This window comes from Choloepus didactylus, chromosome 3 (genome assembly GCF_015220235.1).
Source record: "Choloepus didactylus isolate mChoDid1 chromosome 3, mChoDid1.pri, whole genome shotgun sequence".
NCBI classification, from domain to species: domain Eukaryota; kingdom Metazoa; phylum Chordata; class Mammalia; order Pilosa; family Megalonychidae; genus Choloepus; species Choloepus didactylus.
Genome location: NC_051309.1, coordinates 94,207,429 through 94,335,595, shown reverse-complemented (window position 1 = coordinate 94,335,595; position 128,167 = coordinate 94,207,429). Strand labels below are relative to the sequence as shown.

At 38.1% G+C, this 128,167-nt stretch overlaps 1 protein-coding gene across 1 annotated transcript; it reads right to left on the bottom strand.

The window, feature by feature from the left end:
- Positions 1-10,345: 10,345 nt before the first annotated feature.
- Positions 10,346-122,444, bottom strand: NUDT9 (nudix hydrolase 9). The gene is made up of 8 exons (XM_037830224.1): positions 122,052-122,444; positions 91,299-91,538; positions 88,862-88,957; positions 81,069-81,155; positions 47,855-47,966; positions 31,653-31,799; positions 30,461-30,545; positions 10,346-11,341 (listed from the first exon to the last, which is right to left on the bottom strand). The coding sequence occupies exons 1-8, from the start codon at positions 122,156-122,158 to the stop codon at positions 11,163-11,165; spliced, it is 1,053 nt and encodes a 350-aa protein (XP_037686152.1). The 5' UTR covers positions 122,159-122,444; the 3' UTR covers positions 10,346-11,162.
- Positions 122,445-128,167: the final 5,723 nt, after the last annotated feature.

Genomic DNA, 128,167 nt, shown 5'->3' with positions numbered 1-128,167 from the left:
TCATGGATGCCATCTGCTGGTTAGTTAAAGTGTACGCCACCAAGCTGCAGTTTTGATAAATTAGGGATCAAGTAAAGCAAATGCCAAGAGGCCAAAAACAACAGAAAATCTTAAAGCATATGATAAAACCAGACAATATGGAGAACCCAAACCCAAACACCAAAATCAAAAGATCAGAAGATACACAGTATTTGGCACAATTAATCAAAGAACTACAGACAGGCAATGAGAGCATGGCACAGGATATAAAGGACACGAAGAAGAGCATGGCACAGGATATAAAGGACATAAAGAAGACCCTAGAGGAGCATAAAGAAGAAATTGCAAGAGTAAATAAAAAAATAGAAGATCTTATGGAAATAAAAGAAACTGTAGGCCAAATTGAAAAGACTCTGGATACTCATAATACAAGATTAAAGGAAGTTGAACAACAACTCAGCCTCCTCAAGGACCACAGAACAGAAAATGAAAGAACAAAAGAAAGAATGGAGGAAAAAATTGAAAAAATCAAAATGGATCTCAGGGATACGATAGATAAAATAAAATATCCAAATTTAAGACTCATTGGTGTCCCAGAAGGGGAAGAGAAGGGTAAAGGTCTAGAAAGAGTATTCAAAGAAATTGTTGGGGAAAACTTCCCAAATCTTCTACACAATATAAATACACAAAGCATAAATGACCAGCAAACTCCAAATAGAATAATTCCAAATAAACCCACTCTTAGACATATTCTGATCAAACTGTCAAATACTGAAGAAAAGGAGCAAGTTCTGAAAGCAGCAAGAGAAAAGCAATTCACCACATACAAAGGAAACAGCATAAGACTAAGTAGTGACTATTCAGTGGCCACCATGGAGATGAGAAGGCAGTGGCATGACATATTTAAAATTCTGAGAGAGAAAAATTTCCAACCAAGAATAGTTTATCCAGCAAAACTCTCCTTCAAATTTGAGGGAGAGCTTAAATTTTTTACAGACAAACAAATGCTGAGAGATTTTGCTAATAAAAGACATTCCCTACTTCAGATACTAAAGGGAGCCCTACTGATAGAGAAACAAAGAAAGGACAGAGAGATATAGAGAATTTTAACAGACATATCTAGAACATTACATCCCAGGTCACTGGGACACACATTCTTCTCTAGTAATCATGGATCTTTCTCCAGAATGGACCATATGCTGGAACATAAAAACAAGGCTCAATAAATTAAAAAAAAAAAAAAAAAAAAAAAAAAGAATTTGTTCAAAGCACATTCTCTGACCACAGTGGAATACAAATCAGAGACTTGGAGAAATCACAAACACCTGGAGGGTAAAAATGAGGGGGAGATGAAAACATTCCCAGATAATCAAAAGCTGAGGGACTTCACTACCAGTAGATCAGTCCTATAAGAAAAGCTAAAGGGAGCTGAGCAGGCTAAAAGGAAGGGACACTAAACAATTGACTGAAACTACATGAAGAAATAAAGATTATCAGTAAAGATCACATGGTAAATATAAATATCAATACTACTGTATTTTTGATTTGTAACTTCACTATTTACTTCCTACAGGATCTAAAATACATAAACTGTAATGATGGAGGGAGTGAAAGAGAGAGGGAAAGAAAGAAATGGTGGTATGACAGGATGTTAAAGGTGGTGGATTGGGGTATTAGGGGAGGGGGTCAAGATATGCTGGGGTTCTATGTATGGGGTTTGTATTGTTTTTGCAACTGTTCCTGCAAGTTTCAATTTATTTCAAAATAAAATTTCTTAAAATAAAAAAAAATGCATAGAAAAAAGGTGATATTGTTTCCTATTAGCTTGTAACCATATCCAGTAATTTCTACAAGGCAGTACCTCACAGAGAATCTTATTCCTAATCTTTAGTTTCCACTTCTAAATTTAAGATGAATGTTGTAAATTACATTAGTTTCTTATTTTTATCTTTTTAAAAAAGGTATTCATTAGGAGTTCATCTTCTAGTTCCATGACATTGGCTATTTTGGTGGGCCATGTCAAAGGAATTGGAAGTAAGACAGGTCAGGAGCCCATTTTCATAGGTGACCCAGATCATTGCAGTTGAAGATTATGTTTTATCATTGCTTCCAGAAGTTTGCAATTCTTTGCTTTTCTTTGATGTGTTATTATCTGAGTGCCATCTCCAGATAACATGGAATGAATGGGGAAGTCAGAAGAGATTCACTGCTAAGTACAGTTAGAGAAACTCCCCAGAGGTTTGTTTACTTTTTTAACTTTTCTTTTGATAAATAACTGGTCAGTAGTTCGACTGGTGGCATGGAGTCTGTGTATAAAATACATTTGCTTCCTTGACAGAATTATTATTTGACAAACTGTCAGTGTCTACTATTTGTTACCAAATCTGGGCCAAATTATCTTTCTGAAATTGCAGGGAAAAAATTGTGACTAGACAGCAGTACCTGTATAGTTCAGGGGGGGTCGGATATCTCTACGGTTCTTAGTATATAATACAGTGTAGCTGAGAAGGGGTGGTGAAATGGGAATATCACCCTAATATTCTTAATAGAATTTCTCTGGACTCAGTAAACTGAATAAATTTGTAGGAGAACAAATAAGCAAAATTTGTTTTCACTCCTGAATTTTTCTTTCAGTTCTTTTTGGTTTTAATCCTGATAATGGTTTCTATCTTGCTCTTCGTTAAATAAATTTCCGTGCATAAGATTATAAGGCATAAATATACTCATGGTTCCACAGTTTATATTAAGGATTTACTCTACTAGTACTTTACTCTTGTGAATTACAGAACCTTTCTTCCAGTATTTGTCCCATCATCTAAAAGGGCTATGTGGCACATAGAATTATACTGTGCTGAATGTGATTTAATTAGTAAAATTCTGCTGTAGAATTTTATCTTAAAAAGAAAAGGGGTTCTGTAATTGGGACTCAAAGCAATTAAATTTTTTTTCCAAACTCCTTGTAATAAAGTAGAAGCTTAAGGTGTTGGAACATTTTTACATTTCCCTATGTTTAGTTTCCTCATTTACAACTTAATAAAATTCTTGGATTAAAATTATTTTTTATAAGTCAAAAGTTACGGGTTGCTCTCTTTGGTATATTATTGCCACTTGAAAAGGATAATTTGCAAACAAGGTTTGAAGTTAACAGATATTTGGAAGTTAGATTCACACCAAAATTTTTTGTGAAAGGTCATGGTTATGTCATTAAACTTTGATTTATTAAAAAAAAAAGAAAAGAAAAGCAGGCAAAGAATGAATTCCTACGGTAAAGAAACTGGTAGATTTGCAAGAACTATCAAAATATAAACAAAACATATTCTTTGGCTTTAGGTTTGACTAAGTAAGCAAAATAATCATACCCCATGAGAGGAAGGGGAAAAAAAAGAAAGATTTAAAATCTACTAGAATCTTAAGCTCAGCCAACTAAAGGGTGTCAGAGAGCTGTGCCTTGTTCACTGCTATTCCCAACTACTAGATCAGTGCCTGGCACATAAGAATTGCTCAATAAATACTGGAGGGAGGGAAGGAGGGAGGAAGGAAGAACTAATGAATGAATGAGAAAAAACACCACAAAATGTTCACATTTTTTGTTCATGATTCACTTTTTTTTTTTTTCCTTGTAGATTCCAACCCCTCTTCCTTTTCCTTATGTTCCAGATCAGGTAATTATGCTTAAATCTTCCTTTAAGAAAGTATTTACATAAAAACAAAATAAATTCATGATGAAAATTAGTCTTTGTGTCCTAGTCATTTGAATACAAAATAAAGCACAACTGTTCAATTCAAAACCAAAAACAATCTCAATGAAGAACAGTTCTGTCAGGCCCCAGAAAAAAGAGTCTAACATATAGAAGGAATGTCTTATCCACGGGCCCTGCTGCTTATCTCATAAATACCAGGTGTGCCATAAACTAAGGGTTGAAGGCTGTTTTAGGAATCCCAGTCACAGTGGCACCTAGACTCCAGGGGGCAGAGAAGGCAAGATCAGATATGCCCATAAAGATGAATGACCACAAACAAGCCAAAAGGCCTGCTTCCTCCACATAGATAATATAGTGCACATCAAAGAAGAGTAGTGTGTTAGAACACTAGTAACCAGTCAGCAGAAACTGATAAGCACTCACCCAATCGAGGCCCAGAACACACTCAGCAGGACCCTTAACCCCCAACACCCAACGTGGGTTTTTCCTTTAAAAAATGCTGCTCTCTGAGGCTCAGCGCTCCCTTCAAATTAAGCCTTATGAATTTTTTTCTATTTAATGGGATCTTATTTTAAATTGTAACTTATTTTCATGATTCAAAAATCAGAATAATATGGAAAGGTATTTATGAGAAGCCTCAACTCTTTCTCTAGTCCCTTTCACCTTTTAGAAATAACTATTTTTATTAATTTTTTGTTTATTCTTACAGTGCTTTTTTATGCAACAAGCAAAACTGATTCTACCCTTTATACAAAAGATAGCATACTGTATAAACTGTTCAGCTCCTTGCCTTTTTCACTTTTAAGTATATATATATCCTAGACATGTACATAGATTATATATTTTTATGTATGTATTAGTACATAAATATCTTCCTCCTTCTCTTTTACAGTTGCATAAGATTCTATTTTGTAGATATTCCATTGTTTATTTAACCAGTCTCCTGTTGCTGGACACTTGCATTGTTTCTAATCCTTGGCTATTATAAACAATACCACTATGATATCCTCCCATGTGTGGATATATCTGTTAGATAGATTCCTAGAAGTGGTCAAAGGGCATGGTAGTCAGAATAATGGCCTGCAAGATATGCCCAGAAACTGAATATTTTACTTCCGTTCAAAAGGAATTTCGTGGTATAATTAAGTTAAGGATCTTGAGATGGGAAAAAAAAAAAAAAAAAAATGCTGCTCTCTGAAAGAGAGCCGGAGCCATTTTTCCTTTCTTTCTTTTCTGATGGCTCCCACCTGCTTTCTTCTGCTTTCTTCCTCTAATAAACCGTAAACTCTCTACTTAAACCATGACTCGCTGAGTTTGTCTGAATTCCTGAATGACCTAACAAGTTCTACATTATTTTATTCATCCAAACTATCAATGGACAAAACAATGTCTTCTATCCCTGATGAATGGGAAAGTAAATTCAGAAGATTTACGATTAGAGAATGAATTGCTTTAGGAGAGATAAAACATTTGATTATTTCTTCACTAATGAAGCATTAGCATAAATACAATGTATTAGAGATTATCAAATCTATTCTCAACAGATATGTTTTTTTAATGAATTACACCTAATTCAATTTTTTAATGGGACCCTTTATTGACACAAGTTATTCAGAATCTTAGTTGAAGAAAACACAGGAGAAATACTTTAACGGTGCTACAAAAGATAACAAAATATTCCATTTTCCTGTCTAAAGCACTTTTCACATTTAAATGTTTCTGAAATCAGTATACATTTCACAACAGATACATACATTTGATATTTAATGTAGGTTCTCTTTTCTTTAAAATGCTATTATTAAATAAATGGTGCATTTTACAAGTGATGGTATCTTAGAATCAGAGAAATTAAGTATTTTGTTTTTTAAAAAAAGTCAGAAATCTAGGCCATTATCATTTGTATGTCTCAGGTAAAATTTTTCAGGATTCTTCAATACAATCTGGTTAAAGTCAACCATCTTGAAGAAGGTTCAACTGTCCCAGAAAGGTTCAAGTCAAATAGGTAGTTTCTGAGCCTAATTAAGTAAAAATCTGTTTTTGAGTTCAAATAGCTAATGCTCTTTCCATCACTCACTCTGTTTAAGCAACATTAAAGTCTATTTCCAAAGGGTTATCATAAGAATTCTAATATACTTCTAACTAAAATGTTTTAGGAAACTACCGATAATGTTTAGTTATCGATGATTGCAAAATTAGCATCAGAAAGTACGGCTAAAAGAGCACTGGCCTACGGTTGATATCTTAGATTCTGAGCTCATCTTTACAATTTAATTAGCTGTGTGACCTTGGATAAAATGTTTGATTTACATCCAAGGTCCCTTTAATGAAAATATTAATTCTCAGACACATTTTACTCATACATATTAGCAGATCTGAACTCGTAATATCTACTTATACTTTATTTTCCTGTACCTTTTTTAATCGCTGTTGGCCACAATCCATTCTGGAAAGAGATCCTGACAGAATAATTTATAGAATTGCTCTATCTACATGGTGATGTGAATTTTTTTTCTCTCAGTGGTCCTAGCTAAGGCAGAGAGCAGACAAAGGCAACACTACAGGGCTCAATGCCTTGTTCTCTCTTAAGAATTGTCAAGGTCAGGATGGTGTTTAGCTTCTTTTTTCCTGAATTAGTTTATGTTCTGAGACAGACTAGCAGAACTAGCTTGAATAGCAGAGCAATTCACCTTTTAGATGGAGCTGTCAATTCTTTGAGCAAGCTGCCAGTCTTTTAAAACAGGCGGCCATGCAGAAGCTGCAAAGCAATTCTTCAAACTGTTTGCCTAAGCAAACCCTCAAAGCAAAGTATTCTTAATTATCTTAGAAAATCTTGTTCATGGAAGTATCATTCACACAAGGAACTTGCATCACTTAAGATAGCACTTGTATGAAAGTGTACACAGTGGGGATATCAACCATGCTGGTCTTAACCATTCAAATCAATTTTCTATCTGGCTTACACAGTGAATACAGTTACAAGGCAGTTATAAGAAAAAATTTAAATCTAGATATTGTGTCATTTTTTAAAACTTCTATATATACGAGATAGCTAAAGGACTAAGCAGCAAAATGAAATTTTCAGTAGAAACAATATTTTCATACACAAAATACTTCAACTTATACATACATGACATAAATTAAAAATAATCTAGTTAAGCACTGATCATTGATTTTTTATCATTGATATTTCTTTTTCCCAATTAATCACTTCTATTTTGAACCAACTGGGGGTAAAACCATATTTATTTTTATACTACTATTAAAAACTTTGTATAACTAATGGACTAATGATAATATCTTTTTTATGTTTAGGACTTCTTTGAGGTAAGATTTTATTTCAATTACTCTATTGCTAAAAGCAAGTGACATTTAATTTCTGGAAAGGTAAGAATAATTCTCCTGAAATATAAAAACACATGGCAGACTTGAACCTAACGGACCTGACCAAATTAGACCTCATGAGTTGTAAAGATCTCTAAGATCTTTAGATTAGTTGTAAAGATCTCTAAGATCTTTAGATTAGAATTTTTGCAGGTCTGAAAAGGTATTCTTTTCGTAATGCCAGTGATATTTCATTAAATTTGAGTTTACATAAATGTATGCAATATCACCTTAAGAAAATTCAAATAGCAAATTTTACCTCGGGCGTATTTTTGTCTTGTGGACAATTAATACTAAACAATGAGAAAAGCCTGTTATGAAATTACCAAACTTAGAAATGGCCTGATCTCAAGGCAAGGTAATCATTAATCATCAGCTTGCTTGAAGAAAAGGCTACAAACCTTGAGACTTCTACCTGAATCTCATCCAAGTGAGTTTTTATTTAAAATGCATACAAAAAAAATTACAGAGACCAAAAAGGTGGATATTCCTTTTGCTAAAATATCTGGGTAAAAATAGGTGAAATATCTGAGTAAATCCATCAAAATTATATGCTGTATTTCATTTGGTCTACATTAAGAGAAGCTGATGAATCAAAATATCCTCAATCCTGAATTTAAGAATGAAATTGAATTTTCACCCACCAATTTTCCTTTGACAAGTTCCTTTGCTCTTAAGTCCTTATTTAGTACCTCTTACCACTTCAAATGCTCTTATCAGGCCATCAGAGGCCAAGTGGGGGAAATTACATTCCATGTTGCAGAACAGACAGCTGAAGATTCAATTTATTAGCATTTAGGAATAATAGAACCACCTTATTTTCTAATTTTATACTTCCCAACACAAATGATTATGCCAATATTAATCAACCAACATTCAAATAACCATAAAATAAGACACACAAGTGGAGGAGAAACAGAAGTTATGGTCGAAGTACCTTCATATAATAACTATAACCTGCATTGTCTATTTCTGACAAATAATTTTCACACTACTATCTCAGAAGTATTCTTTACTAAGATTAGTAAAATCTCTGAACATCTTTCAAGTACTATCATACATTTAAAAATATTTTTATCTTGAGGTTAACAGCCTCAGATTGTGTCCACTTTGGTAAATTAATAATATGATGAAATTTGGTATAAACAAGACCAAACTAATTATAAGTGCTTTCTGCAAAGAATATATTTTTAAATCCGTTTATTAAATCTCCACAAATATTTAGAAAATGCCAACCACTAGAAGTCATGAGCATAAGAAAGCTTATATTGTAAGACAAGAGTAGCCCGTAGCCTCTAAAAGAGGTTAGAATTTTCTAGTGCTTTCTTTAGCTACTAAATATTTACTTTTAAAGTAGTTATGGTCTTGTGCAACAAGTTTAGCATATGCTTTTTCTACTTGAGTTTGAAATACTTTCAAAAGTTTGAAAATACCTGCTGGCAAGAAAAATACCACTTGTACACCACTTATCCTTAAGTTAAGATAATATTAAATAAAATGTCTTTGGACCAAAATTATGTAAACAATTTTAATTATGCCAGCCAGAGCAGGTGTGGCCCTTACCTTTCAAGTCATAAGCCACAACAGCATTACTGTGGATAACATGAGTACTGCTTATGCAACATATAATCTTTCTAATTGCATAGTTAAGTCACAAATCAAAATGATACATGATTTTAGTAGGGAATACAGCAGAGAGAATAGAATTTGGAACCAGGCAAATTCTTGGTACAAATCCCAGCTCTGTCCATTACTGAATAAACCTTAGACAACCTTATAAACATCAATTTCGTTATCTGTAAAATGCAAATATCACCTAACTTGACAGGATTGTTGTGAGGATTAGGTGATAGAAAGTAGATATTCAATATTGGTTATCTCTTGTTACTAGTCACTTTATTAAATGTTTCTAAAGAAAAAAAAAAAAAAAACTATCACTTATACCTAAAACATAAAAGCAAATATGAAGGCAATATCATCTAGTGATATAGGAGCAAATGTTCCTCCAGAAATGTCTTAACATTTTAACCTGTTTTTCTCTATCATACATGTTGCAGGATATTTACAGTTATCAGAAGATTGTCTATTCACTCTAGAGTTTACAGTTTAATCACTTTGCATACTTCGTAAATGTTCCAATGAAAACTCCAAAATACCACAAAAAAATTATCTACAGACTATGTGATTTAGTCATACTTTAAATAAAATGTTAATTTAACATAATGTTCTTATTGTCAAATTAAATGCATCAAAATTATTAAACATAAGTCAAATTCATTCTTCAGAGAACTGCCCAAACTTTCTTAAGAGCTTCTGTAAGTAGTATCAATTTTAGAGAATTCTATTCAGTGCTAGGAAGAAGCAATTTCTTCCTGCCAAATAGGAAGCTCTTTCATGCTGAGAGGAGGTTATCCAACTTCTAACCAAGGGGCTGGTCATCTTTGTCAAGTACAAGTCTGTAATCCCTTATTACATACTCTTGGGACCAGGAATTTATGGAATTTAAGAAAATTAATACAGTACATATACCTTATGGTGTAACTCTTCCAGAGAGGTTTGAGGTAACATCATGAACTCAAACAAGCTAATGTTTCTGTAGCAAAACTGCAGAGCTACTGTCTGTTCCATCCCCAGTTTTGCCACCAAAGGTGTTTTGACACCAAAGTGACCAAAGAAAAACAACAAAAAAGAAACCTTTTCATTTACCTTAGCCCTAGTTCTACCCTCTAGCTACACAGACTAAGTCCAGTATTTCTTTCAAATACCTGAAGTAAAGAAAACCACCAAGTCTCAATCCCCTAAAACAACTGTTCTCCAGATGCCCTGTCTGTAATCCAGCGGGAATGAAGATGGACATTCTTACATGCTATATAGATAACCCTTTTTAGGTTTTAATGCATTGGAATAGCTAGAAGAAATACCTGAAACTATCAAACTCCAACCCAGTAGCCTTGATTCTTGAAGACAATTGTATAACAATGTAGCTTACAATGGGTGACAGTGTGATTGTGAAAACCTTGTGGATTGCACTCCCTTTATCCAGTGTATGGATGGATGAGCAGAAAAATGGGGACAAAAACTAAATGAAAAATAGGGTGTGATGGGGGGATGATTTGGGTGTTCCTTTTTACTTTTATTTTTTATTCTTATTCTTTCCGGTGTAAGGAAAATGTTCAAAAATAGACTGGGGTGATGAATGCATAACTATATGATGGTACTATGAACAGCTGATTGTGCACCATGGATGACTGTATGGTATGTGAATACATCTCAATAAAATGGAATTAAATTAAAAAAAATTTATTTCAATTCTAAACATTCCATTCCCAAAAATACACTTAACCAACAAAGACTTCCCTCTGGCCCTGTCTGACTCAATTTCTTTCTGAACATCTATTTTTAATGACATATATAGTTACAGTACAGTGAACTAAACACATTGATTTAAATTACTAATTTCCTGGACATGTTTTTTAATTCACTGATCTTCATCTTTATTGAATAAAAAAATGACTGAAATTTCCTCATAAAACTCATGTCTCTAAAGTCAATAATACACAGAAAGTTTCCAGTTTTGAAAGTAGCTTCAACAAGATCATATAAAGCAAACTGTGAAGCAAATAATTTAAAGATAAATGACATTATACATTAAATGATACATCCAGTGGTGTTGCTCTTCCTAAAGTACTTGCTATGGCAGATTCATCCTTTAGACCTCAGAAGACCAATGAGGAAAAAAGAACTGACAAACAAGAACTACATGGAAAGCAGAAGTTATGGCTGACCAGAAATTTATCTTTATACTGATTATAATTCTTCAAAGAGCATCAGTTGTTTACATTTAAGTCATGCCTAAAAATAATACATGCAAAATATGACTATTAATACTCATCTTCTTTTGATTAGAAAGTTGAAAATTCTGTGTTCCATTTTATCGTATGTGCTAATATTATTCTGATGCAAAACTTTCAGATACAAATTGTTTCTGAAGTGAATAAAATAATTTCCAAGTTGCCTTTTCTATTGTACAAGTCCTGTGATAGTTCCTTCTTTTCAGCACACAGTCCTTTGTTGGCCTTTAGCTTACATGGAAACTTCAAGCTATAACCCATGGCAGCCAGGGTCAGAGTCTTCACTCCAGTGTGCATCTCGTTTCTCTGCCACAAGTTTGATGAATTGAGAGTGACTGGCATAAAGCTTGAGTTTATCACTGATGTCTACCCATTTCACTTTTCCAGCATCATCTCCAGCTTCTAGGGTAAGATTATCCATTATCTCACCTTGTTACCAAAGAGAAAACATCACAAGAAAAAGTAATTCATTTATTAATTTCTTTGTCAGCACAACTCTGTATCGTCTTAATAAAAACAATCTTAAATCATTATTGTATTAAGTAGTCAAGTGAATTAAAAACTAGAATATTCTCAAATGCCAAATTTTAACCAAGTTCCTAAATTTTAGGAAAAGGCACCAACAGAAAAGTTTTTTCATTAGTAAGTACGAATAGTATGTTAAAAAAAAAGAAAGAGCCCAATGGCTAAACAAAAACACCAACAACAATACCAAATGCTGGTGAGAATGTAGAGCAACAGGAACTCTCATTGTTGGTGGAATGAAAACTGGTACTGCCACTTTGGAAGACAGTTTGGTTTCTTACAGAGCTAAACATAGGCTTATATGATCTAGCAATTGTGCTTCTAGGTAGTTATCCAAAGGAAATGAAAACTTAAGTCCCTACAAAAATTTGCACATGAATGTTTACAGCCGTTTTATTCATAATTGCCAAAAATTGGAAGCAACCAAGATGCCTTTCAATAGATGAATGGATAAACAAACTCAGCTACATCCATACAATGTACCACAATGTACAATGATTCAGCAATAAAAAGAAATGAGCTGGGTGGGGCAAGATGGTGGATTGGTGAGGTGTATGTTTTAGTTACTCCTCCAGGGAAGTAGGTAGAAAGCCAGAAACTGCGTGGACTGGACACGCAGAGCAATCTGACTTTGGGCATACTTCAAACAACACTCATGAAAACGTGGAACTGCTGAGATCAGCGAAATCTGTAAGTTTTTGCAGCCAGGGGACTCGCGCCCCTCCCTGCCAGGCTCAGTCCCATGGGAGGAGGCGCTGTCAGCACTGGGAAGGAGAAGGGAGAACTGCAGTGGCAGCTCTTATCGGAAACTCATTCTACTGATCCAAACTCCAACCGTAGACAGACTGAGACCAGACACCAGAGAATCTGAGAGCAGCCAGCCCAGCAGAGAGGAGACAGGCATAGCAAAGAAACAGCAAGACAAACTCACAAATAAAAGCGGATGCTTTTTGCAGTTCTGGTGAACATAGAAAGGGGAAGGGCAGAGCTCAGGCCCAGCAGGCTCATTTGCAAAACCCAAAGAAAAACTGATCTCTCTGCCCTCTGGATCTTTCCTAATAGCCCTAATTGCTTTGTCTCTTAGCATTTCAATAATGCATTAGATCTGCTGGGAGGGCCCTTTTTTCCTTTTCTTTTTTTTTTTTTTAATCTTTTTTTCATTTTCTAAAACAATTACTCTAAGAAGCCCAATACAGAAAGCCTCAAAGACTTGCAATTTGGGCAGGTCAAGACAAGAGCAGAACTGAGGGCTCTGAGATAAAAGGCAATAATCCAGTGGCTGAGAAAATTCACTAAACACTAAAACTTCCCAAGAAAAGGGGGGCATCCTCTCACAGCCATCATCCTGGTGGACAGGAAACACTCCTGCCTGTCACCGGCCCCACAGCCCAGAGCTGCCCCAGACAACCCAGTGGGACGGAAGTGCTTCAAATAACATACACCACAAAATTGGGCGTGGACATTAGCCTTCCCTGCACCCTCAGCTGGTTGTCCCAGACTTGGGAAGGTGGAGCAGTGGGAATTAACAAGCCCCATTCAGACATCATTTCAGCAGACTGGGAGCCTTCCTACACAGACCAGCAGCCCAGAACCACCCTGGGGGGACGGCAATTACCTGTGACATAGCACAGTCATCCCTCAACAGAGGACCAGGGGGTGCAAGGCCTGGAAGAGGGACCCACTCACAAGTCTCAGGGGCCACTTGCCAATACCAAGGACTTGTGGGTCAGTGGCAGAGACAAACTGCGGCAGGACTGAACTGAACGATTAGACTACTGCAGCAGCTTTAAAACTCCAGGAACACCAAGGAGATTTGGTTGTTAGAGCCGCCCCCCTCCCTGACCGCCCAGACACACGCCCCTTATACAGGGCGAGCAACACCAACTACACACGCAACCTTGGTACACCAACTGGACCCCACAAGACTTACTCCCCCACTCACCACAGAGGCAAAGCGGGGGAGAACTGGCTTGAGGGGAACAGGTGGCTAGCGGACGCCACCTGCTGGTTAGTCACAGAAAGTGTACTCCACGAAGCTGTAGACCTGACAAATTAGAGATAAGGATTTCAATTGGTCTACAAATCCTAAAACAACCCTACCAAGTTAAGCAAATGCCAAGAGGCCAAAAACAAAAGAAAATTTTAAAGCACATGAAAAAACCAGAAGATATGGATGACCCAAGCCCAAGCACCCAAATCAAAAGATCAGAAGAAATACACTACTTAGAGCAACTAATTAAAGAACTAAAGATGAATGATGAGACTATGGCACGGGATATAAAGGACATCAAGAAGAGCATGGAACAGGATATAAAGGACATCAAGAAGACCCTAGAAGAGCATAAAGAAGACATTGCAAGACTAAATAAAAAAACAGATGATCTTATGGAAATTAAAGAAACTGTTGACCAAATTAAAGATTCTGGATACTCATAGTACAAGACTAGAGGAAGTTGAACAACGAATCAGTGACCTGGAAGATGACAGAACGGAAAATGAAAGCACAAAAGAAAGAATGGGGAAAAAAATCGAAAAAATCGACATGGACCTCAGGGATTTGATAGATAATATAAAACGTCCAAATATAAGAATCATTGGTGTTCCAGAAGGAGAAGAAAAGGGTAAAGGTCTAGGAAGAGTATTCAAAGAAATTGTTGGGGAAAACTTCCCAAATCTTCTAAAAACCATAAATACATAAAATCATAAATGCCCAGTGAACTCCAAATAGAATAATCCAAATAAACCCACTCCGAGACATATTCTGATCACACTGTCAAATACGGAAGAGAAGGAGCAAGTTCTGAAAGCAGCAAGAGAAAAGCAATTCACCACATACAAAGGAAACAGCATAAGACTAAGTAGTGACTGCTCAGCAGCCACCATGGAGGAGAGAAGGCAGTGGCACGACATATTTAAAATTCTGAATGAGAAAAATTTCCAACCAAGAATACTTTATCCAGCAAAGCTCTCCTTCAAATTTCAGGGAGAGCTTAAATTTTTCACAGACAAACAAATGCTGAGAGAATTTGCTAACAAGAGACCTGCCCTACTGGAGATACTGAAGAGGGCCCCACAGACAGAGGTACAAAGAAAGAGGAGCGAGACATGGAGAAAGGTTCAGTACTAAAGAGATTTGGTATGGGTACAATAAAGGATATTAATAGAGAGAGGGAAAAATATATACGACAAACATAAACCAAAGGATAAGATGGCTGAAATGCCTTCACGGTTATAACATTGAATGTAAATGGATTAAACTCCCCAATTAAAAGGTATAGATTTGCAGAATGGATCAAAAAAAATGAACCATCAATATGCTGCATACAAGAGACTCATCTTAGACACAGGGACACAAAGAAACTGAAAGTGAAAGGATGGGAAAAAATATTTCATGCCAGCTACAGCCAAAAGAAAGCAGGTGTAGCAATATTAATCTCAGATAAAATAGACTTCAAATGCAGGGATGTTTTGAGAGACAAAGAAGGTCACTACATACTAATAAAAGGGGCAATTCAACAAGAAGAAATAACAATCATAAATGTTTATGCACCGAATCAAGGTGCCACAAAATACATGAGAGAAACAGTGGCAAAACTAAAGGAAGCAATTGATGTTTCCACAATAATTGTGGGAGACTTCAACACATCACTCTCTCCTATAGATAGATCTACCAGACAGAAGACCAATAAAGAAATTGAAAACCTAAACAATCTGATAAATGAATTGGATTTAACAGACATATATAGAACATAACAACCCAAATCACCAGGATACACATACTTCTTTAGTGCTCACGGGACTTTCTCCAGAATAGATCACATGCTGGGACATAAAACAAGACTCAATAAATTTAAAAAGACTGAAATTATTCAAAGCACATTCTCTGGCCACAATGGAATACAAGTAGAAGTCAATAACCATCAGAGACTTAGAAAATTCACAAATACCTGGAGGTTAAACAACACATTCCTAAACAATCAGTGGGTTAAAGAAGAAATAGCAAGAGAAATTGCTAAATATATACAGATGAACGAAAATGAGAACACAACATACCAAAACCTATGGGATGCAGCAAAAGCAGTACTGAGGGGGAAATTTATAGCACTAAATGCATATATTAAAAAGGAAGAAAGAGCCAAAATCAAAGAACTAATGGATCAACTGAAAAAGCTAGAAAATGAACAGCAAACCAATCCTAAACCAACTACAAGAAAATAACAAGGATTAAAGCCGAAATAAATTACATAGGAACAAAAAAACAAGAGAGGATAAATAACACCAAAACTTGGTTCTTTGAGAAGATCAACAAGATTGACAAGCCCCTAGCTAAACTGACAAAATCAAAGAGAAGACCCATACAAACAAAATAATGAATGAGAAAGGTGACATTACTGCAGATCCCAAGAAAATTAAAAAAATTATAAGAGGGTACTATGAACAAATGTATGGCAACAAACTGGATAATGTAGAGGAAATGGACAATTTCTTGGAAACATATGAACAATCTAGACCGACCAGAGAAGAAACAGAAGATCTCAACCAACCAATCACAATCAAAGAGATCCAATCAGTCATCAAAAATCTTCCCACAAATAAATGCCCAGGGCCAGATGGATTCACAGGGGAATTCTACCAAACTTTCCAGGAAGAACTGACACCAATCTTACTTAAACTCCTTCAAAACATTGAAGAAAATGGAACAAAACCTAACTCATTTTATGAAGCTAACATCAATCTAATAACAAAACCAGGCAAAGATGCTACAAAAAAAGGAAAACTACTGGCCAATCTCCCTAATGAATATAGACGCAAAAATCCTCAACAAAATACTTGCAAATCAAATCCAAAGACACATTAAGAAAATCATACACCATGACCAAGTGGGGCTCATTCCAAGCACGCAAGGATGGTTCAACACAAGAAAATCAATCAATGTATTACAACACATTAACAAATCAAAAGGGAAAAATCAAATTATCATCTCAATAGATGCTGAAAAAGCATTCGACAAAATCCAACATCCATTTTTGATAAAAACACTTCAAAAAGTAGGAATTGAAAGAAACTTCCTCAATATGATAAAGAGCATATGTGAAAAACCCACAGCCAGCATAGTACTCAATGGTGAGAGACTGAAAGCCTTCCCCCTAAGATCAGGAACAAGACAAGGATGCCCACTATCACCACTGTAATTCAACATTGTGCTAGAACTGCTAGCCAGGGCAATTCAGCAAGACAAAGAAATAAAAGGCATCCAAATTGGAAAAGAAGAAGTAAAACTGTCATTGTTTGCAGACGATACGATCTTATATCTGGAAAACCCCGAGAAATCGACGATACAGCTACTAGAGCTAATAAACAAATTTAGCAAAGTAGCAGGATACAAGATTAATGCACACAAGTCAGTAATGTTTCTATATGCTAGAAATGAACAAACTGAAGAGACACTCAAGAAAGAGATACCATTTTCAATAGCAACTAAAAAAATCAAGTACCTAGGAATAAACTTAACCAAAGATGTAAAAGACCTATACAAAAAAAACTACATAACTCTATTAAAAGAAATAGAAGGGGACCTTAAAAGATGGAAAAATATTCCATGTTCATGGATAGGAAGGCTAAATGTCATTAAGATGTCAATTCTAACCAAACTCATCTACAGATTCAATGCAATCCCAATCAAAATTCCATCAACCTACTTTGTAGACTTGCAAAAGCTAGTTATCAAATTTATTTGGAAAGGGAAGATGCCTCGAATTGCTAAAGACACTCTAAAAAAGAAAAACGAAGTGGGAGGACTTACACTCCCTGACTTTGAAGCTTATTATAAAGCCACAGTTGCCAAAACAGCATGGTACTGGCACAAAGATAGACATATAGATGAAGGGAATCGAATTGAGAATTTGGAGATAGACCCCCAGATCTATGGCCAACTGATCTTCGATAAGGCCCCCAAAGTCACTGAACTGGGTCATAAAGGTCTTTTCAACAAATGGGGCTGGGAGAGTTGGCTATCCATATCCAAAAGAATGAAAGAGGACCCCTACCTCACACCCTACACAAAAATTAACTCAAAATGGACGAAAGATCTCAATATAAAAGAAAGCACCATAAAGCTCCCAGAAGATAATGTAGGAAAACATCTTCAAGACCTTGTATTAGGTGGCCTCTTCCTAGACTTTACACCCAAAGCACAAGCAACAAAAGAAAAAATAGATAAATGGGAACTCCTCAAGCTTAGAAGTTTCTGTACCTCAAAGGAATTTCTCAAAAAGGTAAAGAGGCAGCCAACTCAATGGGAAAAAATTTTTGGAAACCATGTATCTGACAAAAGACTGATACCTTGTATATATAAAGAAATCCTACAACTCAATGACAATAATATAGACAGCCCAATTATAAAATGGGAAAAAGATATGAAAAGACAGTTCTCTGAAGAGGAAATACAAATGGCCAAGGAACACATGAAAAAATGTTCAGCTTCACTAGCTATCAGAGAGATGCAAATTAAGACCACAATGAGATACCATCTCACACCAATTAGAATGGCTGCCATTAAACAAACAGGAAACTACAAATGCTGGAGGGGATGTGGAGAAATTGGAACTCTTATTCATTGTTGGTGGGACTGTACAATGGTTCAGCCACTCTGGAAGTCAGTCTGGCAGTTCCTTAGAAAACTAGATATAGAGCTACCATTCGATCCAGCGATTGCACTTCTCGGTATATACCCGGAAGATCGGAAAGCAGTGACACGAACAGATATCTGCACGCCAATGTTCATAGCAGCATTATTCACAATTGCCAAGAGATGGAAACAACCCAAATGTCCTTCAACAGATGAGTGGATAAATAAAATGTGGTATATACACACGATGGAATACTACGCGGCAGTAAGAAGGAACGATCTCGTGAAACATATGACAACTTGGATGAACCTTGAAGACATAATGCTGAGCGAAATAAGCCAGGCACAAAAAGAGAAATATTATATGCTACCACTAATGTGAACTTTGAAAAATGTAAAACAAATGGTTTATAATGTAGAATGTAGGGGAACTAGTGATAGAGAGCAAATAAGGAAGGGGGAACAATAATCCAAGAAGAACAGATAAGCTATCATGGGTAAATTTAATGTTCTGGGAATGCCCAGGAATGACTATGGTCTGTTAATTTCTGATGGGTATAGTAGGACCAAGTCACAGAAATGTTGCTATATTAGGTTACTTTCTTGGGGTAGAGTAAGAAAACGTTGGAAGTAAAGTAGTTATCTTAGGTTAGTTGTCTTTTTCTTACTCCCTTGTTATGGTCTCTTTGAAATGTTCTTTTATTGTATGTTTTTTTTTAATTTTTAATTTTTTTTTATTTTTCATACAGTTGATTTAGAAAAAAAAAAAAAGTTAAAAACAAAAAAACAAGGAAAAAATATGCAGAGCCCCCTTGAGGAGCTGGTGGAGAATGCAGGGGTATTGGCTTGCCCTACCTCGATGGTCGCTAACATGCCCACAGACATAGGGGATTGGTGGTTTGATGGATTGGCCCTCTACCACGGAATTTGCCCTTGGGAAGACTGTTGCTGCAAAGGAGAGGCTAGGCCTCCCTATAATTGTGCCTAAGAGCCTCCTCCCGAATGCCTCTTTGTTGCTCAGATGTGGCCCTCTCTGTCTAGCTAAGCCAAACTGAAAGGTGAAATCACTGCTCTCCCTCCTACGTGGGATCAGACACCCAGGGGAGTGAATCTCCCTGGCAACATGGAATATGACTCCCGGGGAGGAATGTAGACCCGGCATCGTGGGATGGAGAACATCTTCTTGACCAAAAGAGGGATGTGAAAGGAAATGAAATAAGCTTCAGTGGCAGAGAGATTCCAAAAGGAGCCGAGAGGTTACTCTGGTGGGCACTCTTACACACAATATAGACAACCCTTTTTAGGTTCTAATGAATTGGGGTAGGTGGTGGTGGATACCTGAAACTATCAAGATTCAGAACCCATGAATCTTGAAGACAATTGTATAAAAATGTGGCTTATGAGGGGGGACAGTGGGATTCGGGGGGTGCCATAGGGATCACACTCCCATTTGTCTAGTTTGTGGATGGATGAGTGGAAAGGTGGGGGAAGGAAACAAACAAACAAACAGACAAGGGCGCCCAGTGTTCTTATTTACTTTAGTTGCTCCTTTTCACTTTAATTATTATTCTGGTTATTTTTGTGTGTGTCATAATGAGGGTGTCGGGGATTGATTTTGGTAATGATTGTACAATTACGTAATGGTACTGTGAACAATCAAATGTATGATTTGTTTGGTATGACTGCGTGGTATGTGAACATATCTCAATAAAATGAATTAAAAAAAAAAAGAAATGGGCTATCAAGCCACAAAAATACATAAGGAAACTTCCTTCTTCTAGTTCTCTAATAAATTATATAAAACAAAATTTTAAAAAAGTTTGAAGAGAGAGAGGGAGGGTAAAGACAGTGATTTGAAGAACCCATAAACAGACAATCAGCATCTGGGGATCAGTCACTGTTTTTAACTCCAAAAACAAATAGTTAACAAATTTATCAGTGCTGTACTTGTCATAGAGACCTGCATTTTAATTTATGTTTCATCTGCATATTTCTCCCTCTGAAATATTTCCTCTAAGTTCTCAATATCAGAAGGATCAATTCTTCTAATACCTTCATTAGAATAGTGGTATAAGGTACTGGGAGTTTTCCCCAAGTTCAGCAATCAAAAGCAAAGAATGTGGAGGCAGGGCAAGATGGCAGACTGGTGAGCTGTAAGTTTTAGTTACTCCTCCAGGAAAGTAGGTAAAAAGCAAGGAACTGCGTGGACTGGACACCACAGAGCAATCTGTCTTTGGGCATACTTCATACAACACTCATGAAAATGTCGAACTGCTGAGATCAGCGAAATCTGTAAGTTTTTGTGGCCAGGGGACCCGCGCCCCTCCCTGCCAGGCTCAGTCCCATGGGAGGAGGGGCTGCCAGCTCCGGGAAGGAGAAGGGAGAACTGCAGTGGTAGCCCTTCTCGGAAACTCATTCTACTGATTCAAACTCCAGCCATAGATAGACTGAGACCAGACACCAGAGAATCTGAGAGCTACCAGCTCAGCAGAGAGGAGACAGGCATAGAAAAAAAAAAATAACACGAAAAACTCCAAAATAAAAGCGGAGGATTTTTGGAGTTCTGGTGAACACAGAAAGGGGAAGGGCGGAGCTCAGGCCTTGAGGCGCATATGCAAATCCCGAAGAAAAGCTGATCTCTCTGCCCTGTGGACCTTTCCTTAATGGCCCTGGTTGCTTTGTCTATTAGCATTTCAATAACCCATTAGATCTCTGAGGAGGGCCCTTTTTTTCTTTTTTTTTTAATTCTTTTTTCTTTTTCTAAAACAATTACTCTAAGAAGCCCAATACAGAAAGCTTCAAAGAATTGCAATTTGGGCACATCAAGTCAAGAGCAGAACTAAGAGAGCTCTGAGGCAAAAGGCAATAATCCAGTGGCTGAGAAAATTCACTAAACACCACAACTTCCTAAGAAAAGGGGGGTGTCCGCTCACAGCCACCATCCTGGTGGACAGGAAACACTCCTGCCCATCGCCAGCCCCATAGCCCAGAGCTGCCCCAGACAACCCAGTGTGACGGAAGTGCTTCAAATAACAGGCACACACCACAAAACTGGGCGTGGACATTAGCCTTCCCTGCAACCTCAGCTGAATGTCCCAGACTTGGGAAGGTGGAGCAGTGGGAATTAACAAGCCCCATTCAGACATCATTTGAGCAGACTGGGAGCCTCCCTACACAGCCCAGCAGCCCAGAACTGCCCTGGGGGGACGGCACTCACCTGTGACATAGCACAGTCATCCCTCAACAGAGGACCCGGGGTGCACGGCCTGGAAGAGGGGCCCACTTGTAAGTCTCAGGAGCCATACGCCAATACCAAAGACTTGTGGGTCAGTGGCAGAGACAAACTGTGGCAGGACTGAACTGAAGGATTAGACTATTGCAGCAGCTTTAAAACTCTAGGATCATCAGGGAGATTTGATTGTTAGGGCCACCCCCCTCCCCGACTGCCCAGAAACACGCCCCACATACAGTGCAGGCAACACCAACTACACACGCAAGCTTGGTACACCAATTGGGCCCCACAAGACTCACTCCCCCACTCACCAAAAAAAAAGGCTAAGCAGGGGAGAACTGGCTTGTGGAGAACAGGTGGCTCGAGGACGCCACCTGCTGGTTAGTTAGCGAAAGAGTACTCCACGAAGCTGTAGATCTGATAAATTAGAGATAAGGACTTCAATAGGCCTACAAACTCTAAAAGAACCCTATCAAGTTCAGCAAATGCCACGAGGCCAAAAACAACAGAAAATTATAAAGCATATGAAAAAACCAGACGATATGGATAACCCAAGCCCAAGCACCCAAATCAAAAGACCAGAAAAGACACAGCACCTAGAGCAGCTACTCAAAGAACGAAAGATGAACAATGAGACCATAGTACGGGATATGAAGGAAATCAAGAAGACTCTAGAAGAGCATAAAGAAGACATTGCAAGACTAAATAAAAAAATGGATGATCTTATGGAAATTAAAGAAACTGTTGACCAAATTAAAAAGATTCTGGACACTCATAGTACAAGACTAGAGGAAGTTGAACAACGAATCAGTGACCTGGAAGATGACAGAATGGAAAATGAAAGCATAAAAGAAAGAATGGGGAAAAAAATTGAAAAAATCGAAATGGACCTCAGGGATATGATAGATAATATGAAACATCCAAATATAAGACTCATTGGTGTCCCAGAAGGGGAAGAAAAGGGTAAAGGTCTAGGAAGAGTATTCAAAGAAATTGTTGGGGAAAACTTCCCAAATCTTGTAAACAACATAAATACACAAATCATAAATGCTCAGCGAACTCCAAATAAAATAAATCCAAATAAACCCACTCCGAGACATATACTGATCACACTGTCAAACACAGAAGAGAAGGAGCAAGTTCTGAAAGCAGCAAGAGAAAAGCAATTCACCACATACAAAGGAAACAGCATAAGACTAAGTAGTGACTACTCAGCAGCCACCATGGAGGCAAGAAGGCAGTGGCACGATATATTTAAAATTCTGAGTGAGAAAAATTTCCAGCCAAGAATACTTTATCCAGCAAAGCTCTCCTTCAAATTTGAGGGAGAGCTTAAATTTTTCACAGACAAACAAATGCTGAGAGAATTTGCTAACAAGAGACCTGCCCTACTGGAAATACTAAAGGGAGCCCTACAGACAGAGAAACAAAGACAGGACAGAGAGACTTGGAGAAAGGTTCAGTACTAAAGAGATTCGGTATGGGTACAATAAAGGATATTAATAGAGAGAGGGAAAAATATGGCAAACATAAACCAAAGGATAAGATGGCCGATTCAAGAAATGCCTTCACGGTTTTAACGTTGAATGTAAATGGATTAAACTCCCCAATTAAAAGATAAAAATTCGCAGAATGGATCAAAAAAAATGAACCATCAATATGTTGCATACAAGAGACTCATCTTAGACACAGGGACACAAAGAAACTGAAAGTGAAAGGACAGAAAAAAATATTTCATGCAAGCCACAGCCAAAAGAAAGCAGGTGTAGCAATATTAATCTCAGATAAAATAGACTTCAAATGCAGGGATGTTTTGAGAGACAAAGAAGGCCACTACATACTAATAAAAGGGGTAATTCAGCAAGAAGAAATAACAATCGTAAATGTCTATGCACCCAATGAAGGTGCCACAAAATACATGAGAGAAACACTGGAAAAACTAAAGGAAGCAATTGATGTTTCCACAATAATTGTGGGAGACTTCAACACATCACTCTCTCCTATAGATAGATCAACCAGACAGAAGACCAATAAGGAAATTGAAAACCTAAACAATCTGATAAATGAATTAGATTTAACAGACATATACAGGACATTACATCCCAAATCACCAGGATACACATACTTTTCTAGTGCTCATGGAACTTTCTCCAGAATAGATCATATGCTGGGATATAAAACAAGCCTCAATAAATTTAAAAAGATTGAAATTATTCAAAGCACATTCTCTGACCACAATGGAATACAATTAGAAGTCAATAACCATCAGAGACTTAGAAAATTCACAAATACCTGGAGGTTAAACAACACACTCCTAAACAATCACTGGGTTAAAGAAGAAATAGCAAGAGAAATTGCTAAATATATAGAGACGAATGAAAATGAGAACACAACATACCAAAACCTATGGGATGCAGCAAAAGCAGTGCTAAGGGGGAAATTTATAGCACTAAACGCATATATTAAAAAGGAAGAAAGAGCCAAAATCAAAGAACTAATGGATCAACTGAAGAAGCTAGAAAATGAACAGCAAAAAAATCCTAAACCAAGTACAAGAAAAGAAATAACAAGGATTAAAGCAGAAATAAATGACATAGAGAACAAAAAAACAATAGAGAGGATAAATATCACCAAAAGTTGGTTCTTTGAGAAGATCAACAAGATTGACAAGCCCCTAGCTAGACTGACAAAATCAAAAAGAGAGAAGACCCATATAAACAAAATAATGAATGAAAAAGGTGACATAACTGCAGATCCTGAAGAAATTAAAAAAATTATAAGAGGATATTATGAACAACTGTATGGCAACAAACTGGATAATGTAGAAGAAATGGACAATTTCCTGGAAACATATGAACAACCTAGACTGACCAGAGAAGAAATAGAAGACCTCAACCAACCCATCACAAGCAAAGAGATCCAATCAGTCATCAAAAATCTTCCCACAAATAAATGCCCAGGGCCAGATGGCTTCACAGGGGAATTCTACCAAACTTTCCAGAAAGAACTGACACCAATCTTACTCAAACTCTTTCAAAACATTGAAGAAAATGGAACACTACCTAACTCATTTTATGAAGCTAACATCAATCTAATAGCAAAACCAGGCAAAGATGCTACAAAAAAGGAAAACTACCGGCCAATCTCCCTAATGAATATAGATGCAAAAATCCTCAACAAAATACTTGCAAATCGAATCCAAAGACACATTAAAAAAATCATACACCATGACCAAGTGGGGTTCATTCCAGGCATGCAAGGATGGTTCAACATAAGAAAAACAATCAATGTATTACAACACATTAACAAGTCAAAAGGGAAAAATCAAATTATCATCTCAATAGATGCTGAAAAAGCATTTGACAAAATCCAACATCCCTTTTTGATAAAAAACACTTCAAAAGGTAGGAATTGAAGGAAACTTCCTCAACATGATAAAGAGCATATATGAAAAACCCACAGCCAGCATAGTACTCAATGGTGAGAGACTGAAAGCCTTCCCTCTAAGATCAGGAACAAGACAAGGATGCCCGCTGTCACCACTGTTATTCAACATTGTGCTGGAAGTGCTAGCCAGGGCAATCCGGCAAGACAAAGAAATAAAAGGCATCCAAATTGGAAAAGAAGAAGTAAAACTGTCATTGTTTGCAGATGATATGATCTTATATCTAGAAAACCCTGAGAAATCAACGATACACCTACTAGAGCTAATAAACAAATTTAGCAAAGTAACGGGATACAAGATTAATGCACATAAGTCAGTAATGTTTCTATATGCTAGAAATGAACAAACTGAAGAGAAACTCAAGAAAAAGATACCATTTTCAATAGCAACTAAAAAAATCAAGTACCTAGGAATAAACTTAACCAAAGATGTAAAAGACCTATACAAAGAAAACTACATAACTCTACTAAAAGAAATAGAAGGGGACCTTAAAAGATGGAAAAATATTCCATGTTCATGGATAGAAAGACTAAATGTCATTAAGATGTCAATTCTACCCAAACTCATCTACAGATTCAATGCAATCCCAATCAAAATTCCAACAACCTACTTTGCAGACTTGGAAAAGCTAGTTATCAAATTTATTTGGAAAGGGAAGATGCCTCGAATTGCTAAAGACACTCTAAAAAAGAAAAACGAAGTGGGAGGACTTACACTCCCTGACTTTGAAGCTTATTATAAAGCCACAGTTGCCAAAACAGCATGGTACTGGCACAAAGATAGACATATAGATCAATGGAATCGAATTGAAAATTCGGAGATAGACCCTCAGATCTATGGCCGACTGATCTTTGATAAGGCCCCCAAAGTCACTGAACTGAGCCATAATGGTCTTTTCAACAAATGGGGCTGGGAGAGTTGGATATCCATATCCAAAAGAATGAAAGAGGACCCCTACCTCACCCCCTACACAAAAATTAACTCAAAATTGACCAAAGATCTCAATATAAAAGAAAGTACCATAAAACTCCTAGAAGATAATGTAGGAAAACATCTTCAAGACCTTGTATTAGGCGGCCACTTCCTAGACTTTACACCCAAAGCACAAGCAACAAAAGAGAAAATAGATAAATGGGAACTCCTCAAGCTTAGAAGTTTCTGCACCTCAAAGGAATTTCTCAAAAAGGTAAAGAGGCAGCCAACTCAATGGGAAAAAATTTTTGGAAACCATGTATCTGACAAAAGACTGATATCTTGCATATACAAAGAAATCCTACAACTCAATGACAATAGTACAGACAGCCCAATTATAAAATGGGCAAAAGATATGAAAAGACAGTTCTCTGAAGAGGAAATACAAATGGCCAAGAAACACATGAAAAAATGTTCAGCATCACTAGCTATTAGAGAGATGCAAATTAAGACCACAATGAGATACCATCTAACACCGGTTAGAATGGCTGCCATTAAACAAACAGGAAACTACAAATGCTGGAGGGGATGTGGAGAAATTGGAACTCTTATTCATTGTTGGTGGGACTGTATAATGGTTCAGCCACTCTGGAAGTCAGTCTAGCAGTTCCTTAGAAAACTAGATATAGAGCTACCATTCGATCCAGCTATTGCACTTCTCGGTATATACCCGGAAGATCGGAAAGCAGTGACACGAACAGATATCTGCACGCCAATGTTCATAGCAGCATTATTCACAATTGCCAAGAGATGGAAACAACCCAAATGTCCTTCAACAGATGAGTGGATAAATAAAATGTAGTATATACACACGATGGAATACTACGCGGCAGTAAGAAGGAACGATCTCGTGAAACATATGACAACATGGATGAACCTTGAAGACATAATGCTGAGCGAAATAAGCCAGGCACAAAAAGAGAAATATTATATGCTACCACTAATGTGAACTTTGAAAAATGTAAAACAAATGGTTTATAATGTAGAATGTAGGGGAACTAGCAGTAGAGAGCAATTAAGGAAGGAGGAACAATAATCCAAGAAGAACAGATAAGCTAACGTTCTGGGGATGCCCAGAAATGACTATGGTCTGTTAATTTCTGATGGATATAGTAGGAACAAGTTCACAGGAAGGTTGCTATATTATGTAACTTTCTTGGGGTAAAGTAGGAACATGTTGGAAGTTAAGCAGTTATCTTAGGTTAGTTGTCTTTTTCTTACCCCCTTGTTATGGTCTCTTTGAAATGTTCTTTTGTGTATGTTTGTTTTCTTTTTAACTTTTTTTTTCATACAGTTGATTTAAAAAAGAAGGGAAAGTTGGAAAAAAAAAAAAAAGAAAGAAAAACAAGGAAAAAAAAAAACAAAAGATGTAGTGCCCCCTTGAGGAGCCTGTGGAGAATGCAGGGGTATTCGCCTACCCCACCTCCATGGTTGCTAACATGACCACAGACATAGGGGACTGGTGGTTTGATGGGTTGAGCCCTCTACCATAAGTTTTACCCTTGGGAAGACGGTTGCTGCAAAGGAGAGGCTAGGCCTCCCTATATTTGTGCCTAAGAGTCTCCTCCTGAATGCCTCTTTGTTGCTCAGATGTGGCCCTCTCTCTCTGGCTAAGCCAACTTGAAAGGTGAAATCACTGCCCTCCCCGCTACGTGGGATCAGACACCCAGGGGAGTGAATCTCCCTGGCAAAGTGGAATATGACTCCCGGGGAGGAATGTAGACCCGGCATCGTGGGACGGAGAACATCTTCTTGACCAAAAGGGGGATGTGAAAGGAAATGAAATAAGCTTCAGTGGCAGAGAGATTCCTAAACGAGCCGAGAGATCACTCTGGTGGGCACTCTTACGCACACTTTAGACAACCCTTTTTAGGTTCTAAAGAATTGGGGTAGCTGGTGGTGGATACCTGAAACTATCAAACTACAACCCAGAACCCATGAATCTCGAAGACAGTTGTATAAAAATGTAGCTTATGAGGGGTGACAATGGGATTGGGAAAGCCATAAGGACCAAACTCCACTTTGTCTAGTTTATGGATGGATGTGTAGAAAAGTAGGGGAAGGAAACAAACAGACAAAGGTACCCAGTGTTCTTTTTTATTTCAATTGCTCTTTTTCACTCTAATTATTATTCTTGTTATTTTTGTGTGTGTGCTAATGAAGGTGTCAGGGATTGATTTAGGTGATGAATGTACAACTATGTAATGGTACTGTAAACAATCGAAAGTACAATTTGTTTTGTATGACTGCGTTGTATGTGAATATATGTCAATAAAATGATGATTAAAAAAAAAAAAAGCAAAGAATGTAAATTATGATAGATCATCTCGCTCCAGTCCCTCATTTTATGAGTGAAAAAAACTGAGTCCAAGAGGAAAAGTGATTTGCACAAGGTTACACAGTTCAGAAGAACTGTGACTAGAACAATTAATCTGTCTGATATGCTCCCACTTCATTTTGCTACAGATGAAAATAAAATACTTAAAACATTATCCCAATTTAGCAGTAAAATACCTGTTCCAAGGGAAGCTGTTGAATGTGTTAAAAACTGTAATTAGTATTTAGGATAGCAGATTTTCCTCTCTTTCTGTAATAAGAAATCTGACACACCCCACACCCAATTTTTAAAACCATGGACCAGAAAAAGCAATTACTTAATTTTTTTTAGTATTTGAGGTTTTTTTGGTATAGCTTTGTTTTTTAATAATGCAAGTTTATTATAAAATTATTTAAAATAGCTAAGACAGATATAAATCCATTTCCCTTATCATTGCCTTATTCTCTTACAAATCCCTAGTTGACATAGTTCTTGTTTTGGTTTTGTACAAATGGAATCCTACTATACAAAGAATCTGATAACTTTATGGTGCATAATTTTAATGCACAATTCATTATTTAAAGCACCTAAATTCAACCTTAATTTCAAATCCTATCAAACAGATTAGAGAAATGAAGTCACTGATAATGCTGAGCCTTTTTTCTATGTACTCTTTTAATAACACATTTTTTGTTTCATATAAATACAAAATTCAGTTCCTTAAGAGTATCCAGGAAACATGTATACATTTTGATTGTTTAATACTGGTATAGTGTGGTGGTTTGAAGGTGTATGTACCCCAGAAAAACATGTTCTTAACCTTAATCCATTCCTGTGGGTGTGCACCCATTTTAAGTAGAGCTTTTATGATTAGGTGACTTTAGTTAAGGAGTGGCCCACCTCGATCAGAATGGGTCTTAATACTATTACTAGAGTCCTTCATAAGCAGAATGAAATTCAGACACAGGGATAAAGCCACAGAGGAAATGGCTAGAAGGTAAAATAAATAGAATCCCCAGAGAGTGGCCAGGAAAGGCCTTCATGTGCATTGCCACGTGACAGAGCAGCCAAGGGCCAAGGATTGCCAGAGGCAGCCCCAGAAGGCCAGTCTTTGGGAAGAATGTATCACCTTGATGATACCTTAATTTGGGCTTTCTGTTAGCCTCAAAATCATGAGCTAATCAATTCCCAGTGGTTAACAAAACCTATTTCATGGTAATTGCTTGAGCAGCCCAGGAAACTTAAACAGATTTAAATGGAAATGGCACCACTTACTATCACCCCCAGTGATCCACTAGAAGAATTTTTGCTTCTTGTGTCTGCAACCTTAAGCTCCGCTGGTCTATATGTCTTCGTTCCAAAAGGAAGAGTCCTTCCACCAGGAGACACAACAATGATTCCATTGAAGTGGAAGCTAAGACTGCCACCTGGCCACTTTTGAGCTCCTTGTGCCTCTGAAGAGGCAAAGAAGGGAATTATTGTACAGGCTGGGGTGATTGATCTGATTAGCAAAGGGAAACAGGACTACTACTACACAATGGAGGTAAAGAAGAGTTTGCCTGGAATACAGGAGATCCCCTAGAGTGTCTCTTAGTACTACCACGCCCTGTGATTTAAGTCAATGGAAAACTGCAACAATCCAATCCAGGCAAGACTAATAATGGCCAAGAAACTTCAGGAATGAGGTTTGAGTGAAAATTCCCAAGGATTTGCACCCTCTTCTGGGAAAAGTTAGTGCATTTCTGGTCGTGTGCAGGACGGTCAAGTATTGTTATTGCTTCTATTCAGAGATTAAATACAGTTTAAGGAGATATGTACGGGTGCCAAGTTGACAAGGGGTGGACTGTGATGGCTAAATTCATGTGTCAACTTGGCTGGGTTATGGTGTCCAGTTGTTTGGTCAAGCAAGCACTGCCCTGATTGTTACCATGAGGATATTTCGTGGATTAAATCATCAGTAAGTTGACTGCATCTATGGCTGATTATATCTACAATCAACTGAGGAAATTGCCTCCAGCAGTAAGAGAAATCTCATCTATTCAGCTGAAGGCATTAAAAGGAGAAGTGATGATTTCAGCAGTCAGAAGGGAGAATTTCCATCTCTACTTCATCCAGCAAGCTTCTCCTGGGAAATTCATCAAAAACCTTCCCCAGAGTTCCCAGCTTGTGCCTGCCCAGCAGACTTCTGACTTGCCCATCCCCACAATCATGTGAGCCAATTCCTATAAAAAAATCTCATAACACCTTATATATCTCCTGTCAGTTCTATTTCCCTAGAGAACCCTGACTAATACATACATATTCTTATAATTTATTGTTAATTGACTTATGATGTTAAAATGGTTCAGAATTAATCATGGCCCAGTAGGCTGTTTGGCTTAAATTGATCCTCTAATCCCAGTCAGTTTAATAAATATAAGTAAAATTACCTGTTTCATCATGGTAGTTCACAGCTTCTGTCTCTATCCATGCATTATCAGTGTTTCGAGGATCATCAACATATCCCTTGTATATCTATTTTCAAAAGAAGTCAGTTAAAAAGAGTCTAGAGTGAGAAAGGAATGAGAAGACCTGAAGCATGTTACCCTAACTAGATTTAGAAATGTAAATCTCATAGAACCTTTAATACCACATATGCTTGTCTTAAATTTCCTAAGGAACAATTCTCAGGAACCTTTTGAGGTAACTTTCACATTCACAAAACCACAGTATCTCAGACTCTGATTTCATAATTTGAGATAAGTGAAACTTTGAATGTACGATTTTTTTTAAAAAAAGAAAAAGGTCCATAATTTTAAGTATTTCTCTGTCTTAATAGGTTCTGTGATTATAGTTTCAGAAATGCAAAGGTAGATTCTTCTAGTTATATAAATCAAAGTTAATAAAGACTAATATTTAAGCAATTAAATGGAGAGATTTGATCTAGCCATCTGACATAAATGTGAACCACTGGGCAATGTAGATAAATAAATAATTAAGAAACGCCAATTCAGGAAAGAAAACAAAGCAATCCAAACAAAAGCCAGCAAAGGAAAGAGAAAAAAGAACAAGGGAGAGGGGAGAAGGGACAGAGGAAATTGCATCCTTTTCCTTATTATTAGTGCACTACATCTCATAAGGTTGCTCAACAAAATTGCAGAGGGTTTATACACAAAATAGACATGAGACTTAAATGGTTATCCACCAGAAAAACTTTGTGTAATATTAAATGTAAATGTTCTTTCAGAAAGAGCTGAACTTAAGCAAATTAAAAAAAAAAGTTTTCTATTGGATGAGTAACTCAGCCTGTGAAAACAGCTTCTCATTTGATACATTAGCTCACACATAGTCTAAAGAAAAATTGTTATAATAAATTATATAACTGACCTAAAATTTAGTGGACTATAAAACTTGAAATAGAAATCTATTTATAGTGAAGATCTACTATGATTTAAGTTGTTTTCTATAAATATGTATTTCAAATATTCAAGCATTCCATTTATTTAAGAATAAATTCCATTTATTCTTAAATAAAGAGTCCTCCTTTATTTAAAGAGGGATCTACCAGATTTCCAAGCAAACTTCAAGTCATTTCCATTCATCTACAGCACTAAACCCCTTGTAGGAAACACTAGTTCTTACCACCAGATGTTCCTGACTGAAGAGTTTATGCAACTGTTCTTCCATTTCTCTCTTTTCAGCACTGGATTTCTCTAAGGAGTTGAGAGCTTCCTCACCAAATTCTCTTTTCAGTGTGGCACTAATCTTCTCTCCTGGATCCACCATCCCCTAATAGGCACATTAAAAAAAGTAATAAGCTTTGATTCATTCAGAAAATATTTATTGAGTGATGCAGTGGATACTTATTATTTTATTTGCCCATAATAGTGATCCCATTCTTCTGGGACATGTGCTTGACGAAACCATTTGTTTCTAGTGGAAGCAGCCAATCACTTGCCACAGTGATTGGTCCACAATACGCCTATGGCAAGTAGAGATAATCAGGGACCTTTCCTGGTATTTTTCTTAATCAAGCTATGGAAACACAGCCCGGAGGCAAGTTTTAATACAGCAAGTTGATACTCTTCCCATTGTTCATTCCACTCCAGCCACCTTAATCTCCACTGTTCTGAGGACATTCCAGACCTCCTCCCTCCTTAGGGCTGTTGCACCTGCTACTACCTCTGACCAGGATACTTCTCCCCACATATTCATATGGCTCAAATCATTCACCTCCTTCATATCTTTACTCAAATGACACTTTCTCAAGGAAGCCTTCTCTGACCATCCCGTGCAAAACTGCAAAACTCAAACACTTCCTAGCCCCCTATCCTGCATTGGTTACCTATCACCTTCTAATACATGATCAATTTTACCTTTTTATCTTATTTATCATCGGTCTCCCACTGGAACATGATCACCTAGAGAACAAGGGTTTTTGTTTATGTTGCTCTGTTGCTTCTCAATGTCTAAAATATGAACTGGGAAAGGACAGATACTCAAAATATATTGATTAGAGGAATGACTCTCAAAATACCAGTGACAACAGTTCCCTGATTGATAATAATGTCAAACAACAATAAATAGGGTCCTATGATGAAATCATTATTGTGATAGTGCACTCAGCATGAGTGAAATTTTACTATTTGGCTCATAGCAACTAGCCTAAGCTTTTCTCAGAGTCAGCTGAAATCTTTATTTCCACTCCAGTTTTATCCTATAAAGAAAAAAGACATTCTTCCAGATAGCAATATGTGTATAAAGAAACACCCTCACATCAAATTATCTCCATTTTATAATATGGCATGAAATATAAAACCCTCTAATCTACACATACAAAAGTCACTTCCAATATACCACTGATATGAATTCAAACTACATCACACCAACACAAGTATACTCTTCTTCCCATCAGAATAAAAATTAAAAAAAAAAAACACATAGAACTGTAAAGCACAATGAGTGAACACTAAACTATGGACTACAGTTAACAGGATATAATAATAATAATGTTTCATCAAAGGTACAACACTAATGCAAAATGTTAATATTAGGGAAAACTGTGAAATATATGAGATTTTTCTGTAAACCAAGAACTGCTCTAAAAATATACATATAAAAATAAAAAATGAATACTGAAAAATGTGGAAAAGAAAACAATGGAAAAATGAAAAACTATAAATGACGGAGATTAGTTATCTACATTAGGTTGGTAATATTATGGTACAAAGAAGACGGTGTGGGAGGATTGTGGGAAGATGGTGGAATCAGTTCCTCCACCAGAACTATTAAACAGGCAGGAACTACTTTGAAATTCCAGAGTCCACAAGAACACTGTACCACATCCAAGGAAAAGTGGGAGGAAGAGGCTGGTAAATTATGGTAAATGCCAGTAAATTACTCTCTGCATAGTAGCTATTGGCACCCAGCCCCTACTCTCACAGCAGTGGGGTCCGGCCCTTGGCATAGCTTACCAGTGCCAGAAAGACAAAAATCCACTTCCCCAGGATCCAAGGTGGGAATGGGTCAATCACTGATCACTGCTTTTGACAAGCTACTTTAGACCACTAGTGGCTCAGCTCTGAGGGTGGGCATTATTCCAATCCATGCCAGACAACAATCAGCAGAGGAAACTTCAAGATGGTATGATTCTGCAGAGTTGTGGAAGACAATAGAAGGGCAGCATTGGCTGGGAAAGTCAAAAAAGTGCAGTTTTGGAGTGCTGTGGAAGAAGTTCCTGGCACTCTTCCTGGCCCTGCCCTCATCCCCTCTCCAGGGCAGTTTGAAGCTGGCCAATGCTGCCATTGTGTGTCCCTGGCCTTGTTCCAGCTAGAAAAGACTGACTTAGTAAACTCATCTCTGACTTGGCCCTGCATCCAGATTTGCCCTCCAGGTAAAAGCGGCTTGAAAAAAAAAAAAAGTGTAAGAAACAGCTGAAGCAGATGACCTAGAGGAAAGGATTAGCTGCCTTAATTCCAGAACTGGAACACTGGGAAGAAAAGAAGTTCTGCCTACTGTGTAGGAGAGGGGGCATTCAAACTCCAGTTTGTGCTATCAGGCATAAGCACAGAACTACAACAGGCCCAAAAAAGACAGCAAGGACCTGTTGCAGGATAGTCCCTTAATTGAGGAATCTGAAAATGAAGGTGGTGACTTTATATAGGGATCAGACAGCTGTGTAGCCCTGCTGATCTCATATACCACCTAATACCTTCTGTTCTGATAGGAAGAACCAGTTATTCTTTCAAATACTGAAGCTTATGTAACAGAATGCTTGCCCAAAATTACTCAAGTACAATTTTCAAATGACAGAAAGTGGAAAGACCTTACTATAATAACTGGAACAGATGATTCATATCCTTTGACTCTTATATTAGAAGACTGTACTGAAGGAGAAGCTAAACAAGCCCAAGCAAAAAAGGAGGAAGTGGGAGACATGACGTCACGACTAGACTAATTACAGAATAAAACAGAAAATCTATACTATTAAGTTAGTTATAAGTAATAGTAATTTCTCTTCTAATTTTTAGTTTTCATATAAGTAAAAGGTGTGATATATCACTTTTATATAAGTCATGGCTCAGTTAGTAGAAATATTTTCAGTAAAGTTTTGCAGACATTCAAGGTTAAGTTTGAGTCTCTGATAATGCTGTGAATACCTCCTCTTTTTTTCCTTTTTTTTATTGAGATTGTTCACAAACCATACAATTATCCAAAGATCCAAAGTGTACAATCAGTTGCCCAAGGTACCATCATACAGCTGTGCATCCATCACAATTTTTTCTCAAATTTCAGAACATTTTCATTACTCTAGAAAAGAAATAAAGACAGAAAAGGAAAACTCAAATCCTCCCATACTCTTGTCACCCCCCTACATTATTGATTCATAGTATTGGTATAGTACATTTGTTATTGTTGATGAAAGAATGTTAAAATACAACTAACTGTAGTATACAGTTAGCAATAGGTATATATATTTTTTCCTATATGCTCCCTATTACTGACTTCTGGTTATAGTGTCATACATCTGTCCTAGTTCATGAGAGAGATTTCTAATATTTATACAGTTAATCACGGACATCACACACTACAAGAGTCACTGTTTTATACATTCCCATCTTTTAATCTCCAACTTTCCTTCTGGTAACATACATGACTTTGAGCTTACCCTTTTCACCACATTCACAGACCATTCAGCACTGTTAGTCATTCTCACAATGTGCTAATGTCACCTCTGTCCACTTCCAAATGCCTAAGTTCAACCTAGTTAAACATTCTGCTCCTAATAAGCAACCGCTCCCCATTCTTTAGCCCTGTTCTATATCCTGGTAACTTATATTTCATGTCTATGAGCTTACATATTATAACTAGTTCATATCAGTGAGACCCTGCAATATTTGTACTTATCTGTTTGTCTTATTTCACTCAATACAGTGCCCTCAAGATTTCTTCATCAATCCATTTTTTTAAGACAGTTTTGTTCACACACCATACATTTCGTCCTAACTAAACAGTCGATGGTTCCCTGTATAGTCACATATTTATGTATTCACCACCATCACCACTATCTATATAAGGACCTTGCCATTTTTTCCACAAAGAAGGAAGAAGAGTCAAAGAAAGTAGAGAGACAAAAGAAAAAAAAAAGAAAGAGAAAAAAAATGACAGCTAGGAAGTGACAAAAGGGAAGACAGCATTAAACCAAAGTGGAATAAAGAGTCAGACAATATCACCAATGCCAAGAGTCCCATACCCTTCCCTATGCCTCCCCCCCATATGCATTTAGCTTTGGTATATTGCCTTTGTTACATTAAAGGAAGCATAATACAATGTTTCCATTAATTATAGTCTCTAGTTTGCATTGAACGTATTTTTCCCCCAATCTCACCCTATTTTTAACACCTTGCAATGTTGACATTCATTTATTCTCCCTCATGTAAAAACATATTTGTACCTTTTATCACAATTGTTGAACACTCTAGGTTTCACTGAGATATACAGTCCCAGTCTTCATCTTTCCTCTTTCTTTCTGGTGTCCCACATGTCTCTAACCTTCCTCTTTCAACCATACTCACAGTCATCTTTGTTCAGTGTACCTACATTGCTGTGTTACCATCTTCAAAATTCTTTTCCAAACCTCTCACTGTCTTTTCCTTTCTGTCTGTAGTGCTCCCTTTAGTGTTTCCTGTATAGCAGCTATATTATTAACAAACTCTGTCATTGTCTGTTTGTCAGAGAATATTTTAAGCTCTTCCTCATATTTGAAGGACAGTTTTGCCAAATATAGGATTCTTGGTTGGTGGTTTTTCTCTTTCAGCATCTTAAATATATCATCCCACTTCCTTCTTGCCTCCATGGTTTCTATTGAGAAATCTGCACATAGTCTTATCAAGTTTCCTTTGTATGTGATGGATCACTTTTCTCTTGCTGCTTTCAGGATTCTCTCTTTATCTTTGAAGCTTGATAATCTGATTATTAAGTGTCTTGGTGTAGGCCTATTCAGATCTATTCTGTTTGGGGTACACTGGGCTTCTTGGATCTGTGATTTTATGTCTTTCATAAGAGATGGGAAATTTTCATTGATTATTTTCTCTATTATTGCTTCTGTCCCTTTTCCTTTCTCTTCTCTTTCTGGGACACCATGACATGTACATTCCTGCATTTTGTTTTGTCATTCAATTCCCAGAGATGTTGCTCATATTTTTCCATTCTTTTCCCTACCTCTTCTTTTGTGTGTAGGCTTTCAGGTATCTTGTTCTTCAGTTCCTGAGTGTTTTCTTCTGCCTCTTGAGATCTGCTGCTGTATGTTTCCATTGTCTTTCATCTCTGTGTTGTGCCTTTCATTTCCACAGATTCTGCCAGCTGGTTTTTCAAACTTCCAATTTCTACATTATGTACACCCAGTGTTTTCATTATATGCTTCATCTCTTTTGTCATATCTTCCCTAAACTTTTTTAATTGATTTAGCATTAGTTGTTTCAATTCCTGTATCTCAGTTGAAGCGTAAGTTTCTTCCTTTGGATGGGCTATAACTTCATTTTTCTTATTGTAGGTTGTAGTTTTCTGTTGTCTAGGCATCTGGTTTCCTTGGTTACCCCAATCAGGTTTTTCCAGACCAGAACAGATGCAGGTCCCAGAAGGAGGCAACCAGAACATGTGCTACCTTGATGTGTTACCTTGGACACTTTATGGCCTTAAGACTGTAACTGTGTAGCCAAATAAACCCCCTTTTTATAAAAGCCAATCCATCTCTGGTGTTTTGCATTCTGCATCATTAGCAAACTAGAACACCCCCTGATTGAAAGTATTAAAAAAAAGTATGACTTGACCAAATGCAACCTCAATCAAACTGAATGCAACCTCAATCAAAGGCTCTATAAATACTCTAACTTAAATTGGAGTGGAACTCTTATCTCACATCCAGCTGCTACTGGAGGGGTTAGAGTTCCCAGACTTGTTAATGTATCCATTTTTTATTACTTTGTAAACCTGTTCCTTTTACCTTATGTGCTCCTTTAGTAAATACATTTCAAACTTGAATTCTTGTCTTAAGTGCTCTTTACTTTGAAACTACTGTCTACCCAATACTCTTATTTGAGTGGGAGGTTGCTTAAAGCCCAAGCTTACTGAATTGGGAACAGGTAAGGTTTAAACCTTTTCTAAAGGTAATCACTAGCTTGAGGTATAAAGAGATGAACCAGTGACAGACCCAAGACTTTGCATTTGCCTTGGGCAGACCTTTCTGATAGGAGGGCTGACACTCAAGAAAATTGTCATATCACCAGCTGGTTACAAGCTCAAAAACAAACAACTCAGGGAATAAATCCCAGAGTTAACATGTTAAAATATTAAAATGTTCAGTGTGCAAAAAAAATTATAAGACAAACAAAGAAACAAGGAATGATGGCCCATCCAAAGAAAAAGGATAAAAATCCAGAAAACACTGACAAAGAAGATCAGACTATGGGTATACTGGACATAGCACTAAGAAAATGATATTAAATATGATCAAAGAGATGAAGGAAAATACTGAGAAAAAACTAAAGGGTATCAGGAAAATGGCCAATATGCTCATGAAGATGAAGGAAAATACAGAAAAGGATCTAAGGGAGACCAGAGAAACAATGAATGAACAATATGAGAATCTCAATAAAGTGACTGAAATTTTAAAAAGGAACCAAACAGAACTACTGGATTTGAAGACCACAATAACTGAAATGAAAAATTCCCAGGAGGGTTTCAACAGTGGATTAGAGCTGCAGAAGAAAGAATTAGCGAACTCGAAGACAAGACAATTGAAATGAGTAAGGCTAAGGGGCAGAAAGAAAAAAGAATTGTAAGAGAATACAGCCTAAGAAACCTCTGGGACACCATCATACATACATATAATGGGACACCAAGGAGAAGAAAAAGAGAAAGGAACAGAAGGAATATTCCAAGAAAAAATGACAGAGAACTTCCCAAGCTTAGCAAAACACATGAAAATATGCACATCCCAAAAGCCCAGAAAACACCAAACAGGATAAACTTGAAGTAAAATATGCCCTGTCACATACTGATCAAACTGTCAAATGCAAAGGACAAGGAGTTCTGAAACCACAAGAAAAAAGCCACGTTATGTACAAGGGAGCCCCAATTAGAATGAGGGCCAACTTCCAATCAGAAACCATGGAGGCCAAGAAGGCAGTGAGTTGAAATACTTAAAGGGGTGAAAGTAAACAATTGACAACAAAGAATCTTGTATCTAGCAAGACTCTTTCAAAAAAAAGGGAAAGATTAAGACATAATCCGATAAACAAAAACTAAGGGAGTTTATCACCACTAGATCTGCCCTACAAGCAATGCTAAAGGGAGTTCTTCAGACTTAAAGAAAAGGACATTAGATAGTGGATCGAAGAGGCATAAAGAAAGAACCTGTGGTAAAGGCAACCATTTGGGTAATTATAAATGTCTGTACTATTAGACTGCATTTTTTGGTATGAAACTGCACTTCTTATCCCCCAGAGATGCTAAACTGCAAATGCATAAAAAGTAATGATAAATCTATGGTTTGGATGTACATTGTATAAAAACAAAATCTAAAACAAGTACAAAAAAAGAAGGGGAGACTTAAGGGTATAGGAACAATGCACATGTATGCCACTGAAGTCAAGCTGGTGTCAAATCAAATATGATTGTTATATATTTAGGATGTTAAATTTTAACTCCATGGTAACCAGAGGGAAAATATATGAAAAATATATGCAAACAGAAATGAGAAGACAGACAATATGTACAATATAAAAATAAATAAATAAATACAAAAGTAGACATTAACAGAAAAATTGAGGAACAAAAAAGGTATAAGATTTACAAAGACTAAATGGCAAAATGGCAGAAGAAAGTCCTGCATTATCACAATAACTTTAAATATAAATGGATTAACCGACCCCCATCAAAACTTAGATATTGGCAGAATGGATAAAAAGCTTGATCCAACCATATGCTGTCTAAGAGATTCACCTTAAATTCAAAGACATAAGTAGGTTGGAAAAAAAAATAGCATGCAAGTACTAACTGGAGGGGTTTGGGTAGCTATATTAATATCAGATAAAATAGACTTTAGGTCAAAATATTACTAGGGACAAAGATGGTCACTATATATTAGTAAACGGGTCAATTCAACAAGAAGAAGAAATATATATGCACCTAACAGCAGAGTGCCAAAATAAATGAAGCAAATACTGACAGATATGAAGGGAGAAATAGACAGTTCTACTTTATTAGTAGGAGACTTTAAAACACCACTTTCAATAATGGATAGAACATGAAGACAGAATATCAACAAGGAAATAAAAGACCAGACCAATAGTCTAAACCTCCTAGACCTAACAGACATATACAGGACACTTCGCCTAACAACAGAATACAAATGTTTCTGGCATTCACATGGATCATTCTCCAGGACAGAGAATTCTGCATATCTTAGGTCACAAAACAAGTCTCAATAAATTCAAAAATATTGAAATTATATAATGCATCTTTTCCAACCACAATGGAATGAAACTAGAAATCAAAAACACAAGGACGGCTGGAAAATTCACAAATATGGGGAATTAACAACGCACTCTTAAACAACCAATGAGTTAAAGCAAAAATCATAAGGGAAATTATAAAATATCTCGAGGCAAATGAAAATAAAAACACAGCATACCAAAATGTATGGGGTGCAGCAAAGACTGTGCTGAGAAGGAAATTTATAATTCAAAATGCTTACATTAAAAGGAGGAAGATTTCAAATTAGAGACCTAATCTCAAAATAGGAAAAACAGGAAAAAGAAGAGCAAACTAAATCCAAAGTGAGCAGAAGGTAGGAAATAACAAAGATTAGGGTGGAGGTAAATGAAACAGAGAATTAAAAAATAATAGAATCAACAAAACCATATATTGGTTCTTTGAAAAGATCAATAAAATTGATAAAGCTTTACCTAGACTAATGAAGAAAAAAATAGAGCATAAGTCATTAAAATCAGAAATGAAAAGGGGGACATTGCCGACCCGACTGAAATTAAAAGGATATAAAAGGATACTATGAGAAACTGGACAACAAATGAGATAATTTAGATGAAATGAATAAATTCCTAGAAACACACAAACTACCTAAACTGACTCATAAAGAAAAAAAAGATTTCGATGAACCAAAAACTAGTAAAGAGATAGAATCAGTAATCAAAAATTTCCCAAAAAAAGAAAAGCGAAGGATCAAATTGGCTAACAGGAGAACTTTACCAAACATTGTAAGAGTTAACACCAATCCTGCTCAAACTCATCCAACAAAATGAAGAGGAGAGAACACTCCTTGTTCCATTCTATGAGGTCTCATACAAAAAGACAGATAAAGATACCACCAGAAAAGAAAATGAAAGAACAATTTCTTGAATGAATAAAATGCAAAACACCTCAATGAAATGACAACAAACAGAATCCAATAGCACTTTAAAAGAATTATAAATGGGCAGAACTCACTCCTCCACCAAACACACTTAGAGGACAGGCAGAAACTGTCTAAAGCAGCTGTTCTGGGGCTTGAAAAACCAGGGAAGAATCATTGCAACATACAAGGAAGAGCTGGACAAAGAAATGGAGAAATTGAGACAGAGAAACTGTGGTAAGTGACTCAACTCAGCTGCAGCTCCCAGTGCCCATCCTTGACCCTTGAGGCTGGCAGCTTCTGGTTGACCCAGTTTTTGCCCAGCTGGCCTCTGCAGAGTGGGAGAGTCAGGGAAACACTCCCCCCAGGAACAGAGGGGGTACACAGCACAGTTGATCCAACTGTCGGCTGGTGAAATTGATCCTCTGGGTCCTGCAGCTTGGGTCCTCTGAAAACAGGAAGGAGCCCAGGGTGCTTGCAGCACCACTGATTCTAAAAGCAGAGTAACTGCAATGGAGAAACTGCAGTGAGTGACTGGTTCGAGGCCAGCAGCATCTGGTCAGCCTGGCTTCTGTCCAGTGGGCTGCTGCAGACTGGGAGAGCCGGTGAAGCCCTGCCTCCCCCCACCCCCACCCTCAGCAGGAACAGAGAAGGACACAGCACAGTTCTGATCCAACTGTTGGTCAGCAAAATTGGACCCTGGGGTCCCACAGATTTGGCCTTTTACAGACAGGTGCCCACAGTGCCTGCAGTGCCATTATTGCCAGCCATGGTGCCATTATTTGCACTTGGTTCAGAAGTAGAAGAGACGTAAGGCTAAAAAATAATTTACTTTTGTAGGGTCATGGGAATGGGTTACAAAACAGCATCATGTGCTGCGTAGCCTGGGAAAGTGCACTCTTGAGAAGCTGCATTCCTGACCCTCTCCCCAGGCCCCTTTGGAACTGGTCTGCACACCCTGCATGGGATCCTGACTCTGTTTTGGTTGGGAAATACTGATGAACCAAATGCCAAAGAAGAGCTTTAACATGAACCCAATCAACAACAAAATCTTAGACAAGACACGGAAACTGACTTTCAGAGTAATCTTATCAAGATAATCACATGCCCAGGTAACAGCAGAAAATTACAAGACATACTAAGAAACAAGAAGACATGGCCAAGCAAAAGGATTGAATTTAAAAATTGGAGGAGATATACAATTTGGAACAACTAATTAAAAATGTTCAAACAAATCTCCTAAATCAATTCAAGGAGATGGCTAAAGAAATAAAGGATGTTAAGAAGACATTGGGTGAACATAAAGAAGAATGTGAAAACATACAAAGAAAAATAACAGATCTTATGGGAATGAAAGACACAAAGATGAAATTTAAAATATACTAGAGACACATAACAGCAGATTTAAGAGGCAGGAGAAAGGATCAGTGAGCCAGAACATACAGCATCCGAATTCAAAGAGACAAAAGAAGTGATGGAGAAAAGAAAGAAAAATCGCAGAGTCTCAGGGAAACAACTGAGGAACAGAAAGAAGAGAGAATGAAGAAAAGTGAACAGAGCCTGAGGAACTTGTGGGACACCATCACGCATAGCAATATATGCATTGTGGGAATCTCAGAAGGGGAAGAGAGAAGAGAGAAAGGAACAGACAGAAAATTCACAGAAATAATGGCTGCAAACTTCCCAAATTTAATAAAAGACATGACTGCACATTCAAGATGTTCAAAGAACTACAAATAAGATAAAACCAAATAGACCTATACCATGCCACGTTATAATCAAACTGTTGAATGCTTAAGAGAGAATTCCAAAAGCCACAAGTAAGAAGCAATGTATCACATAGCAGGGAACCTCAATAAGATAAAGTGCTGATAGCTCATCAGAAACCAAGGAGGTAAGAAGGCAGTGGGACGATATTTTAAGTGCTGAAAGCAAATAATTACCAACGAAGAATTTTATATCCAGCTTGGATGGTTAAGTTCACACGTCACCTTGACTAGATTATGGTGTCCAGTTGTTCGTCAAGCAAGCAGTGGCCTGACTATTGCTATGAGAATTTCATGGATTTAAATCATCAGTAACTTGATTGTATCTATGGCTGATTACAACTACAATCAACCAAGAAGACTGCCTTCAACACTGGGAGAAGTTTCATTCAAGTAGCTGAAAACCTTAAAATGAGAAGTGATGATTTCAGGAGACAGAAAGGAGAATTTCTGTCTTTACTTAAGCCAGCCAGCTTCTCCTGGGTAATTCATCGAAAACCATCACAGGAGTTCCCAGCTTGCAGCCTGCCCTATAGTATCTTGACTTGGCCATCCCCAAAGTTGCATTAGCCAGTTCCTATTAAAAAGGCTTATAAAATATATGGATATATGTTTTTATATGTGTAAAAAATATATAAATATAAATATTATAAATATAAATATAATATAAATATAAATATCTGTCCTGTTTTCCTAGAGAACCCTGATTAGATTTAGTACTGGGAACAGTCTTTGAAAAACAAAATCTTAAGGATGAGATATCTGAGTTGGTTCTGGGGATTTTGGAATTGGTTCTCTAATCTGATTAGATTCAAAGAAACTAATGATTCTATTTCCAGCAATACAGATGGCACTGATAGTCCATGGAGTGTCGGTAATTGAGATATGCAAAATATCACCACTGGATACAACTACTCAAATCCTTATAAAAGGCGAGGCTCTACAGGACAGTGTTTCTGATACCTTAAGGGAAATATGAGTTAAAAACTATAATGATGTTGGCTAGTTGTTCCTAAAAACACATGTTGAATTGTAAAAGAAAGGGATGAGCTCAATGCTTCAAATTCCCAATTTAAGTGCCGTATGAAGGACATGAAAGTTTCTATGTGTGCCCTGAAAGAAAATCCTATTTTGTGTAACTGCAGAGTTGAGATTTCTGAAAACCAGACCCAGAGTCTCATTGTAAAAGTGGATCAATTACAACACAAATTGAATTCCCAACCTTAAAGTGTGCCTGGTGCTAAAATGAAGGCATTGATTGGAAAGTAATGGTATCCTGAAAATTAGAATGGGGGACAATATGGGTTGATAATGGTGGAGGTGGGGATATTAAAACTGCTGAATCCTTGCCAGCTAAACCTATAATAGTCTGCCCTGAGGAATCAGCCACCCAATCTCTAATCTGTTTGAAAAATCAGCCATCTAACCTCCACCTGAAGAGATTAACCTATTGCATTATCAGGCATAGTTTATCAGACCTCCCCTTAGGAATCAAACCTCTATCTGAAGAGATTAATCTTGTTTCACCAGATGGAACTGCAATGGAAGGCCCTGAGGTATTTGGCTTGCAAGATACTTCTAATTCTTCTCTTACCTACCCCAACCACCCATCTTTTCTTCCAGACCTATAACTAGACTGAAGAATGAGCAGGCCTAAAAAGGAGAAGTACAAAGTATGACCCATGAAGATGTGTGTTACACTCCAAACAAACTACTGTTTTTTCCAATGTATATAGATAGAAATCAGGGGAATATGTGTGAGAATGGATATTAAGTGTGTGGGATGGGGTGGAAGGAAATAAAGTTGGATCAGGCTGAATTTATTGATATGGGCCCACTAGACAGAGATTCTCAATTTAACTTTGTAGCTCAAGGGGTTAAAAGGACTCTAACAGTTTGTTCAGGTGGTTGGCTAAAGCATGGACAAAAAGGTGGCCTACCCTGCCTGAAGTCAAAATACCAGAACTGCCATGGTATAATGTAGATGAGGGGATCCAAAGGCTTGAAGAGATCGGAATGTTCAGAGTGGATTTATCATGTAATTCCTGCTCACCCAGAGGACACATCTTTCACCAGGACTGTGAGGAATAAATTTGTGAGACTAACTTCATCATCTCTGAAAAGCTCTGTGGTTGCTCTTCTCTGTTGGTCAGATATTACTACGGAACTCTTGTTAATGAACTTGGATCTTTACACACAATGGAGATGACTGCCCTATGTCATAATCTAGTCAACATGGACCTTGATCATCTCTCCCTCCCACAAGAATCACACTGTTCCGTTATATTGATGATACCATCTTAAATGGACCTAGTAAGCAAGAACTAGCAACTACTCTAGACTTATTGGTAAAGCATTTGTATGTGGCAGGGTGGGAGATAAATCCAACAAAAATTCAGGGTTATTCCATCTCAGTAAAATGTCAAGGTGTCCAGTGGTGTGGGGTATGTCAAGCTATCCCTTCTAAGGTGAAGGACAAGCTGTTGCATCTAGCCCTTCCTACGACCAAAAAAGAGGCTCAACACTTAGTTGGCCTTTTTGGATTTTGGAGACAACAAATTCCTCATTTGGGCATGCTACTCCAGCCCATTTACCAAATGACCCAAAAAGCTAATAGTTTTGAGTGTCAATGGGAAGAAGAGAAGGCTCTGCAACAGGTCCAGCCTGCTATTAAGCTACTCTGCCACCTGAGCCATATGATCCAGCAGATCCCAATGGTGCTGGAAATATCAGTGGCAAAGGAGATGCTGTCTGGAGCCTCTGGCAGGCCCTTACAGAAGAGTCACAGCAGAGACCCTAGAATTTTGGAGTAAAGTGTTGCCATCCTCTGCAGATAACTACTCTCCTTTTGAGAAGCAGCTTTTGGACTGCTACTGGGCCTTAGTAGAGACTAAGCGCTTAACCATAGGCCACCAAGTTACCTTGAGACCTGAGTTACCCATCGTGAATTGGGTGTTGTCTGACCCACCAAGCCATAAATAGTTGGGTGTGCAAAGCAGTAATCCGTCATAAAATGGAAATGATATATATGAGACAAGGCTTGAGCGAATCCTGAAGACACAAGTTACATGAGGAAGTGACCCCAATGCCCATGGCCCCTACTCCTGCCACACTGCCTTCTCTTTCCCAGACCACAGCTATGGCTCTGGGGAGCTCCTTACCATTAGTTGACTGAGGAAAAGAAAACTCGGACCTGGTTTACAGACAGTTCTGCAGGATATATAGATATCACCCGAAAGTGGACAACTGCAACACTATAGCTCCTTTCTGGGACATTCCTGAAGGAGATTAAAGTAAATAAGGAATACTCCCACCAGGAGACACAACAATGATTTCACTGAAGTGGCAGTTAAGATTGTCATCTGGCCACTTCATGCTTCTCAATCAACAAGCAAAGAAGGAAATGACTGTACTGACTGTGGTCATTAATCTTGATTATCAAGGAGAAATAGGACTGCTACTGCACAATGGAAATAGAGTTTCTCAATGATCGATCCAGGCAAGACTACTATATGTACACACATACATGCACACACACACACGTCACTTCTATTTCCCAAGAGAACCCTGACTAATGCACCAGCAAAACTGTCTTTTAAAAATGAGAGCACGATTAAGACATGCCCAGATAAACAAAAGCAGAAGGTCTGCATCACCACTAGACCAGTCCTACAAGTGATGCTAAAATGAGTTCTGCATGTTGAAAGGAAAGGACAATAGGCAATTGACTGAAGCCACAAGAAGAAAAGATCTCTGGTAAAAATAATGACATGGGCAAATAAAAATACCAGTACTACTGATTAATTCCACTTTTTACTTCTTACAGGAACTAAAAGGCAAATACACAAAATGTAGCGATAAATCAATAGTTTTGGGCTAGTCTGTTTATACTATTGAAGTTAAGTTGTTATCAAAGCAAATGAGACCGTTGTATATTTAGGATGTTAAATTTAAGCCTCACAGAAACCTCAAAGAAAATGTCAGAGAATATGCAAACTCATAGACAGAAAACCTATAGCACAGGTTACCAGGGGTGGGGGACAGGGCAATGAGGAAGTAATGCAAAATGAGTGTAGGGTTTCTGTTTGGGGTGAAGGGAAAGTTATGGCAATGGATGGTGGTAAGGGTACTGCAACCTTGTGAATGTGAGTAATCCCACTGAATGGTACACTTGGGAGGGGTTGGGATGTGGAGATTTATGCTGCATTTACGTTTCCACTATTTCAAAAAAAATGAAGAGGAATTAAAGAGATAAAGACAATTAAATGCAGTACATAATACTGGCTGGGATCTAAGAATAGAGAAGAAAAGGCTCACAACTACATTATTGGGACATAGGAAAAAAATGGAATATACAATGTAAGATTTGTATCCATGTTAAATTTCTTGAACTTGATAACTGTACTTAATGTGATGGCATAAGTGAATACCTTGTTTGTAAGAAATGTATGTGAAATGTATGTGGAAGAAGTATGATGTATGCAACCTGCTCTCAAATGTTCAGAAGATGAAAGATAAAGGGGAGGGGAGGGGAGGGGAGGGGGGAGGGAGGGAAGGGGAAGGGAGAAGAAGGGAAGAAGGAAAAAAAAATAGCAACCATGGCAAAATGTTAAAATTGGTAGAGCTAGGTATGGGGGTGGGTGGGGTTGGAGTTCTCTGCATGGGGTTCATATTATTTTCACAACTGTCCTGTATGTTACTTCAAAATAAGAGTTTACAAAATGCCATCTCACCTTGGACTTGGAGTGGACGGTGAGTTGTGAGAAGGGACCCAACATTAATGAGTGCCACCATGTACCCACAGTTTTATTTGTTATCTCTAGTAATCCTATGGGGTAGACATGATTGTCTCTATTTTAAAGATGAGAGTCTAAAATCAGTATCACCCAGCCAAAAGTAGAAAAACCAGGGGCATAGGCTAGATCTAACTCCAAAGTCCATGTTCTCTCCTAAGACTCTTAGAATTAGATTCAGGTTCTAACAGCCTTGTATTATCCTAAACTTGCTATTAACAATGACACTTGATTGCAATGATGAACGGCAAAAGAATTACTAAACTGAAGTGGGAAGGAATGGAATATAAATGGAGTAGGGTACAGTAAACTTGCAGCAAATAAAGCAATTAAAAAGAGCTTAAAACATTGATTTGACTTAATTTGAATGCTTACCCCTGGGACTGCCCATTCTCCACAGTCTTTCCTTTTAATTGCAACAAACTGCAAGATGTTTTTCCCAGAAACAGCGTGGGCGATTTTATTTCCACTGCCATCCCTTTTCCACCTGTAAACAGAAATCTAAGATCATAACTGATTTAGAACAAGCAGTTCTAAAAAAAAGTTCTATTTCAAGCTTGAGACAAAGTTATAAAGATGTATTTTTCTTTGTAACAGAGTGCATATAAATTTATCTCAAATCAGCTAGTTTTATAAAAATATTGTTTTTGTTAGAAATATTTTATATTTAGAGCTGTGACAAAACAGGACAAATGTTTACTTTACATAAAGGATATTGTATTCTCCATAATGAAAATTCAAAATGCAAATAGTTTTCCTAATTACAATACTATCAAAAGAAGTTTGAAAGCATAATAGAATTTAAATGGAGAGTCATAAAAGTTAAAGAAAAAACAAACAAAGGATAGTTAAGAATTGCAGGTGGTAAAAAAAAGACCAGTAATATGTACTTTTAATAGTTCATTCATCCTGCTTAATAATCAGAAAAGCAGATTATGCAATACAGGTCTCAAAAGGTATAGTTCTCAACCTTTATGCCCTCTTTTGAAAAACAAACACACACAAAAAACTCACTCTACATTTTGAATTACATTGCATATGATTTAAAAATAATTATTACAGCAATATTAATTTTAAAATACACTTTACTAACTACAGCCTCTTTGCCAGAAATATTAATATATCTCCTTTCTCCTTCCCTATCTCATCACTCCTATTCCTTCCTCCAATTTTTAAGATTTATTCTAATGGTCTCTGTGCTGGTTTGAATCTATTATGTACCCCAGAAAAGCCTAGGTTCTTTTAATCTAATCTTGTGGGGGCAGACATATTGTGGGCAGAACCTTTTGATTAGGTTGTTTCCAAGGAGATGTAACCAAATCCATTCAAGGTGGCTCTTAATCTCCTTGCTGGGGCCCTCTATGAGAGGATAAAAGGCAGAGACATTTTGAAGAGTCCTCAGAGATGCTTAGAAAGAAAACACCCTGGGAGAAGCAAGAAATTTCCTCAAGAGAAGCTAAGAAAGAATATACCCCAGGAGAAAGCCATTTTGGAACCAGAACCCAGGAGAAGAAGGACCAGAAGCCATCACTATGTAACAGAGGAACCCCTTCCCATGCAACAGAGGAACCCCGGATGCCATCAGCCTTTCCTCAGAGAAGGTATTTACCTCTTGATGCTTTAATTTGGACATTTTCATGGCCTTAGAACTGTACATGTGCAACCTAATAAATCCCCATTGGAAAAGCCAACCAATTTCTGGTATACTGCATTCTGGCAGCTTTAGCAAACCAAAACAGTCTCTTAGACAAGGATAAAGATTTTGAACTTCAATATTAAATCAAAAAAGGAAAGCTATGATCTAATCACCACTCTACATGCGACTCCATGAAATACACTTATTTGGACATAAGAGTTTTCAAATTTCTTTATATAGTAGTTGACTACCATATCTAATCCATACCTCCTCCCCTGAAAGAGCTCATAGTCTAGCAGTGTAGCTACACACATAAGTGATGAAATTATAAGAATGTGTGACAGTGTGATAAGTATAGTAAATAGAAATAAAATAATCAGTGCAAGAACATAATATTTGTTTTTAAGGATACCAAACTGTGGAATAACATATGCAAAGTTATAAAATAAGATAGTTTATTCAACAAACTGAAAGTATATGTGGGGTCAAGCATCATGGGCATCAGTGTAAGAGACAGGCATGAGGCTGGAGAAGTAGACAGAGGGTTTATATGACAGATTTCATTAAACCATCTGTTTAAGAGCCAGAGAATATTTTTAAGCAGGTTAAAGCCATCAGACAATTTGTATTTTAGAATGCTCACTCACTTTGACAAAAATAGGGAGAGGCTGGTTTGGAGGAAAGCAAGATTAGAGGCAAGAAGATCAGCTAGAAGGATGCTGATATGATCCAGATAGAAAATGATGAGGACAAGACTGAAGGCAGAAACAGTGAGAATGGAAGGAAAGATTTTATTTTAATTTTTTAAAAGCCTTTAAACAGCACTCATTATTTATCTGACACTGTTCTAAGTATTTTAACATATTTATTCATTTAAAACTCAAAACAATAATATACTAAAACTTCTCATCTTATTTAGACATTAAAGGATCTAAAGGAACTTCATATAATTATACATGGAAAATCTCTAGGAGAGGTGCCTGGGAATCTAAGAAGTTAACACTTGCCCAAGAGATTCTATGAATTTCTTCCATGGAGGAAGAGATTCTATGAAATTCTGCAATATACAATGCTGCCTTGAATCAACAAGTACTTGAAAGACTCTTGGCTTTAAAAGTTCCTAGGTGTACCCCCAGAAAACCTCTTTTGTTGCACAAATGTGGCCTCTCTCTCTTAGCCAACTCTGCAAATAAACTTACTACCTTCCCCTCTATGTGGGACTTGACTCCCAGGGGTGTAAGTCTCCCTGGCAACATGGCACATGATTCCCAGGGATGAGCTTGGCCCTGGCATCGTGGGATTGAGAATGCCTTCTTGACAAAAAGGGGGAAAAGAAATGAAATAAAGTTTCAGTGGCTAAGAGATTTCAAATAGAGTAGAGAGGTCATTCTGGAGGTTACTCCTATACATTATACAGATACTCCTTTCTAGTTTCTAGTGTATTAGAATAGCTAGAAGAAGCTAAGCCAACTTGGCAGGTGAAATCACTGCCCTCCCCACTAGGTGGGATCTGACACCCAGGGGAGTACATCTCCCTGGCAACACAGAATATGACTCCCCGGGAGGAATCTAGACCCAGCATCGTGGGATGAAGAACATCTTCTTGACCAAAAGAGGGATGTGAAAGGAAATGAAATAAACTTCAGTGGCAGAGAGATTCCAAAAGGAGCTGAGAGGTCACTCTGGTGGGCACTCTTATGCATAATACAGACAACCCTTTTTAGGTTCTAATGAATTGGAACAGCTAGCAGTAAATACCTGAAACTATCAAACTACAACCCAGAACCCATGAATCTTGAAGATGATTGTATAAAAACGTAGCTTATGAGGGGTGACAATGTGATTGGGAACACCATACAGACCACACTCCCCTTTGTCCAATGTATGGATGGATGAGTAGAAAAATGGAGGCAAAAAAAAAAAGACACCCAATGTTCTTTTTTACTTTGATTGTTCTTTTTCACTTTAATTTTCATTCTTATTATTTTTGTGTGTGTGGTAATGGAAATCTTTAAAAACTAATTTTGGGGATGAATGCACAACTATATAATGGTACTGTGAACAACTGAATGTATGCTTTGTATGACTGCATGGTATGTAACTACATCCCAATAAAAATGAATTAAAAAAAAAAAAAAAAAGAGTAGCTAGAAGAAAATACCTGAATTGGTGGAACCGTAATCCAGCAGACTTGATTCTTGATGATGATTGTATAACTATACAGCTTTTATCATGTGACTGTGTGATTGTGAAAACCTTGTGACTGATAACTCACTTTATCCAGTGTAAGGGCAGATAAGCAATAAAATAAAATTCGGAGGGATAAGGGGTATGGGATGTTCTGGGTGTTCTTTTTTTATTTTCATTTTTTTTCTTTATTTTGGAGTAATGAAAATGTTTTCAAATTGATCATAGCAATGAATGCACAACTATACGTTGATATTGTTAGCCACTGATTGTATACTTTGGATACATTATATGGTATGTGAATATATCTCAATAAAATTGCATTTAAAAAAAATGCCTTCGCGTAAAACCAAAAATGAAAGCGGGGACATTTTTACCAACCATAAAAAAATAAAAAAACTTAAAAGAGATTATAAGGAACAAGTACACAGCAACAGATTTAATAACCTAAATGAAAAGGACAAATTCTTAGAAACATGAAAATTACCTAAACTGATTCAAGAATAAATAGAAAATCTCAACAGAACAGTAACAAGTAAAGAGAATAAATCAGTAATCAAAATGCTTCCAACAAAGTAAAGCCCAGGACCAGATGCTTCACTGGTGAATTCTACCAAACATTCAAAGAAGAATTAATGCCAATCCTTCTTAAACTTTTCCAAAAATTGAAGAGGGAATACTTCTTAACTATTCTGATTTGCTAGAGCTGCCATTATACAAAATACCAGAAATGGATTGGCTTTTATAAAAGAGATTTATTAGGTTACAAACTTACAGTTCTAAGGCCATAAAAGTGCCCATACTAAGGCATCAATGAGAGGATACCTTCACTGAAGAAAGGCCGATGGCATATGGAACACCTCTGTCAACTGGGAAGGCACGTGCCTGGTATTTGCTAGGCCTTTGCTCCCGGGTTGTGTTTCAAAATGGCTTTACCCAAAATGTCTCTGCACTTCTGTCTTTGCTCCTGTCTCTCAGCTCCTGTGCATCCTTGTTTCTTTCTCCCAGGATGTTTCTCTCTATGCATCTGGGAGTCCTCTCTTAGGTTCTCCAGGGCAAACTCTGGGCTTCATCTCTTAGCTTAGCATCTCCAAACATTCTTCTGTCTGCATCTCCAAGTGTCAGCAAGCATCCGTGTCAGCTCTTGAGTTCTCTTAAGTAATCCAGTGAACCAATGAAGACCCACCCTGAGTGGGCAGGGTCCACACCTCCATGGAAATAATTTAATCAAAGATATCCACAGTGGGGTGAGTCACATCTCCATGGAAACACTCAATCAAGAGGTTCCACCCAACAAGATTAGGTTAAAAGATCATGACTTTCGTGGGGGACATAATATATTCAAACTGGCACATTAATTCATTCAATGTGGCCAGCAATACTGATACCAAAGCCAGCTAAAGACATCACAAGAAAAGAAAATAATAGACTAATATTCCTAATGACTACAGATGCAAAAATTCTCAACAAATTCTAGCAAACTGAATTCAACAGCACATTGGATTATAATTCATAACCAAGTTAGATTTATGCCAGGAATGCAAGAAAATCAAAGTAATACATCTCCACATAAACAATCAAAAGTTTCTACCCAACTGGATTGGATTAAAGATCATGGATCTTCTGGGGTCCTTAACAGTTTCAAACTGGCACAATACTCAATGATCAAAGACTGAAAGCTTACCCCCTAAGATCAGAAAGAGGACAAGGATGTTTTCACCACTGCTATGCAACATTATACTGGAAGTTCTAGCCAGAGCAATTAGGCAAGAAAAAAAAAAATATCACCCAAATTGGAAAGGAAGAAGTAAAACTACCTCTATTTGCAGATGACATGATAGTATTTATAGAAAATCCCAGAGAATATGCAAGAATGGATGCTTAGTTATGACACCAAGAACACAACAAAAGAAAACAAACAGATGAGTTAGACTTCATCAAAATTAAAAAGGTTTGCCTCCACACTGATAGATGGTAGAGTAAGATGTTTCATGGCTTTGAACAACCAGCAAGAAGTAGCAGAAAAATCTTTCTCAATGCTCCATAAAACAGTTAAAGGACCAAAGTAATAGGAATAACCACTAAATCAGGAAAATGGCTACTTAAAAGAAGTAGAATCCATGTCTTCTTGGCTGGCCCTTCCACCACCCCTCAGCACAGAGCCAACCTGAGCTCCCAGTGCCCCCAAACCAGAAGGAGAAGAGTAACCCTTGTGCACATACAAGGAGCATGTATATCTGGCCCAGTCTGTCTGGTGGTGGCCTGAGGAACTCACCAACCTAGAAACTGCCCTGTATGAGAGTACTCAGGTCATGCTGCCTGGGGTTAGGGACTGCTGGCTATAGTACATACAGTGCAGTGTCCAGGACCATGAGAAAACTGTTTCCTAGGGAAGAGGGGATAGTCATACCTGTGCTGGTTTCAATGTATTATGTCCCCCAAAATGCCACTATCTTTGATGCAATCTTGTGTGGGCAGACATATTAGTGTTGGTTAGATTCTGGAATTCTTTGGGTGTTTCCACAGAGATGTGATTCAATCAACTGTGAACAAGACCTTTGCTTGGATAATTTCCATGGAGGTGTTGCCCCGCCCATTCGGGGTGAGTCTGAATTAAATTACTGGAGCACTGAAGCTGAGAGAGTAACTGCAGATGACAGGCAGTTTGAAGATGGCTGTTGAAAGCAGACTCTTGCTCCAGAGAAGCTAAGAGAGGACAAACACCCCAAGAGCAACTAAGAGTGATATTTTTGAGGAACTGCAGCCTAGAGAGGAACGTCCTGGGAGAAAACCATTTTGAAACCAGAACTTTGGAGCAGACGCCAGCCACGTGCCTTCCCAGCTAACAGAGATTTTCTGGACACTGTTGGCCATCCTCCAGTGAAGGTACCCTCTGTTGATGGACACTTTATGGCCTTAAGACTGTAACTCTGTAACCAAATAAACCCCCTTTTATAAAAACCAATCCATTTCTGGTGTTTTGCATTCTGGCAGCATTAGCAAACTAGAACAGACAAGTTATGCTGCCTGGGGTTAGGGATTGCTGGCTATAGGACACATAGTGCGGTGTCCAGGACCATGAGAAAACTGTTTCCTAGGGAAGAGGGGATATTCATATCCATGTAAAACAGGGGGATTCCAAGGACCACAAACCCAATAAAAAACGTACCCACAGAAGGACAAGGGAGGCCCATATGCTTTGGCCTTGAGCTATTCTTCAAATTCACTGCACAAAATAAGACCTGAATGAGTGTACTAGCACAGGGCAATCTGCAAGGCCTGGGAAAGGTGTTTTCTTTTTCTTTCTTTCTTTTATGTATTTATTTTTGTTACCTCCTAGCATTCAAGGAAAGCTCTGTCATAACCCTTGCTTAAAGAACTTCTGGGGAACATGCCTCAGAGTCTATATTCCAGGGATAACACATTAAAATATCAATGTAAAAGCTTTGAACAAAAGATTACAAAACATACACAGAAACAGGAAGCAATGGACCATGCAAAAGAGAAGATTAAAGCATTAGAAACTATCAATGAGACAGATCACACCTGGGACATTCCAGACAAAGACTTTAAAACAACGGTCCTTAATATGCCTGAAGAGCTAAAGGGAAACATGGACAAAGAAATAAAGGAAATCAGGAAAAGAGATGAACATGAAGAGAGACAGGAATTATGAAAAGGAACCAAACAGAGATGAAGACCATAGTCACAGAAATTAAAATTCCCTAAAGGGGTTCAACAGCAGATGGGAGCTGGCAGAAGAAAGAATCAGTGACCTTGAAGATAACACCATTGGAATCATCTAGTCTGACAAATAGAAAGAGGGAAGAATGAATAAATGAGAACAGGGCCTGAGGAACCTGTGGGACACCATCAAACATACTTATATACACATTGTGGGTATCCCAGAAGAAGAAAGAGAGAAAGAACAGGGAGAGACTTCAAAGAATTAATAGCTGCAAAATTCCCAAATTTAATGAAAGACATGACTATACACATTAAAGAAGCTTAACGAACTGCAAACAGGATAAATCCAAAAAGACCCATATCACACCATGTTATAATCAAACTGTTGAATGCCAAAAATAAACAGAGAATTCTGAAAGCTGCAATAGAGAAGCTATGTGTCACATACAAGGGAATCTCATTAAGATTAAGTGCTGATATCTCGTTGGAAACCATGGTGGTAAGAAGGCAGTAGAAGACACTGTAAGTGCTGAAAGCAAAAAATTGCCAGCTAAGGATTATATACCCAGCAAAACTGTCTTAAAAATGACAGCAGGATTAAGACATTCCCAGATAAACAAAAGCTGAGGAACTTCATCACTACTAGACCAGTCCTACAAGAGATGCTCAAGGAAGTTCTGCAGATTGAAAGGAAAGGACAATAGACAATTGACAGATGCCACATGAAGAAATAAAGATCCCTGGTAAAGATAATGACATGAGTAAATGTAAATACCAATACTATTGTATTTTAAGTTTATAACTCTACATTTTAGTTATTACAGAATCTAAAAGGCAATGTACAAAATACAGTGATAAATCAGTGGTTTTGGACTCATAATGTATAAACATGTACTTTGTGACAACAGCTACATAAAGATGAGGGCATGGAGGGTTATAAGAACATAGTTTGTGTACACTATTGAAGTTAAGTTGGTATGAAAGCAAACAAGATTGTTACGGATTTAGGATATTAAATTTAAGCCCCATAGTAACCACAAAGAAAACATCAGAGAATAGGCACAGTTATAGAGACAGAAATTAGAGTACAGATTTCCAGGCAATGGGGGTTAATGCAAAATGGATGAGGGTTTCTGTTTGGGGAGATAGGAAAGTTTTAGTGATGGAGGGTGGTAAGGGTACTGCAACATTGTGAATGTGATTAATCCCACTGAAAGTATGTTTGTGAGTGGTAGAGATGGGAAAGTTTATGTTGTACATATGTCTCCACAATAATAAATTTTTAAAAACAACTAAAAAGACAATGATAATTAAGGCAATATACAACTCTGGACAGGATCTAACAAGGAAGAGAGAAGGCTCAAAAAGATATTACTGAGACATATTTAAAAAGTAGAATATAGACAGTAAGCTTTGTATCAATGCTAAATTTCTTGAACTGGATAACCACACTTAAGGTGGATACGTAACTGAATATCTTTGGTCTTCAGAAATATTACGTGGCAGTATTAAGTGTTCAAGGGGCATGATGCATCAACCTATACTCAAGTGTTCAGCAAATGGACTGATAAATAGACTGGCAGATGAAGAGATGGACAGATGGAATGAAATGGGGCAAATGTGGCAAAATAATAAAATTGCTGCCTCTGAGATTTGGGGGTATGGGGTACATTAGAGTTCTCTGTATGGAGTTTATTATTATTTTTGTAACTGCTCTATAAGTTTGAAAGTATTTCAAAATAAAAAATTTAAAATGAAAAAAAACAAAAAACTAAAAACATTTGTGTATCAAAAGAAGTTATCATGAAAGTGAAAAGACAACTACAGAATGGGAGAAAATACTTGGAAACCACAGATCTGATAAGGGATAATATCCAGAATACAAAAAACTCCTCTAACTCAACAACAAAAAGACAAAACAACTCAGTTTAAAAAAATAGGCAAAGGACTTGAATAGATATTACCCCAAAGAAGATATAGAAAGGTCAAGAAGCACATGAAAAGGGAAATGCAAATCCAAACCAGAATGAGATACCACCCCCTACCCACTATGATAGTTACTACTTTAAAAATAGAAAATAAGTATTGGAGAGGATGTGGATAAACTGGAACACTTGTGTATTGTTTGTGGGTATGAAAATGGTGAAGCAGCTGTGGAAAACAGTTTGATAGTTCCAAAAAAAGTTAAAACATAGAATTACCATAAGACCTGGAAGCCCTTCTAGGTATCTACCCCAAAGAACAGAAAACAGGACTCAAACAGATCCTTGTACACCAATGTTGATGCCAACATTATTCGCAATAGCCAAAAGATAGAAACAACTCAGGTGCCAACTGACAGATGAATGGATAAATAAAATATGGTATATACATAAAATGGAATGTTATTAAGCCATAAAAAGGAATGAAGTTCTGGTACAGGCTACATGGATGGGCCCTGACACAAAAGACAAATATTGTATAATTCTACTTATATGGAATATCTAGAAAAAGAAAATTCATAGGGACAGAAAGTAGACTAGTGGTTACCAGGGGTTGAGGGGAGTAGTAATACAGTTACTGCTTAATGGGTACTGAGTTTCTGTAAGGGGCTGTGCTGGTTTGTATATTTATGTGCCCCAGAAAAAGCCATATTCTTTAATGCATTCCTTGTTGGGGCAGATGTATTAGTGTGGATTGGGTTGGAACCTACTGGTTCAGTGTCCATGGAGATGTGACCCATCCAATTGTAGGTGATAACTCTGACTGGATAATTTCCAGGGAGGCGTGGCCCCACCCGTTCAGCATGGGCCTTGTTTAGTTTACTGGAGCACTATATCAGCTCAGACAGAAGGAGCTTATAGCTAGCTGGAGCTGAGACAGACATTTTGTAGACAGCCGTTGGAAGCTGATGCAGACATTTTGGAGAACGCCATTCTGAAACACAATCTAGGAGCAAGCAGACCCCAGCCACATGCCTTCCCAGCTAACAGAGGTTTTCCAGATGCCAATGGCCTTTCTCCAGTGAAGGTACCCTTTGTTGATGGACACTTTATGTCCTTAAGACTGTAACTGTGTAACCAAATAAACCCCCTTTTATAAAAGCCAATCCATTTCTGGTGTTTTACATTCTGGCAGAATTAACAAACTAGAACACAGATGATGAAAAAGTTTCAGCAATGGATGTTGGTAATAGTAGCACAGTATGGTAATTAATTCCACTGACTTGTACATCTGAAAGTGGTTAAAATGGGAAATTCCATGTGATACATATGTTACCACAATAAAAATTTTAAAGTGCCATATGATTCTTATGATTACCCATTAATGAACTACTGGTATAAAGGAAAATGCACAATATTTGGAGCCATATATTCCTGATTCAAGTTGCAGACCTAAAAATATTTAGCACCAATGTGCTCACAGACATAGGGGACTGGTGGTTTGATGGGTTGAGCCCTCTACCACAGGACTTGCCCTGGGGATGACTGTTGCTGCAAGGGAGAAGCTGGGACTCCCTATAGTTGTGCCTAAGAGCCTCCTTCCGAATGTCTCTTTCTTGCTCAGATGTGGCCCTCTCTCTCTAGCTAAGACAACTTAAAAGGTGAAATCACTGACCTCCCCACTACGTGGGATCAGACACCCAGGGGAGTGAATCTCCCTGGCAACGTGGAATATGACTCCTGGGGAGGAATGTAGACCTGGCATCGTGGGATGGAGAACACCTTCTTGACCAAAAGGGGGAAATGAAAGGAGATGAAGTAAGCTTCAGAGGCAGAGAGATTCCAAACTGAGCCAAGGGGTCACTCTGGTGGGCACTCTTACACACAATATAGACAGCCCTTTTTACGTTCTAATGAATTGGGGTAGCTGGCGGTGGATACCTAAAACTAACAAGCTACAACCCAGAACCCATGAATCTTGAAGATGATTGTATAGAAATGTAGCTTATGAGGGGGGACAATGGGATTGGGAAAGCCCTAAGGACCACACTCCCTTTTGTCTAGTTTATGGATGAATGAGTAGAAAAATGGGAGAAGGAAACAAACAAACAAACAGACAAAGGCACCCAGTGTTCTTTTTTACTTTAATTGCTCTTTTTCACTTTAATTATTATTCTTGTTATTTTTGTGTGTGTGGTAATGAAGGTGTCAGGGATTGATTTTGGTGATGAATGTACAACTATGTAATGGTACTGTGAACAACCGAATGTACGATTTGTTTTGTATGACTGCGTGTTATGTGAATATATCTCAATAAAACGAGTATAAAAAAATATTTAGCACCAATGAGTCTCCATTTTCAGATCTATTATACAGACCATGTGTGATGGCTAGGTTGATGTGTCAACTTGGCCAGGTGATGGTGCCCAATTGTCTGGTCAAAAAAAAACACACTGGCATAACCATTAGTGCAAGGACATTTCATGGCTGGTTAATAAACCAGAAGGCTAGTTCATTAAATCATCAGTCAATTGATCGCATCTGTGGCTGTTTACATCTACCATCAACTAAGGGAGTGTCTTCCACAATAAGAGAATCTAATCAGTTGGATTTAATCCAATCAGTTGGAGACTTTTAAGACAGAAGAGAGAACTTTCATTTCTTCTTCAGCTGACCAGCCTCTCCTGGGGAGTTCACCAAAGACTTCATCAGAGTTGCCAGCTTGCAGCCTGACCTATGGAATTTGGCCTTGTGCATCCTGCCTACAGAATTTGGAGTCATGCATCTCCACAGCTGAGTGAAACCTTGTATAAATCTCATATTTACAGGTCTCTCCTATCAGTTCTGTTTTCCTAGAGAACCCTAATATAGCTTGGTACCAGGAATAGTCCCTGAAAAACAATCATAAAATGGGCTTTTACAATTGGTTTTCTACTCTGATTAGATTCAAAGGCACTGCTGATACTATTACGAATATCAACAAGGCACTGACAGTCCTTGGCACATGCTGGCAATACAGATACGCAAAATATCACCATTTGATTCTCCTAGTCATAATACTCTTGTACGAGGCAAGACTCTGGGTGACAGTGTTTTTAACATCTTAGCAGAGTTTTGTGAAGTTAAGAGGTATAATGATGTTGGCTGGCTGTTCTTAGATACACTGGATTCAGTTACAAGAGAAAGGGACAAGCTGAAGGCTTCAAATTTGCAACGTAAATGCTGTATGAAAGATGTAAAGGTTTCTATGTGTGCCCGGAAAGAAAATCTTATTTCCTGTGGCAACAGACTTGTGATCTCTGAAAACCAGACCCAGAGTCTCATTGTGCAAGTAGCAGATTTACAATGTAAACTAAAATTCAACCACGCAGGGTGTCTGCTGTTAAAGTAAAGGCACTGATTGGAAAAGAATGGGATCCTGAAAATTGGGATGGGGTCATATGGGTTGATAACGATGGCTGTGGGGACACTGGAACCCTGGATTCTGCTGAGTCTCTGCTGGATATACCTGTAATGGTCTGCCCTGAGGAAAGACACCATCCCCCCACCTCCAGCCTGTACTAAGAGCCACACAATCTCCAGCCTGCCCTGAGGAGACAGCTATCAGACCTCCAATCTGCCTTGAGGAAACAGCTTCCAACCTCTAGTCTGCCCTGAGAAGCCTGTCACTGCACCTCCACCTAAAGAGATTAACCCTTCAGTGCCTGCTAAACCTGTAATCACCTACCCTGGGGAAACAGCCCTCACTCCTCCTCCATTTGGAGAGATTAACTGTTGCACCAGATGAAACTGCAATGGAGTGCCTGAGGTAAAACTGGCTTGAAGGATACTCCTAATTCTTTTCATGACCCACCCTCACTACTGCTCTTTTCTTCAAGACCTATAACTAAAGTCCCAACAGACCCCGAAAGGTGAGATACAAAGTGTGACCCATGAGGAAGAACACTATACTCCAAAAGAACTGAATGAGGTTTCCAACTTATATAGAAGAAATTAGGGGAATATGTGTGGGAATGGGGTATTAAGTGTGTGGGACAATGACGGAAGGAATATGAAGTTGGATCAGGCTGAATTATTCATATGGGCCCACAAAGCAGAGACACTGCATTCAGTGTTGTAGCTCAAGGGGTTAGAAAGGGAGTTAATGTTTATTTGGGTATTTGGCTGAAACATGGATCAAAAGGTGGCCAGCATTACCTGAGGTTGAAATGCCAGAACTGCCCTGGTATAATGGAGAGGAAGGCTCAGAGAGATTGGAATGTTAGAGTGGATTTATCATGGAAGACCTGCTCACACATCCCAGGAAGGTCCACAGGACACAACTTTTACCAAGACTGTGAGGAATAAATTTGTGAGACTAGCTCCTTCAACCCCGAAAAGCTCTGTAGTCACCCTTCTCTGTAGGTAAGAATTACTGTGAGAACTGTTGTCACTGAGCTAGAATCCTTAGACACAACGGGATGATTGGATCCCATGTTGGCAGAAGCCACGTGGCAACAGTTAATCACCAAAGACAAGGTGGAAGTGGCTACCATAATGGAAAACAGGCTCAATGCAGCAATAAAAATAATCTGAGTTACACAGACTTATGGCATTGGCTAGTACATCATGGGGTACCTAGAAATAAAAACGGATGGGCAGTCTACTAAATTCTTGTTTGATCTATACAAGCAGAAGAAATCTAGGTCAAGTGAACAAAAGTCTAACTTGAATTACAAAGACAGAGAGTTATGGCCCCTTAATCAATTCCCAGATTTGAGACAGTTTACAGACCCAGAGCCCCTTGAATGAGGGGAAGGCCGGGTACCCTTGGGGAAGGACCCTGTGTTACACTGCCCAAAATTTATACTGTTATTCTTCCTCCCAACCTTCCCTAAGGATACCTACAGCCTTTTACCAGGGTAACTGTGCATTGGGGAAAAGAAAATGATCAGATATTTGGGGGATTATTAGACACTGGCTCAGAAGTGACATTAATTCCAGGAGACCCAAAACATCACTCTAGTTCACCAGTCAAAACAGAGGCTTATGGAGGTCAGGTGATCGATTAAGTTTTAATTCAGGTCCTTCTCACAGTAGGTCCAATGGGTTCCCAGACCCATTCTGTAGTTATTTCCCCAGTCCATAATTGGAATAGACATACTCAGCAACTGGTAGAATCCCCACATTGGTTCCCTGACTCATGGAGTGAGGGTCATTATGGTGGGAAAGGTCAAGTAGAAGCCATTAGAATTGCCCCTGCCTAGTAAAATAGTAAATCAGAAGCAATACTGGATTCCTGGAGGGATTGCAGAGATTAATGTCACTCTTAAGGACTTGAAGGATGCAGGGATGGTGATTCCCACCACATCCCACTCAACTCTATTTGGCCTGTGCAGAAAACAGATGAGTCTTGGAGGATGAGAATAGATTATCATAAACTTAACCAGGTGATGACTCCAACTGCAGGGACCTTGATCATTTCTCCCTCTCAAAGACATCACATTGGTCCATTATATTGATGATATCAAGCTGATTGTTCCTCGTGAGCCAGAAGTAGCAACTACTCTAGGCTTATTAGTAAGGAATTTGTGTCAGAGGATGGGAGAAAAATCCAACAAAAATTCAGGAGCCTTCTACCTCAGTAAAATTTCTAGGTGTCCAGTGGTGTGGGACATGTTGAGATATCACTTCTAAGGTGAAGGATAAGCTGTTGTATCTGGCCCCTCCTATGACCAAAAAATAGGCACAATGCATAGTTGGCCTCTTTGGATACTGGAGAAAACATATTCTTCATTTGCGTGTGCTACTCTGGCCCATTTACTGAGTGGTCAGAAAAGCATCTAGTTTTCAGTGGGGACCAGAACAAGACGAGGCTCTGTGACAGATTCAGGCTGCTGTGTAAACTGCTCTGCCACTTGGACCATATGAACCAGCAGATTCAATGGTGCTGGAAGTGTCAGTGGCAAATAGAGATGCTGCCTGGAGCCTTTGGCAGGCTCCTGGAGGAGAACCACAATGCAGGCCCTTAGGAATTTGGAGTAAAGCCTTACCATCCTCTGCAGATAACTACTCTCCTTTTGAGAAACAGCTTTTGGTCTGCAAATGGGCCTTAGTAGAGGCAGAATATTTAACCAAGGACCACCAAGTCACCATGAGACCTGAGTTGCCTATCATGAGCTGGGTGTTGTTTGACCTGTAAAGCCATAAAGTTGGGCATGCACAGCAGCACTCCATCATAAAATGGAAATGGTATGTACAAGATAGGGCTGGAGTGGGTCCTGAAGGCACAAGTAAGTTACATGATGAAGTGGCCCAAATGCCCTTGGCCCCCACTCCTGCCATATTACCTTCTCTTTCCCAGCCCACAGCTATGGCCTCTTGGGAGGTTCCTTAAAATCAGCTGACTGAGGAAGAGAAAACTCGGGCCTGGTTTACAGATGGTTGTGCACATATGCAGGTACCACCTGAAAGTGGACAGCTGCACCACTGTAGTCCATTTCTGGGATAACCCTGAAGTACAGTGGTGAAGGGAAATCCTCCCAGTGTGCAGAACTTCAAGCAGTGCACCTGGTTGTTCATTTTGCTTAGAAAGAGAACTGGCCAGAGGTGCATTTGTATACTGATTCATGGCTGTTACTAATGGTTTGGCTAGATGGTCAGGGTCTTGGAAGGAGCATGATTGGAAAACTGGTGGCAAAGAAGTCTGGGGAAGAGGTATATGGATAGACCTTTCTGAGTGGGCAAAAAACATGAAGATACTTGTGTCCCATGTGAATGCTCACCAGAGGGTGATTTCAACAAAGGAAGATTTTAATCATCAAGTGGATAAGATGACCCATTCTGTGGAACCAGTCAGCCTCTTTCCCCAGCCACTCCTGTCATTGCCCAATGGGCTCATGAACAAAGTGATCGCGGTGGTAGGGATGGAGGTTATGCATGTAGCCATGGCTGACCTGTCTAACAGCCACTGCTGAATACCCAATCTGCCAGCAGCAGAGACCCACACTCAGTCCCTGATATGGCACCATTCCCTGAGGTGATCAGCCTGCTACCTGGTGGCAGATTGATTACACTGGACCACTTCCATCATGGAATGGGCAGTGATTTGTTCTAACCGGAACAGACACATACTCCAGATACAGGATTGCCTTCCTTGAATCACAATGCTTCTGCCAAAACTACCATCTGTGGACTTATGGAATGACTTATTCACCATCATGGTATTCCACACAGCACTGCTTCTGACCGAGGAACCCACTTCACAGCAAATGAAGTGCAGGAATGGGCACATGCTCATAGAATTCTCTGGTCCTACAATGTTCTCTGGTCTTACCATGTTCCCCATCATCCAGAGGCAGCTGGGTTGAAAGAACAGTGGAATGGCCTTTTGAAGACTCAATTACGGTGCCAGGTAGGTTCAATACCTTACAGGGCTAGGGCAGTGATCTCCAGGAGGCTGTGTATGCTATGAATCAGTGCCCAAGCCATGGTACCGTTTCTCCCATAGTCAGCATTCACGGGTCCAGGACGCAAGGGGTGGAAATGGGAGTGGCACCACTCAGTATCACCCCTAGTGATCCACTAGGAAAATTTTTGCTTCCTGTCCCTGCAACCCTAAGCTCTGCTGGTCTACAAGTCTTAGTTCCAAAAGGAGGAGTGCTCCCACTAGGAAACTCAACAATGATTCCACTGAAGTGGAAGTTAAGACTGTCACCTGGCCACTTGGGGTTTCTCATGCCTCTGAATCAACAGTCAAGGAAGAGGATTACTGTACTGGCTGGGGTGATTGATCCTGACTATCAAGGGGAAATGGGACTACAACTACAATCAACTAAGGGAATGTCTTCCACAATGAGAGAATCCAATCAGTTGGATTTAATCCAATCAGTTGGAGATTTTTAAGGGAGAAAAGAAAACTTTCATTTCTTCTTCAGCCAGCCAGCCTCTCCTGGGAGTTCATCAAAAGACCTTCAAGCTCACAGCCTGCCCTACAGGTGGACTCGTGCATCCTGCCCTACAGAATTTGGAGTCATGTATCTCCACAAGTGTGTGAAACACTTTTACAAATTTCATATTTACAGATATCTTCTGGTGGTTCTGTTTCCCTAGAGAACCCTAATACAACATGTTATTACCACCTTGAGGGGTTTTAGTGAGAATCAAAGGCAAAAAAAAAAAAAATGCATCTAGCAAAGTCTGTGGAGGAGAGCAGATTTTTAAAAAATCCATTTAGTTTTGTTGATTCTTCCTTCAACATCTTTCATTTCTTCCATTTTCACTGCCAATAATCTATTGAGAGAAACTCATCAATTAATAAATGCATTATTAACATAGCACAGTAGAGTAGAAAGAACATCAACTTGAGAATAGAGTTTAAAGCTACATTCTGACACTTTGGGGTTCTTTATATCCTTAAACCATCTTTATGACTACAGTTGTCTCATCTGTATAATGACAGAGATAAACTCAATGTCTCTTTAAAGTCTATCATTTCAAAACAATGTGACACAATCACCATGTACACTCCCAGCTACCATTTGGTTCACCATAGATAAAGATAAGCTATTAAGATGCCAGCTTTCAAATCTCTGGCTTCCCTTTTCTGCTTCTTTTGTCCTTACTAACATTACAACTACGCTTCAAGTGTTTTGCACCTTCCTATCTTTAGCCAGTCTACCAAAATTAAAAAGAAACTATACTGCCACTGATAATTCTTTAAGTTCATTAACAATATATTAATTCTTCCCATTCTACTTAAACCATAAATATTTTAAAGGAATTTCAAACGGATACTGCCCTAGTTTGCTAATGCTGCCAGAATGCAAAACACCAGAGATGGATTGGCTTTTGTAAAAGGGGTTTATTTGGTTACACAGTGTTCTAGTTTGCTTATGCTGCAGAATGCAAAACACCAGAGATGGATAGGCTTTTATAAAATGGGGGTTTATTTTGCTACACAGTTACAGTCTTAAGGCCATAAAGTGTCCAAGGTAACACATCAGTAATCAAGTACCTTCACTGGAGGATGGCCTATGGTGTCCGGAAAACCTCTGTTAGCTGGGAAGGCACGTGGCTGGTGTCTGCTCCAAAGTTCTGGTTTCAAAATGGCTTTCTCCCAGGACGTTCCTCTCTAAGCAGTAGTTCCTAAAAAATGTCACTCTTAGTTGCACTTGGGATATTTGTCCTCTCTCAGCTTCTCCGGAGCAAGAGTCTGCTTTCAACGGCCGTCTTCAAACTGTCTCTGATCTGCAGCTCCCGTGCTTTCTTCAAAGTGTCCCTCTTGGCTGTAGTTCCTCTTCAAAATGTCACTCACAGCTGCACTGAGCTCCTTTTGTTGTCAGCTCACTTACATGGCTCCACTGATCCAGACCCACCCTGAATGGGTGGAGCCACACCTCCATGGAAATATCTCATCAGAGTTATGCCCCTTCATGGAAATATCTCATCAGAGTTATGCCCCTACACTTGGGTGGGGCATATTTCCATGCAAACAACCTAATCCAAACGTTCCAACTTAATCCCCACTAATATGTCTGTCCCACAAGATTGCATCAAAGAATATGGCTTTTTCTGGGGGACATAATACATTCAAACCAGCACAGATACAGATAGGTAGGTAGGCTGGTAGGTTGGTAGGTAGGTAGGTAGGTAGGAAGGTAGGTAGGTAGGTAGGTAGGTGGATAGGTGGGTGGAAGCTGGCTGGCTGGATGGATGGATGGATGGATAGATGATAAAATTTTGGAAGGGTACTATCCCTATTTGGCAGGGAAATTGAGAGGACAAGTTTGGGGCTTCTCATGCCTCTGAATCAACAGTCAAGGAAGGGGATTACTGTACTGGCTGGGGTGATTGATCCTGACTATCAAGGGGAAATTGGACTACAACTACACAGTGGTGTACTCCCAGTAACTTGAAAATGAGGGAAATATGCTACTTTCCTAGAGTTAAGACCATGAAACCATGATTTCTCAGATCAGAGAAAAACAAAATCTCCTTAAAGAAAAGAAGGCGCAGAATCAGGTGTGTAATCAGCCAGAGCAGTGGCAGTAGCAGCAGTACAGCCACGGCAATGGAACCAGCGACCCAGAGGGAGCACCAAGGCGCAGGGGATGCTGGCTGCGATGACCCTATGACAGTATGAGAGGTACTAAATTTTGACGACAACTTCGCACCATGCGTGAGTATAAGCTAGTTGTTCTTGGCTCAGATGTTGGAAACTCTGCTCTGAACATGCAGTTTGTTCAAGGAATTTTTGTTGAAAAATATGATCCAATGATAGAAAATTTTTATAGAAAGCAAGTTGTAGATGCACAATTTTGGCTACTGCAGGAAGGGAACAATTTATAGCAATGAGGGATTTGTATATGAAAAATGGACAAGGCTTTGCATTAGTTTATTCCATCACAGCACAGTCCACATTTAATGATTTACAAGATCTGAGAGAACAGATTCTTCAAGTAATAGACACAGATGATGTCCCAATGATTCTGGTTGGTAATAAGTGTGACTTAGAGGATGAAAGAGTCTTAGGAAAGAAGCAAGGTCAAAATCTAGCTAATGAGATCTTTTATGACCTAGTATGGCAAATTAACAGAAAAACTCCAGTGCCTGGGAAGGCCTGCAAAAAGATATCATGTCAGCTGCCTTAATATACTAAATGCACTGTAGCTCTGAGCCAGGTCTGAAGAACTGTTGCCCAATTCAACAGTGCCAGCATTCCAACTGTGTTAAACCTATCAACACCTTAAATGGACTTTCCTGTGGTGGTACCCTTTAAGAAGCAGATGAAAGCTACTACATCAGTTTGCACATTCTAATCACTTTCCAGTATCACAAGACAGATTTTTACTTATTTAATAGTCCTAAAGTATGCAACTAGTAAAACCAGAGGCTACATCCAGTATTACTGCTTAAGAGACATTCTTCATCCACCAATGTTGTACATGTATGAAAAATGGTGTACTGCAGACTTTAACACACCCCATAAACTTTGTATTGGATAGCACAATAATGTAACTCCTAAATGTACCACTATTTTAGCTTAATAAAAGAAAGTCTAAAGAGTTCCTATACAGACTACTCCAGATAACTTCGCTTCTTTATACTTGTAAGCTTACTGTAAATTTTTTTAAGAAATTCAAGGTCATTATCATTGTACAAAATAAGCGCTTTTGATTAACACAGCTATATAGTTTTTTTAATCTTTGAAAAACCTGTGGAGACAGTGATCTTGCCTTTAAAATATGATAGTCCTTTCAGTAAAATGTCTTATATTGAAGACACTGCCTTAATATCTGTTGGGAAGGAAATGTCCAGACTTTTCAAATCTCTTATTATATGTTTCCTTTTTTGTCTACATAGAGAACAATATTTAAAGTTGTGTGTACAGTGGGGGTCTACAACAAGAAGTGTATATCTTCAAACAACTATTTAATGATTTAACAATTTTTGTAAATCATTTTCAGGCTTCTGCAGCTGTAGATTCTCAATGTGAATCCCTTGATTGCTCATGCATAAGTGTATTCGCAATACCGAATATACAGGTTTAGTATTTTTGCCTGTTAGTGATTGTTTTACCTATGGTAATGTTTTGGTTGAGATGCTAAATGGTGGACAAATACCGTGGATGTGGAAAGTAATTTCAATCATGTGTAATTTGTCACAAGGCCTAATTTGCAGTAAGGATTGCTGTTTTATTTAACAATGGCTTGTTGCATTGTATGCATTAACGTTTGGGTCTAAAGATTGTGTGTCTATCCAACAGTGAGCCGCAGTATTTAAATTGACCAACCTAATGTTACAATCACTTTGAGGTGGTCAAATGTAAACTAAAGCCTTAATTAAAGTGGTTCAATTTTGTATAACTTAGCATCAGTAGTTCAATAAATTTGGATTGCCATGCAAAAAAAAAAAAAAAAAAAAAAAATGAAAAGAAAAGAAAAGAAAAAAGAAAAAGAAAAAGAAAAGAAGGCCCCCAAATTATCAAAACTAAAAGAATAACCATATAGAGGATATTTGCATTATTGCATTATCTAAAGAAAGAAAGTGATAACTACAGGTAGGGTGAAAGTTGTTCAGTGAAGAAATCCTAAAAAAAAGACATGACAGAGATGATAGAATATTCTAGATGCATTGGAACAATGATTCCTATGGAGCCTGCCTGCCAAGTACACTAGAATCACTTATCTTCTTTATTTTAATTTGTGCTCATCAAGAAACTTTTGAATATGATGATTTGGCTTACCAGAGAGGTCTGCCTCAGGAAGAAAATACCTTTCTCCTGTTGTGAAACCTTCAGTGGCTCTAGTTCTCCCTCCTTAACTTTGGCATTTTAAGTTTCTCCGCAACAGAATTCCATAAAAATCAATTTTAGGTTTAATTTATCTTTAAATTATTAAAGATTCTCCTACAGGAACCTTCTATTGCAACTAAGTTGGTTTCTTCAGTGCCCCATCAATATTTAAAATGATATTATTACAGCCTTTTTCTTAGGTCTCCTCCTGTCACCCTATCTAAGATTCACATTCTGCTCAAATCTACTTCCTTCATAATGTCTCTCTTGGGTGTTCCAGTTTACTATCATCATATCCCATAACCAAATTCTAAGGCATCTTGTATCACTCAAGCTACCTGATTTCATTTGATGTATTTTCTTATTTCATATTTCTAGCATGCAAATAAAGCCAGATTTTCAATGACAAGGAGCCAAAACTTAGGATTCTTATACTTAATATCCTGAAAAGCGCTTACTCAATGCTGAGAGCAAACAGATGCTCAATAAATACCTAGTGACTTTTACTTAAATCATGCCTAATCTACTCAAACAAAACAAAACTACAGCTTTACACTAACATCACTATAATTTTAAATAAATTTCCTTTAAAATAAATATATGGGGAGGCGGGGCAAGATGGCAGACTGGTGAGCTGTATGTTTTAGTTACTCCTCCAGGAAAGTAGGTAAAAAGCCAGGAACTGCGTGGACTGGACACCACAGAGCAATCTGTCTTTGGGCATACTTCATACAACACTCATGAAAATGTCGAACTGCTGAGATCAGCGAAATCTGTAAGATTTTGCGACCAGGGGACCCGCGCCCCTCCCTGCCAGGCTCAGTCCCGTGGGAGGAGGGGCTGCCAGCTCCAGGAAGGAGAAGGGAGAACTGCAGTGGTAGCCCTTCTCGGAAACTCATTCTATTGATCCATACTCCAACCATAGACAGACTGAGACCAGACACCAGAGAATCTGAGAGCTGCCAGCCCAGCAGAGAGGAGACAGGCATAGAAAAAAAAAAATAACACGAAAAACTCCAAAATAAAAGCAGAGGATTTTTGGAGTTCTGGTGAACACAGAAAGGGGAAGGGCGGAGCTCAGGCCTTGAGGCGCATATGCAAATCCCGAAGAAAAGCTGATCTCTCTGCCCTGTGGACCTTTCCTTAATGGCCCTGGTTGCTTTGTCTATTAGCATTTCAATAACCCATTAGATCTCTGAGGAGGGCCATTTTTTTTTTTTTTTAATCCTTTTTTCTTTTTCTAAAACAATTACTCTAAGAAGCCCAATACAGAAAGCTTCAAAGAATTGCAATTTGGGCACGTCAAGTCAAGAGCAGAACTAAGAGAGCTCTGAGACAAAAGGCAATAATCCAGTGGCTGAGAAAATTCACTAAACACCACAACTTCCCAAGAAAAGGGGGGTGTCCGCTCACAGCCACCATCCTGGTGGACAGGAAACACTCCTGCCCATCGCCAGCCCCATAGCCCAGAGCTGCCCCAGACAACCCAGTGTGACAGAAGTGCTTCGAATAACAGGCACATACCACAAAACCGGGCGTGGACATTAGCCTTCCCTGCAACCTCAGCTGATTGTCCCAGAGCTAGGAAGGTGGAGCAGTGTGAATTAACAAAGCCCCATTCAGCCATCATTTGAGCAGACTGGGAGCCTCCCTACACAGCCCAGCAGCCCAGAACTGCCCTGGGGGGACGGCACTCACCTGTGACATAGCACAGTCATCCCTCAACAGAGGACCCGGGGTGCACGGCCTGGAAGAGGGGCCCACTTGCAAGTCTCAGGAGCCATACGCCAATACCAAAGACTTGTGGGTCAGTGGCAGAGACAAACTGTGGCAGGACTGAACTGAAGGATTAGACTATTGCAGCAGCTTTAAAACTCTAGGATCATCAGGGAAATTTGATTGTTAGGGCCACCCCACCTCCCCGACTGCCCAGAAACACGCCCCACATACAGGGCAGGCAACACCAACTACAAACGCAAGCTTGGTACACCAATTGGGCCCCACAAGACTCACTCCCCCACTCACCAAAAAGGCTAAGCAGGGGAGAACGGGCTTGTGGAGAACAGGTGGCTCATGGACGCCACCTGCTGGTTAGTTAGAGAAAGTGTACTCCACGAAGCTGTAGATCTGATAAATTAGAGATAAGGACTTCAATAGGTCTACAAACCCTAAAAGAACCCTATCAAGTTCAGCAAATGCCAAGAGGCCAAAAACAACAGAAAATTATTAAGCATATGAAAAAACCAGACGATATGGATAACCCAAGACCAAGCACGCAAATCAAAAGACCAGAAGAGACACAGCACCTAAAGCAGCTACTCAAAGAACTAAAGATGAACAATGAGACCATAGTACGGGATATGAAGGAAATCAAGAAGACTCTAGAAGAGCATAAAGAAGACATTCCAAGACTAAATAAAAAAATGGATGATCTTATGGAAATTAAAGAAACTGTTGACCAAATTAAAAAGATTCTGGACACTCATAGTACAAGACTAGAGGAAGTTGAACAACGAAACAGTGACCTGGAAGATGACAGAATGGAAAATGAAAGCATAAAAGAAAGAATGGGGAAAAAAATTGAAAAAATCGAAATGGACCTCAGGGATATGATAGATAATATGAAACGTCCAAATATAAGACAAATTGGTGTCCCAGAAGGGGAAGAAAAGGGTAAAGGTCTAGGAAGAGTATTCAAAGAAATTGTTGGGGAAAACTTCCCAAATCTTCAAAACAACATAAATACACAAATCATAAATGCTCAGCGAACTCCAAATAGAATAAATCCAAATAAACCCACTCCGAGACATATACTGATCACACTGTCAAACACAGAACAGAAAGAGCAAGTTCTGAAAGCAGCAAGAGAAAAGCAATTCACCACATACAAAGGAAACAGCATAAGACTAAGTAGTGACTACTCAGCAGCCACCATGGAGGCAAGAAGGCAGTGGCACGATATATTTAAAATTCTGAGTGAGAAAAATTTCCAGCCAAGAATACTTTATCCAGCAAAGCTCTCCTTCAAATTTGAGGGAGAGCTTAAATTTTTCACAGACAAACAAATGCTGAGAGAATTTGCTAACAACAGACCTGCCCTACTGGAGATACTAAAGAGAGCCCTACAGACAGAGAAACAAAGACAGGACAGAGAGACTTGGAGAAAGGTTCAGTACTAAAGAGATTCAGTATGGGTACAATAAAGGATATTAATAGAGAGAGGGAAAAATATGGCAAACATAAACCAAAGGATAAGATGGCCGATTCAAGAAATGCCTTCACGGTTTTAACGTTGAACGTAAATGCATTAAACTCCCCAATTAAAAGATAGATTCACAGAATGGATCAAAAAAAATGAACCATCAATATGTTGCATACAAGAGACTCATCTTACACACAGGGACACAAAGAAACTGAAAGTGAAAGGATGGGGAAAAAAATATTTCATGCAAGCTACAGCCAAAAGAAAGCAGGTGCAGCAATATTAATCTCAGATAAAATAGACTTCAAATGCAGGGATGTTTTGAGAGACAAAGAAGGCCACTACGTACTAATAAAAGGGGCAATTCAGCAAAAAGAAATAACAATTGTAAATGTCTATGCACCCAATCAAGTTGCCACAAAATACATGAGAGAAACACTGGAAAAACTAAAGGAAGCAATTGATGTTTCCACGATAATTGTGGGAGACTTCAACACATCACTCTCTCCTATAGATAGATCAACCAGACAGAAGACCAATAAGGAAATTGAAAACCTAAACAATCTGATAAATGAATTGGATTTAACAGACATATACAGGACATTACATCCCAAATCACCAGGATATACATACTTTTCTAGTACTCATGGAACTTTCTCCAGAATAGATCATATGCTGGGACATAAAACAAGCCTCAATAAATTTAAAAAGATTGAAATTATTCAAAGCACATTCTCTGACCACAATGGAATACAATTAGAAGTCAATAACCATCAGAGACTTAGAAAATTCACAAATACCTGGAGGTTAAACAACACACTCCTAAACAATCAGTGGGTTAAAGAAGAAATAGCAAGAGAAATTGCTAAATATATAGAGACGAATGAAAATGAGAACACAACATACCAAAACCTACGGGATGCAGCAAAAGCAGTGCTAAGGGGGAAATTTATAGCACTAAACGCATATATTAAAAAGGAAGAAAGAGCGAAAATCAAAGAAGTAATGGATCAACTGAAGAAGCTAGAAAATGAACAGCAAACCAATCCTAAACCAAGTAGAAGAAAAGAAATAACAAGGATTAAAGCAGAAATAAATGACATAGAGAACAAAAAAACAATAGAGAGGATAAATAACACCAAAAGTTGCTTCTTTGAGAAGATCAACAAGATTGACAAGCCCCTAGCTAGACTGACAAAATCAAAAAGAGAGAAGACCCATATAAACAAAATAATGAATGAAAAAGGTGACATAACTGCAGATCCTGAAGAAATTAAAAAAATTATAAGAGGATATTATGAACAACTGTATGGCAACAAACTGGATAATGTAGAAGAAATGGACAATTTCCTGGAAACATATGAACAACCTAGACTGACCAGAGAAGAAATAGAAGACCTCAACCAACCCATCACAAGCAAAAAGATCCAATCAGTCATCAAAAATCTTCCCACAAATAAATGCCCAGGGACAGATGGCTTCACAGGGGAATTCTACCAAACTTTCCAGAAAGAACTGACACCAATCTTACTCAAACTCTTTCAAAACATTGAAGAAAATGGAACACTACCTAACTCATTTTATGAAGCTAACATCAATCTAATAGCAAAACCAGGCAAAGATGCTACAAAAAAGGAAAACTACCGGCCAATCTCCCTAATGAATATAGATGCAAAAATCCTTAACAAAATACTTGCAAATCGAATCCAAAGACACATTAAAAAAATCATACACCATGACCAAGTGGGGTTCATTCCAGGCATGCAAGGATGGTTCAACATAAGAAAAACAATCAATGTATTACAACACATTAAAAACTCGAAAGGGAAAAATCAATTGATCATCTCAATAGACGCTGAAAAAGCATTTGACAAAATCCAACATCCCTTTTTGATAAAAACACTTCAAAAGGTAGGAATTGAAGGAAACTTCCTCAATATGATAAAGAGCATATATGAAAAACCCACAGCCAGCATAGTACTCAACGGTGAGAGACTGAAAGCCTTCCCTCTAAGATCAGGAACAAGACAAGGATGCCCGCTGTCACCACTGTTATTCAACATTGTGCTGGAAGTGCTAGCCAGGGCAATCCGGCAAGACAAAGAAATAAAAGGCATCCAAATTGGAAAAGAAGAAGTAAAACTGTCATTGTTTGCAGATGATATGATCTTATATCTAGAAAACCCTGAGAAATCAACGATACACCTACTAGAGCTAATAAACAAATTTAGCAAAGTAGCGGGATACAAGATTAATGCACATAAGTCAGTAATGTTTCTATATGCTAGAAATGAACAAACTGAAGAGACACTCAAGAAAAAGATACCATTTTCAATAGCAACTAAAAAAATCAAGTACCTAGGAATAAACTTAACCAAAGATGTAAAAGACCTATACAAAGAAAACTACATAACTCTACTAAAAGAAATAGAAGGGGACCTTAAAAGATGGAAAAATATTCCATGTTCATGGATAGGAAGGCTAAATGTCATTAAGATGTCAATTCTACCCAAACTCATCTACAGATTCAATGCAATCCCAATCAAAATTCCAACAACCTACTTTGCAGACTTGGAAAAGTTAGTTATCAAATTTATTTGGAAAGGGAAGATGCCTCAAATTGCTAAAGACACTCTAAAAAAGAAAAACGAAGTGGGAGGACTTACACTCCCTGACTTTGAAGCTTATTATAAAGCCACAGTTGCCAAAACAGCATGGTACTGGCACAAAGATAGACATATAGATCAATGGAACCGAATTGAGAATTCAGAGATAGACCATCAGATCTATGGCCGACTGATCTTTGATAAGGCCCCCAAAGTCACTGAACTGAGCCATAATGGTCTTTTCAACAAATGGGGCTGGGAGAGTTGGATATCCATATCCAAAAGAATGAAAGAGGACCCCTACCTCACCCCCTACACAAAAATTAACTCAAAATGGACCAAAGATCTCAATATAAAAGAAAGTACCATAAAACTCCTAGAAGATAATGTAGGAAAACATCTTCAAGACCTTGTATTAGGCGGCCACTTCCTAGACTTTACACCCAAAGCACAAGCAACAGAAGAGAAAATAGATAAATGGGAACTCCTCAAGCTTAGAAGTTTCTGCACCTCAAAGGAATTTCTCAAAAAGGTAAAGAGGCAGCCAACTCAATGGGAAAAAATTTTTGGAAACCATGTATCTGACAAAAGACTGATATCTTGCATATACAAAGAAATCCTACAACTCAATGACAATAGTACAGACAGCCCAATTATAAAATGGGCAAAAGATATAAAAAGACAGTTCTCTGAACAGGAAATACAAATGGCCAAGAAACACATGAAAAAATGTTCAGCTTCACTAGCTATTAGAGAGATGCAAATTAAGACCACAATGAGATACCATGTAACACTGGTTAGAATGGCTGCCATTAAACAAACAGGAAACTACAAATGCTGGAGGGGATGTGGAGAAATTGGAACTCTTATTCATTGTTGGTGGGACTGTATAATGGTTCAGCCACTCTGGAAGTCAGTCTAGCAGTTCCTTAGAAAACTAGATATAGAGCTACCATTCGATCCAGCTATTGCACTTCTCGGTATATACCCGGAAGATCGGAAAGCAGTGACACGAACAGATATCTGCACGCCAATGTTCATAGCAGCATTATTCACAATTGCCAATAGATGGAAACAACCCAAATGTCCATCAACAGATGAGTGGATAAATAAAATGTGGTATATACACACGATGGAATACTACGCGGCAGTAAGAAGGAACGATCTGGTGAAACATATGACAACATGGATGAACCTTGAAGACATAATGCTGAGCGAAATAAGCCAGGCACAAAGAGAGAAATATTATATGCTACCACTAATGTGAACTTTGAAAAATGTAAAACAAATGGTTTATAATGTAGAGTGCAGGGGAACTAGCAGTAAAGTGCAATTAAGGAAGGGGGAACAATAATCCAAGAAGAACAGATAAGCTATTTAACGTTCTGGGGATGCCCAGAAATGACTATGGTCTGTTAATTTCTGATGGATATAGTAGGAACAAGTTCACAGAAATGTTGCTATATTAGGTAACTTTCTTGGGGTAAAGTAGGAACTTGTTGGAAGTTAAGCAGTTATCTTAGGTTAGTTGTCTTTTTCTTACTCCCTTGTTATGGTCTCTTGGAAATGTTCTTTTATTGTATGTTTGTTTTCTTTTTAACTTTTTTTTTCATACAGTTGATTTAAAAAAGAAGGGAAAGTTAAAAAAAAAAAAAAAAGAAAAACAAGGAAAAAAAAAAAGATGTAGTGCCCCCTTGAGGAGCCTGTGGAGAATGCAGGGGTATTCGCCTACCCCACCTCCATGGTTGCTAACATGACCACAGATATAGGGGACTGGTGGTTTGATGGGTTGAGCCCTCTACCATAAGTTTTACCCTTGGGAAGACAGTTGCTGCAAAGGAGTGGCTAGGCCTCCCTATATCTGTGCCTAAGAGTCTCCTCCTGAATGCCTCTTTGTTGCTCAGATGTGGCCCTCTCTCTCTGGCTAAGCCAACTTGAAAGGTGAAATCACTGCCCTCCCCCCTACATGGGATCAGACACCCAGGGGAGTGAATCTCCCTGGCAACGTGGAATATGACTCCTGGGGAGGAATGTAGACCCGGCATCGTGGGACGGAGAACATCTTCTTGACCAAAAGGGGGATGTGAAAGGAAATGAAATAAGCTTCAGTGGCAGAGAGATTCCTAAACGAGCCGAGAGATCACTCTGGTGGGCACTCTTACGCACACTTTAGACAACCCTTTTTAGGTTCTGAAGAATTGGGGTAGCTGGTGGTGGATACCTGAAACTATCAAACTACAACCCAGAACCCATGAATCTCGAAGACAGTTGTATAAAAATGTAGCTTATGAGGGGTGACAATGGGATTGGGAAAGCCATACGGACCACACTCCACTTTGTCTAGTTTATGGATGGATGTGCAGAAAAGTAGGGGAAGGAAATAAACAGACAAAAGTACCCAGTGTCCTTTTTCACTTCAATTGCTCTTTTTCACTCTAATTATTATTCTTGTTATTTTTATGTGTGTGCTAATGAAGGTGTCAGGGATTGATTTAGGTGATGAATGTACAACTATGTAATGGTACTGTAAACAATCGAAAGTACGATTTGTTTTGTATGACTGCGTGGTATGTGAATATATCTCAATAAAATGATGATAAAAATAAATAAATAAATAAATAAATAAATATATGGGGAGAACCTAAGATGGCGGCTAGGTGAGACAGGACAAAAAAACACCTCCATGAAAAATACTAGATAAAAGCCAGAAAGTGACCCAGAACACCAGTTCCAGTGATGCACCAGCCAGACAACGTCTGCTAAATCCACAGGGACCATGCATTTGGTGAAACTGGGAGTCTGCATTCTGAAATGAGTGAGTGATCCAGCTGAAAAGTCCAGCGGCCATGCTGCGGTGTGGGGAAACCATGGGTTGGCGTTTGAAGACAGACTACTTCTTTAAAAAAAAAAAAAAAAATCCGGGAGCAGCTGCAGTTACAACGGTGAGAACCGCGGAGTGAAGCATGGCAGGAGTGGGCTGTGCCAACCACTCGGTGTCTGGCGTGGAGGATAGCCTGCTGCTGTTTGCCTCAGGGCCAGGGGGGCAGAGGGGAGCTGAAAGGAGAAAGAAACTGCATCCCTTGCAGCCATCTCCCCGGCGGGCTAGGAGTGCTCCTGCCCAGGGCTGTAGCTATAGCCCAGAGCCGCGACAAGAAACCCAGTGTGACGGGGAGTGTCTCCCACAGCACCGCGCACACGCCACAATATCGGCCGTGGACAGTGGCCTTTAGTGCACCCCACTAAAGGGGGATCATTTAGTGCAACAGCCTTAAATCTCCAGGAACACCTGGGAGGTTTGATTATTAAAGCTGCCCTGCCTCCCTAACCACCCAGACACACGCCTCACAATCAGGACGGACAGCACCAACAACAAACCCAAACTTAGTGCACCAATTGAACCCCACAAGAACCAGATCCCTACACACCACAAAGACAAAGTTGGGGAGAATTGACTTGAGGGGAATAGGAGACTCACGGACGCCATCTGCTGGTTAGTTAGAGAAAGTGTATACCAACAAGCTGTAGATCTGACAAATTAGAGATCTGTATTTTTTATATCCATCAAGAACCCTATCAAGAAAAGCAAATGCCAAGAGCCCAAAAACAACAGAAACTCTTAAAGCATATGATAAAACCAGACGATATGGAGAGCCCAAACCCAAACACCCAAATCAAAAGATCAGAAGAGACACAGTACTTGGCGCAATTAATCGAAGAACTAAAGGCAAACAACGATAGCATGGCACAAGATACAAAGGACATAAAGAAGACCCTAGAAGAGCATAAAGAAGAAACTGCAAGAGTAAATGAAAAAACAAAAGATCTTATAGACATAAAAGAAACTGTTGGCCAAATTAAAAACACTCTGGATACTCATAATACAAGATTAAAGGAAGTTGAACAACAACTCAGCATCCTTGAGGACCACAGAACAGAAAATGAAAGAACAAAAGAAAGAATGGGGAAAAAAATAAAAAAAAATCAAAATGGATCTCAGGGATACGACAGGTAAAATAAAACATCCAAATTTAAGACTCATTGGTGTCCCAGAAGGGGAAGAGAAGGGTAAAGTTCTGGAAAGAGTATTCAAAGAAATTGTTGGGGAAAACTTCCCAAACCTTCTACACAATATAAATACACAAAGCATAACTCCAAATAGAATAAATCCAAATAAACCCACTCTGAGACATATTTTGATCCGACTGTCAAACACTGAAGAGAAGCAGCAAGTTCTGAAAGCAGCAAGAGAAAAGCAATTCACCACATACAAAGGAAACAACATAAGACTAAGTACTGACTACTCAGCGGCCACCATGGAGGCAAGAAGGCAGTGGCATAACATCTCTAAAATTCCGAGAGAGAAAAATTTCCAACCAAGAATATTTTATCCAGCAAAGCTCTCCTTCAAATTTGAGGGAAAGCTTAAATTTTTCAAAGACAAACAAATGTTGAGAGATTTTGCTAATAAAAGACCTGCCCTACTTCACATACTAAAGGGAGCCCTAACAACAGAGAAACAAAGAAAGAAGAGAGAGATATAGAGAAATTTAACAGACATGTATGGAACACTGCAACCCAGATCACCAGGACACACATTCTTCTCTGGTGACCACGGATCTTTCTCCAGAATAGACCATATGCTGGGACATAAAAGAAGCCTCAATAAATTAAAGAAAAAAAAATTGAATTTATTTGGAGCACATTCTCTGACCACAATAGAATACAAATAAAACTCAGTAACCACAGAGACTTAGAAAATTCACAAACAACTGGAGGGTAAAAATGAGGGGGAGATGAAAACATTCCTGGAAAATCAAAAGCTGAGGGACTTCATTACCAGTAGATCAGTCCTATAAGAAAGAGTTGAGCAGGCTGAAAGGAAGGGACACTAAACAGTTGACTGAAACTTCATGAAGAAATAAAGATTACCAGTGAAGATCACATGGTAAATATAAATACCAATACTACTGCATTTTTCATTTGTAACTCCACTATTTACTTCCTATAGGATATAAAATACATAAACTGTAATGATAAATCAGTGGTTTTGGACTCAATGTAAAATATGCAATTTTTGACAAGAACGACATAAAGGTGGGTGAATGGAGGAGTACAGGAACATAGTTTACGTGTCCTATTGAAGTTAAGTTGGTATCAAAGAAAAACAAGATTGTTATAGATTTAAGAGGTTAAATTTAAGCCCCACAGTAAACACAAAGAAAGTATCAGAGAATATGACCATAGAGATGAAAAGTAGAGTATGGGTTAAGAGAAGTGGGGGAAGGGGCAATGGGGAGTTAAGAAATGAGTGTAGGGTTTCTGTTTGGGGTGAAGGGAAATTTCTAGTAATGGATGGTGGGAAAGTGATAGCATTGCAACATTCTAAATGTGATTAATTCCACTAATGGAATGCTAGGGAGGGGTTGGAATGGGAAGATTTATGCTGTATATATGATTCCACAATTGAAAAAAAAGTAAAAAAAAAGACAGTCTAAATAGATAATGACAATTAAATGCCAAGGATGATCCTGGATGGGATCTGAGAATGGAGGAGAGGAGGTTCAAAGGGACACAGTTGGGACATAAGGAGAAAAAAAAAGGAAATATAGAATGTAAGCTTTGTATCAATGTTGAATTTCTTGAACTTCTTAGCTGCGCTTTATGAGACTGCATAAAAGAATGTTCTTGTTCATGGGAAATGTATATGTGAATTATAGTGTTTGTTCAAGGATGTGTGCAGCTTGCTCTCATGTTCAGAAGACAGAGCAATAGATGATGGATGATAGAGAGTGAGGGAGGGAATGAAAGAAATGCTGGCGTGACGGGATGTTCAAGTTGGTGGATCGGGGTATCGGGGGAGGGGTAGGCTGGAGTTCTGTATATGGGGTTTGTATCGTTTTTGCAACTATTCTGTAAGTTTGAACTTATTTCAAAATAAAATTAAAAAATAAATAAATAAATGAAGACATGGATGTATACATGAGTGTGTATAGCTATAGCCATACATATGGCTACAGTCTCTATTTTTCTGATCACTTAGCTCTTTGCTACTGAAATATTTTATTTGATTCTTACCTGGTTATGATGGGATCTGCAGCATGATTTGGGCCCCATCGCCCCAAAAGCCCCCGACCAGTCAATCCTGTCCGTCCTGCAGGATTTCTGGGGATAAAAAAAAGAAAACATAAAATCAACTGAATGTGCTCATCTTTTTTAACCCTAGCTGATAAAGCCCAAAAGAAGGTGTAAGAGCAATAAGAGGGAAATAAATCTCACAAATCTAGTGGCATGATCACAGACCTGGCACTGAAATCATTTATTTCTTCATACTGTTACTTAACTTTTCTTTTGTGAATATCTTATTCCTTGGGCTTGATCCCCAAGGAATCCCCACTTGATCCCCAAGAAGGTGCACTTGATCCCCAAGAAGGATCTCAATTCTAAAGCTGTTCTATAAGATAAAAATTTGTTTCAGTTTTCACCTACCCTTCTAAATTCAAATTAGACTGGGAGGAGAAAATGCTTTGCAACTAATCATCTATCTCTACGCTCTAACAACTTACCTTTCAGGATACCCACACTTCTCTTTACTTTTCAGTGTCCTCTTTTCCAACTCCACTCTATTAGAAGCCTCTCCATTAAATTTTTTTTTTAAAGAAAGCAATTTTATAAAAATGCCAAATTAGTATTTAACCTAATGCATTAACCCAGTGCTAAAAAGTTTGTCAGATAAACATATCAGCACTCATACCTGAGCAATATTCTTCCAGTCAACATTCCTTAAATGTTCATCTTTCACTATGTGCCAGTAAAATGCCTTGTTTGTATTCTTACCTATTTAATAATGTGAGATTTGTCCTCCCACTTACTTCTGTGTAAATAAATAAAACCTTGCCAAAATTTCCCTCTCAGCCATCTCTTTTTATTCTGTTCTTCCCTGCAACTATTATTAAAATTTAAGAAATGAATTTTTATGTTCCTTGGTACTAGATTTGGAAATTTTTCAGCAAGACTCGAAAATAAAGACAGAAAGACAAAACAACTACCCAGCCAACAAACAATAATTCTACTTTTCAAATCCACAGGAGAAGGGGCAAGGTGGCCAGCAACTATGTTTTATTCCAAATAACCACACCCCTAAAACCTGCACGATCAAAGCCAACATTAGTTTAATAGAAGACCAAACCTATAACTTGTAAACTAGGAACAGACATAAAGAATATGTCTGTGGAACAGACATAAAGAATATCCTATAACCTGAGAACCAGAGAAAGTTGTTTGCAGGGTGAGAGAAAAAAAGCTGACACATAGAGAAAAGCAGAGATGAGGCAGAGGGATAGTACTGATGGAGTTCCAGTTCGACGTTTCCTAAAGTTAGCGGCATTCTGCTTTGGGCTCTTTTAAACAGCCCTATAGCCCTAAAATAAATTGCACTTTTTACTCAGGCAAGTTAGTGTTGATTAATGTTAGTCAGAGTCTTGGTTAACACTTTGACTAGCTCAGCTTTACTGTCTGTCTTTTTATATGCCTATATACATTTTACCGTCTTTAACCCAGGGAAGAAAATAAGGAATAAGTCAAATGCAAGGAGATCTTGACTTAAAACAACTAAATAACAGAGGACATAGAAAGGCAAATAAATTATGACCAAAGAAAGAATGTAGCAAAACTAAAGGATGTGGTTGGGTTGGGGTGGGGACACACTATCATTTTCTTGTCCTATAGGAGCTAAGAATCCAACTGGCAACATTTTTATAAGGTAATTACCATGATTACAAATCTATGATTCTTCTTTTATTTGGGGCATGCTAATTTTTATGTCTCTTCCTAACTTTTATAATGTCTCCATAAGGGAAATGGATAATTTTGGAATTTTGTAGAAAATCATTTTTAAAAGTGCAAGAATCTTGATGTTAAGTTATTGGTTTTTTAAATTTTTATTCTTATGTGTTGGGATAAATTCTTACTTTAAGGTATTATTTCATTTAATAAATGAATACTGAACATACACTTCAATTCTTTTTTGGTTTATTCAATTAATTATTTCGACCTTCAATGTGGAGTTACAAAAAGATGCATTTGACTCTTGCTTCTGCCAGTTACAAGCTGTATGCAAATTGCCTATACTTTTTCTCCTTATCTGTAAACTGGAACTAAAAACACGGTTATTATGAAGATAAATTCTTTTCTGCGATGCCTGCTACATATAAACACTCAATAAATGTTAATTATCATTTCTACCTATTCAAGACCCACTGCTTTAAGATCCATTCACGCTGACTCACTGGGTGAACTTGAGCCAGCAACTACCCCCTCTCTGGTTTTCCCATATTAAAATAAACGAGTGAGACTTCCAGAAAACGGAGGTTAAGAGAGACAGGGCAAAAAAACACCTACGTGAAAAATACTAGATAAAAGCCAGAAAATGACCCAGAACACCAGTTCCAGTGATGCACCAGCTGGACAAGGTCTGCTAAATCCACAGGGACCGTGCACTTGGTGAAACCCAGAGCCTGCATTCTGAAATGAGAAAGCCTGCTGAATATCCGGCAGCCATGCTGTGGTGTGGGGAAACTGTGGGTTGGCGTTTGGAGTTGGACTAGTTCTTTTTTTTTTTTTTTTTTTTTTTTAAATTTAAAACTTTTTTCTTTATTAGAGAAGTTGTGGGTTTGGACTAGTTCTTTTTTAAAAACCCAAAAGCGGCTGTGCATATGGCAGCAAGAACCACACAGTGAAGCGCAGCAGGAAGAGTGTCTCCACAACCTGTGGGTATGCCTCAATACCTGGCATGGACGATAGCCTTCTACACACCCGCTAATTGTCTCGGAACAAGGAAGGCAGAGATTAGCCGAAAGGGGAAAAAAACACACGCCCCTTTCAGCCATCTTCCTGGTGGGCTGGAAATGGTCCTGCCACAGCCCAGAGCCACGCCAAAAACCCAGTGCGAAGGGAAGTGTTTCCAGAAACACACACAAACACCACAATATCGGGCATGGACAACAGCCTTTCACACACCCACGGCTAATTGTCCCGAAGCGGGGAAGGTGGACCTGTGTGAAAAGGGGGAAATTAACAAGCCCCATACAGCCATCCTTTCAGCAGGCTGGGAACACCCCTACACAGCCCTGTGGCCCAGAAATTCCTTTGAGGGGCAGCGCACACTTGTGATGTAGCATAGCCTTCCCTCAGCAGAGGCCCTAGGAGGGCATGGCTTAGAAGAGGGACCCACTCGCAAGTCCCAGGGATCATACGCCAATACCAAGGACTTGTGAGTCAGCAGCAGAGACAAACTTTGGCGAGACTGAACTGAAGGTTTAGACTCTTACAACAGCCTTAAATCTCTAGGAACACCAAAGGTTTGATTATTAAAGCCACCCTCACTCCCTAACCACTCGGACACACGCCCCACATTCAGGGCGGACAGCACCAACTACACATGTAAACTTGGTGCACTAATTGGACTCCCACAAGAATCAGACCCTCACAAACCACAAAGACAAAGTTGGGGAGAACGGGAGAACTGGCTTGAGGGGAATAGGTGGCTCGCGGACACCACAGGCTGGTTAGTTAAGAGAAAGTGCACTCCACCAAGCAGTAGATCTCACAAATTAGAGGTAAGTCTTTGAATTAGCCTACATAGCCTAAAAGAACCCTATCAAGTTAAGCAAATACCAAGAGGCCAAAATCAACAGAAAATTTTAAAGCATATGAAAAAACCAAATGATATGGATAACCTAAACCCAAACACCCAAATCAAAAGTTCAGAGGAGACACAGTATTCTCCAGAATAGATCATATGCTGGGACATAAAACAAGACTCAATAAATTTAAAAAAATTGAAATTATTCAAAGCACATTCTCAGACCACAATGGAATACAATTAGAAGTCAACTGTCAGAGACTTAGAAGATTCACAAATACCTGGAGATTAAACAACACACTCCTAAACATTCAGTGGGTTAAAGAAGAAAGAACAAGAGAAATTGCTAAATATATAGAAATGAATGAAAATGAGAAAACAACATACCAAAACCTATGGGATGCAGCAAAAGCAATACGGAGGGGAAAATTTATAGCACTAAATGCATACATCAAAAAGAAAAAAAGAGCTAAAATCAAAGAACTAATAGATCAACTGAAGAAGCTAGAAAATGAACAGCAAATTAATCCTAAACCAACTAGAAGAAAAGAAATAACAAGGATTAAAGCAGAAATAAATGACATAGAGAACAAACAAAACAATACAGAGGACAAATAACACTAAGAGTTGGTTCTTTGAGAATATCAACAAGATTGACAAGCCCCTAGCTAGAATAACAAAATCAAAAAGAGAGAAGACCCATATAAAAAAAATAATGGAGTAAGGTGACATTACCACAGATCCTGAATAAATTTTAAAAATTGTAAGAGGATACTATGAATAACTGTATACCAACAAACTGGATAATGTAGAGGAAATGGACAATTTCCTGGAAACATATGAACAACCTAGACTGACCAGAGAAGAAACAGAAGACTTCAACCAACCAATCACAAGCAAAGAGATCCAATCAGTCATCAAAAAACTTCCCATAAATAAAGGCCCAGGGCCAGACGGCTTCACAGGGGAATTCTACCAAACTTTCCAAAAAGAACTAACATCAAACCTACTTAAACTCTTTCAAAACACTGAAGAAAATGGAACATTACCTAACAAATTTTATGAAACTAACATCAATTTAATAACAAAACTAGGCAAAGATGCCACAAAAAAGGAAAACTACAGGCCAATCTCCTTAATGAATATAGATGCAAAAATTCTCAACAAAATACTTGCAAATTGAAACCAAAGACACATTAAAACAATCATATACCATGACCAAGTGGGGTTCATTCCAGGCATGCAAGGACGGTCCAATATAAGAAAATCAATCAATGTGTTACAACACAGTAAGAAACCAAAAGAGAAAAATCAAATGATCGTCTCAATAGATGCTGAAAAAGCATTCAACAAAAATCCAACATCCCTTTTTGTAAAAACACTTCAAAAGGCAGGAATTGAAGGAAACTTCCTCAATATGATAAAGAGCATATATGAAAAACCCACAGCCAGCATAGTACTCAATGGTGAGAGACTGAAAGCCTTCCCTCTAAGATCAGGAACGAGACAAGGATGCCCATTGTCACCACTGTTATTCAACATTGTGCTAGAAATGCTAGCCAGCGCAATCCGGAAAGACAAAGAAATTAAAGGCATCCAAATTGGAAAGGAAGAAGTAAAACTGTCATTATTTACAGATGATATGATCTTATAGCTGGAAAACCCTGAGAAATTACCGATACAGCTACTAGAGCTAATAAATTTAGCAAAGTAGTGGGATACAAGATTAATGCACATAAGTCAGTAATCTTTCCACACACTAGAAATGAAGAGACACTCAAGAAAAAGATACTGTTTTCAAGAGCAAATAAAGAAATCAAGTACCTAGGAATAAACTTAACCAAAGATGTAAAAGACCTATACAAAGATAATTACATAACTCCACTGAAAGAAATAGAAAGGGACCTTAAAAGATGGAAAAATATTCCATGTTCATGGAAAGGAAGGCTAAATGTCATTAAGATGTCAATTCTACCCAAACTCATCTACAGATTCAATGCAATCCCAATCAAAATTCTAACAACCTACTTTGCAGACTTGGAAAAGCTAGTTATCAAATTTATTTGGAAAGGGAAGATGCCTCAAATTGCTAAAAACACTCTAAAAAAGAAAAACGAAGTGGGAGGACTTACACTCCCTGACTCTGAAGCTTATTATAAAGCCACAGTAGTCAAAACAGCATGGTACTAGCACAAAGATACATATATTGATCAATGGAATTGAACTGAGAATTCACAGATAGACCCCCAGATCTATGGCCGACTGATCTTTGATCAGGCCCCCAAAACCACTGAACCAGGACATAAGAGTCTGTTCAGCAAATGAGGCTAGGAGAGTTAGATATCCATATCCGAAAGAATGAAAGAGGACCCCTACCTCACACCCTACACAAAAATTAACTCAAAGTGGATCAAAGACCTCAATATAAAAGACAGTACCATAAAACAACTAGAAGGTAATGTAGAACGACATCTTCAAGACTTTGTATTAGGCAGTCACTTCCTAGACCTTACACCCAAAGCATAAACAACAAAGGAAAAAATTGACAAACGGGAACTCCTCAAAATTAAAAGTTTCTGTACCTCAAAGGAATTTGTCAAAAAGGTGAAGAGGCAGCCAACTCAAAGGGAAAAAAATATTTGGAAACCATGTATCTGACAAAAGACTGATATCTTGCATATATAAAGAAATCCTACAACTCAGTGACAATAGTACAGACAGCCCAATTATAAAATGGGCAAAGGACATGAAGACAGTTCTCTGAAGCGGAAATAAAAATGGCCAAGAAGCACATGAAAAAATTCAGCTTAACTAGCTATTAGAGAGATGCAAATTAAGACCACAACAAGATACCATCTCAATGGCTGCCATTAAACAAACAGGAAACTACAAATGCTGGAGACGATATGGAGAAATTGAACTCTTATTCATTGTTGGTCGGTCTGTATAATGGTTCAGTCACTCTGCAAGTCAGTCTGGCAGTTCCTTAGAAAACTAGATATAGAGTTACTCTTCAATGCAGCAATTGCACTTCTCTGTATATACCCAGAAGATCTGAAAGCAGTGATGAGAACAGATATCTGCACACCAATGTTCACAGCATTGTTCACAATTGCCAAGACATGAAACAACCCAAATGTCCTTCAACAGATCAGTGGATAAATAAAATGTGGTATATACACACAATGGAATACTATGCAATAGTAAGAGGTAATGGTGTCATGAAACATATGACAACATGGATGAACCTTGAAGACATAATGCTGAGTGAAATAAGCCAGGCAGAAAAAGAAATATTATATGCTACCATTAATGTGAACATTGCTGGAGGAGAATACAGGGGTGTTTGGCTTCCCCACCTTGATGGTTGCTGATGTGTTCACAGACATTGGGGACTGGTGGTTTGATGGGCTGAGCCTCAATCATGGGACTTGCCCTTGGGAAGACTGTTACTGCAAAGGAGAGGCTAGGCCTGCTTATAATTGTGCCTAAGTGTCTCCACCTGAATGCCTCTTTGTTGCTCAGATGTGGCCCTCTCTCTCTAGCTAAGCCAACTTGGCAGGTGAAATCACTGCCCTCCCCTCTACATGGGATCAGACACCCAGGGGTGCAAATCTCCTTGGCAAGGTGGAATATGATTCCCGGGGAGGAATCTAGACCCAGCATCATAGGATGGAGAACATCTTCTTGACCAAAAGGGAGATGTGAAATGAAAAGAAATGAAGTTTCAGTGGCAGAGAGATTCCAAAAGGAGCTGAGAGGTCACTCTGGTGGGGACTCTTAAGCACAATATAGATAACCCTTTTTAGATTCTAATGAATTGGAATAGCTGGCAGTAAATACCTGAAACTATCAAATAATGACCCAGAACCCTTGAATCTTGAAGACGATTGTATAACAATGTAGCCTATGAGGGGTGACTGTGATAGGGAGAGCCAGGTGGATCACACTCCCCTTCGTCCAGTGTATGGATTGATGAGTAGAAAAATGGGAACAAAAAAAAAAAATAAAGTTTCTTTTTTACTTTAATTGTTTTTTTCACTTGAATTCTTATTCTTATTACTTTTGTGCGCGTGGTAATAAAAATGTTCAAAAATTAATTTTGGTGATGAACGCACAACTATATAATGGTACTGTCAACACTGACTGTACACTTTGTATGACTGCATGGTATATGAATATATCTCCATAAAATTGAATTAAAAAAAAATCCATTCACAGTACTTACCTAGGTCTTCCATTTTCAATCTCATACAGGCCATTCCGGCTTTTCCTCTCAACATGTCCATCCTTTTCATTAAACTTTGGAGAAAAATTACTTTCACTGTAATAAGAATACCAATGCAAAATAAGAAATAATGAATCAATACTACCAATGGCTTAATGCCAGTAAATCTTTTATTCATAATAAGCAGTATCCCTTAATCAGCAGCATATTGTAAGGGTTAGCTGTCATTTACAAATTCATCTTTCTTCTTCAACTCAGTTTCTAAGAAAAAAACAACTTTTAAGCAAAGCATGTTACACTTTCCAAGGATGTGTATTATTATTAGACTTAGTAATTCCTCTAGGAAGGATTACTGGCAGAAGTGGTACTCCTCCCACATGCTATTTTTCAAAAAGTTTACATTACTATTAACAAAAAGGAATTGGCTGTGGGCACAACATGGCTATTATTTGTTCCTGTGCAGCATCAAAACTGAGATTCCTTCTGAGATACTGATATTTCTACTGATTCAAACTAATTATAATTTCAATTATACATTAATATTTCTATCAAAGACAACCCACAAAACAGTGAATTCCCCACAAATAGCACAATATATATAGTATTAATTAAAAATAGATATAATATTGATCTGGATAGTAATTGTAGAGCTATATAAATGCAAAAATTTACTAAGCTGCACCTGCACACTTACGAAATGTGTACTTTACTGCATTTATGACACGCCTCAATAAAAGTTCATTAAAAACTGGTATCATACACACTACTTTCCTCACCATTATGAAATCACTGACATATTGCACTGACATGAACAAAGAGTTGTGTAGCACTGGATAGTTTATGGGCAGGAAAGTTTCTGACATAGGCTTCATTATTTTTCTTGTTTTAATTGTAGTAAGTAAACATATAAATGTTTGTGGTTTCTTTGGGGAATAACTTCCATTTTTGATGACCCAGTCATTCTCTCAAGACTTCTAGACAATCTGCCATCTAACACACCAAATAAAAAGAATTAAATGGTATTAAAAAAAAAAAAAAAACCATGAAATTATAAACCCAGAGTAACAATGCTTTCAGGCCTCTAGAAATTGTCGGTTTTTTAAAAAGTATGAACCTAGCTGTAATTGAAGCTGGTTTAGTAATAAGGCTTCAGTTAGGTGATAAAAATTCAACTCTTGAAAAATAAATTGAATGAAAATTAACAAAATGTATTAGATATCCTCTATGCTACAAGATATAGGACCTCTGAAAATATCAATTTTAATTCTGCATAATGTATATATAAATATGTATCTGTATAATGCATGCTTACACATATATATCCTCTAATTCAGGTGAAAAGGGAGCTTACTTAAAGCTAATAATTCCTCCACAGGTGATTTTCATGATTAATTAACAATTCAAATGTTATAACAAAGTTAGGAACACATCTTTGAATAGAACAAGGGAGGTCAAAATAAAGGCACAACAATAAGTCCAAAGTGAAGTTCACCATGAGCTAACAATGGATCTATCCAACCAGCAAATTTTTTATTTCCCTGATTAAATAATGTCTTGGGAAGATTATTATTTACAATAATTGTGCTCATTAAATCAAACTTAAAAAACTGTTCTAAAACTAGAATGATATTTGAGTAGAGTGATTAAATAGGCATGAACTGTGGAGTCACAATAGTTCAAGTCCAAGTCATACCATGTACCAGCTCTGTGACCATAGCCAAAAGATAAACTTTCTGTGCCTCTATTTTTTTGTTATTGTGGTTTTGTTCCCATAAACTACAGATAACAATGTCTGCCTTCCAGAATGGATGTAAAATAATGATTATATAGCATTCAGTATAGTACTTAGCTCATAGTATACAAAAAAAAAAACCCTCAATCATTATATTTATTACTAAAAGAAACATAAACATAAAACATGAATCAATGCAGCATGTCTATGAATTTAGACTGAGAATTTTTGCTTGAGTATTTTTTTTTCTCTCTCCTTTATGCATCTCTTTTCTAGTTTTTCACACTGCTCTAATTTTCTTATCATCTGGCTCTCTTTTATCTGGAAAAATTTTTGAAAAATATTTGCACTGCTTCAAATACAAGTCTAGCTACACTAGGAAATAACTGCAAAAGATGTTCTATTGATAACTCAAACAGAACAAACGAAAATAGATACTACCATCTGCTATTTCATAAAACAAAAAATCTCTGTAGCAAAACAGATTCACCTATTTGGAAGGATCATCATAAAACTCCAGAAAGAATAAACAAACATGGAATGTCTAACTTTGGCAAGAATTCAAGCAAATGTGGACTCTGAGTAACAACAAGGTCAAGGCACTTGATAAAAATAATTTTCAGTTCTCAAAATGATACTTTAAAGATACAACCACTATTTTCTCTAAAAGTCTTATACCCAGCTAATGACAGCTAATTAACTCACCTTATCTGAGGATCTGCCCACCTGGGTCCAGCCAAGACAGAGCAGGCAGTGTATTCCACAGGGTTATAGTCTTGCCATTCAACCAGCCAGTCCACTTTCTCATTAGGAACTTGGCTTCGTTCAACTTTTGAACCTGGGTAAGGAGATGTCCGAGCCTTGTTGTGGGAATTCTCTTTGGCACCGTTAGAATCAGACATGATGATGGAGTCACGATGAAACCAACAGGATGAAAATGAGTTTCTGGGAGAGGAAAAAAAGGAAAAATGTAATACAATATACCAAAAAAAAAAAAAAAAAAAAAAAAAAACCCTGAATTTAATACCTCCTAATTGGAGGACACACAACCATACTTTTCAATTACAAAGTTTTTAAAAATCAGAAAATTCAAATTTGATGAATATTAGTATAAAGCTACAATAACTGTGAGAAATTATTTTCAAATATGAAAATTATTAAATATAGATAACTTTCATTAACTGGAATCTACTCAATGAAATTATTTCAGTTGAGAACAGGGGACAAAAGTTTACTTTTATGTTATCTGTCGGGGAGGGGAAGTCTATGAAAAGCTAACCATCAAAACTATAAAAGAAACATGTTGGAAGCAATGTAGTTATTTTAGATTATTAAAAAAAAACTATAAAAGAAGGTTGCTTATGTCTACGTGAAGGAATACATTCTTAAAAATATTCATTGACTTCCACTTCTGTCCATTTCAGAGTAACTGTTACCAGACTAGTTCTCCACCATAAGCAACTACAAATCTGAACAGAATATATAAAGTAACTGTTTTCAGGTATTGGACAAAAGGCAGCACAGGACTGTGGTCCCTGAAAGAGGGGAAACAAATAAGATGGGTCCATGATTACCTGACTTTCTGCCTAGAGGCACTTTCTGGAATTTGGCACAGGGAAGAGAAAAAAATCCAAACAACAAGATAATAAAATGACATCTTTAATTATTAATCAAAAAAAATACTACAGAAAAAACTGTCAACCTGGAATCTATACCCAGCAAAATATATATATATATATAGGTATGTATAAAATATGTATGTAGGCATGTATATATGAAAGAAAAATAAGATAAATAAGATCTTTTCAGACTAACAAAAACAGAGAATTTGTAATTAGTATCCTATGAAATATACTATGGAAAATTTAGCAATGTGATTGTATAAAAGACATGTATATAAAAATCAATAGATTCTGGGAAGATGGCAGCATAGAAAGAGGTGGAAGACCTAGTCTCCCCCAGAACAATTCATAAATGAACAAAAAACCAGTAAATAACCTGGAATGGTAGCGGGGAGACAAATGTGACTGTACACTCAATATCCACCGACATGAATTGGGAGGAATGCTCAAGATCACAGCATAAAATCTGTAAGTAAAATTGCGGACCCGCACTGAGAGCTAAGAACCTAGAGCCGGGAGCCCCTCCCTCACGGAAGCTGCGCCATGCACTTTCTCAGCCCAGCTCCAAGTGAGGTTTTAATAATAACTGCTCAATACAGTGAATCCTCAACAAGCAGACAGAGGCTTTTGGTGACGGCTGGCCTTGGGAGAATCAGAGGGAAATATTCTGTCTCCCGCTCTCTCTCTGTGGAGAAAACCTCGGCTGCTCTCAGTCCACAAGGAGTTGCAGTGAGACGGCCTCACACAATCTGCATTCTGAGGCGAGCTGAGAGCCCCGCGGCACAGCCAAGCAGCCCAGGGCTTCCCTAGAGGGACAGCGCACACTGATGACGTAGCACGGCATCCCCCTCGGCTGAGGGAGGATCACGGCTGGGAGGGGGGCCCCGCTTAGAGAACCCAGAGGCGCTACGCCAAGTCTGGTGGTTTATGGGACACCGAGAGAGAGCTGCCCCTCCTCCCTGACCACCTGTGCGCGCACCCCGCATTCAGGGCGGGCGACTCCAGCGGCGCGCCCAGGCTGAGTTCTCCAACTGACCATACAAGAATCATTTCCCCGCACTACTGACTGGAGGGATATAGGTGGCTCACAGACGCCATCTGCTGGTTACCTATAAACAGTGCACGTCACCAAGCTGTGTCTCTGAAAAATTAGACTGACATCCTTTAAGAACCCTATCAAGCAAAACAAATGCCAAGAGGCCAAAAACAACAGAAAATCTTAATGCATATGATAAAATCAGATGATATGGAGAATCCAGCTCCAAACACACAAATCAAGATTTCGGAAGAAATGTTATTCCCTGCAAAATTAATTAAAGAGGTACAATCAAAGAACGAAAACACGGCAAAGGATTTAAAGGACATCAAGAGGACCATGGCCCAGGATATAAGCACCATAAAAAAGACCCCAGAAGAGCATAAAGAAGATATTGCAAGAGTAAATAAAAAAATAGAAGATCTTATGGAAATAAAAGAAACTGTTGGCCAAATCAAAAAGACTCTGGATACTCACAATTCAAGACTAGAGGAAGCTGAACAACATCTCAGTGTCCTAGAAATCCACAGAACAGAAAATGAAAGAATAAAAGAAAGAATGGAGAAAAAAACTGAAAAAATCGCAATGGATCTCAGGGATACAATAGATAAAATACAATGTCCAAACTTAAGACTCACTGGTGTCCCAGAAGGGGAAGAGAAGGGTAAAGGTCTAGGAAGAGTATTCAAAGAAATTGTTGGGGAAAACTTCCCCAACCTTCTACACAATATAAACACACAAAGCATAAATGCCCAGCGAACTCCAAATAGAATAAATCCAAATAAACCCACCCCAAGACATATTCTGATCAGACTCTCAAATACTGAAGAGAAGGAGCAAGTTCTGAAAGCAGCAAGAGAAAAGCAATTCACCACATACAAAAGAAACAATGTAAGACTAAGTAGTGACTCCTCAGTGGCCACTATGGAGGCGAGAAAGCAGTGGCATGACATATTTAAAGTTCTGAGAGAGAAAAATTTCCAGCCAAGAATACTTTATCCAGCAAAACTCTCCTTCAAATTTGAGGGAGAGCTTAAATTTTTCACAGACAAACAAATGCTGAGAGACTTTGCCCATAAAAGACCTGCCCTACTTCAGATTCTAAAGGAAGCCCTACCAACACAGACAAAGAAACGAGAAAGAGATACAGAGAATTTTAACAGACATATATAGTACCTTACATCCCAAATCACCAGGACACTCATTTTTTTTCTAGTGATCACAGATCTTTTCCCAGAAGGGACCATAAGCTGAGACATAAAACAAGCCTCAAGAAATTTGGAAGAAAAAAAAAAAAAGAATATACTCAAAGAACATTCTCCAAACACAGTGGAATACAAATAGCAGTCAATAATTTTTGAACTATAACTCCACTATTTACTTCCTACATGATAAAAAATACACAAACTCTAAGGACAAATCAATGGTTTTTAAACTCAATGTAAAATATGTAATTTTAGACAACTATATAAAGGTGGGAGAATGAAGGAGTATAGGAACATAGTTTATGTGCCCTATTGAAATGAAGGTGGTATCAAAGAAAAACAAGATTGATAGGGATTTAAGAGGTTAATTTTAAGCCCCACAGTAAACACAAAGAAATTATCAGAGAATATAACCATAGAGATGAAAAGTAGAGTCTGGATTAAGAGAAATGGGGGAAGGGGCAATGGGAAGTTAAGAAAGGAGTGTAGGGTTGCTGTTTGAGGTGAAGGGAAATTTCTAGTAATGGATGGAGGGAAAGAGCATAACATCATTCTAAACGTAATTAATCCCACTAATGGAAGGCTAGGAAAGGGGCGGAATGGGAAGATTTAGGCTGTATATATGTTTCCACAATTGAAAAAAGAAAAAAAAAAAAAAAAGTCTAACTAGACGACAATTGAATGCTAAGGATGAACTTGGCTGGGATTGGAGGGTGGAGGACAGGTGGCTCGAAGGGACACAGTTGAGACATAAGGAAAAGGAAATATAGAATGTAAGCATTGGATCATTGTTGAATCTCTTATACTTCTTAGCTGGGCTTAATGGAATCACATAAAAGAATGTTCTTGTTCATGCAGAGTACATACGTGAATTTATAGTGGATGTTCAACGATGTGTGCAGCTAACTCATATATTCAGAAGACAGAGAAATATATGATGAATGATAGGGAGGGAGGGAGGGAAAGAAATGTGACAGCATGTTAAAGTTGGTATATTAAGCTACTGGGGGAGGGGGATCAGGGTATGATGGAATTCTGTGTATGGGGCTAGTATTGTTCTTGCAACTACTCATGTAACTTTGAATTTATTTCAAAATAAAATAAAAAAAAATCAATAGCTTTTTCCAGCAAAAGATATGAACAGACATTTTTCTAAAGAGGAGATGCAAATGGCAAAAAAATCACAAGAAAAGATGTTCATCTTCATTAGCTATTAGGGAAATGCAAATCAAAACCACAATGAGTTATCTCACACCTATAAGAATGGCTGCTATTAAACAAACCGGAAACTACAAATGTTGGAGAGGATGTGGAGAAATAGGAACACTTATCCACTGCTGGTGGGAATATAAAATGGTACAGTTTGGCAGTTCCTCAGAGAACTAAATATTGAGTTGCCCCACAACCCAGCAATTACACTATTCAGTATATACCCAGAAGATCTGAAAGCAGGGACACAAACAGACATTTGCACACCAATGTTCATATAGGCATAATTCACAATTGCCAAAAGATGGAAACAACCCAAGAGTTCATCAACAGATGAGTATAGATAATCAAAATGTGATACATACATATGATGGAATATTACACAACAGTAAGAAGGAATGAGGTCCTGAAGCATGTAACAACATGGATGAACCTTGAGTACATAATGCTGAGTGAAATAAGCCAGACACAAAAGTACAGATATTGTATGATTTCACTCATATGAACTATCTAGAACATGTAAACTCAGAGTCTTAAAATATAGAAATAGGGTACCTAAAGATAGGCAGAAGCTAGAGAATGGGAGAATGACTACCTAATATGCACAGAATTGTTAACAAGGTTGAAGTCAAATGTTTGCGGATGGATAGAGGTGATGGTAGTTTGCTATTGGGATTGTAAAAAATAGTGCCATATTGTAGGTGAATTTGATTGAAGGTAGTTGTTTAAAGTCATGTATGTCAGTGATTAACACTACAAATATAAATAAGTTCTTGCATGAACTACTACAAATTTAAAAAACAGAGAGGCATATGGGAAAAAACAGCTACTGCAAATTATGAATTATAGTTAATAGTAGTAGTTTAATATTCTGTCATCAATAGTAACAAATTTACTATACCAATAGAATGGGTCAACAATAAGGGAGAATACAAGGTATAGGAAGACTTGGGTTTTATTTTTTATTCTTATTTCTGTTCTAGAGTAATGAAAATGTTCTAAAATTGATCATGGTGATTTATACACAACTATGTGATGAGACTGTGATCTAGTAATTGTATACTTTGGATGGTTTGTATGGTATGTGAATTTGTCTCAATAAAATTGGGGGGAAAAAAACTCAATAGCTTTTTCCTATTCTACAAATAAGTATCTAAAACTAAGAGTGAAAAAAATATTGTATTTGTAATAGTAACGGCAACCATAAAATATTTAGGATAAATTTAACAAGAAAAGCATAAAACCTCTACAACTAATTTAGAAAAAACTCCTGAAAAACACAGAATAACTATCAAAATTTTTTCAACGGCATTCTTAAAATTATAATAGTGTCAAGTAGCCCAAAATATATAATTTAATGAAATATCAATTAGAATCCAAACAAATCTTTAATCTTACTTTTGAAAGCAGATAAAATGATCTTAAAATATATACAATACAACAAATGCCCAAGAATAGCCAAGAAAGGCATTAAAAAAGAAAAAAAATTCAAGAGGTTTGTCTAACTAGATATTAAAAAATGCTATCAAGGCACTACCATAAAATCAAAATGTTATTAGCATAGGAATACATAATCAGCTAGAAGAGATAAGGAAAAAATCAAAATTAGATCGCAATATACATTAATATAAAATATAAAATATGCAATGGTTTAATCAGTGCGAATAAGATTGTTTTGTTTCGTTTCATTTTTCATAAAAAGTGCTGGAAAAATTTTAATCCATCTGGAATAAAAAAGGAATTGAACCACTCTCTTACATAAATAGTGAAAAAAATTCCAGATGGATAAAAACTTAAAAAAAAAATAATAAATACAATAGCAACCTTACAAGCAAAGCTTTTAAAAACTATATACATAAATTTGTTGTAAGGAAAACTTTAACCAAGACTAGAAACGGAAAGTTACAAAATAAAAGATAGATACATTTAACTTTATAAAAACTAAAAACTATATTTGGGCAAAAGTTACCATGAACAAAGTTAAAAGACAAACAAGATAGGACAGGAGGGACACAGATGATCCAAAGGGTTAATATGTATACTAAACAGTTCTTATAAATTGATAAGAAACAATTAAGCTAGAATAGAAAAATGGGCAAATGGCAAGAATAAACAGTCAAAACAAAGCACAACTAATGTGGCTACCAAACATTAAAATATGGTTACAACCACTAGAAATTAAAGAAATGAAAATTAAAGCAATATTAAATTTATTTTACCCAGTAGACTTGTCAGACTTTTTAAAAGGACCCCACATATGTGCTGGTGGAAATTTAAATTGTTATAGACTTTCTGAAAAGCAATCTCACAATAAGGAATAATATATTTATGTCTCTCAAAGCAGTAATTTCATTCCTACTAATCTATCCCACAAAAATAAAACAACCAGAAGGAGTGCCATCAAGATGGTAGAGTGTGATGGTCCAGGGCTCTGTCCCCCACAGAAGCTCTAAGCAACAAATAAGAACTGACAGAACCATCTCAATAAAAAGATTGAAATTCTAAAAAGACCAAACAAGACTACTAAAACTGAAGAACACAATAAGTGAAATGAAAAATTCCCAGGAGGGTTTCATTAGCAGAATGGAGCTGACAGGAGAAAGAATCAGTGAATTCAAAGATAAGACAATTGAAATGAATGAGGATGAGGAATAAAATGGAAAAAGAATTATAAAAAGCAAAAATTGCCTAAGATATCTCTAGGTCACAATCAGTATTATGGACATACCATAAGGAGAAGGAAGAAGAAAAGGCAGAAGAAATACTTTAAAAAATAATGACAGGAGAACTTCTGGGGAAGATGGTGGTGTAGGGAGCTCTAGGACTCAGTCCTTCCACAAAACCAACTATTGAATAGGGAGGAACTATCTGAAACAACAATTCTGAAATCCACAGAGACCAGAAAAACACTGTATAGCATCCAGGAAAGAGCTGGAAGAAGAGGCTGATAAATTACGGTAAAGAACTGTAAACTCCTCTGTCCACGCAGCAGCAACTGGTGCCCATCTTCCACTCACGGCAAGCCACAGCAAAGTCCAGTTCCTGGCTCGCTGCTGGTGAAAGGAAGGAATGTAAAAATCATCCTCAAAAACAGGGGTGGGCACAATTGAACACCGATCATGGCTTTTGATTAGCAAATTCGGATCCCTGGGTTCCAGCTTTGAGGGCAGCTGTTTGTTTCAACCCACCCCAACAAAGGTGGTGACAGCCATTGTTTCAGTCCCACCCCAGACAGGGGCAGAGATGGTGGACATTTAAAGATGTAGCACTTCTCCAGTGCTGTGGGTGACAGTTAGCTGAAGGGATGCATTTGCTGGGCAGGCCAGGAAAGCTCACCTTTGGGGAACCATCGGAGAAGCTTTTGGTGCCCTTCCTGATCCCCTCCCCAACAGCACTTTGGAGCCAATCTGCGCCCCCTTCAGGTTCTTGACCCTGTTTTGGAAAGTCCTCTCCCAAGTGACCCTCCTCCCAGAATTTGCTCTTCAGGCAAAAGCAAGATAAGACAATGAAAGGAATATAAAAATGTATAGAGGTAGTCAGTCTGGGACAAAGGTCTGCCAGCTTCAAACACCTGGGAGAGGGACATCTGTCTCCTGGGAAACAGGGGAAAATCAAACTCCTGTAAATGGAGGAACTCCAAAACTACTAACGAGCAAAACCCCAGGAAAAGTCAGAGGCCCAGAAAAAAAAAGAAAACTCTGCAAACTGCATTCACCTTGGGTAGACTTTCCTGATAGGACTCCTGAAGCTCACGGAAAATCTCTGTCTCATACAGCTGGCTGCAAAACCAAGAAACAGACATCCCGGAATAAATCTGAAGTTAACATTTTAAAATATTTAAAAAACACTTAGAATGCTTATTTATAAATGCAAAAAAATTATAAAATGTATAGTGTGCAGATACATGGAACCTAAGATGGCAGCTAGGAGACACAAGGCAAAAAAACCACCTCCGTGAAAAATACTAGATAAAAGCAACAAAGTGACCCAGAACACCAGTTCCAGTGATGTACCAGCTGGACAAGGTCTGCTAAATCCACAGGGACTGTGCACTTGGTGAAACCGAGAGCCTGCGTTCTGAAACGAGTGAGTAAGCCTGCTGAATCTCCGTCAGCCATGCTGCAGTGTGGGGAAACCACGGATTGGCATTTGGAGACAGACTAGTTCTTTTTTAAAAAACCCAAAAGCGGCTGCAGATATGTAGTGAGAACCGCACAGTGAAGCGCGGCAGAAACAGGCTGTGCGAATGTCTCAATATCTGACGTGGAAGATAGCCTTTCATGCACCCACTGCTGATTGTCTCAGAGCGAGGAAAGCAGAGGTGAGCCAAAAGGGGAAAATAACCATGCCCCTTGCAGCCATCTTCCCAGCAGGCTGGGAATGCTCCTGCCCAGCACTGGTGCCACAGCCCAGTGCTGGAAGATGACAGAATGGAAAATGAAAAGCATAAAAGAAAGAATGGGGAAAAAAATTGAAAAAATCGAAATGGACCTCAGGGATATGATAGATAATATGAAACGTCCGAATATAAGACTCATTGGTGTCCCAGAAGGGGAAGAAAAGGGTAAAGGTCTAGGAAGAGTATTCAAAGAAATTGTTCGGGAAAACTTCCCAAATCTTCTAAACAACATAAATACACAAATCATAAATGCTCAGCGAACTCCAAATAGAATAAATCCAAATAAACCCACTCCGAGACATATACTGATCACACTATCAAACACAGAAGAGAAGGAGCAAGTTCTGAAAGCAGCAAGAGAAAAGCAATTCACCACATACAAAGGAAACAGCATAAGACTAAGTAGTGACTACTCAGCAGCCACCATGGAGGCAAGAAGGCAGTGGCACGATATATTTAAAATTCTGAGTGAGAAAAATTTCCAGCCAAGAATACTTTATCCAGCAAAGCTCTCCTTCAAATTTGAGGGAGAACTTAAATTTTTCACAGACAAACAAATGCTGAGAGAATTTGCTAACAAGAGACCTGCCCTACTGGAGATACTAAAGGGAGCCCTACAGACAGAGAAACAAAGACAGGACAGAGAGACTTGGAGAAAGGTTCAGTACTAAAGAGATTCGGTATGGGTACAATAAAGGATAGTAATAGACAGAGGGGAAAAATATGACAAACATAAACCAAAGGATAAGATGGCTGATTCAAGAAATGCCTTCACGGTTATAACGTTGAATGTAAATGGATTAAACTCCCCAATTAAAAGTTATAGATTCGCAGAATGGATCAAAAAAAATGAACCATCAATATGTTGCATACAAGAGACTCATCTTAGACACAGGGACACAAAGAAACTGAAAGTGAAAGGATGGAAAAAAATATTTCATGCAAAAGAAAGCAGGTGTAGCAATATTAATCTCAGATAAAATAGACTTCAAATGCAGGGATGTTTTGAAAGACAAAGAAGGCCACTACGTACTAATAAAAGGGGCAATTCAGCAAGAAGAAATAACAATCGTAAATGTCTATGCACCCAATCAAGGTGCCACAAAATACATGAGAGAAACACTGGCAAAACTAAAGGAAGCAATTGATGTTTCCACAATAATTGTGGGAGACTTCAACACATCACTCTCCCCTATAGATAGATCAACCAGACAGAAGACCAATAAGGAAATTGAAAACCTAAACAATCTGATAAATGAATTAGATTTAACAGACATATACAGGACATTACATCCCAAATCACCAGGATACACATACTTTTCTAGTGCTCATGGAACTTTCTCCAGAATAGATCATATGCTGGGACATAAAACAAGCCTCAATAAATTTAAAAAGATTGAAATTATTCAAAGCACATTCTCTGACCACAATGGAATACAATTAGAAGTCAATAACCATCAGAGACTTAGAAAATTCACAAATACCTAGAGGTTAAACAACACACTCCTAAACAATCAGTGGGTTAAAGAAGAAATAGCAAGAGAAATTGCTAAATATATAGACACGAATGAAAAGGAGAACACAACATACCAAAACCTATGGGATGCAGCAAAAGCAGTGCTAAGGGGGAAATTTATAGCACTAAACGCATATATTAAAAAGGAAGAAAGAGCCAAAATCAAAGAACTAATGGATCAACTGAAGAAGCTAGAAAATGAACAGCAAACCAATCCTAAACCAAATACAAGAAAAGAAATAACAAGGATTAAAGCAGAAATAAATGACACAGAGAACAAAAAAACAATAGAGAGGATAAATAACACCAAAAGTTGCTTCTTTGAGAAGATCAACAAGATTGACAAGCCCCTAGCTAGACTGACAAAATCAAAAAGAGAGAAGACCCATATAAACAAAATAATGAATGAAAAAGGTGACATAACTGCAGATCCTGAAGAAATTAAAAAAATTATAAGAGGATACTATGAACAACTGTATGGCAACAAACTGGATAATGTAGAGGAAATGGACAATTTCCTGGAAACATATGAACAACCTAGACTGAAGAGAGAACAAATAGAAGACCTCAACCAACACATCACAAGCAAAGAGATCCAATCAGTCATCAAAAATCTTCCCACAAATAAATGCCCAGGGCCAGATGGATTCACAGGGGAATTCTACCAAACTTTCCAGAAAGAACTGACACCAATCTTACTCAAACTCTTTCAAAACACTGAAGAAAATGGAATACTACCTAACTCATTTTATGAAGCTAACATCAATCTAATACCAAAACCAGGCAAAGATGCTACAAAAAAGGAAAACTACCGGCCAATCTCCCTAATGAATATAGATGCAAAAATCCTCAACAAAATACTTGCAAATCGAATCCAAAGACACATCAAAAAAATCATACACCATGACCAAGTGGGGTTCATTCCAGGCATGCAAGGATGGTTCAACATAAGAAAAACAATCAATGTATTACAACACATTAAAAACTCGAAAGGGAAAAATCAATTGATCATCTCAATAGATGCTGAAAAAGCATTTGACAAAATCCAACATCCGTTTTTGATAAAAACACTTCAAAAGGTAGGAATTGAAGGAAACTTCCTCAACATGATAAAGAGCATATATGAAAAACCCACAGCCAGCATAGTACTCAATGGTGAGAGACTGAAAGCCTTCCCTCTAAGATCAGGAACAAGACAAGGATGCCCGCTGTCACCACTGTTATTCAACATTGTGCTGGAAGTGCTAGCCAGGGCAATCCGGCAAGACAAAGAAATAAAAGGCATCCAAATTGGAAAAGAAGAAGTAAAACTGTCATTGTTTGCAGATGATATGATCTTATATCTAGAAAACCCTGAGAAATCAACGATACACCTACTAGAGCTAATAAACAAATTTAGCAAAGTAGCGGGATACAAGATTAATGCACATAAGTCAGTAATGTTTCTATATGCTAGAAATGAACAAACTGAAGAGACACTCAAGAAAAAGATACCATTTTCAATAGCAACTAAAAAAATCAAGTACCTAGGAATAAACTTAACCAAAGATGTAAAAGACCTATACAAAGAAAACTACATAACTCTACTAAAAGAAATAGAAGGGGACCTTAAAAGATGGAAAAATATTCCATGTTCATGGATAGGAAGGCTAAATGTCATTAAGATGTCAATTCTACCCAAACTCATCTACAGATTCAATGCAATCCCAATCAAAATTCCAACAACCTACTTTGCAGACTTGGAAAAGCTAGTTATCAAATTTATTTGGAAAGGGAAGATGCCTCGAATTGCTAAAGACACTTTAAAAAAGAAAAACGAAGTGGGAGGACTTACACTCCCTGACTTTGAAGCTTATTATAAAGCCACAGTTGCCAAAACAGCATGGTACTGGCACAAAGATAGACATATAGATCAATGGAATCGAATTGAGAATTCGGAGATAGACCCTCAGATCTATGGCCGACTGATCTTTGATAAGGCCCCCAAAGTCACCGAACTGAGCCATAATGGTCTTTTCAACAAATGGGGCTGGGAGAGTTGGATATCCATATCCAAAAGAATGAAAGAGGACCCCTACCTCACCCCCTACACAAAAATTAACTCAAAATGGACCAAAGATCTCAATATAAAAGAAAGTACCATTAAACTCCTAGAAGATAATGTAGGAAAACATCTTCAAGACCTTGTATTAGGAGGCCACTTACTAGACTTTACACCCAAAGCACAAGCAATAAAAGAGAAAATAGATAAATGGGAACTCCTCAAGCTTAGAAGTTTCTGCACCTCAAAGGAATTTCTCAAAAAGGTAAAGAGGCAGCCAACTCAATGGGAAAAAATTTTTGGAAACCATGTATCTGACAAAAGACTGATATCTTGCATATACAAGGAAATCCTACAACTCAATGACAATAGTACAGACAGCCCAATTATAAAATGGGCAAAAGATATGAAAAGACAGTTCTCTGAAGAGGAAATACAAATGGCCAAGAAACACATGAAAAAATGTTCAGCTTCACTAGCTATTAGAGAGATGCAAATTAAGACCACAATGAGATACCATCTAACACCGGTTAGAATGGCTGCCATTAAACAAACAGGAAACTACAAATGCTGGAGGGGATGTGGAGAAATTGGAACTCTTATTCATTGTTGGTGGGACTGTATAATGGTTCAGCCACTCTGGAAGTCAGTCTGGCAGTTCCTTAGAAAACTAGAGATAGAGCTACCATTCGATCCAGCGATTGCACTTCTCGGGATATACCCGGAAGATCGGAAAGCAGTGACACGAACAGATATCTGCACGCCAATGTTCATAGCAGCATTATTCACAATTGCCAAGAGATGGAAACAACCCAAATGTCCATCAACAGATGAGTGGATAAATAAAATGTGGTATATACACACGATGGAATACTACGCGGCAGTAAGAAGGAACGATCTGGTGAAACATATGACAACATGGATGAACCTTGAAGACATAATGCTGAGCGAAATAAGCCAGGCACAAAAAGAGAAATATTATATGCTACCACTAATGTGAACTTTGAAAAATGTAAAACAAATGGTTTATAATGTAGAATGTAGGGGAACTAGCAGTGGAGAGCAATTAAGGAAGGGGGAACAATAGTCCAAGAAGAACAGATAAGCTATTTAACGTTCTGGGGATGCCCAGAAATGACTGTGGTCTGTTGGTTTCTGATGGATGTAGTAGGAACAAGTTCACTGAAATGTTGCTATATTAGGTAACTTTCTTGGGGTAAAGTAGGAACATGTTGGAAGTTAAGCAGTTATCTTAGGTTAGTTGTCTTTTTCTTACTCCCTTGCTATGCTCTCTTTGAAATGTTCTTTTATTGTATGTTTGTTTTCTTTTTAACTTTTTTTTCATACAGTTGATTTCAAAAAACAATGGAAATTAAAAAAAAAAAAAAAAAAACAAAAAAGACAAACAAGGAAAAAAAAAAAAAAAAAAAGATGTAGTGCCCCCTTGAGGAGCCTGTGGAGAATGCAGGGGTATTCGCCTACCCCACCTCCATGGTTGCTAACATGACCACAGACATAGGGGACTGGTGGTTTGATGGGTTGAGCCCTCTACCATAAGTTTTACCCTTGGGAAGACGGTTGCTGCAAAGGAGAGGCTAGGCCTCCCTGTATTTGTGCCTAAGAGTCTCCTCCTGAATGCCTCTTTGTTGCTCAGATGTGGCCCTCTCTCTCTGGCTAAGCCAACTTGAAAGGTGAAATCACTGCCCTCCCCCCTACGTGGGATCAGACACCCAGGGAAGTGAATCTCCCTGGCAACGTGGAATATGACTCCCGGGGAGGAATGTAGACCCGGCATCGTGGGATGGAGAACATCTTCTTGACCAAAAGGGGGATGTGAAAGGAAATGAAATAAGCTTCAGTGGCAGAGAGATTCCAAAACGAGCCGAGAGATCACTCTGGTGGGCACTCTTACGCACACTTTAGACAACCTTTTTTAGGTTCTAAAGAATTGGGGTAGCTGGTGGTGGATACCTGAAACTATTAAACTACAACCCAGAACCCATGAATCTCGAAGACAGTTGTATAAAAATGTAGCTTATGAGGGGTGACAGTGGGATTGGGAATGCCATAAGGACCAAACTCCACTTTGTCTAGTTTATGGATGGATGTGTAGAAAAGTAGGGGAAGCAAACAAACAGACAAAGGTACCTAGTGTTCTTTTTACTTCAATTGCTCTTTTTCACTCTAATTATTATTCTTGTTATTTTTGTGTGTGTGCTAATGAAGGTGTCAGGGATTGATTTAGGTGATGAATGTACAACTATGTAATGGTACTGTAAACAATCGAAAGTACAATTTGTTTTGTATGACTGCGTGGTATGTGAATATATCTCAATAAAATTATTATTTAAAAAAAAAAAAAAAAAAAAAAAAAAAAGAAAAACAATCAATGTATTACAACACATTAAAAACTCGAAAGGGAAAAATCAATTGATCATCTCAATAGATGCTGAAAAAGCATTTGACAAAATCCAACATCCCTTTTTGATAAAAACACTTCAAAAGGTAGGAATTGAAGGAAACTTCCTCAACATGATAAAGAGCATATATGAAAAACCCACAGCCAGCATAGTACTCAATGGTGAGAGACTGAAAGCCTTCCCTCTAAGATCAGGAACAAGACAAGGATGCCCGCTGTCACCACTGTTATTCAACATTGTGCTGGAAGTGCTAGCCAGGGCAATCCGGCAAGACAAAGAAGTAAAAGGCATCCAAATTGGAAAAGAAGAAGTAAAACTGTCATTGTTTGCAGATGATATGATCTTATATCTAGAAAACCCTGAGAAATCGACGATACAGCTACTAGAGCTAATAAACAAATTTAGCAACGTAGCGGGATACAAGGTTAATGCACATAAGTCAGTAATGTTTCTATATGCTAGAAATGAACAAACTGAAGAGACACTCAAGAAAAAGATACCATTTTCAATAGCAACTAAAAAAATCAAGTACCTAGGAATAAACTTAACCAAAGATGTAAAAGACCTATACAAAGAAAACTACATAACTCTACTAAAAGAAATAGAAGGGGACCTTAAAAGATGGAAAAATATTCCATGTTCATGGATAGGAAGACTAAATGTCATTAAGATGTCAATTCTACCCAAACTCATCTACAGATTCAATGTAATCCCAATCAAAATTCCAACAACCTACTTTGCAGACTTGGAAAAGTTAGTTATCAAATTTATTTGGAAAGGGAAGATGCCTCGAATTGCTAAAGACACTCTAAAAAAGAAAAACGAAGTGGGAGGACTTACACTCCCTGACTTTGAAGCTTATTATAAAGCCACAGTTGCCAAAACAGCACGGTACTGGCACAAAGATAGACATATAGATCAATGGAATCGATTTGAGAATCTGGAGATAGACCCTCAGATCTGTGGCCGACTGATCTTTGTTAAGGCCCCCAAAGTCACTGAACTGAGTCATAATGGTCTTTTCAACAAATGGGGCTGGGAGAGTTGGATATCCATATCCAAAAGAATGAAAGAGGACCCCTACCTCACCCCCTACACAAAAAATTAACTCAAAATGGACCAAAGATCTCAATATAAAAGAAAGTACCATAAAACTCCTAGAAGATAATGTAGGAAAACATCTTCAAGACCTTGTATTAGGCGGCCACTTCCTAGACTTTACACCCAAAGCACAAGCAACAAAAGAGAAAATAGATAAATGGGAACTCCTCAAGCTTAGAAGTTTCTGCACCTCAAAGGAATTTCTCAAAAAGGTAAAGAGGCAGCCAACTCAATGGGAAAAAATTTTGGAAACCATGTATCTGACAAAAGACTGATATCTTGCATATATAAAGAAATCCTACAACTCAATGACAATAGTACAGTCGGCCCAATTATAAAATGGGCAAAAGATATGAAAAGACAGTTTTCTGAAGAGGAAATACAAATGGCCAAGAAACACATGAAAAAATGTTCAGCTTCACTAGCTATTAGAGAGATGCAAATTAAGACCACAAAGAGATACCATCTAACACCGATTAGAATGGCTGCCATTAAACAAACAGGAAACTACAAATGCTGGAGGGGATGTGGAGAAATTGGAACTCTTATTCACTGTTGGTGGGACTGTATAATGGTTCAGCCACTCTGGAAGTCAGTCTGGCAGTTCCTTAGAAAACCAGATATAGAGTTACCATTCGACCCAGCGATTGCACTTCTCGATATATACCCGGAAGATCGGAAAGCAGTGACACGAACAGATATCTGCACGCCAATGTTCATAGCAGCATTATTCACAATTGCCAAAAGATGGAAACAACCCAAATGTCCTTCAACAGATGAGTGGATAAATAAAATGTGGTATATACACACGATGGAATACTACGCGGCAGTAAGAAGGAACGATCTCGTGAAACATATGACAACATGGATGAACCTTGAAGACATAATGCTGAGCGAAATAAGCCAGGCACAAAAAGAGAAATATTATATGCTACCACTAATGTGAACTTTGAAAAATGTAAAACAAATGGTTTATAATGTAGAATGTAGGGGAACTAGCAATAGAGAGCAATTAAGGAGGGGGGAACAATAATCCAAGAAGAACAGATAAGCTATTTAACGTTCTGGGGATGCCCAGGAATGACTATGGTCTGTTAATTTCTGATGGATATAGTAGGAGCAAGTTCACAGAAATGTTGCTATATTAGGTAACTTTCTTGGGGTAAAGTAGGAACATGTTGGAAGTTAAGCAGTTATCTTAGGTTAGCTGTCTTTTTCTTACTCCCTTGTTATGGTCTCTTTGAAATGTTCTTTTATTGTATGTTTGTTTTTTTTTTAACTTTTTTTTCATACAGTTGATTTAAAAAAGAAGGGAAAGTTAAAAAAAAAAAAAAAAGAAAAACAAGGAAAAAAAAAAGATGTTGTGCCCCCTTGAGGAGCCTGTGGAGAATGCAGGGGTATTCGCCTACCCCACCTCCATGGTTGCTAACATGACCACAGACATAGCGGACTGGTGGTTTGATGGGTTGAGCCCTCTACCACAGGTTTTACCCTTGGGAAGACAGTTGCTGCAAAGGAGAGGCTAGGCCTCCCTATGGTTGTGCCTAAGAGCCTCCTCCCGAATGCCTCTTTGTTGCTCAGATGTGGCCCTGTCTCTCTAGCTAAGCCAACTTGAAAGGTGAAATCACTGCCCTCCCCCCTACGTGGGATCAGACACCCAGGGGAGTGAATCTCCCTGGCAACATGGAATATGACTCCCAGGGAGGAATGTAGACCTGGCACCGTGGGACGGAGAACATCTTCTTGACCAAAAGGGGGATGTGAAAGGAAATGAAATAAGCTTCAGTGGCAGAGAGAATCCAAAAGGAGCCGAGAGGTCACTCTGGTGGGCACTCTTACGCACACTTTAGACAACCCTTTTTAGGTTCTAAAGAATTGGGGTAGCTGGTGGTGGATACCTGAAACTATCAAACTACAACCCAGAACCCATGAATCTCGAAGACAGTTGTATAAAAATGTAGCTTATGAGGGGTGACAAGGGGATTGGGAAAGCCATAAGGACCACACTCCACTTTGTCTAGTTTATGGATGGATGAGTAGAAAAATAGGGGAAGGAAACAAACAGACAAAGGTACCCAGTGTTCTTTTTTACTTCAATTGCTCTTTTTCACTCTAATTATTATTCTTGTTATTCTTCTGTGTGTGCTAATGAAGGTGTCAGGGATTGATTTGGGTGATGAATGTACAACTATGTAATGGTACTGTGAACAATCGAAAGCACGATTTGTTTTGTATGACTGCGTGGTATATGAATGTATCTCAATAAAATGAAGATTAAAAAAAAAAAAAAAAAAGACATAATGCTGAGCAAAATAAGCCAGGCACAAAAAGAGAGATATTGTATGTTACCACTAATGTGAATTCTGTGAAAAATGTACAATGTTTTATACTGTAGAATGTAGGGGACCTAGAGATACCAATTAGTGGAGGGGGAATGATAATCTAATAAGAACAGATAAACTATGGAGGGTAATCTCAATGTTATGGGAATGCTCAGGAATGATTATGGTTTGTAAACTTTCTTGGATATAGTAAGATCATGTTGGAAGCAATAGAGTTATTTTAGGTTTTTTTTTTTCTCTTATTCCTTTGTTTTCTTAGGGGTTGTTAATTTTCTTGGGGTATGGTAGGAACATGTTGGAAGCAATGTAGTTATTTTAGATTATTTGTTTTTCTTACTCCTCTGTTTGGACATGGTTTATTAATTTTCTTGGGGTATGGTAGGAACATATTGGAAGCAAAGTAGTTATTTTAGGTTATTTGTTTTCCTTAATCCATTGCTTTGTTTGAAATGTGAGGTTTTTTTGGTTGTTGTTTGTTTATCAAAAAATTAAAAACAAACAGGTAAAGTTAAAAAATTGAAAAAAAATCAGTAGAAAAATGGGAGTAAAAACTTAATGACAAATAGGGTGGGATGGGGGGATGGTTTGGGTATTCTCTTTTCACTTTTATTTTTTATTCTTATTCTGATTCTTTCTGATGTAAGGAAAATGTTCAGAAATATATTGTGGTGATGAACGCATAACTATATGATCATACTGTGAACAGTTGATTGTATACCATGGATGACTGTATGGTTTGTGAATATATTTCAATAAAACTGAATTAAAAAAAAAAAATAAAGAAAGGGGAAGGGCAGAGCTCAGGCCCTCAGGCTCATATGCAAATACAAAAGAAAAACTGGTTTCTCTGCCCCCTGGACCTTTCCTTAATGGCCCTAACTGCTTTGTCTCTTAGCACTTCAATAACCCATTAGATCTGTGAGGAGTGCCCTTTTTTTTTTTCAATCTTTTTTTCTTTTTCTAAAACAATTACTCTAAGAAGCCCAATACAGAAACCTCAAAGATTTGCAGTCTGGGCAGGTCAAGACAAGAGCAGAACTAAGAGAGCTCTGAGACAAAAGGCAATAATCCAGTGGCTGAGAAAATTCACTAAACACCATAACTTCCCAAGAAAAGGGGGGCGCCCTTACACAGCCATCATCCCGGTGGACAGGGAACACTCCTGCTCGTCGCCAGCCCCATAGCCCAGAGCGGCCCCAGACAACCCACTGTGACGGAAGTGCTTCCATTAACACGCACACACCACAAAATTGGGCGTGGACATTAGCCTTCCCTGTACCCTCAGCTGGTTGTCCCAGAGTTGGGAAGATGGAGCAGTGTGAATTAACATGTCCCATTCAGTCATCGTCTCAGCAGACTGGGAGCCTCCCTACACAGCCCTGTAGCCCAGAACTGCCCTGGAGGGACGACATTCACCTGTGACATAGCACAGTCTTCCCTCAACAGAGGACCTGTGGGTGCACGGCCTGCAAGAAGGACTCACTCGCAAGTCTCAGGGGCCATACGCCAATACCAAGGACTTGTGGGTCAGCGGCACAGAAAAACTGTGGCAGGACTAAACTGAAGGATTAGACTATTGCAGCAGCTTTAAAACTCCAGGAACACCAGGGAGATTTGATTGTTAGAGCTACCCACCCTCCCTGACCGCCCAGACACACGCCCCATATACAGGGAGGGCAACATCAACTACACATGCAAGCTTGGTACACCAATTGGACCCCACGAGCCTCATTCCCCCACTCACCACAAAGACAAACTGGGGGAGAACTGGCTTGAGGGGAACAGGATGCTTGTAGATGCCACCTGCTGGTTAGAGAAAGTGTACTCCACAAAGCTGTAGAACTGACACATTATAGATAAGGATTTCAATCGATCTACAAATCCTAAAAAAAACTCTATCAAGTTAAGCAAATCCCAAGAGATCAAAAACAGAAAATTTTAAAGCATATGAAAAAACCAGACGATATGGATAACCCAAGCCCAAGCACCCAAATCAAAACATCAGAGGAGACACAGTATCTAGAGCAATTAATCAAAGAACTAAAGATGAACGACAAGACCATGGAACAGGATATAGAGGACATCAAGAAGATCGTAGAAGAGCATAAAGAAGAAATTGCAAGAGTAAATAAAAAAATAGATGATCTTATGGAAATTAAAGTAACTGTTGATCAAATTAAAAAGATCCTGGATACTCATAGAATAAGACTAGAGGAAGCTGAACAATGAATCAGCATCCTCAAGGGTCACGGAATGGAAATGAAAGGACAAAAGAAAGAATGGGGAAAAAAATCGAAAAAACGAAATGGACCTCAGGGATATGATAGATAATATAAAAGTTCCAAATATAACACTCATTGGTGTTCCACAAAGGGAAGAGAAGGGTAAAGGTCTAGGAAGAGTATTCACAGAAATTGTTGGGGAAAACTTCCCAAACCTTCTAAACAATATAAATACACAAAGCATAAATCCCCAGCAAACTCCAAATAGAATAAATCCAAATAAACTCACTCCAAGACATATTCTGATCACACTGTCAAATACGGACGAGAAGGAGCAAGTTCTGAAAGCAGCAAGAGAAAAGCAATTCACCACATACAAAGGAAACACCATAAGACTAAGCAGTGACTACTCAGCAGCCATCATGGAGGCGAGAAGGCAGTGGCATGACATATTTAAAATTCAGAGAGAGAAAGATTTCCAACCAAGAATACTTTATCCAGAAAAGCACTCCTTCAAATTTGAGGGAGAGCATAAATTTTTCACAAACAAATGCTGAGAGAATTTGCTAACAAGAGACCTGCCCTACTTCAGATACTAAAGGGAGCCCTACAGACAGAGAAACAAAGAAAGGAGAGAGAGAGATGGAGAAAGGTTCAGTACTAAAGAAATTCAGTATGGGGACAATAAAGGATATCAATAGAGAGAGGGAAAAAATATATATGACAAAGATAAACCAAAGGATAAGATGGCTGATTCAAGAAATGCCTTCACGGTTATAACATTGAATATAAATGGATTAAACTCCCCAATTAAAAGATATAGATTCACAGAATGGATTAAAAAAAATGAACCATCAATATGTTGCATACAAGATACTCATCTTAGACATAGGGACACAAATAAATTGAAAGTGAAAGGATGGAAAAAAATATTTCATGCAAGCTACAGCCAAAAGAAAGCAGGAGTAGCAATATTAATCTCAGACAAAATAGACTTTAAATGCAAAGATGTTATGAGAGACAAAGAAGGCCACTACATACTAATAAAAGGGGCAATTCAACAAGAAGAAATAATAATCATAAATGTTTACGCACCCAATCAAGGTGCCACAAAATACACGAGAGACACACTGGCAAAACTAAAGGAAGCAATTGATGTTTTCACAATAATTGTGGGAGACTTCAACATGTCACTCTTTTCTATAGATACATCAACCAGACAGAAGACCAATAAGAAACTGAAAACCTAAACAATCAGATAAATGAATTGGATTTAAGAGACATATACAGAACATTACATCCCAAATCACCAGGATACACAATTCTTCTCTAGTGCTCATGGAACTTTCTACAGAATAGATCATATGCTGGGACATAAAACAAGACTCAATAAATTTAAAAAGACTGAAATTATTCAAAGCACATTCTCTGACCACAATGGAATATAATTAGAAGTCAATAACCATCAGAGACTTAGAAAATTCACAAATACCTGGAGGTTAAACAACACACTCCTAAACAATCAGTGGGCTAAAGAAGAAATAGCAAGAGAAAGTGCTAAATATATAGAAACCAATGAAAATGAGAACACAACATACCAAAACCTATGGGATGCAGCAAAAGCAGTACTGAGGGGGAAATTTACAACACTAAATGCATATATTAAAAAGGAAGAAAGAGCCAAAATCAAAGAACTAATGGATCAACTGAAGAAGCTAGAAAATGAGCAGCAAACCAATTCTAAACCAAATAGAAGAAAAGAAATAACAAGGATTAAAGCAGAAATAAATGACATAGACAACAAAAAAAACAATAGAGAGGATAAATAACACCAAAAGTTGGTTCTTTGAGAAGATCAATAACATTGACAAGCCCCTAGCTAAACTGAAAAAATCAAAAAGAGAGAAGACCCATATAAAAAAAATAATGGAGAAAGGTGACATTACTGCAGATCCCGAAGAAATTAAAAAAGTTATAAGAAGATACTATGAACAACTCTATGGCAACAAACGGGATAATGTAGAAGAAATGGACAATTTCCTGGAAACATATGAACAATGTAGACTGACCAGAAAAGAAACAGAATACCTCAACCAAGCAATCACAAGAAAAGAGATTCAGTCATCAAAAAACTTCCCACAAATAAATTCCCAGGGCCAGACGGCTTCACAGGGCAATTCTACCAAACTTTCCAGAAAGAACTGACACCAATCTTACTTAAACTCTTTCAAAACACTGAAGAAAATGGAACACTACCTAACTCATTTTATGAAGCTAACATCACTCTAATACCAAAACCAGGCAAAAATGCTACAAAAAAGGAAAACTACAGGCCTATCTCCTTAATGAATATAGATGCAAAAATCCTCCACAAAATACTTGCAAATCGAATCCAAAGACACATTAAAACAATCATACACCACAACCAAGTGGGGTTCATTCCATGCATGCAAAGATGGTTCAACATAAGAAAATCAATCAATGTATTACAACACATTAACAAATCAAAAGGGAAAAATCAAATGATCGTCTCAATAGATGCTGTAAAAGCATTCAACAAAATCCAACATCTTTTCTCACCAAAAAATTTCAAAAGGTAGGAATTGAAGGAAACTTCCTCAATATGATAAAGAGCATATATGAAAAACCAGCCAGCATAGCACTCAATGGCAAGCGATTGAAAGCCTTTCCTTTAAGATCAGGAATGAGACAAGGATGCCCACTGTCACCACTGTTATTCAACACTGTGCTAGAAGTGTTAGCCAGAGCAATCTGGCAAGACAAAGAAATAAAAGCCATCGAAATTGAAAAGGAAGAAGTAAAATTGTATTTACAGATGATATGATCTTATAGCTGGAAAACCCTGAGAAATCGCTGACACAGCTACTAGAGCTAATAAATTTAACAAGTAGCGGAATATAAGATTAATGCACATAAGTCAGTAGTGTTCCTATGTACTAGAAATGACCTAAGTGAAGAGACACTCAAGAAAAAGATACCATTTTCAATAGCAACGAAAAAAATCAAGCACCTAGGAATAAACTCAAGCAAAGATGTAAAAAACCTATGCAAAGAAAACCACATAACTTTACTAAAAGAAATGAAAAGGACCTAAAAAGATGGAAAAATATTCCATGTTCATGGATAGGAAGGCTAAACGTCATTAAGATGTCAATTCTACACAAACTCATCTACAGACTCAATGCAATCCCAATCAAAATTCTAACAACCTACTTTGCAGACTTGGAAAAGCTAGTTATCAAATTTATTTGGAAAGGGAAGATGTGTTGAATTGCTAAAAACATTCTACAAAAGAAAACTGAAGCGGGAGGACTTACACTCCCTGACTTTGAAGCTTATTTTACAGCCATAGTAGTCAAAACAGCATGGTACTGGCACAAAGACACACATATTGATCAATGGAATCAAATTGAGAATTTGGAGACAGACCCCCAGATCTACAGACAACTGAACTTTGATAAGGCCCCCAAAGCCAGTGAACTAGAACATAACAGTCTTTTCAACAAATGGGACTGGGAGAGTTGGATATCCATATCCAAAATGTAAAAGGACCCCTACCTCACACCCTACACAAAAATTAACTCAAAATGGATCAAAGATCTCAATATAAAAGAAAGTACCATAAAACTCCTAGAAGATAATGTAGGGAAACATCTTTAAGACCTTGTATTAGGTGGCCACTTCCTAGACTTTACACCCAAAGCACAAGCAACAAAAGAAAACACAGATAAATGGGAACTCTTCAAACTTAGAAGTTTCTGTACCTCAAAGGAATTTGTCAAACAGGTGAAGAGGCAGCCAACTCAATGGGAAAAAATTTTTGGAAACCATGTATCTGACAAAAGACTGATATCTTGCATATATAAAGAAATCCTACAACTCAATGGCAATAGTACAGACAGCCCAATTATAAAATGGGCAAAAGATATGAAAAGACAGTTCTCTGAAGAGGAAATACAAATGGTCAAAAAGGACATGGAAAAATGTTCGGCTTCACTAGCTATTAGAGAGATGCAAATTAAGACCACAATGAGATACCATCTCACACCAATTAGAATGGCTGCCATTAAACAAACAGGAAACTACAAATGCTGGAGGGGATGTGGAGAAAATGGAACTCTTATTCATTGCTGGTGGGACTGTATAATGGTTCAGCCACTCTGGAAGTCAGTCTGGCAGTTCCTTAGAAAACTAGATATAGAGTTACCCTTCGATCCAGCGATTGCACTTCTCGGTATATACCCGGAAGATAGGAAAGCAGTGACACGAACAGATACCTGCACGCCAGTGTTCACAGAAGCATTATTCACAATTGCCAAGAGATGGAAACAACCCAAATGTCCTTCAACAGATGAGTGGATAAATAAAATGTGGTATATACACATGATGGAATACTACATGGCAGTAAGAAGGAACAATGTCGTGAAACATAGGACAACATAGATGAACCTTGAAGACATAATGCTGAACGAAATAAGCCAGACACAAAAAGAGAAATATTATATGCTACCACTAATGTGAACTTTTAAAAATATAATACAAATAGTTTATAATGTAGAATGTAGGGGAGCTAGCGATAGAGAGCAATTAAGCAAGGGGGAACAATAATCCAATAAGAACAGATAAGCTATCATGGGTAAATTTAACATTCTGGGAATGCCCAGGAATGACTATCGTCTGTTAATTTCTGATGGGTATAGCAGGAACAAGTTCATAGAAATGTAGTTATCTTAGGTTATCTGTTTTTCTTATTCCTTTGCTGGGTTATAGCCTGTATATTTTCTTGGGGTAGATTAGGAACATGTTGGAAGTAATGAAGTTATTTTAGTTTATTTGTTCTTTCTTATTCCTTTGTTTTGGTTTTGTTTGAAAATTTTTTATTGTCTTTTTTTAAATTTTTTGATAACGTTAATTATAAATAAACAAATAAATAAATAAAATGCAGACCCCCCTGAGGAGCTGGGGTAAAATGCAGAGGTGTTGGGCTTCCTCACTTGGATGGCTGCTGATGTTCTCACAAACACTGAGAATGGTGGTTTGATGTGCTGAACCCTGTGTCGCAGGACTTGAACTTAAGAAGCCTTTTACTGCAAAGGAGAGGCTAAACCTGCTTATAATTGTGCCTAAGAGTCTCCCCTGAATCCCACTTTGTTGCTCAGATGTGGCCCTCTCTCTCTAGCTAAGCCAACTTGGAGGGTGAAATCACTGCCTTCCCACACATGGGCTCTGACACCCCAGGGTGTAATTCTCCCTGACAACATGGAATATAACTCCCAGGAGAACTCTGGACCTGGCATCCTGAGATGGAGAACATCTTCTTGACCAAAAGGGGGATGTGAAACGAAATGAAGTCAAGTTTCAGTGACTGCGAGATTCCAAATGGAGTCGAGAGGTCATTCTGATGGGCACTGTTAGGCACTATATAGATAACTCTTTTTAGGTTTTAATGAATTGGAATAGCTAGTAGTATATACCTGAAAGTATCAAACTACAACCCAATAGCCCTGAATCTTGAAGATGACTGTATAACCATGCAGCTTATAAGGGGTGACAATGTGATTGTGAAAGCCTTGTGGATCACACTCCCCTTTATCCAGTGTATGGATGGATGATTAAAAAAAGGAGGCAAAAAAATGGAAGGAAAAATAGGGTGGGGAGGAGACAATTTGAGTGTTCTTTTTTATTCTTTTTCATATTGTTATTTTCACTTCTGGTACAAGGAAAATGTTCAAAAAATAGATCGAAGTGATGAATGAACAACTATATGATGGTAATGTAAACAACTGGTTATATACTTTGGATGACTGTACAGTGTGTGAATAAATCTTAATAATAAAAAAAAAGGAAGACAGATCTCAAATCAAAGACCTAAAAGCATACCTGAAGGAACTAGGAAAAGAACAGCAAACTTAACCCAAAGTTAGCAAAAGGAAAGAAATAACAATGATTGGAACAAAAGTAAATGAAACAGAGAGAGAAAGACAACAGAGAAAAAATAAAACCAGAAGTTGGTTCTCTGAAAAGACCAATAAAATTGACAAACCTAGCAGAATGTCAAAGAAAAAATGAAAGAAGACAAAATCAGAAATGAGTGGGGACATTACTGCTGACCACACAAAAACAAAGAGGATCACAGGAATATACCATGAACAACCATATGCCAACAAAATTAGATAACCTAGACGAATGGACAAACTCCTAGAAACACAGGAATAACCTACACTAACGCTATAAGAAATAGAAGACCTCAACAGACCAATTACAAGTAAAGAGAATCAGTCACACAAAACCTCCCCAAAAAAGAAAAGCCCAGGACCAGATGGTTTCACAGGTGAATTCTACCAATTACTCCAAGAAAAAATTAATACCACTCTACTCAAACTCCTCCAAAAAACTGAAGAGGAGGGACTACTACCTAACTCATTCCATGAGGCCAACATCACCCTCATACCAAAGCCAGACAAACATATTGCAAGAAAGGAAAACTGCAGACCAATTTCTCTTATGAATATGGATGCCAAAGTCCTCCACAAATTACTTGCAAATTAAATCCAACAGCAATGAAAAGAATTATATGCCATGATCAAGTGGGTTTTATCCCAGGTATTCAATGGTGGTTCAACATAAGAAAATCAATTGATGTAACATGCCACATTAATTTTTAAAAGGTTGAAAAACACATGATCGCATTGATGAAAAGAAGACATTTGAGAAACTCCAGTATCCTTTCTTAACAAAAACACTTAAAGAAATAGGAATAGAAGGAAATTTCCTCAAGACGATAAAGGGCATATTTGGAAAAACCCACAGCTCACATCATATTCAATGGTGAAAGACTGAAAGTTTTCCCTCTAATATCTGGAAAAGACAAGATACCCACTGTCACCACTGTCATTCAACATTGCCTTGGAAGTTCTAGCTGGAGCAGTTAGGCAAGGAAAAGAAATAAAAGGCATCCAAATTGGAAAGGAAGAAATAAAATTTTCTCTATTTGCAGATGGCATGATCCTATATATAGATCACTTTTTTTTATTGTTCAAAAAACAGATTGAAGTGACGAATGAATAACTATATGATGGTAATGTGAACAACTGATTATATACTTTATATTATTATTATATTATTTGATACTTTCAGGTATATACTCTTAGCTATTCCAATTCATTAAAACCTAAAAAGAGTTATCTATATAGTATGTAAGAGTACCCATCAGAATGACCTCTCAACTCCATTTGGAATCTCGCAGCCACTGAAACTTGACTTCATTTCATTAGCTACTAGAGCTGATAAAAAAGTTCAGCAAAGTGGTGGGATACAAGAACAATGTGCAAATATCAATCATGTTTCTATATACTAGAAATGAGCAATCTGAGGAAGAAATCAAGAAAAAAATACTTTTACAATAGCAAATAAAAGAATCAAATATCTATGAATAAATTTAACAAGAATGTAAAGGAGTTATAAACAGAAAACTACAAAACTATGCTAAAAGAAATCAAAGAAAATCTTAATAAATGGAAGGAAATTCCATGCTCATAGATTGGAAGACTGAATACTGTCAAGATGTCAATTCTACCCAAAATGATTTACAGATTCATCACAATCCTAATCAAATTTCCAACAGCCTACCTTGCAGAAATGGAAAAGCCAATCATCCAATTTATTTGGAAAGGTAAGGGGCCCTGAATAGCCAAAGCCATTTTGAAAAAGAAGAATGAAGTGGGAGGACTCATAAATCCCGACTTTAAAACCTATTATAAAGCTCTAGTTATCAAAACAGCAAGGTATTGACACAAGGATCCATATATAGATGAAACAGAATTTAGATTTCAGAAATAGATCCACAAATCTATGGCCAACTGATTTTTGACAGATCTATTCAATTGGAAAGACAGGCCTCTTCAACAAATGGTACTAGGAGAAGTGGATCTCCATTTGCAGAAGAATGAAGGAGGACCCCTATCACATACCATATATAAAAATGAACTCAAAATGGATCAAAGACCGAAATATAATAACCAGGACTATAAAACTCCTAGAAGAAAACATAGGGAAGCATCTTCAGGACCTTGTGTTAGGCAATGGTATCTTAGACTTCACACCCAAAGCACAAGCAACAAAAGAAAAAATAGATAAATGGGACCTCATCAAAATTAAAAACTTCTGTACTTTGAAGTACTTTTTCATGAAAGTAAAAAGACAACCTACTCAATGGGAGAAAATATTTGGAAACAACAATCCAATAAGGGTTTAATGTCCAGAATATCTAAAGAAACCTGTAACTCAGCAGTAAAATGACAACTCAATTTAAAAATGGGCAAAAGACTTGATGAGACATTTCTCCAAAGAGGATATATATATGGTCAAAAAGCTCATGAGAAGATGTGCAACATCAGGGAAATGTGAATCAAAACCAAGAGATACCTTTTCACACCCACTAGAATGGCTACTATTAAAAAACAAACAAAAAGGAATACAACAAGCATTGGAAATGATGTGGAAGATGTGAGGAAACAGAAGCACTCATTCACTGATGGTGAGAATATAAAATGGTACAGTCTCTGTGGAAGACAAGTTTGGCAGTTCCTCAGAAAGTAAGGTATAGAATTATCATATTACTCTGCAATCACAATTCTCAGAATATACCCAAAAGAATTTAAAACGGACTCGAACAGATAGTTGAACACAGGTATTATCTACAATTGCCAAAAAATGAAAGCAAACCAAACTCCTATGAACCAATGAATGGATAAAATGTGGTATACATACACAATAGAATATTATTCAGCCATAAAAAGAAATGAAGTTCTGATACATGTGACAACATGGATGAACCTTAAAGACATCATTCTGAGTGAGGTACACCAGGCACAAAAGGACAAATGTTGTATAATCTACTGAAATTGATAATTAGAATAAATAGTCTCATAGAGAAGAATGTAAACTATATGTTATTAGGGAACAGGGTTGGGTTAGGTTACAGCAAGTTAAGGCTTTAAATGTACAGTTTCTATTTGGGAGGATGGAAAAGTTTTGGTGGTGAATGGTGGTGATGGTAGCACAACATTGTGAATATGAATAACAGCACTGAATGATATATTTCAATATTGTTAAAAGGGTAAATTTTAGGTTACTAAATAATTATGTTACTAGCATATTATTATATTTATGATACTAAAATAAAAAACTTTTAAAATAAATCCATGGAACTGTATAGCACAGTGAACCCTACATTAAACCAGGGACTATAGCTAATGGAACAATTTTTAAATGTGCTTCCATCAATTGTAATAAATACCAATGTAAGGTATTAAAAATAGGGTGGTACACCAGAACCCTGTATCTTATTCCTGATTTTTCTGTAAACCCACAACTTCTCTTAAAAAAAGACAATTAACAGAGGAGATAACTAACAGAGTGCACAAAATGGAAGTCTGAAATAATCTGAAAATAAAATTGCAATCTCTAAGAACACAGTACAAAAAGCCAAAAAAAAAAAAAAAAAAAAAGGAAAATGAGCAAAAAAGAGAAACAGAGGCTCTAGTCAGAAGGTCAAATGCCGACAGTTGCTCCCCTCTCCCTACCCAAAAAAAAAAAAAAAAAAGAGGTGGGGGGCAGAGATAGGAAAAAGGGATGGGAAAAAATGAATGGAAAATTTCCTAGTGCTGAAAGTAAACATGAGGGGCCAAGCAAGAAAAACTTTAAAAACCACTCCTTCAGACAGCCTCATAAAACAGTCACTATTTTGTGTCTAGCATGATGTCTAGGTCACCGTGTTTACTGTACATGGACTCAAAGAATAAACATTAGAGAAATGGAAAACAGAAGTAGAAAGCAGTGTGAGATAACATAAATTCCTAAATTTATCCAGATGTAGCAAATAAAGAAAAGAGGCATAAATATATTATCTACTCTCGAATGTTTAAATAGAGGGGAGGAATGGCGACTTTTACTTTTCATTTTACCCTATTTATACTTTCTAAATATTTTAAATACATGAATACTTAAATCTTCATAGAAATGCTTTCAGTATTAACCAGGAAAGAAAATCTCATGGACACCACCACACCCAAACCGGTGCTATTTTATAAACTGAGGACATGCTGGTGACCCATGGAGGACAAATTTCAGTATCAGAAGTCAAGAAAAGTCCCTGCACCAGTTTCCTTCAAAAAGCAGATAAAACATTTTGGGGCCCTTTTCCAAAAGCTAGAATGGCTATAAAAATTCGGGACATGGGAAAGCCTACGAACCCGCTACCGGAAGCTAGTTCCCACCCCCAAACCCAAGGTCTCCAGAGAAGCTGGCACTGGGAGGGTAATACCTGTATGCCGGAATGCTGCGGCAGCCCAAGGACCTGACAGTTACAGAGACCAAGACCACAGAGAAAGACACCGTGGCTAAAGCCTTTCCCAGGACGCGTCCGGCCATCAACAGCCTACGGGCGGCTTCCTGTAGCTACGCCGCTCTTAGCTTAGGCCGCAGCTTCCGTCTGCCCGGGCCCCAGACATCTAGCAGGCACTAGGCCCTGGCTGTTCTCCCGTTCCGGAAGGAGTAGCAAAGGCTATCTCGTAAACACAAGCAGGCCAACAGGGTATTATTCTCCCAAAATAATACCCGGGCTCTTCGCCCGCGTGCGGTAAGAAAAATCAGATCAGTGGGTAACACGGGTTCTCCTAGTGTCAGGTGCCGGGGGAGCGGCAGCCGAGGTCCCGTACCCTTCGGCAGCGTAATGACGCTTTACGGCCGCGTCGCAAAGCAAAGGTCGTGCGGGTTGCGGCTTCCTTCTCCGACCGCCTAGGTTCGGGAGCGTGCTTGGGACAAGATAGCGCATGATTCCCAAGAAGCTTGAGAGGAAGGAAAAAGTGAAAGCAGACGAGAAACTGCAATAGAAAAAGGGGAAAAGGAAGAGGATTTGAGAGAAATTTGTTGCCCTATTTTGTTTTTCCTTCAGGAAGGGGATACTGGCAGCTGCTGTAGTATAACCACACACATCCTAGTCATGTCTGAATAATCCTGATTATGGGAAAGGAGGTAGACGGGAGATTTGCAGTCCATGTTTTCTCTTCCTTTTTTAACCAAGCTGTTTGCTGCATTTGCTAAACCGCATGAGGCTTTGCCAGGTATGGCCCTTGGAAACCTGCTGAGTAAACCAGCTGTAGAATAGTCACAAAACCGGACTTGGAAGGGAGAACAACACTGTAGCAACTTGTGGCCTGAGCAAAACAGGCCTGCAGATCTTTGGTGCACAGCAGTCTGCATGACCTAAGCAGCTAAATGTTTAACCTATTGTCTTTCTAAGCCAGTAAAGAGAAAGAGGGTAAATTGACCTTAAAATGTAACTTTAGGCAAAAAGGCAGGAAGTGAGCGGTTATTAGTCTCACAAAAAGAACAAAATGTGATTGTTCAAGTGTTATTCTACTCCTTCCTGCACTACCCCCCAGGTCAGAATGACCTATTCCTGCATCTATGCAGCCCCCACCCTTAGGAATGCCTTTGTCTTAAACTCTTATAAAAGGCTTTCTGCCCTTTTTGCATCGCTCGGTCATCTTTCCTGTGAATGCGGTGCCTGCCCGGCCTGAGAGAGCTGTTATGATCTCTCCACGACTTCTCACCCTGTAAGCCCTGAATAAAAGTTCATGTATCAGGAAATGCTGGTTGTCTTCTTTGGCCTTTGGACTAGCATGGCCCTCTTGGGCTGTGACAAACACCCTGGGTAATAAACTCAAAAGTCCAAAGGCAATAAACTGCCAAACTGAAAGTTGGAATCCTAGATTGTCCAAAGCACTTTGTAATCTGACTCTCATTTATATTCAGTATTTTATTAATGTGGCAAATATTTAACTTTCAAATATATAATCACTGATTCAGTAGGATGGCTCAGGCATATAGAACTTTGACCATCTTAAAAGCCAAAATAATCAAACTTTAACAACTATTATTCTTCAGAATAACAAAGTCCTGTTATTTACATCTGCTTGCTTTTTTAAAATAAGTATCTAGACTCGGAGTCCTCTGGTCAGATAAACTGCCCTCAATGTTCTTCATAGCCATTAATTTCTGCTTAAATCAGAAATATATTTAGGTAAGCACTATTTACGAGATTGAATTCAGCTCATCCGAACTTTCTCAGCAGCAGACAGATTAGTCGTTAGAAAAGGCATAAGGCAGTGAGTAACAAAGCATCTGATCAAAGAAAGGAACAACAGAAAGAAGTTCTCACAGGAAGCAACTCGGGCCCTGGTCTTCAAACTCCACGTTCCTTAGAGGGAGGCTAGATTTGACTTCGTTTTAAAAACTACATGACCGTGCAAACAAAACCGGTAATTCCGTGGCACTGGGACTGAATAGCAGCTGCTTCAGATGGCCTGGCAACCCAGGTTCCTTCCTTCTGGGACATGCACTCCTGGCTCAGAATGTAGTGAATGTGTGTGGTAGCTCTTGGCCAGAACTGAACAGCAGTGTGGGTCCATTTACCCACATCCTTAATTAATTAAACATGCATTATCAGAACTTAAGTAAAATGAGGACTTTTGCTTATTTATTTTTTGTTTAGAAAGCACATACCAATTTTATGGGTGTCTTAATAGTTGACATCTTTCTATTTATTGGGCATTGTACTTAGTGCCTGGGATACAGTCGTCAACAAGATGGACAAGATCTTGCTTTCATAAAGCTTACCTTCTAGATAAAGAAACCAATTATAAATAAGTAAACAAACTAGGAATTCAAGATTATGAAAAGTTCACCAAAGAAATACACAACTTGCTGTGGAAGACAGTATCTCAGATGGAAGTGACTACTTTCAAGGGGCTAGGGAGGATCAGAGAGTTTTTCTAAGGTCACATTTGAGCAGAAAGTTAAGGACACAAAACTTCCAGCTACTGGAAAAACTGGGGCAGAGAGCACTTGTAAATATGAAATCCCTGAGGTAGAAAAGAGGTTGGCCATAATCAAAGAACAGAAAGGCCAATGTGCTAATGAAAGCATAGCAAACCAAGGGAAGAATGATTTTTGATAAGGTGGGAGACGTGGGCCAGTATGACAGATATTACTTGCTGCTTCCCAGTACTCATTCTCCCTTTCTTCCATGTTACAGGTAGAAATGTGTCCACTTTAAAAGTTTACCTCCTATGCTCCAGAGGCTGAAGGAGCCATGTGACCCTTCCTGGCCAATGAGATGTAAGTAAAAGTACTCTGGGGGTGTTTCGGTTTGCTAAAACTGCCAGAATGGGTTGCCTTTTTCAATGGGGATTTATTAGGTTACAAATTTATAGTTATAAAGCCTTGAAAATGTGCAAATTAAGGTGTCAAGAGGTAGATACCGTCTCTGACGAAAGGCTGATGGCATCCGGGGTTCCTCTGTCACATGGGAAGTCACATGGCAACATCTGCTGGTCTTTCTCCTCCTGGCTTCTGGTTTCAATGGCTATCTCCAAAATGTCTCTGGGCATTTTCTCTCTTAGCTTCTCTGAGCAATCTCCAAAATGTCTCTGCCTTTTATCTTCTCATAGAGGACTCCAGCAAGGGGATTAAGACCCACCTTGAATAGGTGGAGATTGCATCTCCATGGAAACAACCAAATCAAAAGGTCCCACTCACAATAGGTCTGGCCCCACAAGATTGGATTAAAAGAACATAGGCTTTTCCAGGGTACATAGCAGTTCCAAACCAGCACTGTGCTTTTGGAAAAGCCATTGTTTTCTGATGAAAGAGGACTAGTTTGCTTGGCATATACCATTTACCCTTTATACCCCTCCCACCTCTATTCCTGCTTGAAAGGAGAACACAATTCCAGACAAGGAACAGCTATCTTGAGACTAGAATGACAAAAGCCACACACTGTGTATGGCAGAGTATAGTGCAATAAGGAGCCTGAGTCTGTCATGACTTCCTTAAGTGGTTACACCAGCCCTGGACAGCCTACCTCTAGACTAATAAGAAAAATAAACCCATCTGTGGCTAAGCCACCATGGTCAGATTCATTTTATGTAAAAATCCTGACATGGGAGTCAAATCACATAAGGTCCTGTAACTATGGTGGAGTTAAGATTTTATCCAGGTGCAATGGGAAGCCATTGAAACCCCATCAAACTTTACTCCTCACAACATAGAGAAGTAGGTATTGTTAAAAATTGTATTGACAGCAGCAACTGGGTAGAAATTGGAGTGGGAAATCAGGCCACTGGATTCTTAATAGTTTCTTTCACTACTGTTATCTCCTTCTTCTTTCCCATAATCCACTAAGCCAGAAGTAGTCTGCTTCCTCCTCTCTCTTCCATATTGCAGAGATTTTCATCACATCTTTTAATAAGGGAAACATTATTTCCCACCAGACCTGCTTCTTGATAAGTTAATGCATGCTGAAGGAATTTTTTAAGCATTTTCTCACTTGACAAACCCTGGCTTTCAAGATTAACCCTGTGCTAGAGACACAAAAGTCCCCTTTCACAGTTGCTTCTTTGTTCTAATTTATTTCTTTCACCTGAAATACTGAAACCATTATTACCATGGATGAGGTGCCCCATAGTAATAAGACATACAGAATATAAAAATGCATCTATAAATATTTCAAAAATATTATCCTTATGATTTTTTTTTACTTCAATCATGTAATGTGGGCAAATTATTTAACTTCCCTATATCATATCCTATAAAATGAGGATATTTCATTCAAATATCATAGAGTTATGAGGATTCAAGAAGATAATTTATGTTAAATATCTAACAAAACTTTAATAATTATTCTTTCCAAGTATTTGCAAGATGGTACGTACTATTTGCTATGCACATTACACATATTATCAGATTTAACCCTAACAGTAACCCATGAGAACAGTAACATCTAGTTTGTAGTACTTTTTTACGGCAGCCCCAGCAAACTAAGACACAGCTTGGAAAAGTTAAATAGCTTGCCTAAGGTCACACAGCAACCTAATAATTTGTAGAACCAAGTGTAGTAGCTTCCTATGGCTGCTGTAACAAATTACCACAAATTTAGTGACTCAAAACAACAGAAATTTATTCTCTCACAGTTCTGGAGGCCGAAAGTCTGAAACAATTCCACCATGCCAAAATCAAGGTGACAGCAGGACCATGTTCTCTCCAGAAATTGTAGGGGAAAATCTATTTCTTAACTTTCCAGCTTCTGGTAGTGGCCAACATTCTCTGGCTGTAGCTTTCCCCTCTTGTCTGTGTCAAATCTCTCTCTGCCCCTCTCTTATGAGGATACTTGTGATTTCATTTAATGCCCAACGGATAATCCAGGATAATCTCACCATCTCAAGGTCCTGAATTTAATAACATCTGAAAAGACCCTTTTCCCATACTGGGTAACATTTACATATTCCAGGTATTAGGACCCCCTATCCCTAAGGCCATTATTCTGCCTACTTCACCAGCATTCAAATTTAAGCTTGTATGACCATAAGCTCAAATTCTTAACCATGCATTTGTCAGTAAATATTTGTTAAACAACTGAAATGTACATGCAGTGTCCCAAATACTGAAAAACCAGCCAGAGGCCCTGCCCTCATGAACCTAAAGATTAGTTGGGGCCAAAGACACAGGTAAAATCACACAAATAAATGCCATTGCAAATATAGTACATGCCATCAAAGGAGGTTCATGGTGCTCTGGGAGTTTATGATAGGAAGATATTGACAAATCAGGGAAGACTCCACTAGGAAGTGACACTTGAGATGAGAGCTGAAGCAAGAATAATAGTCAATTTGCATAAAAGGGAGAAAAAGTGAAATCCATTATACAAATAAATTCTCAATAAATCAGATTCCCTCTTCCCACTCATCTCCCTTCCTTGGGAATGTATCAACACAGCTACCATGCTATTCTAAGATTCTGAACTACTTTAGTGGGTGTTCTAATATCCTAATGCTTCCAGAATGCAAAACACCAGAAATGGATTGGCTTTTATAAAAGGGGGTTTATTTGGTTACAAAGTTACAGTCTTAAGGCCATAAAGTGTCCAAGGTAACACATCAGCAATCAGGTACCTTCACTGGAGGATGGCCAGTGGTGTCTGGAAAACCTCTGTTAGCTGGGAAGGCACATGGCTGGTGTCTGCTCGAAAGTTCTGGTTTCACAATGGCTTTCTCCCAGGATGTTCCTCTCTAGGCTGCAGTTCCTCAAGAATGTCACTTTTGGTTGCACTTGGCGTATTTGTCCTCTCTTAGCTTCTCTGGAGCAAGAGTCTGCTTTCAACGGCCATCTTCAAAATGTCTTTCATCTGCAGCTCCTGTGCTTTCTTCAAAATGTCCCTCTTGGTTGTAGCTCGTCTTCAAAACATCACTCACAGCTACACTGAGTTCCCTCTGCCCTTCAGCTCATTTATATGGCTCCACTGATCAAGGCCTACCCTGAATGGGTGGAGCAACACCTCCATGGAAATTATCCAATCAGAGTCATCACCCACAGCTGAGT

Bases quoted from the DNA above. Each gene is read 5' to 3' on its own strand.
- NUDT9 (XM_037830224.1), bottom strand. From the start codon at position 122,158: ATGGCCGGACGCGTCCTGGGAAAGGCTTTAGCCACGGTGTCTTTCTCT. The intron at 81,156-88,861 runs GTAAGTACTGTG...TTTTATCCCCAG, and splicing joins ATTGAAAATGGAAGACCTAG to AAATCCTGCAGGACGGACAG. The intron at 11,342-30,460 runs GTAATTTTACTT...TTTGGTAACAAG, and splicing joins GAACTACCATGATGAAACAG to GTGAGATAATGGATAATCTT.